The sequence below is a fragment of the Lampris incognitus genome, chromosome 4 (assembly GCF_029633865.1).
Source record: "Lampris incognitus isolate fLamInc1 chromosome 4, fLamInc1.hap2, whole genome shotgun sequence".
In the NCBI taxonomy this organism is placed as follows: Eukaryota; Metazoa; Chordata; class Actinopteri; order Lampriformes; family Lampridae; genus Lampris; species Lampris incognitus.
Window position 1 is genome coordinate 11,497,927 of NC_079214.1, and position 144,179 is coordinate 11,642,105.

Genomic DNA, 144,179 nt, shown 5'->3' on the forward strand with positions numbered 1-144,179 from the left:
CTCACCTCGTGGCAACGCTGACACAACACATTACAATTACAGACGTGAAAAGCAACATCTTGCTGGGTGAAATTGTTCCTTCTTTGGATGAAGTTATTTTCCGGTGAAAGGAGTGGAAATGGAGGAGGAGGGACGAGAAGAAGAAAAAAAAACACACTCCCGTGTTAGTAACCTGGCAACAGAGGAAGACGAGGAGAACCGAACCACTGATCTTGTTTTTATCCCAAGCATCCATCCATCCATATGTGGTGATCTGACCCTCATTTTCCAAGCAACTTGATGAGGTTATCATCTCTCTTGTGTGTCTCTTCCTCTCACTGTCTTTCTGTGTGTGTCTGTTGCCTCATACCCTCGCTCAGCCAGCTGAACCGCTTCCGTCCTTGGAGGATCGGTTGGAAAACACAGCCGCTAAAGTTAGAGGCTTGTTCCCCCATGGATGTACTGATACTTGAACCTATGTCATAAGTTACTCCCTTTCCCCTCTGCCCCCTCATCTCCCGCAGGGTCCTATACTCGAACAAACATTTCCAGATTCTGGTGAGCTATGCTGTGGTCTGATGGCAATTATGCAGCTCAGGCTATGAATAGCCTCTTTTCGAGGCTTGGATATGTACGCGAGGATTTGCTTGTCTGCTTGTTCATTTAGTGCAAATTGTAAAGGTCTGGTTGGGGGAATCTCTGTTTATATTTAGAACAGTGGAAATTTGATGTAGTTATTCTTAGATAACTCCATTTCACCCCTAAAGCCCCTGTTGTTAACATATTTTCTGCCCCAGTGCATGCCTGCTGAATATTTTGAGAGACGACACAGCTGGAGCTCAACAACAGGCTGGTTTGTTATCTCTAAGTAAGGCCACGCAAAACTGACAGTTTATGGCTTCAGTATAATCCCAAACCAACACGTACACGGACAGCTGCAGACACCACGGACGCATAGTGGTTCTGTTTATACTACTTTCTGGAGTCCGCTTGGAGTCCGCGTTCCACACATGCACACTATGAATCAAGTCAAAATGGTGGCATACACGGAAAAGGAAGAAGAGCTTCTTTGTCTGTTGTACTTTGCGCAATCACCAGTGGCAGCGGCAGAGTATTTTTATTTTTTATTTTGGCTAAATTATGGTGGGGCTAATCCATACAGTGGTGGGGCTCAAATCAATGTCAGAATTTCAATGTGAATACGTACACCAATAGAATAGCACCCCCCTCCCAACGGCTAGACATCCAAGCGTTAGGCGACTATGGGTTAGACCAGTGGTTCTCAACCTTTTTGGGGTCCTGGACCCCCTGCGTATTTTTGATCTACCCTGAGGACCCCTCCACCTGATCTTCGGGGAGGGGGGTTGCAATTTGATAGAAACGGTAGAAACTGCATTTTAAATTGCATTATAGCATTTATTCACTCTTTGGGGCAAAAGTAAGAGCTTTCAGTTGTAACTTAGATATAGTTAACAAAACAGAATTCTTATGCAGTAACTTTCAGATATATGTAACAAAACAGAATATGTATTCAGTAACTTTCAGATATATGTAACAAAACAGAATATGTATTCAGTAACTTTCAGATATATGTAACAAAACAGAATTCTTATGCAGTAACTTTCAGATATATGTAACAACACAGAATATGTATTCAGTAACTTTCAGATATATGTAACAAAACAGAATATGTATTCAGTAACTTTCAGATATATGTAACAAAACAGAATATGTATTCAGTAACTTTCAGATATATGTAACAAAACAGAATTTTTATGCAGTAACTTTCAGATATATGTAACAAAACAGAATATGTATGCAGTAACTTTCAGATATATGTAACAAAACAGAATTTTTATGCAGTAACTTTCAGATATATGTAACAAAACAGAATATGTATTCAGTAACTTTCAGATATATGTAACAAAACAGAATTTTTATGCAGTAACTTTCAGATATATGTAACAAAACAGAATATGTATTCAGTAACTTTCAGATATATGTAACAACAGAATTTTTATGCAGTAACTTTTAACAATGCAAACGGGAGCGAGATCTCTTATTAAAATACAATAAATTACACTGGTGAAACAGATGTAATTAGAGAAAAAAGTCCTGTTACCCTTTATAGTTTAGGTAGATAAAGGTCTCAGTCACATTTGAGTAAAATAATCCTATTTCTATAGGCAAATTGTAATAAGTTGTTACATATTGCACCGGTTATTACAAAATGCGGATGTTACACTTTTTTATGAAGAAAATGCAATAATTTGGTGCATTATGTCATGAACCAAAAAAATTTATGTCTTGATTTGAAAAAAACGTGGCGTTATTACATAATGATGTGAAAATTTATTACATTATTACATAATGCGGCGCTACACAGCCGCCTCTCTCTCCCCTCTGGGGTCTCGAACAATGTCCCGCCCAGAGCGCTATCTGATTGGTTCGACGTCACAAGTAATAGCCTGTCAACATCGGAGGCTCCTGAGCCACAGACGGGCAGAGGAGCGTATTTCCATACTGGAGCAGCTCTAGTGCACGAGCGAAGCTGTGTCTTGAAGATATTGCCAAAGTTGCAATAAACGTCACAACCCTGTATGCTTTAGTTGCAGAAACAACCGCAATCTTATGATCTATTTCTAGGATGACAAGAAGGCCCATTGTCCCCAGTTACACTGAAATGCCCGAATAATGCACCTTTCCAGCAAAAAAACAAAAACCAAAATGTCCCCAGTACGTCCCCTAAAGGTCCTCTCCGAACGTCCGGTAAATGTAGAGTTTTCGTTAAGTCACAGGGACGTCCCGAGGACATTTTCTTTTTGCTTTTTTTGATTTTATTTAGTTTAAGATTTTTATTTATTTTTGTATTGTTACTATAATTACTTAATGTTCAACTTATTTAGTATGTCATTCATCTCATATATATTAGTATTTTATTGGTGTTGTTATCAGCTCTCCTGTATTTTGTTTTTGTACCTGATGTATTATGTACATTATCTTGTTGAATAAAGTTGTGTGTGTGTGTGTGTGTGTATATATATATATATATATATATATATATATATATATAAAGATGAAAGGGGAAGTCTTCTAGATGTCCACAGGATGTCATTGCGAGATGTTCGACGGACATTTGGGAAACGTAATAATAATAATGATTATAATATTAATATTACTAATAATAACAATGATAATAATAATGTTATCGTTATTGTCATTCTATATATTATCATTATATAGTCATATTATTGTTATCATTTTTGTCCATTATATCATTATATTATCGATATCTATTAACATATAAAATTTGTGTGTGTGTGTGTGTGTGTGTGTGTGTGTGTGCCCAAAAGTAAATAAACGTCCTTTATAACGTTATGAGAGACCAAAACAGGACGTTCTCGTTACGTTTGTGAAGGCCCAAATGAGATCGTTACCCCAGGGACCATATGAAAACGTTCCACCGGCGCTACATTTACGTCACACACACAACGTTGCACCATGACCAAACAAGAACGTGTTGCGGACGTCAATAACGTCCCGGTACCGTCCCTCAGAGAACGTTGTGGGGACCAGCGGGGGACATTTCCTGTAAACGTCGCGCGGACGTCCCCTCCCAGCTGGGTTGTTTCAGTGATATCCAGTTAACTAACGAGATAATGGGGTTTCTTTATGTAGCGATAGTTATATCTTTGAGTAATGTTGCCAGGGCAACTGGAACTTATGTTAGCTACCATACTGCAAACGTAACATTACTCGCCCATATATTATGAAGTTATGAAACTGATTTTGGGTGCTAATCTAAAAGGACAGACAGTACATATAGTAGTGCATTTGTTTAGGTATAGACATTTAGCTAGTATTTTTCCCATTTTTTCCCTTCCTTCCTTCATTCATTCAACCTTTATTTAAATCTCGGAGAATGACTAAGGGCATGCCCTCGCTTTCAAAGCTATTAGAGTACAATTAAAACAGAATAAATTACACAAAAAATAACAAACAACAAGACAACAGAACAGAGTTAAAAAGTTACATTCAACAGTTGAGTAGTTTGTAATCATGGTTTTAAATTGACCTATGGGTACAATTGTGTTAAGTTTTGATGCGTGTTGCAAAATATTCCAAGTGTGTGCAGCACCAAAACTAAAAGCAGTTTTCCCAAATGTAATGTTTGCATGTGAGACTTCGAGCATTAACCAATCACTTGAACGAGACAAATAATGACTGTAGGACCAATTTAATAAGGAAGTGATATATAATGGCAAGTTGCCATTTAGGGTTTTATCATTAAATAGAAACCAATGTCTGTCATGTCTTACTGTTAGAGATGCCCACCCAACCTTTTCATACAAGATGCAATGATGAGTAAATAACTGTCACCGGTAATAAATCTTAGGGTGGAGTGATAAACTGAATCTAGGGGTTGAAGAATGGATGCAGAAGCTTGTCTATAGATAACATCACCATAATCCAAAACAGACAAGAAGACAGCCTCAATTATATGCTTCCCAGTAGTGAACATAGGAAAAATAACTCTTGATTTTGTATAAATATCCACTTTTTTGTTATAGCTTGCTGACAAGTGTATCAATATGAAACTTAAATGTTAACCTTTTGATCCAGTCAGATACCAAGATATTTAAACTCTGAGACCCTCTCAATACTGTGTCCATTCAGAGTGGTAATATGCAAATTATTGTCCACAATATTTATTGCTCTAGAGAATAGCATATATTTAATCTTGTTTGCATTCAGGACTGTTTCCCTGAGAAACAGGGAATAAGCTGGAGGAGGAGGAGGAGGAGGAAGAAGAAGAAGAAGAAGTAGTAGTAGCAGTAGCTTGGATTCAGGATTAATTTCAAATTAAGAAGTGCATCTTGCAATTTGTTAAAGGCTAATTGTAGGATTTCAGTAGCTTGGTGTGCAATATTAGCAAAGCAATACAGAACTGTATCATCCGCATAGAGACTGGCATTGCAATACATTATAAAGAATGTAAACATGTTAATAGAAAATTGTGAACAAGACAGGACCCAATATTGAACCTTGTGGGAACCCCCTTTGACAGTGGTAAAAATACAGAACGATAATTTGCAAAAATCACACATTGCAGTCTATGAGACAAGTAATCCTGAAACCATTTACAGGATTTATAGTCAAAACCAATATTACATAGCCTCTGTATGATCAACAGTGTCAAGTGCTTTTGTCAAACTGACAAAGAGGACAGCACAATATAGAATAAGAATAGAATAGAATAGAATACACTTTATTTGTCATTTGTACATACATACAATGAAATTCACTCTCTGCATTTAACCCATCCTAGCTGTGTAGCTAGGAGCAGTGGGGAGCCGCCGTGCAGCGCCCGGGGAATGGTTTACCCTTTGTTTACCCTTTCCGGGTACTGACAGCTGGGTAGACTGTGCCCGCGGATTTGAATTCAGAGTTACCTTCTCCTAAACAGGCATCAACCCACAAGGCATCAGGTGGATTTGAAATCACAGTTCCCCTCTCCTATCCCAATGTGTTGGCTGGACTGGGCACCATGGGAAGTACCATACAGGCATGCAGGAGGATCAGATCTATCAGTAAGGACGTCGTCCTTAGCCCAAAGGGCCCTTGCTGAGGTAAGGTGCTACCCCTCTACAGCCTGCGGTTGCAGTTTAGCGTCTTACCCAGGACATATTTCCCTTTGTCAACGGCAGATACAATATCATTTGTAGCCAAAGTAGTAGCAGTGACAGTATTATGTTTAGTTCTGAAACCAGATTGGTGTGGACTTAATACAGAATTTCTTGAGAAATGATTTGAACTGATTATTAAGCAATGACTCCAGGATTTTAGCAAGAGAGGACAGTTTGGAAATTGGCCGATAGTTATTAAGACCATTTTTATCACCACCCTTATGCAGATTTCCAGACCTGGGGGATAACTTCAGTGGAGATAGAGAGATTAAAGAGATATGTAATTTGTTCAGCAATAAATGGGGCACAGAGCTTTAAAGAATAAGGGTCTAGTTTATCCTCCCCAGTTGCTTTCCTTCAGTTGATAGCTTGAAGTACTTCTTTAACAACTGAGGAAGTGAAGACCTGTAGGGTGAACTGAGAGGTATGGTTTAAGTAGTGCCCATGAGCAAAAAGCTTACTATTAAGAACAGATCCTGAGTACACCATACCAAACCAACTCCAAGCAGCAGCAAAATGTGTGCTGAAATCATGGCCAATGCTTTCAACACACAAAAACATAAATGTCATAGTTATTAAGCAGGCATTAAACATAACTTAAGAAAGAATATATATAAAGGATTTGTTTTTATTTATATTTACTGCTTTTCAAAAAATGTGACGGGTTTGTAAAAGAGCTAGAGATTAATCCTATGTAATAACTGGCTTTTGCTTTTCTCAAGCAGGATGTGGATTTATTTCAGAGTTGTCTAAAAGTCAGCCAATGGGTTGCTTCACCAGTACGCCTCACTAGAGCCCAGGCTTTATCCCTTGCCTTGATTATCATTGATATTTCTGTGGGGAACCAGGGGCTTGATCTATCTTTAACCCTAAGCTCTTTAAAAGTTGCATGTTTATCAATGATGGAAAGTAACGAATTTGTAAAATATTCCAAAGCCATTTCTACATCTGGTATTTCAGAGGTTTGACGCATTATTACTGTCAGCAAGGTCACCGAGAAAAGCCTGTTCATTAAGAGTTTTTACATTTCTTCTGATAACAGTCCTAGAGCTTGATCTTTCCAGTTTAGCACTTCTAATGCAAGCTAGGGGACAGTGGTCACTAAGGCCAAGGGCAAAACTCCAGAAGCTGTAACTTTGTCCCTCCTATTGGACAGAATCAACTCTATCAATGTTGATTTTGAGGGATCATTCAAATTAGTTCTGGTTGGCTCATCAATCAGCTGTGACAGCTTGAGATGGCCACACGTATCTTTTAATCTATTTGAATCATATGCCAACCAATTTAGGTTAAAGTCACCTAAAACCAGCATCTCTGAGTTACTGTACTGAACAAGCAAGTCTGCTAAATCATTAATTGCACCGGAGACAGCTGAGGGTCTTCTGTATACACCACCACATTAACTGAGTTATTACAGGAAAAGTTAACTTTCAGAGCAATGAATTCAAAAGAACAAGGTACAGTGACAGCATTTAAAACAGTAACAGATAAGCATGACTTCACATATGCTACATATATACATCCACACCACCCCCTCTTCCAACTCTGTCTATTCTGTACAAGTTATAGATATGTAAGGAAACCTCAGAATTATCTGCTTAACCCAGGTTTCTGTCAGAACCAGGACATCAGGGTCAGTCTGTGATACAGCAATTCTCAGGTGACCTAATTTAAATTGATGACAGACTTCTGATCAAAGAAGGTTGAATCAGTTCACCTGGATACAACGTTTGTTGACAGATACGTTTCATCACTCAACTAAGGGACAGTTGAGTGATGAAAGGTATCTGTCAATAAACGTTGTATCCAGATGAGCGGATTCAACCTTCTTTGATTTTCCTACCTGAATTATTGAGCATGCATCAAGACAGAATTCTGATATCTGAATGTATCATCCCCAGGCCATTACTGGATTTGAAAACGTGGGTTAAATAAGACTTTCCCAGAGTTACAGGAAGGCTTACTCACAGATGGAAACTTCAGCGCTTGTTTGGGGTTTGGGTTTGATGATTATCAAATTTTTCAAAGTTATAAAAACTTGTAGAAGAAATAGGCTGGTGGTGTTTACGAGGGCCATGAGTGATCAGTGCAGGAATGTTCAACACAGGAACAGAGTGAAGGACTTTTTACTGAGGAACCAGAACTGAAAACACTTGGCCCCTGCGGACGTCAATTAGTGACGGAACTGTCCGCACATGTACTTATTCTTAGATAACTCCATTTCCCTCCTAAATCCTCTGGTGTTAACGTATTTTATGCCCCGACGCGTGACTGCTGAAAATTTCGAGAGATGACGGCATTTCTTTCCTGACAAAAAATTTTACTGTCATGAAAACAAAAATGGGACTTTTTGTGTACAGACGACCATTCTGGACACCAAAACTCCAGACCAGCTTGTTCAGTGTTTTGTTTTTTTATTCATAGCTATGAAAAAAATGTAGTACAGATTTGAACATTGATGATAATCATAGTACACATTACATTATGGAAAGCCAGAAGTCAGATTTTTATCAAATGTTTTGGCAAAACCGTGAGGTGTAAGCAGCCTACGGCTTCAAATCATGCGTCATGTGTTTGGTTTACTTCATTTGATGGCTGCTGACAGCGAATTTCATTCCAGTTCTTAAAAGATGTTCAGCTACTCCAGAATATTTTTGATTTGACATATTATGTTTACTTTTTATTCTATTTTTTGGAGGGGGGGGGGTGAAGCTGCTCAGCACCCACAGAGCTGGCATCTGTGGCTGTAAGGTTATGAAATGTTTGGCCTCAGTGAACTCGGTCTATGGGTTAAGCAAATATCTACAGCATATATTTCATCTGAAAAGCTTTGTCACTGGAGAATGAGCGATGGTCAGCTCATTGTCTGGTCAGTGCTGGATGCATTCGATGAACCTTCTCTTAGTGATGTATTTATAGCAGCACTTTGTCCTGAATACAGCCTCGCTGGCTTGTTAGGTCGCACAGATCAGCGTTCGTACCGACACCGTCACAAGGACTGCAGCCTGGCCGCGAAAAACATTTTTCAGCAGGAAGTTTTTCATCCCTTTAGATGCTGAATTGATTTATTGTTGGCTGATTAAGAGCTACAGATCATGAGAGAAGCGAAACAGTGTTAAGAGACACACCATTTGAAGCATTCGTAAAGGAAGAAATCTGAAAAAAGAAACGAAAACCAGCTTTTTTCATTGGGTTAATATTTAATTCCGTCACTACAATTTCGTGTTACAAAGAATTGGTGTTGAATTGTGGTTCTGTGCTCATCATGATAAGTGAAAGAATTTATAGTTGTGTTGTTTTTTGATTCATACTTTTTATCAGTCTGTTTGTGATCAATTATAACGATAAATAACATCCATGTCAAAATCGGTTATTTTAGCATAAATAAATACAAGTAAATAGCGAGCGCAAACATTTCAGCTATCAAAGAAGGTTGAATCAGTTCATCCGGATACAACATCGTGTGCAGATGAACGGATTCAGTCTTCTTTGATTTTCTTACCTGGATTATTGAGCATGCATCAAGACATTTTTGCAGCTAAGAATTCAATATTATTGAACCCAAAAGGCACTAAAACTGTAGCCACTAATACAAAAGTTTGTTCTGGAAGAAAAACAAAAACACAAATCAAGTCTACTATTTTTTTGAACGTAACAGTTCCACCAAGATAAACGCCCATACATGTCTCTCACACAGGCCGAAGTACACATGCTGACTTGACATCATGTTGACATCGTTGTGATCCAACAGGTAAAATAACGAAAATTTTCAGCCATAAATGCTCACTACTTGAATGGAGATCCACTCCAATTCATTGAATTGAAAAGCAGAATCTACTCGGCTAAGATGAACAAAATATTCGTTTGTTTTTTTGTTTTTTTTTTACAGTGAAATCTTCAGGGGAACTCTCTCCTGGTTTGTTTTGCTGGGCGGCTTCGGGTTCTGATAGGACAGTCTCACGAAAACAACGATGAGGATGCTTCCTAAGAAAAAAGGAATAGAAGGAAATGATATAGAACACGTTGCAAAAGGAATCCGCAAGACTGAACTGTGTAAAGCAGTGGTTTCAAACCCTGGGTCGTGACCCTCGGATGGGCCGCAGAATATTAAAAATGGGTCGGCAAATTTGATTTGGTAGACAGATTTTTTTTGTTGTAAATTATATCTCGCATCAGTACGCCCCGTACATGCAATCAATCAAGTTCTCTAGATATCGCAGCCATTTGTGTTTCACATTCAGGATTTAAAAAAATGACGTATTGCTGTTGCACAGAGAATTTAACACAATGCCCAATCTATCCTAATGTTTAGCTATGTGAAACGTCATCGCGTATGATATTTTTCCTACCCTGCCGTAGCCAGATCCCACATTGCAATGTTCTACATTTATGCTAGCTAGCAAAATTAGATTTATTGTTATTGTTATATGGGTCGTGTTGATAATCAATGGGAAAATATGGGTCCCCTGAAAAAAAGTTTGAAAACCACTTGTGTAAAGTATAGCTGTTCACAGCTCTCTGTCTACTGTGTGGCGGGCTTTACCTATGACAGCAAAGGTGCCAAGTAGGACCCCCACGGTAGACTGGATGGTTGGCATGCCCTGCAGCTGCTTGGCAGCCATCTTGCAGTTTCCCCTGACATTGCAAGGACACACTGTCACTGGAGGGAGAGAAAACAAAAGAAAAAAAATGACTGCTGGGATAGGCTCCAGCATCCCCGTGACCCTGAGAGCAGGATAAGCGGTTTGGATAACGGATGGATGGACTCACACATTCAAGTTTTACCACACGACACATCACGGCAGCTTTAAATAAACCCGTTCTGTTCAGTTAGTGAATTCACACCTCACCTTGGATAGTTTAAGGGGGATCAAGAAGGGATATTGTCAAGTAAGAAATAAGAACCCAGATATTCCAAGACTCGTAATATTTGATGCCATGCCCAATGTACAACCTGGAATTGCCTAACTGACTCAAAAAAACAAAAAAATAATGAAATATTTTCTGTGCATTTGCATGATATCACAGATCAGCTGGAAAAACCTTTGCATCTTGTTTCTGACATTCTCTGACACGTTAGGAGCAACAAAATGCTTAAGGTCAGTACAGGTGGTAAGTATAATAGCGTTCATGCGTTGCGTAAATTGTTTTGCATTATGTGTGTGTGGCGTTGGCAGCTTGTATTCAGCAGAGTAGATTCAAAAGACCTTTTGATGCCGAGCTTTAAGAAAATTGATAGTGGGTGTAAGAAGGACATGACTGGATTTCCACCCCTTTTTTTTCACCAATTGCACCTGGCCAATTACCCCACTCTTCCCGAGCTGTCACAGTTGCTGCTCCACCCCCTCTGCTGATCCAGGGAGGGCTGCAGACTACCACGTGTCTCCTCCGATACATGTGGAGTCGCCAGCTGCTTATTTCCACCTGACAGTGAGGGGTTTCACCAGGGGGACGTAGTACGTGGGAGGACCCCATGATTCCCCCCAGTTCCCCCTTCCCGCTGAACAGGCGCTAGTGCAGCGACCAGGACACATACCCACATCCGGCTTCCCACCCACAGACATGGCCAACTGTGTCTGTAGAGACACCAACCAAGCCGGGGGTAACACGGGGATTCCAACCGGCGATCCCCGTGTTGGTAGGCAACGGAATAGGCCGCTATGCTACCTTGACACCCCAAAAACGAGAACAGCTTTAATGGACGAATAGATAATGCACGTCAGATAATGCTAGACTAGCTAAAAGATGTTGCTTACAGAAAGAGAAAATGCGGAAGTGTGTCGTTTGGGGGACTGTAAAACAGATTCAGTTATAACAGTGGAACTCCTCTCGTACTCGAAACAGCTCTGGTATGTAAACACTTGTGCTGTTCTCTTTCAGATATTTCAATATAAGCTCTCCGTGCTTGCTTTAGTAAATTCTGTCATGGGGGTACATTGTCCCTACCAGGCAGATTGATGAAGGTGCTTCTAGGCGGTGAGCTGCTGTCAGAGATGGTGAAGGGCACAGTGTAGACCTCCGGAGCCAGGTACGGGGTATTTAGGGACAGATTGGTGTGTGTGTCTGAAAAAAAAAAACCCCAAAAACGATCAATAATAGTCAAAAATGATCCAGATGACGTGATCCAAATATTCATTAGCCAGACATTATAATCAAAGGAGGTTGAATCAGTTCATCTGGGTACAACGTTTTATTGACAGATACATTTCATCACTCCGCCAAGTGACATCTTCCTACCCGGATTATCGAGCATGCATCAAGACAGACGCTATAACTCTTGTTGCTCAGTCCTTTGTTTATCACTGTAAGGTTTCACTGTACACCCAAGTCCTTGTGACTGAGACAAATGAAAACATTTTAAATCAGTTTAACCTTTAGTACTTCCCATTTCTACTGAGATTCATGTTAAAATAAAATCTGAAGCGCAAACATAATGATCACAGATAGCACAGTGTGTGTGTGTGTGTGTGTGTGTGTGTGTGTGTGTGTGTGTGTGTGTGTGTGTGTGTGTGTGTTCTAAATTGACCCTTTATCTAATCTCTCTGAAGGATTCAAAAATAAATGGCTTGTTCTATGACGTAAAAGCGGGAGCCCTGTTCTGTAAAGAGAAAGGTTTTATCTTGCAGTGTGAAGCCTTATCTGGGGGGGGTCCTGAACCCCGAGCTTGCATTGACAGTCGCCTCTTTTCATTTTCCATTTGTCTGTAAGGAGTTGCAAGATCTGTGCCACACCTCTAAAGAGGCCACTAAGGCTCCGTCGTCTCCACTTATCGCTGTGACGACTTCGAAGTGATACTATGAATCTGCTGCACTTAATTCAAGAAGATGAGAGGAGATTTCACTAGTTTTGTTTTACAGGCAGCTACCAAGACCTCTGTAAAGAATTATTATACGATGTCCCATTTAGATTCAAATGCCTTGCAGAGATGCAGCACAAATCATCTCCCTCCATCAAGGCCATCATCTGTAGCACATTCAAGCGGTTATCTGATCGCGTATTGAAAGGAAATCTGAATAGTTTGAAAACTGTATTGCTTTGAAAAGTAACACAATAATGAAGACACAAATGTAATGATGAAGACACCGCTTCCGGTGCGTGAAGACGGTGGCGCGAATTCACGTTTGCGGCGGCCTCACCCAGTACCATCCATGCAGTGTCTTTGTCCACGTCTAAGTTTGTGTCTTCGTTTGATGGCTGGGGGAACTGGCGCCGGATCGACTGGAAGCGCTTGGTCTGCTGCATCCTGTGGGCCCAGGGACCACGGCCCTGCCTGGAGCTGCGCCCGAAGAGGTAACACCGAGGGCGGTCTGACAGGACGCGGAAGCGGGGCAGGCTAAGCTAACTGCTAGCCCACGCAGTTTCGACAGTCATCGGCTGGCGTTCGTTCTCTGTACAGTGATTTTTTTTCTCTCCTTTTGCTTGGATATGTGTTCTTGTAGTTTTTGGATAGCTGTTGTTGTCTTTGCGTTGCGCTGCTGTGGGCGAGGGGAAACGATATTTTGTTTCACATACGCAAGCACGTGAAATAAAATGCCGAATAAAGTGTTCCCGATTCCCGACGAAGAATAAAATGGGTACGCCGTGCACAGGCTCTAGCAGATTTTTGCAGACATTTGTGGTATTGCTGTGACAAGGTGCGAGCCATTCGAGAAGATTCCTCTTTCAGCCGGCGGTGACGTCACCGCAGAAATTACACAGACGATATAATTGCAGCTGGGCTCAGTGAAAGCCAACAAGATGAAAGGGCTGAAAGAGGGAGGGAAGGAAAAAAAGAGAGAGAAATTGTTGGGCTGCATGAATGGCTTAATCACACGTCTCACCCGTGAATGAGTCTGTTGGCGTGAACCCAGCACGCTGCCACTTTGCAGCCACGAGCGGAGCGTCATTACATTACTATTCTTAACGCAGACATTGCTGAGGACATTATGCAGGGGGTAGTCAGAACAGGGCAATTTGTTAAGTCTTCCATGCCAGCTCATAGCATTCTGACAATATCACAGCCATCGAGGGCCAGATGGAAATATTTCAACTGGTAGTGATTTTCAACACAAAGTGCACTCAGTTCACAGCAGCTAACAAGTTATTTCCTCTCCTTCGGGTTGCGTCATTGGGCCCTTTTCAGGATGCATTTATTGTCACAGTTCACAATGTTTTTGTGGGATGACGTCATCCTGTCTCCCTCAGTATAATGGGGAAAAAAAGAAAGAAAGAGAGCCACTTTATTTGACATTGTATTCTTACAATGAATTCTGGATGAATGTGTTCTCTGCATTTAACCCATCCTATTGTATAGGAGCAGTGGGCGGCTGCAGCGCCCGGGGACCAACTCCAGTTCTTCTTTCCATCACCTTGCTCAGGGGCACGGACAGTATTAACCCTAACATGCACATCCCCCCCCCTTTTTTTTTTCTCCCCAATTGAACCTGGCCAATTACCCCACTCTTCCGAGCCATCCCGGTCACTGCTCCACCCCCTCTGCCAAGCCAGGGAGGGCTGCAGACTACCACATGCCTCCTCCATACATGTGGAGTCGCCAGCTGATTCTTTTCACCTGACAGTGAGTAGTTTCACCAGGGGGACGTAGCGTGTGGGAGGATCACGTTATTTCCATTACCCCAGTTCCCCCTCCCCCTCCAAACAGGGGCCCCGACTGACCAGGCCTAGTGCAGCGACCAGGACACATACCCACTTCCAGCTTCCCACCCGCAGACACAGCCAATTGTGTCTGTAGGGAAGCGGGACCAAGCCAGAGGTAACACGGGGTTTTGAACTGGTGATCCCTGTGTTGGTAGGAAACAGAATAGACCGCTATGCTACCAGGATGCCCCTGTACATGCATGTCTTTTTGATGGTGGAAAGAAACCGGAGCACTCAGAGGAAAGCCACACAGACACGGGGAGAACATGCAAACTCCACACAGAAAGGACCTGGGATGGCCTGGGATTCAAACCCAGGACCTTCTTGCTGTGAGGCAACAGTGCTAACCACTGGGCCACCCTACCGCACCATAAGTATTCTATTGTAGGGGTGATATTGCTGTATTTCAGAGGTGGGCTGGTGGATGGGAAAAGGCCAGTTCAGAGATCAGTCTTGCCTTTGATTTTGTATTATGCTCTCGAATGCCCGGTGGCAGCCTCAGAGAAAATAGTAGTTCTTTTATTTGTATTATATTACGTTTTTGAAATACGGTACAAAAGTAACCATACAACATGCTGACTGACAGGCTACATTTGGCATCAGGATTGTATAGTAAACATGGATGACTTGGCCTTCTTAAACCCCAATGTCAACAATACAACTGCCCTGGTGAAGTTCCCTTGAGCAAGATACTGAATAACTATCCGCACGTGGGGCTTTTCCGTAGCTGGCTGTGTGCTCTCACCCCTCAGTGGAGGGGGAAATCCAAAAGGGAACTGCCCTACAGGGCTGAACAGGATTATATTACCATCATGTTTCATTTTAGGTGCAGGTGTTGCTCATCTCATTACCTTCCCCGAACAACTAGCATCCGCTAGCTAACGACTGAGGACAGGAAGGTTCAGTTCTACTTTTTTCCCCCCAGTAAATTCTTAGTCAGAACATCTGATATAGACTCATGACTAATCCTTTCATCTGCTGTGATGTGAGGGAGCTGGTCTTCTCATGAGAGGACACAACAACCTCATTTGGTCTCTGTTGCCATGTCAAATTAGGAGACATTACGAGGATACAGCGGGGGTGAATGAGTTCAGCTAGTCTGTGTTAACCCGGCCTCACCATTGATGGGCGTAAGCTTCCAGTTGCGTCGGACTGTGGCATCGCTGTGAAGGGAAAAGTTGAGTCGTCCTCCGTGCTGCGGCCCGTCGCTGTCCCGCGATGCCAGAACCAGCGCCTGCTCCTCCCAGCGAGGCGTACACAGGTACTTCCAAGAGTAGTCCCCAACCAGCACTGGGCTGTTGTCATTCACGTCCAGGATTTGGACAGTCACAAGGGTGGAAGCAGATAAGGAAGAGTTCCCTGTGGAGCAAACGAAATATCCATACCTTGAATTTAAGGACAATTAGTGGGAGATAACTTTAGAACACATTTAGGAACCAGCCTTCCCTATCGTATTACATAAGAAATGAGGAATTTATGAATATTGTTGTTATATACCATTTGACTTTTTTGAGTTTAGAGAATGTTTTTGGGATTCATAATTCATAATTACACCAACAATTGATGCTAAAATGTCCTTGTGTTCCGTTGCGTTTCTTATTATGGTATACATATGTGTGCTTTTTTCTCTTGCTATAATACACATACAGACGGGTGACAAACTCAAGGAAAAACCAACATAAAGTGTCTTAGTAAGGTGTTGGGCCACCACGAGCCCCCAGAACAGCTTCAGTGCTCCTTGTCATAGATTCTACAAGTCTCTGAACTGTACTGGAGGGATGAACACCATTCCTCCAAAAGATAGTCCCTCTTTTGGTGTTTTGATGATGGTGGAGGAGGGTGCTGTCCAACACATCGGTCCGAAACCCCCCATAGGAGTTCAATTGGGTTGAGATCTGGTGACTGTGAAGGCCATAACATGTGATTTAAATCATTTTCATCCTCATCAAACCATACAGTGACCCCTCGTGCCCTGTGGATGGGGGCATTGTCATCCTGGAAGAGACCACTCCCATCAGGATAGAGATGTCTCATCATAGGATAAAGGTGTTCACTCAGAATAACTTTGTATTGGTTTGCAGTGCCCCCCCCCCTCTAAGGGTACAAGTGGACCCAAACCACACCAGAAAAATGCCCCCACAGCATAACAGAGCCCCCAGACACCCCTCACTGTAGGGATCAAGCATTCAGGCGTTTACTTTAATTTGTCACCCGTCTGCATATGGTCTATAAAACCAGAACAGATGTATGAATTTCAGATTAAATTGCTATGACAGCAAAAAGGAATAATTTTGGCACATTGAATGATCATCAACAGTCAAGTCTTTTGGACTCTTATCCTCAAACCCATCCTGGATAAAAGCCGTGTCACAAGTTGGCTTTACAAGTTGAGGGATAGCTAGATAAAAAAAAAAAACCCATGAAAGCCTATCTCTGAAGAATGGGATAACCAGGTTCGAGAAGCACAAAAACAGGGATCACGTTGAAAGCTGTATTCTGTTTTTGTGTAGTTTGAGTCAGATTTGTTTCTGAATAGCGCACCATCTCATGAGAATACATTGCCTTCTATATTGGGTTTCCCGTCTTCCTAACTTTTCTCTTAAGTTGTCCAATATTTTGGATTTTTCTTCTCGACATGTTGCAAACCCCCTGTTACTTTCCACGCCCTCTTCCTCCGTGTTGTCTCTATATCAACCCCCAGGTTTCCGGTCTATTGTAGGTTCAAAACAAAGACACATGCTGCCATTCATATCTACCACTAATTTAGAGCCTTCATTTCCCCCGACACAATAATGATTTTTTGTTATATTTAATGCTGTTTTCATTATTAAAATGCTCCATGACTTAATACATGGAACTTGTTTTTGTCATATCCATTCATTATCCAAGCCGCTTATTCCAATTTGGGTCGAGCAATGGTCAGAAATCAGGGACACTTTGTCATTTCACGTCATGCTCTTGCGTACATGAAATGAAACGAAATGCCATTTGCCCCAGCCCACAGCAGTACAACACAAAGACAAAAGCACGTACAAAAACTACAAGAACACACATATCCAAACTAACACACATATCCAACTAAACAAAAATAACTGTCCAAGGGAACGAACGCCAGCCAGGATGACTGTCGGAACCACCGGTCTGCATGGGTTAGCAGTTAGCTTAGCCCGCCCCACTTCCTGTCAGACTGCCCTCGGTGTTTCCTCCTTGGGCACAGCTCCAGGCAGGGGCCATGGTCCCCAGGCCCACCAGATGAAGCAGACCAAGCTCTCCCAGCCAGACACCCACGACACACTTCCCCACACTCCTCATGATGACATCAAAAACACCACAGTCTACGCCAGGCGAGGCTGCCGCCAGACCGCCCTCGATGTTATGGGAACTGCCGGTGGGGAGACACCCTGGACAGGCCGCCAGTCCATCGCAGGGCTGACACATTCACACCTAGGGGCATTTTTTTTTTTAGTATGGCCAATTCACCTGACCTACATGTCTTTGGACTGTGGGAGGCAACCGGAGCACCTGGAGGAAACCCACGCAGACACGGGGAGAACATGCAAACTCCACACAGAGAACGACAACTTGGGATGACCCCCAAGGTTGGACAACCCTGGGGTTCGAACCCCAGACCTTGCTGTGAGGGGACCTCACTAACCACTGTGCCACCATGCCCATATTACCTGAATGCAGCCCTTAAATACATTACATTGCTATGCAACTATATGGCTCAATCAAGCTACAAGTTAATGAACATATTTGCCATGGATGCCGTCTTACTTCCATCCATAGCAATGACCTCCATAGTGTAAGTGCTGTTCTCCTCTCGGTCCAAAGCCTGCACAGTCTTCAGCTCCCCAGAATACTTCCCTATTGAAAAATACTTCTTGGTGTCCCCTCGCAGAGAATATCTGGACAAGAAAGGGGAAAAGGAAAGCATGCAAATTGACTTCGTGCCTTTGAGTTCCTCTACCTCCTGAGTCACAATAGTTGTCTGTTACTCCAATATTAGATTAATATCGGCTTACCTGATTGGATGAGAATCGGGATCATAACCTCGGATAGTGGCAATAACTCGTCCCGGTTCCTCACCCTCCCTGACTGTGACCTCATAGTGACTTTGAGACAGGATCGGTCCTTCGTTCACATCATCGACATAGATCGAGACAGTTGCAGTGGATGCCGGTCCATAGCGGCCACGGACGAGCGCCACAGGGTTCTGAGCACTGAGCACCAGGATGTACTCACTTTCTCGCTCAAAGTCCAGCACCTGCACACGTGCCCATACGCACGCACACACACACAGATGGGTATAGCAACGCCAGTTATCAAGGAACTCATTAATTCGAGGTTCTTACATGTGCAAATAACTTCATCCAGCCTTCAGAAAGCTTTGTCTGAATTCTCATCTATGGTCCTGAGCATGCAATACAATAGACACGCTGAATGGCAGGAACTATATGAAGTCATTATGAAGTCCTTCAGGACTTCAAAATTTACTTTAGTTTTACAGAGCATCAGGGGCTCGTTTTAGACCGTGTTGGCTCAGCGAGTTTCAGGAAATTATCTTATTATCTGATCGAGGTTTAATCAAATTTGTTGGCCGATGATTTTATTGCACAAATACTTTGATTGAAAGTTGATACCAGGATTTGTAGCATCTCTGTGAGTTCCAGAGATTGATATTGAAAGCTCTAACTAAGTTTACTAAAGAAACTGGTTTAACATTCGTGCGGCGCTTAATCTTTATGTTCAGAGATGACTATTTTGAGATGAGGTATGTACAATGTACTTCTGTGAGTCTAACAGATTGATACTATATAGGTTGAGCTAAGAATAGAAGCCACTTGATAAGTGCATACACTTTGTTGGTGCACTTGATTAACATGCGCTCTCTCACACAAATACACACATGCAGACATGCATGCACAAGTGTCCTATAGTATGCCATCTTTCCCTGAGCTATGGGACACAGAACTGTACTTTGCATTTTTGTAATAATAAGTTCCTCTTGTTCCCTTACCTATGAGGGAACTGAATTTACTGGCAGAGCTGTGCTGTATTTCCAATAAGAACTAGGCTTTGAAGTTACAGGGTAAAACCCACTTGATTCACCATGTCATCAACGAAACATTTTCCATGACCGAAGATAGTTGGCTGCACACAGTTACTATGCTAATGAAATGACACTGCAAAGAGCTACCCCTGAACAAATACATCTTTATACAGACTCTCATGTGGCCAGCCGTAGATAATAAGATGCGAGATAGCGATGAATCCAATACATTCTTGACTTATTTATAATGACGGCATGCAAAAGTCAAATAAACACAACATGGACAGTGAACTTTCATAATGTTTTCTATGGGAGAGTGTGTTAAGGCATAAAAACCCCTTTGATTAGATAGCGGGGATGCCTGACACATCAGGTGAATGTAGTGAACTACAAGAATAGAAAACCGGCAGCACTGGTGGTGCAAATGAGGACCTTATTGGGAACCACTGTTTAAATGAAGTATTGGGAACATTATTTGAGACTGGGTCAGAGTATTTATCTCACAGACTCGGTGATATATGGTAGGTTGTATGGTTTCTGCATGACAGTCTTTTTAAAATCTACCTATAATTTATCTTGGGATTTGTTTTTTTTTTTCTTCCAATGTTATACCTTTAAGTAGCAAATCTAGATGTGAATAGATTAGGTGTAACAACACTACTCTAATTTGATCTATATGTTGTTAGATTTCTCAGAAATACACAAATATATATTTTCCAGATTATTATTATTGCCTTTATTTAAACTCAAAAAATCATTGAGGGCTGGCCCTTATTTATAATCATGTTGAGTAGCAGTTTAAAATGACTTGGAAAGATATAAAATAATGAAAGATAAAAGACAAAACAAAACAAGTGTATTAGTATAGTTCATAAAATATACAAGATACAAAAAACATATCAATTAAAACAGGTACAAACAGAAGCTGAATGGTTTGTAATCATATATTTAAATTGACCAAGGGTTATCAAAGCATTCATTGTTAGGGTGCATTGTAAAGAGTTCCAGGTGGTTGGAGCATAGAAACCAAAAGCAGATCTTCCAAGCTCAGTACAAATTTGAGGGACTTGCAGTGAAAACCAGTCATTAGACCAAGTTTGGTGTGGTTCAGAGGACCAAACTAGCATAGATGTGATATAAGATGGCAGCTTCCCTATAATTCCCAATTCCCTTGTAGATAAACAAGTGCATATGCCTGTAACGCCTCATAGACAGAGAAGACCACCCAACTTTTTCATACAGGATGCAATGATGAGTGCTATGAACATCTCTGGTAATAAACCTAAGGGCAGAAACAGTATCCAAGGGCTTAAGAGTAGAGGCTGACACGTGCCTATAAATCACATCACTATAGTCCATAACGGAGAGAAAACAGCTTCACCAATCCTTTTCCTACAAAGAATAGGAATGTTAGTTCTGTTTCTATACAGAAAACAAATTATTTGTCGTAATTGTTGACAAGATTGTCTATATGAAATTTGAATGTGAATTTGTTATCGACCCATTTGGTAACTCTCTCAATAATGGATCCTGGTTTTTTTCTACTGTTACCTCTAGCCCTAGAGAATAACATAAATGTAGTTTTATGTGCGTTCAATACAAGTTTAATATCATTAAGTGCAGCTTGGAGACTGTCAATGGAATGTTGCAGCTTCTCCACAGCTAGCTGAGCAGAGTCAGCAATACAATACAATTTTTTATTGTCCACATATAAATGAGCATGAGAGTTAAAGATGAAAAAACATTATTAATCTAAATTGTAAAAATAACTGGACCCAGAATCTAACCTTGTGGAACACCCTTAGTTATTGGCAGAAACGCATGGTTCCGGAGTTCACTGACTGTTGCTGATCTGATAGGTAATTCAGGAACCATGCATATGCACCTGAACTAAAACCCAACATTACTTTAAACATGTGAAAGCACGGAATGATCAGCTGTGTCAAATGCCTGGGAGGGGTCAAATAAGATGGCAGCACAATTTTTTTTTCTCATCTAAGGCATTGACAATATCATTCACAACAAAAGCGATGGCAGAAATAGTGCTGTATAAAAAAATAATTAAAAAAAAGTTGTGCAAAGGCCTGAACTTGGACTGATGCGGGTTCAGAACAGAGTTTGTGGTGAGAAATTCCTTAAGTTGACAATTTACAAGTAACTCTAGAATTTTAGCCATACAGGACAATTTTGTTATTGGGCTATAGTTATTTGGATCACTCCTCTCTCCACCTTTATGCAGGGGTACGACATGAGCAGTTTCCCAGACTTTTGGAACTACACCAGTAGAAATAGAAAAGTTAAAAATATGAAATATTTGCTAAGCAATTAGTAGAGCAGAACGATGAAGAAAAAAAAGAGGATCCCAATTGTCTTCACCAGTAGATTTCTTGGGATCAATGTTTTGAAAAGCCTCAATAAACACGCTAGAGACAAGATCTAGAATAAACTGAGAGGCATGATTTGGAGTAGGTACATTGTCATGATTAATAAAAAGATGGTCAACGTTAGTAGTAGGAGGGGATCCATTATCCTCGTCCTAAAAAATGTGACCAGCTGCTGCAAACTGTCCATTAAAGGCAGAACAGAACTCATCAAACTTGGCATAAGGAGGCAGCAGAATTGCTTTTATTAGATTTCACCACCTTCAAAAATTCTGAAGGGTTAGAATAACAGCTAGAACCAAGTTCAAATAATAATCAGATTTAGCCTTTCTCACAAGGGACGGGCATTTATTTCTAATCGTTCTAAATGAAACCCAGCAGGATGTCTCTTTAGTGCGTCTAGTGAGGGACCAAGCTTTTTTTTTTCTCGACATGAATAAGGTTGGTAGTTATGGGAAAACCACAGACTAGAGCTATTTTTCAGTCTAATCTTTTTAAAAGGCACATGCTTAATTATGACAGAAGGAACGTTTTTGTAACTAAATTAAAGCTGATTCAACATCAGCAATTCCAGATATAACATGGATGTCACTATCATAGAGGTCATTTAGTAAAGCTTGTTCATTAAAATTTCATACATTTCTCTTAAGTATAATTTGTGATGAAGTTCTCTTCAAGTGTGTTCCTAATACGTGCAACAGGACAATGATCACTAATCCCTAAATCGAAAACACCACTTGAAATGATTTTGTCATTCCTGTTAGAAAGAATTAAATCAATTAAAGTAGATCTTGAAGGGTTCTTCAGATTAGGATGTGGTGGGTTCATTGATCAATTGAGATAAATTGAGGCTAGAAGAAACCTCCTTTAGATAACCAGAAGCACCAGTCAACCAATCATTGTTAAAATCCCCCAAAATTATGATTCCCGAGTTAGCGTAACGAGAGAGTAACTCTGCCAAACAATAAATAGACCTAGCATCATTTGAAGGAGGTCTATAAATCCCAGTTATAACAATGGACTTATTAGACCCACTATTTATCTTAAGGGCAATGAATCCAAAACATTTGGGCATGATAACAGCATGTAGAGTGGAAACGTGTAGAGTAGAAAAAGAGGATTTGACATAAATGGCCACCCCACCCTCCCTTCCAATTCTGTCAATTCCAAAAAGATTACAATCATTTAAGGCCATCTCAGAATCACTAATGCCATGTTTCTGAAAGAGCCAAAATATCTGGATCTGATTGAGACTAATATATTCAAGTGATCGAGTTTCTGATGCTGGAGTAGACTTGTAATATTCAAATGAATCAACCCTAAACCTTTTCTGGTCTTAAATGTACGTATATGGATTATTTAGACAGAATGGAGTAGACTCGAGTAGGCATTTAGTCTGAGAAGGAGCAGAATTAAGGGGAACAACAACAGGACTGGAGCTCGGACGGGCAGCAGGCACAGATTCGGGTATGTAAGGGGGATAGGAGACAAGACCACGATTTGACAAACTGTCTTCAGATGTAGGATTATTTAGGGAATGAAAGGCGAATGGATCCAACAGAGTATAACATATAACAGTCGACACATTGACACTGCAGTCTTTGGCAGGTAATGGTCATGGTGATGTCATCATTATCGAGCAGCCTTTCTTGTTCCTGTGCAGCAGCTTGTATTTGTGTTGGGTTTATTGTGGGTGTCTGTGTGTGTTTCGTATTCCAGTAAACAGGGTGCTGTTAAGGCTTCATTGCTCACTGACATAACGCAGCTTCGGCTGAATGCATCACTGTTGCCAAGGAGAAGAAAGGCAGACTTTGGATGAAGGGTGAGTAATGCTGTTGGCTGGAAGTGATGTATCAAAAAAGTGTGTCTGTCAGTGTGTTTGTCTTCCAGAGCATGTGCATGACACACAAGACGGGGAAGGTAATTTTCAGAAATATGCTGGTACAGGGCGGCACGGTGGTGCAGTGGTTAGCACGGTCGCCTCACAGCTAGGAGGGTCCTGGGTTCGAGCCCCGGGGTAGTCCAACCTTGGGGGTCATCCCGGTTCATCCTCTGTGCGTGGGTTTCCTCCGGGGGGCTCCGGTTTCCTCCCACAGTCCAAAGACATGTAGGTCAGGTGAATGGCCGTACTAAATTGTCCCTAGGTATGATAGTCTGTGTGTATGTGTGTGTGTGTGGGCCCTGTGTGATGGCCTGGCAGCCTGTGCAGGGTGTCTCCCCGCCTACCGCCCAATGACTGCTGGGATAGGCTCCAGCATCCCCGCGACCCTGAGAGCAGGATAAGCAGTTCGGATAATGGATGGATGGATGTTGTCATGGCGTATTGATTGCCTGTATGAAAAATATGACTGTAGTCGTTTGTCTAATCCAATGAAGTACTCAAAGTCAGTAGCAGAACGCAGTCACTCTGAGTCTTTTCAGCTGTACAAAATTGAAGAAATCCACCGAATGCGAATTTACACAAATCGATCAAAATCAGCTCCCTGTCGTTTAGTATAACCACGATGAGACCGATATGACCACTTTTTTTATTTGATTTTCAAAGTATGAATCTCACATCTCCCAATGTGTGTTTTTCCTCTTGGAACATGTGCCGAATAGGTTTTCTTCAAAACACTGGATGCTGTGTTCTTCTGTCCTTTTGACACCCTCATTTTCAACGGGACTGAATAACAGTCTAAGGGTTTTCTCACATGGATGGCACACAGCTACATGTGTCCGGCAGCGGAGACTTTCCACCCAGTCTGTTCTTTTTTTTGGGGGGGGGGGGTCCACCTTTTTCTCCCCAATTGTATCCGGCCAATTACCCCGCTCTTCTGAGCCGTCCTGGTCCCTGCTCCACCCCCTCTGTCAATCCGGGGAGGGCCGCAGACTACCACATGCCTCCTCCGATACATGTGGAGTCTCCAGCTGCTTCTTTTCACCTGACAGTGAGGAGTTTCACCAGGGGGACATAGCATGTCCCCCCAACCCGAACAGGTGTCCCGGCCCACCAGAGGAGGCGCTAGTGCAGCGACCAGGACACATACGTGCATCTGGCTTCCCACCCGCAGACACGGCCAATTGTGACTGTAGGGACACCCGACCAAGCCGGAGGTAACACGGGGACTCGAACTGGCGATCCCCGTATCGGTAGGCAACGGAATAGTCCGCTACGCTACCCGGACGCCCTCCATCCAGTCTTTAAACCCCTCATAACCTTTCCCTTTTGGTCACAGAAAGTTGTATCAGTTCATCTGGACACAACGTTTATTGAGAGAAACGTTTCATCACTCATCTAAGTGACCTCTTCAGTCTCAACTGACTGCAGGTGCCCCCACCCTTATAAACAACACAGTGACTGCAGGTGTCCCCACCCTTATAAACAATACAGTTACTGCAAGTGTCCCCACCCTTATAAACAACACAGTGAATTACAGTGGCTGCAGGTGTCCCCACCCTTATAAACATTACAGTGACTGCAGGTGTCCCCACCCTTATAAACATTACAGTGACTGCAGGTGTCCCCACCCTTATATAAACATTACAGTGACTGCAGGTGTCCCCACCCTTATAAACATTACAGTGACTGCAGGTGTCCCCACCCTTATAAACATTACAGTGACTGCAGGTGTCCCCACCCTTATAAACATTACAGTGACTGCAGGTGTCCCCACCCTTATAAACATTACAGTGACTGCAGGTGTCCCCACCCTTATAAACATTACAGTGACTGCAGGTGTCCCCACCCTTATAAACATTACAGTGACTGCAAGTGTCCCCACTCTTATAAACATTACAGTGACTGCAGGTGTCCCCACCCTTATAAACAACACAGTGACCGCAGGTGTCCCCACCCTTATAAACAATACAGTGACTGCAGGTGTCCCCACCCTTATGAACATTACAGTGACTGCAAGTGTCCCCACTCTTATAAACATTACAGTGACTGCAGGTGTCCCCACCCTTATAAACAATACAGTGACTGCAGGTGTCCCCACCCTTATAAACTACACAGTGACTGCAGGTGTCCCCACCCTTATAAACATTACAGTGACTGCAGGTGTCCCCACCCTTATAAACAACACAGTGACTGCAGGTGTCCCCACCCTTATAAACAACACAGTGGCTGCAGGTGTCCCCACCCTTATAAACATTACAGTGACTGCAGGTGTCCCCACCCTTATATAAACATTACAGTGACTGCAGGTGTCCCCACCCTTATAAACATTACAGTGACTGCAAGTGTCCCCACCCTTATATAAACATTACAGTGACTGCAAGTGTCCCCACCCTTATATAAACATTACAGTGACTGCAGGTGTCCCCACCCGTATAAACAACACAGTGACCGCAGGTGTCCCCACCCTTATGAACATTACAGTGACTGCAAGTGTCCCCACCCTTATATAAACATTACAGTGACTGCAAGTGTCCCCACCCTTATAAACATTACAGTGACTGCAGGTGTCCCCACCCTTATAAACAACACAGTGACTGCAAGTGTCCCCACCCTTATATAAACATTACAGTGACTGCAAGTGTCCCCACCCTTATAAACAACACAGTGACTGCAGGTTTCCCCACCCTTATAAACAACACAGTGACTGCAGGTGTCCCCACCCTTACAAACAACACAGTGGCTGCAGGTGTCCCCACCCTTATAAACATTACAGTGACTGCAGGTGTCCCCACCCTTATAAACATTACAGTGACTGCAGGTGTCCCCACCCTTATAAACATTACAGTGACTGCAGGTGTCCCCACCCTTATAAACATTACAGTGACTGCAGGTGTCCCCACCCTTATAAACATTACAGTGACTGCAGGTGTCCCCACCCTTATAAACATTACAGTGACTGCAAGTGTCCCCACCCTTATATAAACATTACAGTGACCGCAGGTGTCCCCACCCTTATAAACATTACAGTTACTGCAGGTGTCCCCACCCTTATAAACATTACAGTGACTGCAGGTGTCCCCACCCTTATATAAACATTACAGTGATTGCAGGTGTCCCCACCCTTACAAACATTACAGTGACTGCAGGTGTCCCCACCCTTATAAACATTACAGGGACTGCAGGTGTCCCCACCCTTATAAACAACACAGTGACTGCAGGTGTCCCCACCCTTATATAAACATTACAGTGACTGCAAGTGTCCCCACCCTTATAAACAATACAGTGACTGCAGGTGTCCCCACCCTTATAAACATTACAGTGACTGCAAGTGTCCCCACCCTTATAAACAATACAGTGACTGCAGGTGTCCCCACCCTTATAAACTACACAGTGGCTGCAGGTGTCCCCACCCTTATAAACAACACAGTGACTGCAGGTGTCCCCACCCTTATAAACAACACAGTGGCTGCAGGTGTCCCCACCCTTATAAACATTACAGTGACTGCAGGTGTCCCCACCCTTATATAAACATTACAGTGACTGCAAGTGTCCACACCCTTATAAACAATACAGTGACTGCAGGTGTCCCCACCCTTATAAACATTACAGTGACTGCAAGTGTCCCCACCCTTATATAAACATTACAGTGACCGCAGGTGTCCCCACCCTTATATAAACATTACAGTGACTGCAGGTGTCCACACCCTTATAAACAATACAGTGACTGCAGGTGTCCCCACCCTTATAAACATTACAGTGACTGCAGGTGTCCCCACCCTTATATAAACATTACAGTGACTGCAGGTGTCCCCACCCTTATATAAACATTACAGTGACTGCAGGTGTCCCCACCCTTATATAAACATTACAGGGACTGCAGGTGTCCCCACCCTTATATAAACATTACAGTGACTGCAAGTGTCCCCACCCTTATATAAACATTACAGTGACTGCAAGTGTCCACACCCTTATAAACATTACAGTGACTGCAGGTGTCCCCACCCTTATATAAACATTACAGTGACTGCAAGTGTCCACACCCTTATAAACATTACAGTGACTGCAGGTGTCCCCACCCTTATAAACAACACAGTGACTGCAGGTGTCCCCACCCTTATAAACTACACAGTGACTGCAAGTGTCCCCACCCTTATATAAACATTACAGTGACTGCAGGTGCCCCCACCCTTATAAACATTACAGTGACTGCAAGTGTCCCCACCCTTATATAAACATTACAGTGACTGCAAGTGTCCACACCCTTATAAACATTACAGTGACTGCAGGTGTCCCCACCCTTATAAACATTACAGTGACTGCAGGTGTCCCCACCCTTATATAAACATTACAGTGACTGCAAGTGTCCCCACCCTTATATAAACATTACAGTGACTGCAAGTGTCCACACCCTTATAAACATTACAGTGACTGCAGGTGTCCCCACCCTTATATAAACATTACAGTGACTGCAGGTGTCCCCACCCTTATAAACATTACAGTGACTGCAGGTGTCCACACCCTTATAAACATTACAGTGACTGCAGGTGTCCCCACCCTTATAAACATTACAGTGACTGCAGGTGTCCCCACCCTTATATAAACATTACAGTGACTGCAGGTGTCCCCACCCTTATATAAACATTACAGTGACTGCAGGTGTCCCCACCCTTATATAAACATTACAGTGACTGCAAGTGTCCCCACCCTTATATAAACATTACAGTGACTGCAAGTGTCCCCACCCTTATAAACATTACAGTGACTGCAGGTGTCCCCACCCTTATAAACAACACAGTGACTGCAAGTGTCCCCACCCTTATATAAACATTACAGTGACTGCAAGTGTCCCCACCCTTATAAACAACACAGTGACTGCAGGTTTCCCCACCCTTATAAACAACACAGTGACTGCAGGTGTCCCCACCCTTACAAACAACACAGTGGCTGCAGGTGTCCCCACCCTTATAAACATTACAGTGACTGCAGGTGTCCCCACCCTTATAAACATTACAGTGACTGCAGGTGTCCCCACCCTTATAAACATTACAGTGACTGCAGGTGTCCCCACCCTTATAAACATTACAGTGACTGCAGGTGTCCCCACCCTTATAAACATTACAGTGACTGCAGGTGTCCCCACCCTTATAAACATTACAGTGACTGCAAGTGTCCCCACCCTTATATAAACATTACAGTGACCGCAGGTGTCCCCACCCTTATAAACATTACAGTTACTGCAGGTGTCCCCACCCTTATAAACATTACAGTGACTGCAGGTGTCCACACCCTTATAAACATTACAGTGACTGCAGGTGTCCCCACCCTTATAAACATTACAGTGACTGCAGGTGTCCCCACCCTTATATAAACATTACAGTGACTGCAGGTGTCCCCACCCTTATATAAACATTACAGTGACTGCAGGTGTCCCCACCCTTATATAAACATTACAGTGACTGCAAGTGTCCCCACCCTTATATAAACATTACAGTGACTGCAAGTGTCCCCACCCTTATAAACATTACAGTGACTGCAGGTGTCCCCACCCTTATAAACAACACAGTGACTGCAAGTGTCCCCACCCTTATATAAACATTACAGTGACTGCAAGTGTCCCCACCCTTATAAACAACACAGTGACTGCAGGTTTCCCCACCCTTATAAACAACACAGTGACTGCAGGTGTCCCCACCCTTACAAACAACACAGTGGCTGCAGGTGTCCCCACCCTTATAAACATTACAGTGACTGCAGGTGTCCCCACCCTTATAAACATTACAGTGACTGCAGGTGTCCCCACCCTTATAAACATTACAGTGACTGCAGGTGTCCCCACCCTTATAAACATTACAGTGACTGCAGGTGTCCCCACCCTTATAAACATTACAGTGACTGCAGGTGTCCCCACCCTTATAAACATTACAGTGACTGCAAGTGTCCCCACCCTTATATAAACATTACAGTGACCGCAGGTGTCCCCACCCTTATAAACATTACAGTTACTGCAGGTGTCCCCACCCTTATAAACATTACAGTGACTGCAGGTGTCCCCACCCTTATATAAACATTACAGTGATTGCAGGTGTCCCCACCCTTACAAACATTACAGTGACTGCAGGTGTCCCCACCCTTATAAACATTACAGGGACTGCAGGTGTCCCCACCCTTATAAACAACACAGTGACTGCAGGTGTCCCCACCCTTATATAAACATTACAGTGACTGCAAGTGTCCCCACCCTTATAAACAATACAGTGACTGCAGGTGTCCCCACCCTTATAAACATTACAGTGACTGCAAGTGTCCCCACCCTTATAAACAATACAGTGACTGCAGGTGTCCCCACCCTTATAAACTACACAGTGGCTGCAGGTGTCCCCACCCTTATAAACAACACAGTGACTGCAGGTGTCCCCACCCTTATAAACAACACAGTGGCTGCAGGTGTCCCCACCCTTATAAACATTACAGTGACTGCAGGTGTCCCCACCCTTATATAAACATTACAGTGACTGCAAGTGTCCACACCCTTATAAACAATACAGTGACTGCAGGTGTCCCCACCCTTATAAACATTACAGTGACTGCAAGTGTCCCCACCCTTATATAAACATTACAGTGACCGCAGGTGTCCCCACCCTTATATAAACATTACAGTGACTGCAGGTGTCCACACCCTTATAAACAATACAGTGACTGCAGGTGTCCCCACCCTTATAAACATTACAGTGACTGCAGGTGTCCCCACCCTTATATAAACATTACAGTGACTGCAGGTGTCCCCACCCTTATATAAACATTACAGTGACTGCAGGTGTCCCCACCCTTATATAAACATTACAGGGACTGCAGGTGTCCCCACCCTTATATAAACATTACAGTGACTGCAAGTGTCCCCACCCTTATATAAACATTACAGTGACTGCAAGTGTCCACACCCTTATAAACATTACAGTGACTGCAGGTGTCCCCACCCTTATATAAACATTACAGTGACTGCAAGTGTCCACACCCTTATAAACATTACAGTGACTGCAGGTGTCCCCACCCTTATAAACAACACAGTGACTGCAGGTGTCCCCACCCTTATAAACTACACAGTGACTGCAAGTGTCCCCACCCTTATATAAACATTACAGTGACTGCAGGTGCCCCCACCCTTATAAACATTACAGTGACTGCAAGTGTCCCCACCCTTATATAAACATTACAGTGACTGCAAGTGTCCACACCCTTATAAACATTACAGTGACTGCAGGTGTCCCCACCCTTATAAACATTACAGTGACTGCAGGTGTCCCCACCCTTATATAAACATTACAGTGACTGCAAGTGTCCCCACCCTTATATAAACATTACAGTGACTGCAAGTGTCCACACCCTTATAAACATTACAGTGACTGCAAGTGTCCCCACCCTTATAAACATTACAGTGACTGCAGGTGTCCCCACCCTTATATAAACATTACAGTGACTGCAGGTGTCCCCACCCTTATAAACATTACAGTGACTGCAGGTGTCCACACCCTTATAAACATTACAGTGACTGCAGGTGTCCCCACCCTTATAAACATTACAGTGACTGCAGGTGTCCCCACCCTTATATAAACATTACAGTGACTGCAGGTGTCCCCACCCTTATATAAACATTACAGTGACTGCAGGTGTCCCCACCCTTATATAAACATTACAGTGACTGCAAGTGTCCCCACCCTTATATAAACATTACAGTGACTGCAGGTGTCCCCACCCTTATAAACAACACAGTGGCTTAACGACCGAAACCAACGATCGGTTTCATATGCAAATTGCTGTGGCTTTTCAATGGCCATGTGTACTATCAGAGGATTGGGGAATGTCTGCAATCACAGCACTGTAAGATGGCGACAGATGTACTCTTAGCCCCCCCCTCGGTTCAGGGACGGTCGTTCCCTCTTCACATAGTGGCCTCTTTGACTCCCCGTTCAAACCAGCGTTCCTCCCTTTCAAGGATGTGCACATCCTCATCCTTGAAAGAGTGGCCGCTGGCCTGTAGATGGGTGTTGAATGTGGAGTCCTGGACTGACGTGTTAGCTCTCCTGTGCTGTGCCATCCTCTTGGCCAGCGTCTGTTTAGTCACAACGATCCTCCTGGCACTTAACAGCATATACCATACTGCTCTGTTTGTGCCAGGTGGACCAACTTCTGGCGCAGCGTGTTTTCCCTTTGCGTTTGCATTTGAATAAAGGACTTCATTTGTCCTGGTGACATGGCGTCATGCCTGTATTTGTCTGTATTTCTGTAGGAGTGATTATGTACAACCCTTCCCTTAATCTTGACTCATGTGATGGGTCATTTCACGGCAACGAATCCTCCTGACTTTTAGTCATACTGGAATCTGTCCAGCTCTGTCCAGGGTCTGGTCGCCTCAACCAAATTCATTGCACAAATCATTCTTACTGCGTTTTACTGTAAGACAGAGCTGGTTGTTGACAAATTTGATTGTTGTTCCCTTCATATCCTTCCTTTCCCTGGTCAGGTTGATATTAATCCCCTGATGACCATTGGATGAGAAACTCTGCAATTGTTTAATATGTGAAGTGTTTTCAGCTTTGATTTATTACGTGTACCCCCCCCCCCCACCAAACTTGTCAATTTCCCATCTCTTTCCCTCACTCTTTATATGTGTGTCTCGATTGTCACTTTCAGCCATTGCAGTTGCGGTACGCTGTGATCCGTGTGCGTTCACACAATCTGATCATTCTGGTTGGCGGTGGGCACTATGTAATCACTAATAACGAGACACGCCGTCTTCCTCCTGCAGTTGAACTGACATTCCGAGGCAGTGAATTAGACTATTTACCCCACCTGATTTCATCCTTGATAGGGGTCACCCCTGTAAGAGGGTTGAAGCTTCTGATTCGGTAAGACGGTGATGGAAAAAGCAGCTGCAGGGGACTCTGCTTGCATCAACACGAGCACTTCAGGCACGACTGCCCAGGGATGTGGATTTCATTTGCATAGAGCCACATCTGAAGAGGAGGGTCCGAGACCGGGGGGTTCATGTGGTCCAACCAAATGGACTCCATTCATTGCTTTGCGGCATGTGGTGTTTTGGCTTAGAGGAGGGTGTGTAACAACACATAGTTACATCACACTCCTCAGCCCCCCCCCAGTAGGATGGACATAATACACTGCCCCCCCCCCCAGCCGGCCCACCTGTAGAGGGCACACCATCATAGCATGCACACACACACATGCACACACATGCACGCATGCACAAACACACACACAGATGCACGCACACACATGCACAAACACACACACACACACACACACACAGATATGCATGCACAGATGCACGCACACATACAAAAACATACATGCAGACGCACACACACACATACATGCATACACACACAGACATGCACACACACAATACATACATGCATGCACGCACGCACACACACACACCCATACACGCACAGACATGCACACACATACATGCGCACGCACACAAACATGCAAACACACAAACATACACGCACACACACAAACATACATGCACACACATACAAAAACATAAACATACATGCAGACGCACACAGACATGCACACACACACAATACATACATGCATGCACGCACACACACCCATACACGCACAGACGCATGCACACACATACATGTGCACACACACACAGAGAAACGCACACACACACAAACATACATGCACACACAAACATGCACACACACACATGCGCACATGCATACATACACACACAAACATACACGCACACGTACACAGACACACACAAACACACAAAAACACACAGATAGTATGCACACATACACACATGCATGCACACACACACAAACATACATATGCACACACACAAACACACAAAAACATACATGCACACACACGCACACAAAAACACACACACACAAAAACACACACATTGCCTCAGCTGCAGGATTACAGGGGGCAGGTGAAGGGTGGTGTGCCACAGGGATGGGGGTGGGGGGTGGGGGGGATTATTGGGCTAAAACATTCCATTGTCATCTGGACTCTTCTTTTGATTCGCAGCGTGTGTGATGGATTATCGACCGCACTCCTCTTCATCCGAGGGGTCGGCACCTCTTATCTGCCCTCTCTGAACATGCAGACATGTCCCTCCAGTGGGTCAGTCATCGGAGACGAGCTCCATAACGACTTCAGCAGTGTGCGATCGTCATTTTGAAATGAAAAGTTGCCACCAATGTTGGACGCTGCGGTCAAGCCATCGCCAGTTCGGAAAACGACGGTCAAGCTATCGCCGCTTTAAACGTCGGTGCGCAAATACACGAGGGATTACGTTACTACTGTCGTCTGTTATTCTCTCTTACAGGGCTCATACAGAAGAACAATATTTGAGTTACGTTTAATTATATATATTTTAGATTACATGTATGGTTTCATTATAGTAATGAATATAATTGCCACAGATATATGAAAAACTGATTGTAGTAGGCTGCAGACGTTGTCACTCTGTGAAGTATATCTGTTCTAATATTATATAGAGGGGAAATGGCCTTCTGCAGCACATTTTTACAGCCTGTAGCTCAGCCAAATCGAATACTTTGTGCAAAAAATTCCAGCTGAATCACACAGTAGGAGCACACAAGTGTGCACATGCTCAAGAGTGGGTCATTCTACTGTGTAGATTTTTATCAAGTGACCACCAAAGTTTACAGTCATTTCAATTGTATATGGGAAAACAGCCATATGTACCACATTTTAGAGACCGTAGTTTGGGAAAATCAAATAGTTTGTGCAAAACACCAACTGGATCATACAGTAGGAGTGTTTAAGTGTGTGAATTCTAAATATTGGGTTATTCTACTATGTAGATTTTTATTAATTGTCCATCAAATGTTCAAGTCATATCAATTGCTTGGGGAAAATGGCCCTCCGCACCACATTTGACAGCCTGTACGTTGGCCAAAATCTAACAGTTTGAGCAAATAGCCTACAGAATCACACAGTAAGAGTGTCCAGGTGTGAGCTTCCTCAATATTATGTCATTCTATGTATATTTTTAGCAAGTCTTCATCAAAATTTCCAATCATTCCAAATGCGTAGCGTAGAACGGCTAGCAGCACGGCTAGCAGACCGCTAGTTTGTGCAAAACACCAAATGAACTACACAAAAGGCGTGTCGAGGCGGGGCCATTCTCAAGATAGGGTTATTACACGGTGCAGAATTTTATAAATTGACCACCAACATTGTCGAACTTTTCAAATTATTTCAATTAACAGCCCTGTGATGGCCTGGCGGCCTTTCCAGGGTGTCTCCTCGCTTGCCGCCCAATGGCTGCTGGGATAGGCTCCAGCATTCCCGTAACCCTGACAGCAGGATAAGCGGTTTGAATAATAAATGGATAACGGATGGATGGATCAGTTATATAGGGGAAGATGTCAAGCAGTACCACATTTGGCAGCCTGTAGCTCTGCCAAATCTAATATTTGCAGTCAAACACCAACTGTATCACATGATAGGAGTGTCCAGGTAATATGATATTATCCATCCATCTATTATCCTAACCGCTTATCCTGCTCTCAGGGTCGCGGGGATGCTGGAGCCTATCCCAGCACTCACTGGGCGGCAGGCGGGGAGACACCCTGGACAGGCCGCCGGTCCATCACAGGATATAAAGATGTTTTGTTAAAAAAGCCTTAGAACAGCAACTGAATCATATAATAGATATGACTGAACTGTGAATATTGTAAAACAGGAACTTTTTTTTTCCTTTTTAATAATGGTGTGTCGGGGTACCATAACAGATCAGAATCTCTGGTGCATGTGGGGCAATACCACACCTGGCTTGTGTTTTCAGGTGCGGTATGTGGTGCAGTTTGGCTGCTACCACATTTCACAGCCGCTGCATTGGACCATCGCCTCATCATTGTGTGCTGTTCTGCACAAGCGGCGCACCTCAATGTTAAAAGATTCCACCATACAGGTTTGTCCTGCGCCTTTTTGTGTTTGAAATTTGGTGCTCTCTTCTCCCTCGGCCCCCTGTCGAGGCGAGCTCTCGGCTCCATCGTTGAATTCACGTCTTTTCAAACGTTTCTCTGCTGCACAAAACACTTGCAAAAGCCAGAGCAAAAAAGTCCACAGCTGACAGGCGTCTGGCTAGCATAGCGGTCTATTTGCTGAGGTTTGTGCAGATGATGGTTTTATACTTATCTGTTGCATTAGCTTTTTATTGTCGACCCTGCTTTGTTTTGAGTTTATGTCGTCTGCTACAGTGCTGCTTGTTTGAAGCCGGATGTGGGTATGTGTCCTGGTCGCTGCACTAGCGCCTCCCCTGGTCAGTTGGGGCACCTGTTGGGGGGGGTAGCGTGACCCCCCCCCCCACGCGCTACGTCCCCCTGGTGAAACTCCTCACTGTCAGGGGAAAAGAAGCCGCTGGCGACTCCACATGTATCGGAGGCATGTGGTAGTCTGCAGCCCTCCCCGGATCAGCAGAGGGGGGTGGAGCAGCGACCGGGACGGCTCGGAAGAGTGAGGTAACTGGCCGGATACAATTGGGGTGAAAAAAAAGGGGGGGGGAAAGTTCATAAATGTTCCCAGTGTAGTGTCTCTGGACTGCAGGCTTTGCTGCCAGAAAATGTGAGGCATGTGCACATATCATCCACGAAAGAACCCGTTGTATGCCTCGGTGGATGGGAGTGTTCCAACTGTCATAAAATGACAATTCATTGGGTCCACTGAAAATATTACTGACAGTGACCCAATGGCTTTCATTAACATTTAAAATCTGAACAAATTTTTTTTTCGATGGGGTTCCCACAGCCCCACCTACTACTGCACTATTTGATTTTCCTAAACTACAGGCTCTCGCGTCGCTGTTTTCCCATATAACAACTGAAATGACAAATTTGGTGGTCCCTTGGTAAAAATCTACCGCCTGGTGGAGATAATGACATTTGTGCACGCATTTGTGCGTGCACATGTGTTTGTGTGCATATGCAAGTTTTTGCGTGCATGCACACGTGCATGCACATATGCATGCATATGTTTACGTGTGTGCGTGCACTTGTGTGCATGCGTGCATGTGTGTGTGTGTGTGTGTGTGTGTGCTTCTCTTCCAGCCCATCCACGTGTGAGGGTTTTTGTACTTACCCTGGACAAGACCAGCGAGACTTCGTTGGTCTGTTTGTTTGTCATCAGTGTAAACACCTCTTCCTCGTTCCCAGAATCCAAGCGGTAGTCCACCTGCCAGCTGTCGCCGCCTTGCACATCAGCATCTCCAGCCAACACCGCTGTTACCGTCCTGCCAACCGGAGCATCCTCTGGGATATGAAAAGGCCCGTACTGGTAGGGGGTGGGGGGGGGGAGAAAACTGTTAATTTGTGATCCATAAATTCATGTCTATGTATGAGCAATGCATGGCCACAAATATATATGTGTGTGTGGGGCTGTGGGAATATACATCTGTCCCGTGGGGAGCCACCAGTGTTGTGTTGACCTTCATTCACACACCTCCTCAAGTATCTGTGTGCTCGGACAGCCCCTTTAATCTGCCACTCACGGCTCTCCTCTGTTGAAGCGGCCGGGCCTGTGATCTGGCTGCCCCAGCCACGGGGTCACCGTTCCCAGCCCCGTCACCACTCACCCCCCACATCAGCCCCCGCAGCCCTGCCTTCACATGACCATGGAAAAAGTCAAACCACTCATGCGCGCCCTGCTCAAGAGCTTTTTCCACCTCGGTGCACGCGCTAGCCCAGTGTGTGTGTGTGTGTGTGTGTGTGTGTGTGTGTGTGTGTGTGTGTCTTAAAGGAGGGGGGAGTGCATGTGTGTGTGTGTGTGTGTGTTTGTAGCTGGTGTTAAGCATGAAAACAAAACCCTAAAAAGCACATTAACCGTCAAGAGTATAATGTAATCTAAACGCCGAATGTAAACAGGCTACGCATCCTCACTCCCAGCTCGTCACATGCGGACGCTTGTTGAGGACGACCTCTTCGTCACTGTTCAGCGCTCTCGGTGCCCCTTTGACGTCAACTTTCAACGGGGAGGGTAGTTGTAGGCACACAAAAACAAAAACATTTGCGATTATCCCGTACCAGAGTGTAAATCTATCTTTTATCCGTGTGCATCCATCAACATGATCTCACGGAAATAAGTGAAATGACCACGACCTCTTAACACTCGCATAATGTGGTCGTGGCAACGTAATGTGTTGTGTTCAAACGACGTGCCGGCACCAGGGACGAGTTTGTCGTTCTCTAAAAAAACCACTGATTTGTGTGTGATATAACTCGTTTTGGTGTAATGAGGTAAAGGGTTAGGGTTGTTTATTTTTTTATTTATTTTGTGCCTATGAGGGATCTCAGACCCTCCACGTTGCAAGCTGACGGTGAAGGGCCACCTAGAGCCTCGAACAGTGGCGAAGAGGCCGTCCTCAACAGGCGTCCATATGTGGCGAGTTGGGAGTGAGAACGGGCTCAAATACAGAGCTACAGTCTTTTCAGTACCACGGCACCTATCAGGTGAGAATACCCGTTAATAGTTTTCACATCATGAATGGCCTGTAATTTACTGTTTTCTTCTTTTTTTTTTGGATTTTTCTCCCCAATTGTGTCCGGCCAATTACCCCACTCTTCCGAGCCGTCCCGGTCGCTGCCCCGCCCCCTCTGCCGATCCGGGGAGGGCTGCAGACTCTCCTCCGACACATGCGGAGTCGCCAGCCGCTTCCTTTCACCTGACAGTGAGGAGTTTCGCCAGGGGGGCGTAGCGCATGGGGTCATGCTATTCATGCATGGTCATGCATGGTCATGCTATTCCCCCCAGTTCCCCCTCCCCCGTGAACAGGCGCCCCACCCGGCCAGAGGAGGCGCTAGTGCAACGGCCAGGGCACATACCCACATCCGGCTTCCCACCCGCAGATACGGCCAGTTGTGTCTGTGGGGACGCCCAACCAAGCCGGAGGCAACACGGGGATTCGAACCGGAGATCCCCGTGAGGGTAGGCGACGGAATAGACCGCTACGCTACCCGGACGCCCTTTTCCGTTATTTTCTATGGTTTCACCGTTGTTCATTTTCGTGTGAGAGGACAACTTAAACACGTCGCCCTCATTTGGCCGGGAGAAGGGTACAAACGGTAACGGATGGTACTGATGACAAATGAAGGAATGTAAAATTGAATGTTGTACCAAGATGAACAGGTCCTCCATGCTGGCAAGAAAATGCGACATCTGGTCCTACATTGGCAGGACTTGGACATTCTGGAGTCCATGAACAAGGCATCGAGTCCTCTCAGGGAGTTTACAGATGCCTTGTTTTCATATAATGCTATAATTCAAACTTGAAGGAATGTTTTGTTTACTTACTGTATTTTATATATTCATGTTGCGAGCCTTATTTTGCTGCTGTAGTTTAAACTTGAAAGTGTTCCACGTTTACATTTGGTATTTTACATACAAATACTTATGTTAGGCTGGCACGGTGGTGCAGTGGTTAGCGCGGTCGCCTCAAAGCAAGAAGGTCCTGGGTTTGAGCCCCGGGGTAGTCCAACCTTGGGGGTCGTCCCGGGTCATCCTCTGTGTGGAGTTTGCATGTTCTCCCCATGTCTGCGTGGGTCCCACAGTCCCAAGACATGTGGGTCAGGTGAATCGGTCATACTAAATTGTCCCTAGGTGTGAATATATACGTGTGTGTATATGTGGGGATCCTGTGATGGCCTGGCGGCCTGTCCAGGGTGTCTCCCCGCCTGCCGCCCAATGACTGCTGGGATAGGCTCCAGCATCCCCGCGACCCTGAGCAGGATAAGCGGTTTGGATAATGGATGGATGGAACTCGGTCTCCTGTTGTTGGTCTGGACATATATGAAAACTCAACAAACGGTGCCTCTGCTCTGTGTTTACATCTGACGGCAGCAGCCATCTTCTGTAATCTCTACGCACCATCTTGTCTCCATGTACAGACAAAATGTTCCATATAATGCATCATAATGTACATGCATGTTCTCCTTCAGGGTCCATGTTACCTGACAGAAGGAGCAGGTACAGGTCTGTTCTCATATTATTGTGCCACAATGGCTTTCCTGTGCAGCTCCCAAACCCTCCTGAGTCCTCTCTCCTCTAGTGTCATTCAGTAGGAGTGGGTGGTGGTTAGGAGATTTTATGTGACTGTCTATCTTTAGTCTGTTTTTTTTCATACCAGTAGATGTGAGCTAAGCCACATGAGGGCCTGCAAGTGTCTGAGGCCTCATTGTTGCCTTGATGTCTTTTTGCACGCTAGCCATTATTAAATCCAGACAGATGGTGCAATTAGTTCTTTTTATTTGTTCAAAGTACCCTTTGCTTCATATAAAAGCGTTAATGAGGTAAAATATAGATCACAGAGAGTAAATCACTGTCAGATTGACTCAATGCATTGCACAAAATCATCGCTTCTGTAAGTCTGTTTCGCTATTTGGCTGCCGAGTCGTGAAACTAGCCCAAATAGAAGTCTCCGTAATGTAATGCATCACATTAAGATTGTAAATCTCAGCTTATGTTGAATTTGTTAAATTGGATAACGCACCATTGTCAGTTTGGCTATGAATATGTGAATGGAGAATTAGCTGTAAAAAGAAGGCTTTATTAGATTAAATTCAAAAGGACACTGTCCATTTGGAGCACAAAGAAATGAGTAAAACTCCTCCAATAACATAGCTCTATCTCTATAAGCCTGAGATTATCGGGCCCATCTTGTTCCCTGCCAGGAAAATCAGATCAGTGACCTGCATGGCGGGTTCAGTCAGCAGTTCCACTCAGTCTGATAACCACCAGCTTTAATCTGTGAGGCATTTATGCATTTCTATAACAGGGTTTTGCGTATGCATTTAACAAGTAAAATGAGGGTTTTGTTTTGTGGTAATGTGAGTGTTAGTGGGTTTGTGTATATGCAAGTGTGTGTGTGTGTGTGTGTGTGTGTGTGTGTGTGTCTTCTCTGTGGATACCTTGTTTTGGAGGAGAAGCTTGCATGGTCCTGACGTCTCGAGAGAAATGTCGTCTGGAACTATGTTCCTGGTAGGGTTACCCATAGCGGTAAATTCAAGGGGGAGGTCCCTGATAATGAGGAATCCAACCAAGACCTCAATGGTGGAACAGGCAGAGGATGATTGCTGACTTTAGGAAAGCATCACAACAGCTGGGAAGGCGGATGAAGGCTGCAGCAGAAATGGCCCCCAGTCGTCTTGGACTCCATGCCACTTGATCCTGACCCAGATCTGTCAAGGACCGTGTGGTGACTGTCTGTGCACTGGTCTCCCCACGTCAAACAAGTCACACACAGGTGTCCTCTATAAAGGGAATTCATGCTAGCATCCCGGATTTAGTCCTATGACGACTGGCAAGTGACAGCGGGGGCAGGATTGTGAGATCTGGAAGCGCATGATCACAAGCCGGCACATTAGGTGGTGTGTGCTAGATTCAATCACGGGGCTATTGGAATGAGGTAGAAAGAGCCCTTCGGTAGCTGCACCCACAACTGAGCAGCCCTCTTGAGGATCCATTCTGCTCACCTCACCTGGGGAAGGGGCTAGAAAAGGTGCCCTAAAAATAGCCTGCCTCAAACCTCCTGACTGGATTACCACGTCCAGGGGGATCACCACATGCAGTCAGAAACATAGAAACATGAACCTTGGAGCCTGGAATGTGCACACACTGATGGATAGTGCAACCAGTGACGGACCGAAGAGGAAAATCGCGATCATCACTAGAGAACTGAAGAGATGCTGGATTGACATAGTTGCCCTTTCTGAAACCCAACAGGCAGAAAAAGGACAACTGAAGGAGGAGAAGGGTGGCTACTCTTTCTTCTGAAAAGGAAAAGCTGCTGATGAGCCCAGGATCCATGGCATTGGATTTGCCATCGGGAACCAGATCATCAGCCACCTGTCTGAACTTCTTATGGGGATCAGTGAGCATCTCATGATCATCCGTCTGATGCTTGCCAACAACCAGATGGAAACAGTTGTGAGTTCCTATGCCCCTACTCTAGACTGTGAAGAGGAAGTAAGAGAGACCTTCTGTGCCTACTTAGACGAGACACTGTCAAGAATCCCCAAGGAGGATAAGATTATTCTCCTAGGAGATTTCAAAGCCAGGGTCAGCCAGGATCAACACCTCTGGAAGGGCACTATGGGAAAGGAAGGCATCGTGAACATCAACTCCAATGGAGTTCTGCTTCTTAGCAAATGTGCTCAGCATGACCTCACCATCAGTAACACTATTTTGCCAGAAAAACAAATTTAAGGCATCTTGGAGACACCCCTGCTCCAAACAGTGGCATCTCCTTGACTATGTCATTGTATGACCAGGGATTGCTGTTATGTGACATCACGAGGGCCATGGTCGATGCAGATGACTGCTGGACAGATCATTGCCTCATCCACTCCACGATGCCCATCAAACTCAAGAGGAAGAGGAGGGTTCAAAAGAAGGAGTACCAGCCAAGACTGGACCTTGAAAGCCTGAATGAAACGGCCACCCAACAGCGACTTCAGGCCTTCTTGGGCAAACCCTCCAAGAGGAATAACCTGATGACATTGAGAAGCAAGCCTGCTCAAATCCACCATCTGCAACACCTGCAAAACCACCCTTGGGTACAAATTCAGAAAACATCAGGACTGGTTTGATGAGAATGACACAAGAGATAGAACAGTTCATCTCCGAGAAAAGCAAAGCCTTTCATACCTGGCAAAATGATGTAAGCTGCAAGGCTAAAAGAGTGGCTCAATCCAGAGCCAAGGTGGATGTCCAGAGATGGGTGAGGGAGCTTAAGAACTCTTGGTGGACAGAAAAGACTCTGGAAATCCAGTGACTGGTGGACTCGGGTGACACCAAAGACTTTTTCAGTGCTACTAAGTTCGTCTATGGTCCAAGCAACCGCTGCTTAAACCCCCTGTGCTCAAAGGACAGGCAGCAGCTGCTGAAGGACAATGAGTCCATTATCACCTGATAGAAGGAGCACTTCTAGCAACTCCTCAACCACAACAGCACAGCTGAACTAGACACTGCCAGCCAAATTCCCCAGAGTCCATCTTCACAGTATCTCACTGTGGCTTCTGTCTATCCAGAGATGCAGCAGACATGATATTTACAGCACGCTAACGCCAGGAAAAATGCCGTAAATAAAGGCAGCCTTTGTACATGGCTTTCATAGACCTGACAAGGGCCTCTGACTCAGTAGACCACCAGGCTCTGTGGAGCATACTGTCAAGATATGGCTGCCCTGACAAATACATCAGAATATTGAGGCTTCTAAATGACGGCATGTCAGTCACAGTGCTCAGCAACAACAGATCCGAGTCAGAGCCCTTCACTTTGGAAACATGAATCAGACAGGGATGCATCATCGCACCCACCCTGTTTGCCGTCTTTATGCTGCCATATTCCACCTCACTGGAGAAGAGCTGCTATGGGGGATCCCAATCCTATACAGGACTGACGGCAGGCTCTTCAACTTTAATAGGTTCAAGGCCAAGCGCGAAGTCTGCAACACCACCATCATGGAGTATGCAGATGACAAAGCCATTGTAGCACACTGCAGAAGACCTCCAAGACATCCTGAATGCTTTTGTCAAGGCATACAGAGCCCTGGGTCCAGCATTAAACATCAAGAAGACCCAGGTATTATATCATCCTCCACCCAACCAGCCATTCTTGGCCAGGTCTCTCTTGTAAAAGAGATTTTCATCTCAATGGGACTAGCCTGGTGAAATAAAGGTAAATGAAAAATGAAATGAAATCTATCCAGCCAACCATATAAGTGGACAACAAAATTCTTGAAAACGTTGATCACTTCCCCTACCTCGGCAGCCTTCTCCCCTCAAAAGATGACATAGACTCTGAGGTCAACCATCACCTGAGTTATGCCAGTGGCGCTTACGCCAGAAACAGGAAAATAGTCTTTGACGACCGAGACTTAAAGGCCCAAACAAAACTCCTGGTCTACAGAGCTGTTGTTCTCCCTACTCTGTTGTGTGGAGCAGAGTCATGGACCACCTACAGCAGGCACCTGAGAGCCCTGGAACAATATCACCAAAGATCCTTAAGAAAGAATCAGAGGATCAGCTGGAAGGACAGACGCACCAAAATCAGCATTCTGAAAGTAGCCAAGATGACTAGCATCATCACCACAATAATGCAGCACCACCTCCGATGGACAGACCATGTCAGCTGCATGTCCAACACACGTCTCCCCAAACAGATCCTGTACTCCCAGCTGAAGGAAGGTCAGTGAGCTCCCGGCGGGCAAAATAAAAATTTCAAGGACAATATCAAGACCAATCTGAAGAAATTCAACATCACATTGAGCAACTAGTAACACATTGCACTGGATAGGCACTCCTGGAAGAAATCCGTGCAGGAAGGAGCTGCATGTCATGAAATGGAACTTCAGTGTGCTGCAGAGATAAAGTGACAGCACCGCAAGGAGAGAGAGAGAAAGACTCAGCCGCCACCCACCACCACCACTCCCCCCCCCCCACACTGCACCAAAGTACGTGGATCGTGGGATCGGCCTCTACAGCATCTGAAGACCCACAAGTAGAAAACCCAATGGAGAGGACAGTCATACTTGCTTCGAGTGACCCTCAATGATGATGATGATGATGATGAAGATGGTGTGTGTGTGTGTGTGTGTGTGTGTGTGTGTTTAACTGAGCGAGGGTGTATTTGCGCACTCATACGTGTATGTTCATGCGCGTGCATACCTCATGTTGGGAGAAGACTGGCGGATTGTTGTTCTCATCCTGCACCGTCACAACCACGGTACAGGAACTGTTGAGACCTGCCGGTGACATCATCACAGCTGCTGTTAGTGAGTCAGGGCTGGCGCAGAGCGAAAAGTCTATACCTCTGACTGAATATCTGTCACAACTGGACCCCTGAGTCACCGAGACAGCATCATACATAAAACCCAGATGCTAGCCAACCTGTTTATGAGCATACTAGATGGGAGACTGTATAGCTATAGAGGCTCAGCATGTGATTTTACCAAGAAATTAGCTTCTGAGTTTCATTATTTTGCACAAGATCGTTTTCATAAGCACTCAATAATGTCTCGTGGATGAATCAACTGCTTGTCTATTTCTTTTTTTTTTAATAAGTTTATTTCTGATTTTTCCCTTTTTTCTCCCAATTTAGTGGCCAATCGATCCCTATTTGAGTTGAACCACCCACCCTCGTACTGCATGCGTTCGCCAACTGCATCTCTCCGGCCGGCAGTCTGGAAGGAGACTCCTCGCCCCTTTCGTCACAAGGCGACTCCAGGCCGAACCACTGCTTTTTCCGACACACACACAGAGACGCGTTCATGCGACGAACACAAGCCGACTCCGCCCCCCTCCCCAAGACAGCGTTGCCAATTATTGCTGCTTCGTTGAGTCCGGCCATAGTCGGATCTGACGAGACCGGGACGCGAACCCCTGGTCCCCAGTGGGCAACTGTTGTCTATTTCTAATGAGCCAGTGACCGTTAAATGTTTATTATGCATTCGTAAAGAATGGGGTCATACGTCTGCACTGGTACAATCACCTTTTGCATCCTCGGCGGTGATGGTGAGGGTGTACTGTGGCGCGGTGCCCTCCATACTGTCGGCTTGGACGGAGATGACCCCGGAGTCACGATCCACCCTGAAGAGGGCGCGAGGGCTTTCTGGGATCTGGCCCACCAGGCGGTAAAAGATCCGCACGTTGTCCGTCTTGGGGTCGTCGTTATCCGCCGCCTGCAGAGTGAGGATCTCTGTCCCTGTGGAAATGCGAGATATGAGAAACGTTATCAACCCCTGAGAGAAAGACTGTGAAGTGTGCAGCAACAAGGAAACACAAAATAATGACAGAGGAAAACCACTGACAGTTATTTTACTATCTATTCATGACATAAATCAAGAGCAATAATATCCGTCTAGGATGACGTATGGATGTCTAAAAGTACTAAACAGATGTAACCGGTTATTTTCTTGCCCGGTGCGGGATTCGATACGGAATGTACTGCACCACAAGGCGACTTCACTAACCGCTCGGCTAAAGGGTCAGACCCGTTAGCTAGGGGGCTAACGTGTCTTATTAGTAGTTTACAGTCGTCACCCTCCCCGGAAGCGCGCCCTCGCACTTGTTCTTCCCGCGCTCCGAAGAGACTTCTGAGGATCTGCACACATCCGGATCCCACCGCTGCCACCAATGTAACCGGTTATTTTCTTGCCCGGTGCGGGATTCGAACGGGGTGTCCTGCATCACAAGTCGACATCACTAACCGCTTGGCTAAAGGGTCAGGCCCGTTAGCTAGGGGCTAACGTGTCTTATTAGTAGTTTACACAGACAAGGTTAAAAATTCAAATTGAGAGATGTAGACAAGGAAATAGTAGCGGTAATATGATCACTACTACTACTACTACTACTACTACTACTACCACTACTAGTACTACCGGGTAAAATGAGGTATAGTGCAGTTAATATGACTTGCCTGCAATATAAAAGCCGAAGGGCAGGAATTTAAAGTGATGTGGAACATCTGCCCGTATCAAACACTGGACACGGAACCGGCAGCGTGGGGATGAAGGTAACGAGAGCGTGACACTTTTTTTCCATTTAATTCTCGTTCTTGGTTTCCGTTTTGGTCAGCAGATGTATTTCTGAGAATCGGCTCACTTTAAAGTATAAACAGAAACCTTTTATTCCGGGATGTGATATTTTACGAAGGACTGTGTGAGTTTTATGAGCACGTGCAGACAGGAGCGCGTGCGCTTCCCCCGTGTACCCTGGCCGAAATCCCAATGTGCTTTCAGCTACATCTGAAAACAGATGCGCAACTCTCAGCCCGTTCATCACTCCCCGGTCGGTCTCTCGCAGCCTGCTTAGGCCAGCGCTGCGGTGACGTCGCCTCTGACACATCCCTGTTATGGGGGGGGGGGGTGGATGAATGGCACCGATGATTTACTGTTTTAGTTACATGTCCGTGTTTTACATGATGCGTGTTAGACATGAAAAAAAACTGCTTTAATGAACAGTATTGTAACGTGCATGGATAAGAACACACGCTGGCTGGCGGGTCTGACCCTTTGGTCCAGCGGTTAGCGACGCCTCCTGCGGTGTGGGCGATACGGGTTCGCTTCCCGGCCGCGGCACTTCCTGTGGTTGCGTTGTCCCCCCCCCCGAATTCGCTACAGTATGTTGTCCATTTACACTTCAGATAACAACGGTCTTCCGTTTTGCAGGGACTGTTTGTCGTAGCTGACAAAGTACCGCTCAAATGTTAAATGTATTTTCTGTGCTCCGGAATTGAACGCGTGACGTGCTGAGGTCCGTCGTTGTGAAATTAACACCCAGACTCGCTAAATGACGCGCAACAGCAGCGTATCCTCCTGAACGGTTCGTGTGATATCGTACGAAAAGTTAGGCATAATTTTTTTTGGAGCGACTCACAGCGCCTGCGCAATCCTCGGGGTGGCGGCGGAGCGCCTGCGCAATCCTCTGCGGGGGGGGGAGCTGTTGCGGGGGCGCCCCCCCCAACCCTAGGGATTAGGGTTAGGGTGAGGTGCCTGACGTGCGTCAAATACGCGTTTTTTGTGCATTACTTTTCGTACGTTTTACTACGACCAGGGAACGAGAACAGCCTGGCAACAGATGATCATATTGTAACAGTGTAACGACCACGGATGTGTAGACTGGCTAGCCCTGGGCTAGCGGGTCGGACCCTTTAGTTGACTGGTTAGCGCGGTCGCCCGCGGTGCGGGGAACCCAGGTTCGATTCCCGCCTGCCCCCTCTGGTGCCCTGCTAAGGAGACCTTCAGGACGGGTCTCTCAAGTCCTGCCATAACAAAACCAACGGTCTAATAATGCTGCTCCTGCTAGTGCCTGTTGGGACACGTGACTCATCCAGGACTCGTTCAGGACGGGTTCGCAGACCACAGCGGCTCTTGCTGTGATCAACGCCTGCCCCCTGAATTCCCACTACAATATCATGAGGTTATAGCAAACTAGATGGATAGATGGATAGATAGATAGATAGATGGATAGATCACCCCTAGCAGCCAGCTCTTTGACGACAGCATGGTACTGTGCTTGTGGGAAGGTGGGTCTGTTGTCGTTGGCGTCCCCCACCATCACCCTCAACTCCACCGGCTTGGCGATCTCTCTGCCGTCTGGACGCTCCACCACAATGCTGATCTGAAACTGACAACACAGACAGCAGGACGGTAAAGGGACTTTCCATCAACCCGGGACTCATTTAGGGCTTTCGGGTTTTGCAGGATCCTTGCGGCTTTATTCAGCCTAGACTACAGTCCACAGAGAGCGACGCAGTCGCACGGCGGCTTGACTGAGTTATTGGGAATAAGTCAACGCCTGAACGGGCGCCGTTTCACCTCTTCATAATGCCATGCCATTAGCAGATGAGGCCCGTGAGAGAGCAGCTCGTGCAGGCACGAGCGGGGCTACCCCTCACTCAGCGTGCCGGCGTATTGATTAATTGACTCGTCCTCGGATTACAGGAGTGATGCATGCGGCATCTGGCTGCTCTTTAGCGCGCGAACAGATGATCAATCATTTCAGGAGCCACGCGACTCCGTTTCTTCATATGCAAGCACGAGGGGCCGCGTGTGGGCGGATGTGCCCCCGTTACCCCTTCTTTGCCTCGTATCCACCGCGATATAGACGTGTCTGTATAATTAAACCCGAGCCTAACACACACACACGACTGCTTAAAATGGATGTGTTTCTCTATATTCATACTGTACACTGCATGGGGTGTGTGTGTTTGTTGTTTCTGAGAGAGGGAGAGAGAGGGAGAGAGAGACACACACACACACACACACACATAGAGAGAGAGAGAGAGAGAGAGAGAGAGAGAGAGGGAGAGGGAGGGGTGTTTTTGTTTAATACTCTATTAACCTATTTCACTGTCACCTGCCTTGGCAACATTGTAATGAATGCAGTCATGCCAATAAAGCTTTATTGAATTGAACTGAAGTGATTTGAGAGACACACACACACACACGGAGACACACACACACACACACACACGGAGAGAGAGAGAGACACACACACACAAAGAGAGAGAGAGAGAGGGAGACGCATACATATTGACACAAAGAGACACACACAGATGCACAGAGAGACACACACACACACACACAAGCTGTAAGTTAGCAGCAGGCTATGCTGCTGCCTGCCATAAAGTGAGGGACAGTGAGTGTAAGTTAGCAGCAGTCTATGCTGCTGCCTGCCATAAAGTGAGGGCACAGTGAGTGTAAGTTAGCAGCAGTCTATGTTGCTGTCTGCCATAAAGTGAGGGCACAGTGAGTGTAAGTTAGCAGCAGTCTATGCTGCTGCCTGCCATAAAGTGAGGGACAGTGAGTGTAAGTTAGCAGCAGTCTATGCTGCTGCCTGCCATAAAGTGAGGCACAGTGAGTGTAAGTTAGCAGCAGTCTATGCTGCTGCCTGCCATAAAGTGAGGGACAGTGAGTGTAAGTTAGCAGCAGTCTATTCTGCTGCCTGCCATATAGTGAGGGCCAGTGAGTGTAAGTTAGCAGCAGTCTATGCTGCTGCCTGCCATAAAGTGAGGCACAGTGAGTGTAAGTTAGCAGCAGTCTATGCTGCTGCCTGCCATAAAGTGAGGGACAGTGAGCGTAAGTTAGCAGCAGTCTATTCTGCTGCCTGCCATAAAGTGAGGGACAGTGAGTGTAAGTTAGCAGCAGTCTATTCTGCTGCCTGCCATATAGTGAGGGCCAGTGAGTGTAAGTTAGCAGCAGTCTATGCTGCTGCCTGCCATAAAGTGAGGCACAGTGAGTGTAAGTTAGCAGCAGTCTATGCTGCTGCCTGCCATAAAGTGAGGGACAGTGAGCGTAAGTTAGCAGCAGTCTATTCTGCTGCCTGCCATATAGTGAGGGCCAGTGAGTGTAAGTTAGCAGCAGTCTATGCTGCTGCCTGCCATAAAGTGAGGGACAGTGAGTGTGAGTTAGCAGCAGTCTATGTTGCTGCCTGCCATAAAGTGAGGCACAGTGAGTGTAAGTTAGCAGCAGTCTATGCTGCTGCCTGCCATAAAGTGAGGGCACAGTGAGTGTAAGTTAGCAGCAGTCTATGCTGCTGCCTGCCATAAAGTGAGGGCCAGTGAGTGTAAGTTAGCAGCAGTTTATGCTGCTGCCTGCCATATAGTGAGGGCCAGTGAGTGACAGTCACCTGACACACGTTGTCGCCGTTATATTCGATGACGGCATATTCTTTTGTTTTGCACCGTTTCTTTGCTGCAGTGCGTTTGTTTTCAATGTTTTTTTCAATTAATGTTGAGCTTTTTTCAACGTTTAAACATTTGCTTTGGCGATATGTACACCGTTATGTCATGCCAATAAATATTTGAATTGGATTTTAGGGCGAGAGAGAGAGAGAGAGAGAGAGAGAGAGAGAGAGAGAGAGAGAGAGAGAGAGAGACATTGCTGCACCACTGTCTTATAAAAGGGGGGGACCAGCTGAGGGAACTAAAACATGTTTTCCACGTGCCTCTGAACCAAGATTCAGAAAGCGACGCCAAAGCGGACGAGGACGACATGCAACAGATATGCATTTCAGATTGGGTTCGAGATTGTTGTGTGTGTGTGTGTGTGTGTGTGTGTGTGTGTGTGTGTGTGTGTGTGTGTGTGTGTGTGTGTGTGTGATCTTCCCTTCGCACAAGCAAGCCAGGCACACGTTGCGGCCCGGCAGCATGGGTGAAATGTCTCCCGGGGCTGTATCGCAATGATCTGGAGCATTTGGCAGCTGCGTGACACCGCCGATGCCAAAACCGAAAAGTACTGGCTAACCTATGAGGGGGGAGGGGGAGGAGGGGGGGGGGGGAGCTTTTTCTGAGTAACATCAGTGAAGCAAAAGCCTACTGTCAACAGTTCCCCCGTACGCCTTGTTGTTGTTATATACAGTAGGTAGGCACTCTCACTGAGGTCACTTCAAACTTATCCCAGTCCACTGGAAGGAATGTTCCGGCCATCCATCCATCCATTATCCGAGCCGCTCATCCCGCTCTCCGGGTCGCCGGGGATGCTGGAGCCCATCCCAGCAGCCACTGACTGCTGTTTGTTACGTAATGTTACGTAACGCAGAAAGAATGTTATTAAATGTTGCGAAAGATTGTTCGGGTACCAAGGCGGGGATCCGGCAGATTCGGCGATGGCCGACTGTGACGTGGGTTCGATAAGGACGTGAACTGTTGTTGGGAATCTGGGGCCTCTGAATAGACTGGCTGCCTACGGACACACGAAGACGGAGATGTTCGGTCGTATATATCCAGCATGCCTTAGGGCCCACTGTGTGAAAATAATAAGAGATATAAATAGCATATATATATATATATATATATATATATATATATATGCTATTTATATATTGCAGAAAAGAGAGAAAAAAAACTAAATTGCTGAACTTTTACTACTATTATAATACCAGATGTATGCAAATAGCACCACCACAATTATGATATTCCATTTCTGAGTCTAAATGTGTTTCATGATTTGAGGCGTTAATGCTTAGAGTTCAGATCTTAATCCGGGAGTCCGGGTGGCGTGGCGGTCTACTCCGTTGCCTACCAGCACGGGGATCGCCGGTTCGAATCCCGGCGTTACTTCCGGCTTGGTCGGGCGTCCCTACAGACACAATTGGCCGTGTCTTCGGGTGGGAAGCCGGATGTGGGTATGTGTCCTGGTCGCTGCACTAGCGCCTCCTCTGGTCGGGCGGAGCGCCTGTTCAGGGGGAAGTGCGGGGGAATAGCGTGATCTTCCCACGTGCTACGTCCCCCTGGTGAAACTCCTCACTGTCAGGTGAAAGGAAGCAGCTGGCGCGACTCCACATGTATGGGAGGAGGCATGTGGTAGTCTGCAGCCCTCCCCGGATCGGCAGAGGGGGTGGAGCAGCGACCAGGACGGCTTGGAAGAGTGGAGTAACTGGCCGGATACAATTGGGGAGAAAAGGGGGGGGGGATCTTTTTGTGCTGGAGATGTTTATCTTTGCAGATATACAGACCTGGTCCTGTGTCTCTCTGTCCAGAGGAGCATTGAGATAGATGACTCCTTCTCTGCTGATGGTGAAGAGCATCTCAGGAAACTCCCCCTCTAGACTGTACTCCGCTTGACTTCCACTCCATTTCACCTAGACAAACACATACACGCATGAACACTTATGCAGGCATGCACATCTCCACTGCGCGCACACACACACCTCAGCACCATGCAACACACACACACACACACACACACACACACACACACACACACACACACACACACACACACACATACATGCTGCCCACATGGTGCATGCAAGACCAAGTGCGCGGGAGGATCTTTGAAGTAGGGGGGCTGCCAACTAAAACGAAAAGTATTGTGGCGAGCCGGCATGGGAGAACGAGTCGAGAGGCAGGGATCTCTTTTTAATCACAACTTCCGCGCCCCCATACACCGCACGACCCCGGGAGTGATCTTTTATTCTTACAGACCAGAACAGACCAGAACTGACAACAACGTAACGAGCCCCCCCCCCCATGTCCCAAGTGGCGACAGTCACGGTCTTACAGTCAGTCAGTAAACGGTGTCCTATTCAGTGGCGGTTCTAGACCATTTCAAATGGGGGGGGGGCAGGCTGGGGCCACATGCGATTTTAGGGGTACAACTGTTACATACCACCACCCCCCCATAGGTTTGGTTCTCCAAAAGACAGACACACAACAATAAACACATGAGTACTCATTCAGTGTTAATGTACATTTTATTTATCACTGCCCATAAGTTACAGTTCCCCCTCTCTGGGAATAGATGTGGGATGAAAATGTAACAAAAAACCAAAAAAATTATGATTCATTGATTCGCAGTTAAGTAGAATTACGAAAATATTCGCCACAGTTAGGCGGGGGGGGGGTGCAGAGGGGGGTCCGGGCTTAATATTACTGCAACCGGTTATTTTCTTGCCCGGTGCGGGATTCGATACGGGGTGTACTGCACCACAAGGCGACATCGCTAACCGCTCGGCTAAAGGGTCAGACCCGTTAGCTAGGGGCTAACGTGTCTTACTAGTAGTTTACAGTCGTCACCCTCCCCGGAAGCGCGCCCTCGTGCTTTGTTATTCCCGCGCTCCGAAGAGACTTCTGAGGATCTGCACACTTCCGGATCCCACCGCTGCCACCAATGTAACCGGTTATTTTCTTGCGCGGTGCGGGATTCGATACAAGGTGTACTGCACCACAAGGCGACATCGCTAACCGCTCGGCTAAAGGGTCAGACCCGTTAGCTAGGGACTAACGTGTTTTATTAGTAGTTTACATTACGGGGGGGCACTGGTCCCCCCCTTAGAACCGCCGCTGCTCCTACTTAGTCTGAGTCGCACCCCCGGAACAGCAACACCAGAATAACCGCAGCATGAACGCCACTTCATTAACACACAACTTTAAAGCGAACATCAACAGTCCCATCAGCCACCGCGCTCCGCCAGCGCAGAACCGCGACACTCAGAGCGACCGCCCCCCCTCCCCGTCGCGACAGTATGACGTCATTGCTTTGTCTTTAAGGCGCGTGTGTAGCAGCCGTAGCCTACTGTGTAAAATAATGTTTTATTTTGTATTTATTGCATTTGTACGTTAGGAAAAGTTAGGCACACTGTTGGGTCTAAGATTTACACAGCCACCTGCTACCACCGGGGGGGGGGGGGGGCTGGACCCGCCATTAGCCTTCCCGCGCCATTAGCCTTCCACGCGGCAGGTGATCGACCTCTAGGTCGTCTGCCCGTCCCATAAACAACGCCACGTTACAGGACGAGGCCAGAGGCCCACTCAGCGGAGACGGCGCGGTGCGGAAGTACAAAGCGTAGCCGCGGCGTGTTTACGCGATCGGAATCTGGCCGAAACGCGCTGACAATGATGTGGAACAGAGAGCGCCGCCGAAACCAAGTATGCCGGGCCGAGGGGGGGGGGATTTTCCACTCCGCCTCGCAGCCCCCCCCCCCTCCCCCTTGACGGAGAGCGCCGCGGCGGGAGGTAACGGCGAAAGGCCCCCCCCCCCCCGGGGCAGCCGTCGAACAGGACCCAACAAGGAGAGGACCCCGGCCCGGAGCGCAGCTGATGCGCGCCCGGGGGGCATGTGCGTCTCCTCAACTCGCTGTCACACAACTCCCCCCCCCCCCCCCTGTGTTTTGGAGACGGCCGCCCGAACGCCGCGCTTTGTGTATACACCAGCGCACTTCACACGGCCGGCCGCCTCTCGGTGTTATGGCGTGTTTCTGGACCGCGGAGCTGCAGAGGGGGGACGGGGGGTTTGAGGGCCTTGATTTGATGATCGATGGCCGCTCTAAAAATAGCGCCGCACGATGCGCGCCCTGATGACGTCACGTGTTTTGCCTCCGGCACGGGCTTTATCCGGCGTCTTGCAGAGGGCGTCCTGTCTCCCTCGTTAGCTTGTGGTTGAGCAGAGTGCTTTAGGTGGATACATGGTTGTGTGTGTGTGTGTGTGTGTGTGTGTGTGTGTGAGACTCCCAAAGGCTTGAGAAGTAACAGATGACATGCAGTGACTCCACAACCAATGACACAATGTACCGAAATCAAGACTTTAACCTGAATACAATATCCAGCCATCCATTATCCGAACCGCTTCTCCTGCTCTCAGGGTCGCGGGGGCTGCTGGGATAGGAGCAGCCCCTGGGCGGGGGGCGGGGCACCCTGGACAGGCCGCCGGGCCATCACACAGGGCACTGAAGGCACTGGGAAAACAAGTGCATTGTTGTACAGGGCAAAAGCACGTTGGATTTTCAGAAGATTTGCGGTTTGCAGCTGACGATAACGCAACGTTGCAGCCTGCGGGGGCGTCCGGGTGGCGTACGGGCATCGCCGGTTCGAGTCCCCGTGTTACCTCCGGCTTGGTTGGCTGTCCCTACAGACATGGCTGTGTCTGCAGGCGGGAAGCCGGATGTGGGTGTGTGTCCTGGTCGCCGCACTAGCGCCTCCTCTGGTCTATTAGGGCACCCGTTTGGGGGGATCAGCGTGGTCCTCCCACACGCTACGTCCCCCTGGCGAAACTCCTCACTGTCAGGTGAGAAGAAGCGGCTGGCGACTCCACATGTATGGGAGGAGGCATGTGGTAGGCTGCAGCCCTCCCCGGATCGGCAGAGGGGGTGGAGCAGCGACCGGGACGGCTCGGAGGAAGAGTGGGGTCGTTGGCCGGGTACGATTGGGGGGGGGGGGGAGCATTACAGTCTGTGAAAAGGCCTTCACTTAATTTCATACTTGATGTATTTTTTGGGTAAGGCTCTGCAAGACCAATGCATTATTTTGAAGTGGGGGGGTGTGGGTGTGTGTGTGTGTGTGGGGGGGGGCTCTGTAGAATGAAAAAAAAAAGTTCTAAAAATAGTCATTCCAGTTTTGAATGTGACGTGCTTATACGAAGGTCGTTTGAGCTGCAACAGAAGGTTGCTGAGGAAGCTCTGCTGCAAAGAAACCAAGCCACACGATAAACGCCACAACACGTATGTGGTGATCCGTGGTGGAGCTGGACGGGGTCTCGCAGTGGCATGTTGTGCGCCGATTCCTGGACGCGGGCACGCTCATCCTGCCGCCGGCCACTTCCGTCACAGCAACACGCCCCCCCCCCCCCCACACACACACACACACACCAGTGGTTTGAACAAACTGCATTATTGTCCAAGCGTACACAGCACTATTTTAAGCAGGGGATCACAAATCTGTGATGAATAAGAGTTTGCCGCTACACCCCCCCACACACACACACACACAACTGTGCCATGACAAACATTACGGTAGTGAGTGAACAGCACAACAGGGGTGAGTGGAGGAGGCGCTGGGCTGCAGGGATCCCTCCTGCAGCTTTGCACCACCTGCATTTCAGGTCTTTGCGTGGTTTTTGTACCGACAAGAACAGAGAAAAGAGCTCCCTCACAGTTTGTTATTTTTGGATGTTTCCCGCCAAACAATATCCAATTGTGGGGGGTGTCCGGGTAGCGTAGCGGTCTCTTCCGTTGCCTACCAACACGGGGCTCGCCGGTTCGAATCCCCGTGTTAACCTCCGGCCTGGTCGGGCGTCCCTACAGAAACAATTGGCCGTGTCTGCGGTCGGGAAGGCGGATGTGGGTGTGTGTCCTGGTCGCTGCACTAGCGCCTCCTCTGGCCGGTCAGGGGTGCCCGTTTGAGGTGGTGGAGGGGGAGCTGGGGGGTGGGGGAATAGCGTGATCCTCCAACACGCTGCATCCCCCTGGTGAAACTCCTCACTGTCAGGTGAAAAGAAGCAGCTGGCGACTCCACGTGTGTGGGAGGAGGCATGTGGTAGTCTGCAGCCCTCCCCGGATCGGCAGAGGGGGCGGAGCAGCGACCGGGACGGCTCGGAAGAGTGGGGTAATTGGACGGGTACGTCCATCCATCCATTATCCGAACCGCTTATCCTGCTCTCAGGGTCGCGGGGATGCTGGAGCCTATCCCAGGAATCAGTGGGCGGCAGGTGGGGAGACACCCTGGACGGGCCGCCAGACCATCACACAGGGCCAACACACACACACACACACACACACACACACACACACACACACACACACACACACACACACACACACACACACACACACATTCATACCTAGGGACAATTTATTATGGCCAATTCACCTAACTTACATGTCTTTGGACTGTGGGAGGAAACCCACGCAGACACGGGGAGAACATGCAAACTCCACACAGAGGACGACCCACGATGACCCCCAAGGTTGGACGACCCCGGGGCTCGAACCCAGCACCTTCTTGCTGTGAGGCGACCGCGCTAACCACTGCGCGGAATACACTATATGCACAGAATACACTAATATATATACATATATACTATATATATATATGTATATATGTATATATTTATGTGTGTATAGACCACAGCACAGCAAATCAACACATACTGAGTTGTGAAACTGTACAGAGAGCATAACGCCTGATTCCTAATTAACTCAATCAACGTGGCAAATGGAAGGAGGGAATCTGCAGCTTTGTGACTTGCAGGAGAATTTAATATTTTCTAGATTTGTGGCAGTTCAGGAAAGCCTGTCTGCACTCTGCACGAGGAGAGCACTCACTCAGCACCTCGCTCGTCCCTTTGTTTTTGGCCCTGCTCGGTTCCTCATCTCTCTCCACATTATGGAGAGGATTATGCAAATTTGCGAGCGGGGAGGGAAAAAGAGAGAGCGGTTTAGAGCACTTCACAAACCCCGCCGCGCCGACATCAAACGATCAAACCAGACGAATGAAAGCGCTTGTTGAGCTGCATCGCCCGAGCTCCCGTCGGCCTCCATCCGCCATCTGGGCCGGGAGGGACGGGGGCGAGCAGGCCGCTTACTTCGGGGAAGCCTCGGCTCGCCCACGCCGGATGAGTGTACCGCTGTGTGTAGGTGGTGGGGCTCACCGGCTTCGCCGCGCCCTCAGAAAAGCCCGTCCGTCACGCGGACGCCGCCCCCCCCTGCTGCCTCAGATGAATAAAACACTCGTCTCTGTGCCCACTCAGAGGCGGATGGATGGATGGTATGAAGTGTTTTTTGCTCGAGGACGGTCTCCACCCACGGCACGGCGATCCCCTCACAGCACACAGCGGTGCACCTTATTACCCCTGCTTTCATGCTGGCATCATTCTAGTGCACAGAACTTATGAAGGAGGGCTTTGGGTAGTAGCTGAAGCAGAAATACTCTACATAATTGGATTTGGGGGGGGTGGGGGGTTCCCCCTTTTTTGCCCCAATTGTACCCGTCCAGCGGCACGGTGGCACAGTGGTTAGCGCGGTCGCCTCACAGCAAGAAGGTCCTGGGTTCGAGCCCCGGGGTCGTCCAACCTTGGAGGTCGTCCCGGGTCGTCCTCGGTGTGGAGTTTGCATGTTCTCCCCGTGTCTACGTGGGTTTCCTCCCACAGTCCAAAGACATGTAGGTCAGGTGACTCGGCCGCACTGAATTGTCCCTAGGTATGAATGTGTGTGTGGGTGGAGGGGCCCTGTGTGATGGTCTGGAGGCCCGTCCAGGGTGTCTCCCCGCCTGCCACCCAATGAGTGCTGGGATAGGCCCCAGCATCCCCGCGACCCTGGGAGCAGGAGAAGCGGTTCGGATAAAGGATGGATGGTATTCTGTGCATGTGACACCTGTTGCATGTGCGTCTCTCCTGCAGGAGGGAATCCTCCTCTCTTGCTCTCCCTGAGGTTCTCCCATTTGGGGTTTCTCCTGATTGATTTTGGAGTTTATCTCAACTGAGTCGAGGGTCTTAAGGATAGGGGGCGTTGTATATTGAGCCGATTGTCAAGCCCTTTGGGGCTAATTTGTGATTTTGGGGTGTAGTAATCGGACTCGACTCGTTCGATCACAAGATTCCACCGGTTTCTGAATCTATCACAGCAAAAAAAAAGAAGGAAAAGAAAAGAAAGAAAAATGAAATCAGCCCACACCTCCGAACCCCCGCGTTGTCGGTCGGTGGATGGTGTCGTCGGTTAGCACGGAGCGGAGGAGCGGGCGAGTGCGAGTGTGGAGGAGGTGGGAGAAAACAGGAGGAGGGGGGAGCAGCTGTGAAATTCGCAGACACGCTCGCCTTACATCACAAATCACACCACTCGGCGACTTCTCAACAACCCACGTGTCCTGCTTCAGCGGTCTCCATCCACAAGACCAGCTCGCCATGGTCTCCTGTCCTGCTCCCGGTCTCACCGCTCCTTCCCAGATGCTGCTGGTACGAGCTTCATCGCTCGGGTCAAGAGAGTGTATGACAAGACACAAGGAACTGGATTTGAGATCGTCTTACTTATTTCCCGCCTTTTTCTCCCCAACTGTACCCAGCCCATTACCCCGCTCTTCCGAGCCGCCCCGGTCGTTGCTCCGCCCCCTCTGCCGATCCGGGGAGGGCTGCAGACTACCACGTGCCTCCTCCCATACATGTGGCATCGCCAGGCCGCTTCGTTTCACCTGACACGAGGAGTTTCGCCAGGGGGACGTAGCGCATAGGAAGATCACACTATTCCCCCCCTCCGAACAAGTTCCCTGCCCAACCAGAGGAGGCGCTAGTGCGGCGACCAGGACACACACCCACACCCGGCTTCCCACCCGCAGAGACGGCCAATTGTATCTGTAGGGGCACCTGACCAAGCCGGGGGTAACACGGGGATTCGAACCCCTGATCCCGGGGTTGGTAGGCAACGGAATAGACCGCTACGCTACCCGGAGGCCCTGGCGTAAGAACATTTTAACAACAACAACTACGGAGACTTAAAACAAGGAAATACACCTCGATAAGCTAATCTTCATTTTTCAGCCGGGCTTTCGTTTATTTTAAGTGCCACAGAAACTCAGGACCTACAAAACTGCCGCTGTTAAGGACCAATAGCATGCCTGCCCCTCACGGTACAAAACCTCTCGCAGGTTTGATATCCACGCGTGGATGCGACGGACGTTATAGCAGTCCAAAGGTCTGGCTAGTCGTGTCCCAAGTGTCTGACCGGGTCAGATGGAAACTGGAGGGATCTGCACATCAGATGTGGGGGCCCCATGCGGCTCTGAGGGGTTTTCAAGGTCAGGGGCCCACGAGACCGGCTCTTTCACGGCGGGGGGAACGAAGCAGCCGTCAGAACGAGAGCCGAAGCTGCTGGGTTTGCGTAACGTCCCTGAGATGAGTGGTGGGTGGGAGGCTGAGCGGCGAGGAGGGCTAGCTAGCGTGAGTCACTCGGGGAGGGTTGGGGTGAAGGCAAGCATGGCATTTGAACGGCATCAATAATTCAGCCGTCGGTCACTTAGGAGGACCGAAGAGGCACTAAAAACAGCAACCGGCAATACGATGCTGCTTCGCCCTATCCTGGCTATCGACAAAGTCTTCGGCGTGCGGTCAGATGATATCCCGGTGGGAAAAGGTCAACCTTCCCTAATTTGCCAAGTTAAGGGGTCGTATAATTCATCCGCAGCGAAGGAAAACCAGACACGGACTCGTCGTGCAAACTGACTCATTTTGGCTGATGTGCATTGGTTTAGTGGCCTACCTGTGAGATGGGGATGGGGTAAGGGCCGGGCAGGTTCTCCTGTAGGCGGACGGGGTCGGGTGACGCCCACGTGTTCCCCGTCACCTCCACGGTGACGATCCCGGTGGAGAAAAAAGCGTTGGCCCTCCCGGCCATGTCCTTCACCATCACAGACAGCTTATACCGGCCGCACATTTCCGGGTCCAGAGTAGACGCTCCTAGTGGGCCACAAGATGGAAGACCAGAAATTAAGAAATAAAATAAAGTAGATAACTTCTCTCTCTCTCTCTCCCTCTCTCTCTCCCTGTCTCTCTCTCTGTCTCTCTCTCTGTCTCTCTCCCTCTCTCTCCATCTCTCTCTCTATCTGCCCCCTCGCCTTCTGCTCTCCCCCCTCTGCCCCCCCTCCTTCTGCTCTCTCTCTCCCCCCCCTCTGTCTCTCTGTCTCCATCCATCTATCCCCCTCCTTTGCCCTCCCCCCTCTCTCGTGCTACGCTGAGTTGAGTAAAAGAAGCCATATAAGACAGACAGACTGTGTAAAAGACACCAAGGAAGGTAAAGTTGGCCTCTGCATAGTGTTTATAGCAACACCATGGCAACACCGAGGACATTTAACGGTCTCTCTTTATAGATTAGCAGAGAATTTACTCCCACCTTCTACTCGCACCGAGATAGTGATGATTTAGGAGCCGTTACTATAAATACCCTCTGCTATGGCCGAGGCAGTGTGTAATTGATTGATGGATTTTTCTTAAACTGCAGTCATTAACATATATATATACACAAACACACACATATATACACTACCGTTCAAAAGTTTGGGATCACCCAAACAATTTCGTGTTTTCCATGAAAAGTCACACTTATTCACCACCATATGTTGTGAAATGAATAGAAAATAGAGTCAAGACATTGACAAGGTTAGAAATAATGATTTGTATTTGAAATAAGATTTTTTTTACATCAAACTTTGCTTTCGTCAAAGAATCCTCCATTTGCAGCAATTACAGCATTGCAGACCTTTGGCATTCTAGCTGTTAATTTGTTGAGGTAATCTGGAGAAATTGCACCCCACGCTTCCAGAAGCAGCTCCCACAAGTTGGATTGGTTGGATGGGCACTTCTTTGAGCAGATTGAGTTTCTGGAGCATCACATTTGTGGGGTCAATTAAACGCTCAAAATGGCCAGAAAAAGAGAACTTTCATCTGAAACTCGACAGTCTATTCTTGTTCTTAGAAATGAAGGCTATTCCATGCGAGAAATTGCTAAGAAATTGAAGATTTCCTACACCGGTGTGTACTACTCCCTTCAGAGGACAGCACAAACAGGCTCTAACAGGTACTATTTAATGAAGATGCCAGTTGGGGACCTGTGAGGCGTCTGTTTCTCAAACTAGAGACTCTAATGTACTTATCTTCTTGCTCAGTTGTGCAACGCGGCCTCCCACTTCTTTTTCTACTCTGGTTAGAGCCTGTTTGTGCTGTCCTCTGAAGGGAGTAGTACACACCGGTGTAGGAAATCTTCAATTTCTTAGCAATTTCTCGCATGGAATAGCCTTCATTTCTAAGAACAAGAATAGACTGTCGAGTTTCAGATGAAAGTTCTCTTTTTCTGGCCATTTTGAGCGTTTAATTGACCCCACAAATGTGATGCTCCAGAAACTCAATCTGCTCAAAGAAGTGCCCATCCAACCAATCCAACTTGTGGGAGCTGCTTCTGGAAGCGTGGGGTGCAATTTCTCCAGATTACCTCAACAAATTAACAGCTAGAATGCCAAAGGTCTGCAATGCTGTAATTGCTGCAAATGGAGGATTCTTTGACGAAAGCAAAGTTTGATGTAAAAAAAATCTTATTTCAAATACAAATCATTATTTCTAACCTTGTCAATGTCTTGACTCTATTTTCTATTCATTTCACAACATATGGTGGTGAATAAGTATGACTTTTCATGGAAAACACAAAATTGTTTGGGTGATCCCAAACTTTTGAACGGTAGTGTATATAAACACACACACACACACATATATATATATATATATATATATATATATATATATATAGCGTCAATGGTGTTGTGAGTGCTCAACTAATGAGGAGTGGAATATCAACACATACAGGAAAAAAGATTGTATTAAAATGTATTAAAATGCAATATATTAAAATCTTTTTTCCTGTATCTGTGTTGATATAGATGTATATATATATATATATATATATATATATATATAGAGAGAGAGAGAGAGAGAGAGAGAGAGAGGGAGGGCTAGCTGTGTAGGAGGTGTGGGGTTGTTTTTTTTTAGGTGGTTTTTGTCAACCTGAGGTTTGGACAAGCCCCGCCTACAAGCCCCTGTGATTGGTCAGAGGTTTAGGCATGTCCCCTGAAGAGGTTAAGGTAAGGGGAAAGGATGAGTGACAGCTGTAGAATAGAAAATATAACCGCCCAATCCAAGACGTTGTAAGAGCAGCTTGTCGGGACGTGGGACTGGAAAAAATAAAATGAAATAAAATAAACATGCGTGGGATGCAGAACGATAACAGCAGGAGAAACCGTTGGGAAACCGGTAGGAAAATCAAAGAGGTCACTTTTTAATTTTCACAGCTACAGTAAAGTGGTTTGGACGGAGGCAGTAATATGTGTTGGATGGGAACAGCGAGCGTGAAAGTCATCTAGCGCTTGCCAAGCTGCAACAAAGGGCAGCACTCAAGCTCCAAAAATAGCACCGGTATACAGGACTTGGCTGGATCTCTGATAAACGTGCATGTGTGTGTGTGTGTGTGTGTGTGTGTGTGAACATGGCTGTTTTCATGTGCACAAACATGTGCAAGTGTGATACTAGCCGCTGTGTGCTTCTGTTTGTGTGTCTATGTGCACAATAAATAGACCTTTAACTGGATGATAAATTCAGTGAGAAGTGAGCCACATTTCAGTAATCCTCTCCAAGCACATTATTCTGTCAATACGCAATTTGTGACTTGTGTTTTATACAGCTGTGAATACATATGCAATTTTAGAAATGTCTTTGAAAAATTACCATAATTATCTCTCAGTCAAGCTTTTCTCCCGTAGTTCCATGTCCTTAACCAGAGCCACACAACGCCAAATAATGAATCAGTCAGATACTAAACCAACCATTGCATCAAATATAAAAAGGGGATTTGGGGGGATTTTGCAGTTCCTCCAAATATATACTGAAACCTTTTAGGGGTGAGGTTTGTAATAACTGGAGACTCATTTTCCTCAAGTGTTTGTTTGAAATGTAAGGACAAGACAATGGAATGTGAAACTGTAACTCCTTAGACTGAAAATTGTATTTCCTCTTCTTGCCATGAGTGCAGTTTTAGCAGCTGCGTGAGACTGCCTGTCCTCATTTCTGGAAGGAAGAGATGTTCTCAAAACAACATTCAGTTTGTTGAACGTGAGCCAACTATAACCCTGACCCTAGCTCTGACCCTAAACCAGACCCTAACCCAGGCCCTAGCCCTGACCCAGCCCCTAAACCAGGCCCTTCCCCAGACCTTAGCCCTGACCCTAACCCAGACCCTAACCCAGCCCCTAGCCCTGGCCCTAAACCAGACCCTAAACCACGCCCTAACCCAAACCCTAACCCTGATGGTAACCCAGCCCCTAGCCTTGACCCTAACCCAGGCACTAACCAAGCCCCTAACCCAGCTCCTACCCCTGCCCAGACCCTAGCCCTAACCCCAATCCTAACCCTGACTCAAGCCATGACCCTAACACTGACCCTAACCCTAAACCTAACAGAGAACCTAACCCAGACCCTAACCCTAACACTAGCCCTGACCCTAACCCAGACCCAAGCCCTGACCCTAACCCAGACCCTAACCATGACCCTCACTGTATTTCTCAACATTTGTCAGATTGGATAAATGACAGTACGTCAGCCCCAGGACATCATATCACATGTGGGTCTGAGAACATCTCTCATTTACTGAAATCAAGAGAACAGCTAAAATCAGTTGATTTCACACTGTAATGACTTACTAGCATTATTAGCGTTGCTGCCAAATACAAATACAAAGCGGAGATTGGTGATACCGTCTCAGACACAAAACATAAATAAAAATTATGATCATTTGACAAACATCAGCTTTGTTCTTATTTATCAAATTGGTTTTTTTTTATTCAATTAGCTTTAATTGCTAACCGAAATGATACATTTGTGTTAGCATTGTGCTTTTATGCATACATTTGTGTATAAACTCTCCTCAACCATCTTCAGGGACCCCCACTCTCTTGTTGTCCCCATGTGGTGGAGGGTCGGAGAGAATTCCCAAACAAAATTCAGTGAGGACTTAAATTACGAACGTCAGACCCTCGGCCTTAATCGGGCGGTCGATACTCACCGTCCTCGGTGAGGGACACCTCTCCCGTGATGGAGTCAATGGAGAACATGTGACTGGAGGGAATCCTGGGCGTCTGCTCCATCAGGCCGAAACGAAGGTCGGCGTGGGCCGTGTTGCGGTCATCCAAATCCAGCCCTTCCACCTGCATGAACGGGATCCCTGACGGACATACGTACGGTAAGCAGTTCGTCAAGCAAACCTGAAAACGTATCCACCTGTGTACGTATACAGCTAACATTAAAATCCTACACGCAGTTTATTTTCTTTCGTTTCATTCTGCTTGTCTTGAGGTGCACAAAAAAAGCTCGTTAGACCTTTTTCAAATTCCTTGGATGCATTAGCCAGCAAAATTGAGACGGTCCTATTCTGAATTTTGCCTCATTATGATCTTTGGTTGGGTAACAATACCGACAGATGCCCCTGTTTTGTCTTGCTTTGGTAGCTGTAGGGTCACTCGTTTTATGGAAGCGCAAAATCCCCTGTCCAGCCCTCTCGTTCCTCGTGGATCTGAGATGTCCTTCGCTTGGTTCCTATAGAGCAAATTAAATGGACTCGCTGATGGCTCCTTTCCCAAATTTGACAGAATATATATGGCAGTCCTCGTTATCGCCAGAAAGACGAAAGCTTTCTTACACCACATCAGTCCATTACCACTATGACCTGTGCAAGCTGACTGTAGCATCAGGACCGATGGTCCGGGAGACCTTTCCATTGTGCACACTTAGCTGCGAACACACACGCACACCTCTGAGACCCCCTCCACCGCCTGCCAAACCCTTTACGTGTACACAGCTTTTCACTGCTATGCATGACCACACGCATCGACTGTGTGTCTAACCTTTGAACCCAGTAGGCTACCTACCCAACACCCCCCTCCATCTGCCTTCGTCTTCTTCTTGATTTGCCAACATTTCATTGTTTGTTTTGCTACAAACAATTATCATTATATCTTTATGCACCAGTTCTCATTTGTATGGCTCTTTATCATTCTTCATTGCTCTTTGCACATGTTATTATTTGTATTCCCACGTGGCACAAACACTGGAGAGGACAGGAGAAGAGCTAGCTAATCACGGTCCAAGCCACGAACAAGCAGCAGATGAATCAGCTAAAGCCAGCTAGCAGCCCATTTCACGCAAGGCTTCACTGGTTGCCTTGTGCGTGTCGGTGTCCAGGCAGAAGTGCGGGTAAAGTGAATCTAACACAACGACTTCAACATGTTATGGAGACGCTTCGGTTAGCACAGCGATGTGAGAAGGACTTGAAGAACTGAAATTTTGGAGTACGCCGGAGCAAGACGAAGATCACGTTCAAAAGACGGGGTAAAGATGGTACCATCAGGACCTTTACCAGATTGTCACAGATGGATGATTCATGGATGGACAAGATGGATGACGTGCTAATGTGTAAGGCCGATTGCTCATCGGCGATGCGAGCAAGAGACCGACAACAACTTGGTAGAGTCTGGTCACTCAACGGCCAAGATGGCGGCGCGGATTCACGTTTGCGGCGGCCTCACCCAGTACCATCCATGCAGGGTCTTTGTCCTGGTCTGCGTCTAGGTTTTGTCTTCATTTGATGGCTGGGAGAGCTGGCGCTGGATCGGCTGGGAGAGGCCTGGTCTGCTGCGTCCGGTGGGCCCAGGGACCACGGCCCTGCCTGGAGCTGTGCCTGAAGAGGAAACACCGAGGGCGGTCTGACAGGACGCGGAAGCGGGGCAGGCTAAGCTAACTGCTAGCCCATGCAGACCAGCGGTTCCGACAGTCATCCTGGCGTTCATTCTCTTGGACAGTGAAACTTTTTATTTGGATACGGTGGATATGTGTGTTTTTGTAGTTTGGATCGATGTGTTCTGACAAACAAATGTCGGCTTCCAGGATGCAGGTGAGGCTGGCAATTGGAAGCCGCTTCTCAGAGCGCCGAGTCCAATCTTTGACAGACTATTTAGTCGGTCTCCCAGAACCATGTCCCTGGGCTGTCGTCTCCTTTATCCAGTCTTATTTATATTAGAAATAAGGTCAGGGTTAGGGTCAGGGTTAGCCTAAGGTCAACATATCACGTGTCGACCCGAGAGCGTCTCTCACGTGCAGAACAGAAGAGGTGGAAAACTCCGCTTCAGAAAGTAGAAGTACTAACCATGTATTTGCGCCACCCATGCACTAAACCAGCTGATTCCAGTTAGCACAACACTTCAGCCAGGTAGGAGAACTAATTAGTGAAATCAACTGGCTCAGTCCATGGGTGGAGCAAATGCATGGTTAGTACTTCTACCTTCTGAAGCCGGGTTTTCCACCTCTGCAGAACAGAGACACACACGTCTCAGCTCAGCCATCTTGATATCTCGACATAACACATAACTCTCAATATAACGTGTTCGTGTTCTGATTTAACGGGCCTCCATGCCGTGACATCACAGCTCAAGGATCTTGTACCTTTGAGCAGCCCGAGCTGCACGCTGCCTCTCATACTCCCCTCTCTGAATGTGGGCACGTTGTCGTTCTTGTCGATGACACACACTTCTACATTGAAGCTCTGACGCTGCAGTGATGCTCTGAAGGACACCTGCGGCAGACACACACACACACACACACACACACACACACTGGTTATTTAGGGGGTGGAGGTGTGGCAAAATGGGCTACGACCCTAAAATTCTCAGTTTATGGGTATTTTCCGACCCTTTTGACCAGTTAACGGCTCAACACATTTTTTCCACCAAATGGTGTCTGGTTTCCGGGGCTCCACACCCACTTCCCCACCTCTAATGACACAAGCTGTTATTCATGAGCCGCTACTCTGATTGGCCGGTAGAATTTGTGGCCACGCCCCCTTCATTGGCAGAAACAATGGCTACCACAGAGGTCAATCGGTTCTTGGCAGGGGCGGCCTTGTGCAAAATCTGGGAGAGCATGAAAATCGTGTACTCCTTTAGCAAAACCCACCTCAAGACGAGACAAAGCTTGACCTCAAAACGATCATCCGGATGGATGCAAGTAAGTTAGTGGTAAAAACAAAATGGATCGATTGGTCAAAGGCTATAAAGTGAAACAGTCATTACGAGCATTTATTCATGGGTATCACCATGTGAAACACGTATCTCTTTAAATTATATATGATGTGATGTGATGTGATGTGATGGGATGTGATAGGATGTGATAAATGATATGATATAAGGCCCTGTGATGGCCTGACGGCCTGTCCAGGGTGTCTCCCCGCCTGCCGCCCAGTGACTGCTGAGATAGGCTCCAGCATCCCCGCCACCCTGAGAGCAGGATAAGCGGCTTGGATGGATGGATGATATATGATATTAATATGATATGATTGATGTGATGTGAGGGCATATGATGCGATTCCCACCTGCAGGGAGTAGGATGGCTGTTTCTCTCTGTCCAGGGGTTTTAGTGCATACAGAAAGCCTGCATCAACCCCAAATATCCTCTCATCGTCGCCCGTTACCACCAGGTCACTGTAGTTGGCTGGGAGGCTGTGGAGCTGCAGGGAGCAAAAAAACAATTCAAAGCACATTTCTCTCTTTTTTGGTTTGTTTGTTGCTCAACAAGCGATTCCAGCACCAAGTTTACAGTTGGACGATGACTGGATTGTTGTGTTCTGCAGTCAGCGGAGAGCTCATTCCAGACAGCCCCCCCCCCCAAGCATCAGTGCCTGAAGTGGCTTAAAGACACTGATGTGATCTGCACAAGTGGGGTGACCGGACGTCACTCGTCTCCGACTCGAGGGGCAGACGGCAGATATTCATGTTTATATGTTAATATGTAAAGACCATAAAGGTCACAGAGGGGTTATTTTTCTAATTTCTTTTCTAACCTGTAACCTTTATTTTCTCTGATATTTACCCTGAAAAGTCACCTGTGCAGGTGTAATGAAACCACATTACTGTGTGGTGGCCTGTTGACTGGAGAGCTATGGACAATAACACAACACATCTCAAGTGTCCCCGCGAGCTCCATCTTCCATACAGCCTTGCAAATTAAATCAGTCAATCAAACTTTATTTATATAGCCAGTTTCATACATTGTGCTCTATGGATAAAGTTTTGATTGATTTTTTCAGTGCTCTCCAGAAGGTAACTTCCATAAGCAGCCTCTGGGGTTTGAAGTGTTGGCATGTGTTGAAATAGGGGTGCCATAAATCAAGAATGCAGAAGTCCCCAAAAGTCCATGAACTGTTTCACAACAGCGGGTTCGAGGCTTGTTATTCACAGAAGAATAACAGCCAAACAAACAGAATGGCTGTTCTTTGTCAGGTCCTTCCATCCGCAGACACAGCCAGTTGTCTCTGGAGGGATGCCTGACCAAGCCGGAGGTAACGCGGGGACTCGAACCGGCGACCCCCTGGTTGAGTAAGCGACAGAATAGACCGCTACGCTACCCAGACGCCTCAGAAGTTGTTTTTTTAAATTGTTTTTGGTATCTGGGTTTTATACTCTGCAGTAATCCAACATGTGCTACCAAAGTCAGGCCCGTCCTCAGAGAGGCCTTGTGAAATGTCTGCCGTGGCGTCGCACACCGACCGCCGTGCTGCTCGAGGGCAGGGCAGATACGGACGGCGGGAAATGAGAAACAACGGTACTGACTTCAGAAGAGTGCTTTGGCAAGACTCGGCGGCTTACCTTGGAAAGGTACCAGGGGAAAATGCCGTTGTAATTTTCAGGGACGCCTATTTTGACATTTGCCCCGGAGCACGGAACCAACGCAGGAAGAGCCACCAACTGTGAAATGAGACATTGCAGTTCAGTCACGCTGCCAGTGCACCGCTCCTTTCTTATTTCTGCAAAGGCGCAAATGCAAAACGTGTAGGTGGAGGAAAACAAAGCGGGGTATCTTACGGCGAAGGCCACGATGACATGGGGTTTCGCTCTGTTGCCCTCCATGGGTGCCTGCGAAAGTAAGAGAGTCACCACGTTTCCAGCCAACTCACTCCCGGCCTGCCGGCCGACGGAGTCTCAGACTTGTTACTGATTCACCGCCCTTGCTTGCTTTCATTCATTCAGGCTGCAGGAGGTTGTGTTAATATCTGGCAGCCCACGCCGGGCCGGCCAGTCAGGCACACGGCTATTTGATGCCATGCCTGGCTAGAAAACAGGCATTTTAATGACACCGCAGAGCAACAAACCTTGGCTCTTACGCGAAGGGGGGCGAGAATGGGACCGGTGACACCGAAGGCCTCTTTCGCACCGCTTTAAAAACACCAGGCACATCCATATAGAGGAGAGTATGAACCGCGCTGAGCTCATCTCAGTAATTGATGCTCGGAAACACATTTGCATACAACTATTTAAAGTGCACCGCATATAGGATGAAAGGGGGATAAATAATTAATACTAGGAGCCAGTGTAAACAAACGGGGAGTAAATGGGCTGCCACTTCAGCGCAGTTTCTCTGCAAAAATAAGAAGAAGACACACGTACTTCCCAAGCTATTTAGTGTTTTAAGCCTCATAATGCACATTTAAAGAAAGACTATTAAGACTTGTTATGGGGAAGTTTTTCACTCAGCAGGAAGAGAAATCTTGAAACAAGATACTTAATTTGAGATAATCTCTCTGTTTTTGAAGAATACACATCTTGAAACAAGCCTTATAATCGTGGAAACAGTGCACTTCCCTGAAACGAGCAACGTTACGCGTCTCTGCCGCCGGGGTGAAGAAACTTTACCGTAAATATCTGGAAATAAGCGACGCCAGACTCCAAACAGGAGAACACAACCAAGGGCAGATACGCATCCCACCTGACGATGGCTCCAATAATAAATAGCAATAATGAGCTAAAAATGAAATCAACCGGACGAACACCGGTTTGGAACGGAGAGCATCTTACCCTGTTGCGCTGTCCTCCTGAGAGGCGTGAGAAGGTGTGAGAAGAAGGTGTGAGAAGAAGGCGTGAGAAGGCGTGAGAAGAGCCGCGCTTGTGTGGAACAAAATGCGTCCTTGCGCGCCTGCGGCGGATTAATGGTTAACGCTCGCAGATAGCCGCGCTTAACGACCCGCTTCCCTTCCTGTGAAGCTGGCGGCGGCGGCCGAGGTTCCGGTCCAGCGGCCCGGATGAATATTCACGAGGACCGTAGGCCTACTTTGTATTCCGTTGCTTTTTCTTTTCTTTTTCTTTTCTTTTTTTTTTGCTCTCTAGAAAATGATAACCCAAGAGACAGACTGGGTTTGATTGGATGTTTTATTGGAAAAAAAACATGGGGGGGAGCATAGGGGGGGGGTCATATGTAAACAACAATAACAAAAAAAAATCAAAAATAACAAACGTCAAAAGATCAACATCATTTATTGCTTTTACTCGCTCATTCACAACCTTGGCTGAATGTAAAGGAACAGCACAGAATAAGAGACCCCCTACTTCCGGTCCGCGGGCTAGTCCTTTGGCGTCCTGGCCTGAGTACGAACCTGCGTACTGCATTTCAAGTAAACGTGACTCCAGAAGACCCCCCTCCCCCCCCAAATTACGAGATCCCTTCGTGGTGCTTCTCCGGACGGTGAGATGTGTGTGTGTGTGTGTGTGGGGGGGGGGGGGGTCATTCAGCATCCCCCCCCCGGGCCTCCTTATATGTACACAGACGCCCCCCCAGAGAGGAGCAGAGAGATAACCCGGCGGCGAGGCGGTATTTACAACTCAGTAAATGGGGGAGTCACCATGCATACTTCACGTGTAACGACAGCCACGAGTTTAAGGCAGACAAGTAAAATAGTTTTTTTTTTTTTTTAAAAAAAACGAAATGTTTTACTCTGAAAAGCGTCATGCACATGATCACCGTCACCGCGACATGACCGGAACAAGACCAGCCACGCTGCACTAACTGGATCCTCTGTCGTTTGGCTTCTAAAAAATAAAAAATATATTGCATTTCTGTACATCTCTATAAGTCTCTTTTAGGGTTAGTGTTAAAACACACACAGCTTCTGGTCTTCAGAGGCCAAAGGAAAGAACGGGGAGTCCTTCCGCTTTCGCCGTCCTCCTCCTCCTCCTCCTCCTCCTCAGAGAACCGACAGGTCGTGGCAGGACTTGGACTTCTGCCGGAAGGCCATCTTCTTGTTCTTGCGCGCGACCATGCGACCCAGGAAGCGCTTGGCTTTCTTGCCGATGCTCTCGCGGCGCTTGCAGTTGGCCATGCGGCGCGCGTTCTCCTCCTTGCTGTCTCTCCTCAGCCGGATCTGCCGGACGATGCCCTCGAACAGGTCCTGGACGTTGTGGTGGAGGGAGGCGGAGGTCTCGATGAACTTGCAGTCGAAGACCACGGCGCAGGCGCTGCCCTCTGCAAGACAGGACAGCACAGAACATGAATGGGGGGTCGAAGGTCGTGGCCTGAGCTGAACGTAGTCCAGGTCTGCAGACTGGACGCTCCTCTCGTGAGCTTTCGAGGCCTCGCTAAAGCCAGAACTTCACTGAGGCCCCTCCCCTCCAAAACTTGGCCCGTCAAGGGAAATGTCCCCTCAGTTAACCGATTACCAGGGGGGGAACTACCCGATTTCCCCTCGGGGATTTAACGAAGCGTTTCTGATTCTGACAAGCCGGGTGTTGAGAGGCCAGGGAGGACCTTTACCATTCATCTCCCAGACTATAGCGAGGTCTAGCTGTCGGATCCGAGCATAAAATGTTGAGCTAGTTCGAACCCCAGACTCGCTCTTTTAAACCCCGGATCAGCAGGAGCTGGGCTCAAAGGCCTACCCGTCACCCATGCACTGAGGCACCCGAACCTACAACCGAAAATATCAGGGACTCACCATCAACAGACACCTCTCTGGATCGCACCAAGTCGCTCTTGTTGCCCACCAGGATTATGGGAATATTCTCCGACTGCCTCGCCCGGCGCAGCTGTATACGCAGCTCCGACGCCTTCTCGAAGCTCGATTTGTCCGTGACCGAGTAGACGATGATGTAGGCGTCTCCCATCCTCATGCACTGCTCCTTCAGCCACTGGCTGTTATCCTGAGGGACAAGCGGGGATGGAGGTTAGCGACACGCGCGGCCTCGGCTGATCGGGCTACAGCCAGACCAACTCTCCAGCCTCGAACTGTGAACACCTTTGGACGCAGCCCACTTCATTCTCACCTGTTCCCAGATGTCGTACAGTAAAATGGACGCCTCCTCTTCATCCACCGAAATAGTTCTGTCATATGTGTTTCCTGTGGGGGGGGGGGGGACAAAATTAAGTCGTTATATACACAGAGAAGGAGGGATGCAGGAATCCTGCAAAGCCTTTATCAGACTCCTCAAGTATATCATTCAGTTTCTTCAAACTTGTGTTTTCATCGTTGTCCTTTTCTTGTATTGGGGGGGGGGGGCAAATCCAATATAGCCGATACGATAGTTAATAAACTACACAATATGTCGTCCTTGTTTGTTTCGTATCTACAGTATGCCCATGCATGTCTATGTGACAGCTGCGGCCCCCTGAGAGCGCTAATGGCCCATCCATCAGCCATCCGGATGGGAACACAAGCAATCGATGTGTGCGCACACTCTCGCGTGCACCGCTGGGGTAATAAGCCTCCCCCCTTTTTCATTAAGCCCTCAGTTAAGCTTGATCAGTATGCAGAGAGATGATAATGGGAAATCTGATTTCTATTACGACCTCTGCATCGTCCAGCGCCCTGCCGATTAACCTCGGCACTCAGACTCGTCTAAAGGGGGGGGGGATGAGGAGGTGGGGGGGGGCACTATGGGAAACAAGACCTGCCTTGTCTTGAGGTGAATTTTGCTACAGGAGAATACGAGTTTCGTACTTTCACAGCATTTAAATAACAGCCCCCATTAGACGAGGCCATCGAGAGTTGCCCCTCGGAGGGACGTCGCACAGCAACAAGAAAGCCCGGATCGTGCGTAAGGCCGCCCCTGCCAAAAACCAATTAGCCTCTGTGTTCGGGCAGCCATGGTTTCTGTCAAAGAAGGGGGGCGTGGCCACAGAGCACAAAGTCTACCAGCTAATCGGTGTAGCGGCTCGTGAATAACGCGGCTTGTGACATTAGAGGTGGTGGTGGGGGGGGGGGGTTGGGGTGGGGCGTGGATCCCTAGAAACCGGACACCATCTGGTACTGCTGTTAACCCCAATTGGTCAAAAAGGTCGGAAGATACCCATAAACTGGATGTTTGTGTTGTAGCCCATTTTGCCACACCTCCACCCCTACAATAACCAGCGCGCGCGTGTGTGTGTGTGTGTGTGGTGGTGGTGGGTGGTGGTGGGGGGGGTGTTGGCTGTGAGTCACCGCCGGGACGTACCTGCATCGTCGCAGTCGTGAGCATCCTCGACTCCCCCGAAAATGCGCGCCAGGCTGGACTTGCCCACGCCGTGCTCCCCCAGCAGCACCACCTTGTACACCTGGCCGTCCGCGTCGCTGCCGGACGAGATGACGGAGTCGGAGGAGTCCGACACGCAGCCGTCCCTCCGCGGCTCGCCCACGGAGTAGGAGGTGCAGTGCAGCAGGTTGGACAGGCCGTCCGTTTGGCACGGCGGCGTGGCGGCGCGCAGGTCTCGGTCGTCCACGGGCATGCTCCTCCGGTGCAGGTTCGTCAGCTGCACGGGGAAGGGCATGCTCCCTCTCCGCTTGTCCATGTTCCTCAGCTTGTCCCCCTTGTTCAGAGTCATGCCGGCGGTCCGGTCTGGGAGCAAACGCGCCATCCGTTATGACCAAATATTTTTAGCAAGTTAAAAGTTTGCTCCTTGGGCTAATCATTAGAATGGAGGGGGTGGGGTGGGGTGAAACAACAACACACAACTGTATAAATAAAGAAGTACAAGTCCGGGTTGAGAGGCTGAGGAACTTACTGCGTGTGCCGTTGTCTATAGCGCGGTGCCGGAGCAGGAAACCCAGTAATAATCCTCCGCTCGTCCTCGCGCTCGGCCCTCCGGAGTGAAGCTCGGGTTGACACCGCGCTGACCGCGCGCCGTATTTATGGAGGACGGGGGAGTGACGTCAGGAGGGATTCGCCCCGGAGAGCCGCGTCTCCGCTTATTATAGTAGTGCGTAACGGTCGCATCACGGAGCGGGTGGAGGGATATGACTCTCGTCTGTGCGGGCGGTGCAGGAATCTCCCCTTCCGCCGTGCCAAACGGAGCGGCTTTCTGTCAGAGGAGGCTCGCTGGGTGCCGGTAGAAGCGCCGTCACCCATCAGCGCCGTCACCATCAGCACCGTCTTCATCAGCACCAGCTAATTACGTGCCGTGCGGCACGAGCGCCGCCTCACACTGTGGGCTCCATTGAGGGGATGCAGAGAGAGAGAGAGAGGAGTTTAAAGTTAATATAGTTTTCTTATGTATTGTGTTTTTACTTCTGTATTAATTGTTCGTTTGTTTGCCTGCCCAGGGGCTGCAGATGCAAATTAGCTGCCAGCTAACTCTGGTGCAGTTGTAAAATTGTGCGTTGCCCCTGTCAAATAAACGATAAACTAACTAACTAATGAGAATGCCTATAAATGTGTAGACTTTTAATAATGTCGCCTTGCTGCAAGTTACAATGAACTGCTTTTTTTTTCTAGGTGTATATTTGTGCAGAAAGAGATTACTGATGCAAAGCACGTTTTACATTTTGTTATATTGAAAATTTAAATAAAGAAAATTCAGAAAAAATTGTAAATAAATTGTTGGTGGTGTTTTTGTTTCGGTGACTTTTTTGCAAGAACAATAAAACAAGCCTGTTGTTTCTTTGCGGCGTCTTCTTGTGTTTCTTTTACATATTTTTTTGCTTCTTACACGTCGGTGTGTAGTATCTCGTGGTTTTGTTTTGTCTCCCCTGCACACAAAGCCGCTGCAGAAGACGGTTTCTACTGGAGTACGTGAGTTTGGACAGTTCCGCCAAACAAGGTGTATGAGAAACTTGTGTGTTCCCGCCCCCTTGCGGCTAAATGTGTGTAGTGCAGGCTTGAGCCACTCATGCGTTCCGTTCCAAGTCCGAGGTCGGAATTTCCCAGCTGGAATTTACAGAAATTTCCCGACATCCCAAGCGTTCCAGGTGCACGAGTCACGACGCCAAATGTAAACAACAAAACATGGCTGACCATGACAAACTGGGGTTTTTATTGGCAAATCATAAACAAGTGAATGGTCAGTAGTGCAGCCTCCTTGCATATATACATGAAACAGAGGAGTCACTCTTGCACAGAGAAGATAACTTTCACAGATTGTTTACCATAACCAGCTACTTGATAACATTGTTGGACATGTTGTGACATCAGTTTACATGCAGAACAGGTTTTACTATATGATAGTATGCATTATTATCATTAAATACAGGCCAATATGCTGTAGCGAAGGGGCTGCTACCCCGTTAGAATTGTGCCCTCCTGTTTTACCCATCAGGCACTGCGTTCAGATTGTTAGCGATGTTATTAAATGTTGCAAGTGTTTTATGTGGTTTTATGCGTTTATGCGATTACAATTTGGGGTGGTGTAATTGCAGTTGTCGTTCTGTTGTGTAACTTTGGTGTTTCCCGCGGTGCGGGAGATACGGGTTCGCGTCCCGGCTGCGGCGGTTCCTGTGGCTGCCCCCCCGAATTCGCTACAACACTTGACGTTGCCTTAGTTGATGGTTTACCATTAGCACTGGGTGCCGCCATTGTTGTGTGACGTCAGAGGACTGCTTCTCCATGAAGTCGGGATTTGCCCCGAGTTTCCAAGAAGGACCTCCGACGTTAAGTGGCGGTCCATTTGACTTTTTCAGGAGGTCGGAAACCTCGACTTCCGAGTTGTCCGGAACGCAGCATTAGAGCTCGCGTCTAGACGCATGCGCACTTGATTAAGCACAATGGCGCGCGCGGTCACACATGCGCAACATAAACGTTGGCGAATATTCGCCTCCCGGTAACTTCCATTCTCATGTACACGCATAATTTCACCCCACATCCACCGCCCCCCCCCCCAAATCTGGAACAACAGATATGTGCTTGGTAATGGTAAATCTCTCTACTTACAACATTGGATGGATAAAAATATCTGGTCAGTAACCCATCTAATTAACGATCAGGGATGCTGGCTGTCTTATGGAAACTCCTGCTCGAATTATGACGTAGTCTGCACACGTGCTCAGTTTGATGGAGTAATCAAAACGATCCCTGCATCAGTTAGAATTAGTCCAAAATATAGAGACACGGTCAGGTGTGATAAATCCACCTGTGCTTCATTTTAATGGCCATGATTTGCTAGCTGAGGAAACCTCAAACAAATTGATACGTAACCACCTAAACAACATACTGTAGCGAAGTTGCTACCCCGCCAGAATTGTGCCAATTGTCCTGTTTTACCCATCAGGCACTGCGTGCAGATTGTCAGTTGTTATTAAATGTTTTGTAAGTGTTTTATGTGATTACTATTTGTTGTGGTGTAATTGTAGTTGTCATTCTGTTGTGTTGTGTAACCTTGGAACTGAAACCCTGAACAACTTTGTTGTTCGAGTAGATGACGCACATGTATTGTGTCACATTTCTGTAAGTTCTTGTTTCTGTGTGAGTTCAATAAAGGGGCTGCAAAGTTACCTTTGTCGTTGCTTCTACGTTCGCCACAATACTGTTGCCAATTATACAGCTGTTTTGCAACTCAGATATTAAGAAATGGAGAACTAACTATATCACTTATCCTGTAAGCCCCAAGACAGAAGAAGTCAATTTTAAAATTATGAAAAATATTTATCCACCCAATGAGCTGTTAAGTATTGATCATAACAGCTGCAGCTTCTGTGATGCAGAAATTGAAACTACTGTAAACTACTAATAAGACACATTAGTCCCTAGCTAACGGGTCTGACCCTTTAGCCGAGCGGTTAGTGATGTCGCCTTGTGGTGCAGTACAGCCAGTATCGACTCCCGCACCGGGCAAGAAAATAACCGGTTACACAAATATTACTTGCACACCGATGTTCTTCCGCCGGAATTGTCTGTGGAACTATGACAACATGCACCGGTCAGGTTAAAGATCCCGCCTGGAGGGGTAACCAATCTCTATTTGTCATCAGTCATTGTACAAAATAACCAGATCTTCATATTGTCACCATAGACGTAAAATCAGGTCATATATATATATATATATATATATATATATATATATATATATATATATATATACACTACTGTTCAAAAGTTTGGGATCACCCAAACAATTTTGTGTTTTCCATGAAAAGTCACACTTATTCACCACCATATGTTGTGAAATGAATAGAAAATAGAGTCAAGACATTGACAAGGTTAGAAATAATGATTTGTATTTGAAATAAGATTTTTTTTACATCAAACTTTGCTTTCGTCAAAGAATCCTCCATTTGCAGCAATTACAGCATTGCAGACCTTTGGCATTCTAGCTGTTAATTTGTTGAGGTAATCTGGAGAAATTGCACCCCACGCTTCCAGAAGCAGCTCCCACAAGTTGGATTGGTTGGATGGGCACTTCTTGCGTACCATACGGTCAAGCTGCTCCCACAACAGCTCAATGGGGTTCAGATCTGGTGACTGCGCTGGCCACTCCATTACCGATAGAATACCAGCTGCCTGCTTCTGCTCTAAATAGTTCTTGCACAATTTGGAGGTGTGTTTAGGGTCATTGTCCTGTTGTAGGATGAAATTGGCTCCAATCAAGCGCTGTCCACTGGGTATGGCATGGCGTTGCAAAATGGAGTGATAGCCTTCCTTATTCAGAATCCCTTTTACCCTGTACAAATCTCCCACCTTACCAGCACCAAAGCAACCCCAGACCATCACATTACCTCCACCATGCTTAACAGATGGCGTCAGGCATTCTTCCAGCATCTTTTCATTTGTTCTGCGTCTCACAAACGTTCTTCTTTGTGATCCAAACACCTCAAACTTGGATTCATCCATCCACAACACTTTTTTCCAGTCTTCCTCTGTCCAATGTCTGTGTTCTTTTGCCCATCTTAATCTTTTTCTTTTATTGGTCAGTCTCAGATATGGCTCTTTCTTTGCCACTCTGCCCTGAAGCCCAGAATCCCGCAGCCGCCTCTTCACTGTAGATGTTGACACTGGTGTTTTGCGGGTACTATTTAATGAAGATGCCAGTTGGGGACCTGTGAGGCGTCTGTTTCTCAAACTAGAGACTCTAATGTACTTATCTTCTTGCTCAGTTGTGCAACGCGGCCTCCCACTTCTTTTTCTACTCTGGTTAGAGCCTGTTTGTGCTGTCCTCTGAAGGGAGTAGTACACACCGGTGTAGGAAATCTTCAATTTCTTAGCAATTTCTCGCATGGAATAGCCTTCATTTCTAAGAACAAGAATAGACTGTCGAGTTTCAGATGAAAGTTCTCTTTTCTGGCCATTTTGAGCGTTTAATTGACCCCACAAATGTGATGCTCCAGAAACTCAATCTGCTCAAAGGAAGGTCAGTTTTGTAGCTTCTGTAACGAGCTAAACTGTTTTCAGATGTGTGAACATGATTGCACAAGGGTTTTCTAATCATCAATTAGCCTTCTGAGCCAATGAGCAAACACATTGTACCATTAGAACACTGGAGTGATAGTTGCTTGAAATGGGCCTCTATACACCTATGTAGATATTGCACCAAAAACCAGACATTTGCAGCTAGAATAGTCATTTACCACATTAGCAATGTATAGAGTGTATTTCTTTAAAGTTAAGACTAGTTTAAAGTTATCTTCATTGAACAGTACAGTGCTTTTCCTTCAAAAATATGGACATTTCAATGTGATCCCAAACTTTTGAACGGTAGTGTATATATATATATATATATATATATATATATATATATTTTTTTTTTTTTTTACATGATGATGCTGGTCGCGTGGCTTGGGTCCCGGACTGCTCCGTTGGCACGTGGACACTGCTTGGCATCCTGTGCATCATGTCCTTCATAAATGTTATGTCCATTATAGTTCTGTTATCCTCTTTCAGTGTTGTATTATGTAAATTGCGTGAACACATCATCCACTGCACGCTGTCCGTCTTGGGAGAGAGAGCCCTCCTCTGTTGCTCTCCCTGAGGTTTCTCCCTATTTTTTTCTCCCTGTTAAAGGTTTTTTTTTAGGGAGTTGATCCTTATCCGATGAGAGGGTCTAAGGACAGGATGTCGTGTTGCTGTTAAGCCCACTGAGGCAAATTTGTAATTTGTGATATTGGGCTATACAAATACAATTGATTTGATTTGATTTTTATTTGATATGCATATATATATGCACTATTGCACTTTATCACCTCTTATTTCGCCTGTATAAGTAAATCCTTGTGTATATATCTGAAGATTGTTGTGTTGTAGCGTTGTTATTCAATGTGAAGTATACAGAGAGAAAAACAAAACTGGAGTTAGATTCCATGTTTGTGCAAACCTACATGGCCAATAAACATGACTCTGATTAGTACCTTGCCAAGGTATGATTAAGATTCATTAATCTGTTGATTGTAAATATGCATAAACCCGTCATAAGCCCTTTTTTGTTGGCAAAAAATAAACCCCTCTTTTTATTAGTTAGCTCTGCACATACTGTTGGCCTACTTACAGTGAACATGGAACATTTATTTGAAAATGTGTATTTCATTTATTGCGATATGAGCATACATGGCTACTATACAAATCATATCTGTAGTATACATATTTCGTTGCAATTTGTCAAATTCCTGGTTCCTTTATAAAAGTGTATATATATAGAATTTGTAATATTTCCTTTATATACAATATCCTTTCCTTTATGTTCAATATCACTGAAAAACCTTATTTACTCTACTTTTTATATGACTTTTGATTATCTTTTACCATAGCTCTACCCAATATTTTCCTTTAGCCTAAACTTTAATTCAGAATGATCCATGGGAGCAACGTGCAATGCTAAATTCCTGCTAAAATAAGGGGGGGGTCAAAGTTCAAGGAGGCTTTTGCCTCACAGACTTTCATTTTCCAAGACAGGAAGAGGCTAATAAATACCCCCACCGTGGGCATATTAAAAGCCTGTGCAGCAGGGGGCGACTGTGACGCGAGTGTTTCCCTGAAGCGCGAGCTCCTGAGCAGCTCGCCCCCGGTATGCGTTACAGCTGCGCGGCGCATCAGCAACCTCGCGCACTCACAGCGAGAGGCATGGCGCGCGCAGCGTGAGAACTCTCAGCGTTGCTTTGACGAAGGCTAAGAATAGGCAATATTTCCACGTCTGCTTCCAAAACACACACTGGCCCGCCAAAAACAAGGTTATTCATATATTATTAAGACTATAATTGCACGTATTCCCCCCCCCCGCATAGTGATGAAGTGATTTGTATAAATAGACATTTAGTGCAATTGATCATAACTCGTGTGTATTAACTATTAATTTTATGCCACATTTGACCTCCTTAACACGGCAACACAATTTGCATATGGAGCTTTCATCAATATTTGACACGCCTCCACAAATGAGTGCAATAACTACGTAATTACGGGATCGCGCTTTCGCTGCCTTTTTGTCCATTACAACCTTCCGTCCGAAGCCGTCGCCGGACACATGACTACGCGCTTGCGCACTTCACTTCTCCCACTTCACTTCTCTGCTCCGCACAAAGCAATTTACGGGTCGCCGAGTCGTCGAGTCCGCCCTTCCTTAAACGTCACTTCCTGTGCGCTGCTCATTTTGACCTAGCTCCCCTCGCCCAGCAAGGTTAGCCAGCCCAGCGGCGGCCGAATGAAGTCAAGTCAACCGGTGTTTTGTCCTCTCTGCCCCTTCCAGACCTCGGAGAACCGACCCAGAGTCGCTCGCTGCTTCGCTTGACCTGATCGACGTGCCCGCTCGACATGTACTCTTGCGCCAAGTTCGTCTCCACGCCCTCGCTCGTGAGTTCGCATGAATGAAAGCGGTTCTGTACGAGCCCGTCAAACGGGCCCGCTCGCCGCGTCTGATGGCGTGCGAGTCCGCCGGTGTTGGGTAGCGTTCGAGGTCTACCCCAAGTAGACCCATCATTTACTTGGGCTTCTTAATTCACCCTCTGGTAAAGCTGCCAAATGTCAGGGTTTTCTCCCTCATTGCATTGCTCTCTGGTTCAGACTGTGAGCATAATGATACGAGTAACATGCCTGTCAGGAAATCTCTTGTGCAAAGTAAACGCAGTCATTTGCAAATGTGCAAACACGTCTGTTTAACACACCTCCCAAAGAGACAAAAGCCTGCACGTTTCCATCACACATTGTGTGTCATTTCTTTGCACAGGTCCGTGCAGGGTCTCGGGCTTTGTGCAGACCTCTCTCAGCAGCGGTTGTGACAGGACCAGATGCCAGGAGAGTGGAGGTTAGTGACTACCAGTTACCGTTAATTGAGAGGAGCCAGTCGCACAAGATGACTATCAATTTTGCTTTCTTTACTGTACGTCTTTTGTGTCTTACTCAGTGTATGTCTCTCATGGTACCAATAATTTAAGATTTACCTTTCCCACTGCGTTGTAGTCTTGATAGAAGGGGTTTCTCGTACAATAAGTGGACTACACTGTTACGCCACATTATTTCATGTGCACACATATCTGCCTACAGTAGGCGTGCTTGATATTTGAGCTCTCAAAAAACTGTTGACAGTAATTTCATTCAACAATGACAAAACAGTGTAATTCAATACCAACTTTACGCTGGCTGCAGTTCTGGTCAGGATTTAGTAAAACAAAACCATTTGTGTAAGAAGTAAATTGATGTGACATCTTAGTGATGACTGTGGATTCATTGATAGCAAAAAAGTACCTCAGGATTATGGTCAGTGTTGTTTCAACCAGGCCATGTATATGTAATGGGATAAGGAATGGTTGCTGTGACGTAATGGCACTAATGCCAGACGAGAACCTAAAAATATCCTTTTCTCCAGGTACTGGAGTTGGACACTAGAGGGAGCACAAAAAAGTCAATCTTCATTGGATGTGTGAGATACGTAGAGACTGCAGAATAATAAATAATAATAATAAATAATTCCCCATTAGCCGAACCGCTTATCCTGCTCTCAGGGTTGTGGGGATGCTGGAGCCTAAACTTTATTTATATCGCACCTTTCTAAACAGCGTTACAAGGTGGCATGTTTATTGACTCTCAGATAAAACATGATTGAGCGTAGATTTCCCTGACAAACAACTGTTGCATCAAATGATTTACAGAAAATTGTGATTAGCTGTCATCATAAATGGCTTAGGGGTACAAATGAGTCACATTTTACTCACATTGATTTTGTTTTTGCGGATTTCAGAAATACAAGTAGATTCGTCATAGTTCTTTTTACCTCATTGTATCCTGTGCTGAGGCTGTAAATGGTGAAAAATGTTTTGTTTTGTTTGGGTTTTTTTACAATGTGGCTATTTCTCATGCACATGTCTTTTAAAAGTATAATCCTGAATATTTACACACAAACAAAATGTGCTCTGATTCTCTTTTAACTGCAGTCATAATTAAGACAACACCTAATCCAACAATATCCAAATCATGAAAAAAATGAATATTTGCTAATTGTAATGCTAACCATCTTTTCCATTTACACCTTCTCAGTCAGAATAAAGCAGATGGTGTGAGTTTGGAGCAGAGCAACGTTGTTATGGATAACGAACAGATGTGGCAGATCAAGCTTGTAGGACACCTTTACCAAGCGATAGTACACTATGGTTAACACTTGGGTTCAGCCATGTGTTTTGTTTTTGTTTGTTTGGTGGTGAGGAAGGGGCTGAACATCACTGGTGACTTTTATTCTGAATTCATCTGTGGGATTCGGACTGCTCAAACCCCACCACAGTTACCAGCATCACCATGGGTGTCAGTAGATTAAGCAAAATTGATCATTTTAAGGATTGTAGCTTTAAGATCAGATCTCCTCAGGGTGGAAGGTTGACATATTCAGCTGTTAATTTATGCATGTCATCAAGCAGTTTTTTTCTCTTCTTTACCATACAGGAAATCTTTATTCAGTGCAGCTATTGTAACCTATGATTTGGTTCATACTAATTTAAATAATTAATTTGCACAGGGTACTTCAGTCCTGCTGCCACAAAGTATTGTGGCATCCCAGCAGCAAATGGTACTGCGGGGATTCCAGACGAGTGCTGTGAGCCGTGACATTGACACTGCTGCCAAATTCATTGGCGCAGGTGCCGCCACTGTAGGAGTGGCTGGATCAGGAGCCGGCATTGGAACAGTGTTCGGTAGCCTTATCATTGGATATGCCAGGTAAATAGAAATCATCATATATCATGTTAGGACATGCATGATAAAAACAGGGTTTAGGGGAAAATGCACACCTGGATTAAGGAACCGCTGGTCTGCAGAAATGTTAGCGTATAAGCAAAGGAGCTGCCACACGCTCGTAACTCAGACGCACTTATTTATTTAGTTAAATAATTTGGGTTGTTGGAGAGTTGATCGGGCATGGAAAATACAGAAGTCAGCTCACTGTAATATCCTGGGTGTCCTGGGTGTCTTCCTTATTTACATTGACCCTCCTTTTCTCTTTCTGTTCATGTAGGAACCCATCACTGAAGCAGCAGCTGTTCTCCTATGCCATCTTGGGATTTGCTCTGTCTGAAGCCATGGGTCTCTTTTGTCTTATGGTTGCTTTCCTCATTCTGTTCGCCATGTAACGGGTTTGATGTTTAGTTGTTCAGAAGTGCAAAACAATGTTCAACAAAGCTGACAGTTTGCAGTTCCCATGAAAGGCTGACTGGGATGCTGATTCTCTGTAATGGGTATTTCTTAGGCGATTGTGAACCCACTGATGTGACTGTATGAAACTTTATCGGCAAACTGTTCATTATGTTATTAACGGTGGTTTGGGTATGGCATCTTATACCTCTTAGAACATTTTGTTCACAATGAGGGCAGGGAACCAGTAACAATCAAAATAAAATAAATTAATTCATACATCTGAAGGTGTTTGCGTGGTGGTTCAATTTATGATCTGGTTAACTCAGAATTCTGAGTTTAAAGCAAAAGCAGCTGGGTAAGTTAGACGGTTAAATCAATGAAAGGAGACTGCACACATAAAAAGAAAACTGCATCCCCTGGTGAGAGCTTGGCGCCCTGGCAGCATGAGATCATAATGCCATCCATCCATTATGCAAACTGCTTATCCTACTCAGAGTTGCGGGATGCTGGACCCTATCCCAGCAGTCACTGGGCGGCAGGCGGGGAGACACCCTGGACAGGCTGCCAGCCCATCACATAATGCACCCTACAGAAATGGTAGTTATTTACTTAATTTTTTTTTCAAATGATCGGTAAAATACTATAATGTAAGGCAGATGGTTATCATTAAAACGCATCTTTCCACGATGTCCTTTTACAAATGGCTCATCTCATCCATGATTATGGAGGATAAACCATATACTGTAAAAAGCCCATCCAGTGTTTCAACTGGTTTTAGGCAGATATAAATCAAAATGTAAATTCGTGGTATTGTAAGTAGCCGTTACAATCATGCAAAAGATTTAATAACTTGAAATTGGCTAAATGAAAAAAATAAAATCTAGATTTCCACTTTGTATTGTGTAACATAGGAAGTCAGTGATGCACATCCTGCATTTCAATGAGTATCATTGCTGCAGGTAAACCTGGGAGTAGTGGCCAATTTGCCCCACCTCAAAAAAACAAAACCCCTTAATGGCGTAATACAAGGCAAAGCAATGCAAAGTCGTCCCAGACCGACAAAAACGCCCCCCCCCACCTCCCCCCCAGAGTGCCAGTAGGCAGGACCTCAGCAGTATCACCGTCAAGGATGATTATTAAATATGCATGCCACCAACGCCTACTGGGCTGGCAATATGAATTAAATATATATTTGTCATTATCACGAGTAGCCGTGAAAAGCAGAAGCTCTACAATCGGTTGCGGGAGGGGAACGAAATGGCCGGAACCGATGACGACCGCTCACACATCAACCACGACACATTTGAAAGACGCACACGTTTTGCCTCAAGTTTCGTCGCTGCCGCAACGAACTCCAGATCAGCCGGCTTCCGGCCAGTTGACGCGCGGCCGTTGGGCGTCGCGGTCCGAGGGGGGTAAAGCCGATGTTTCGGTTCGGGCGCTCGTTTCCGACACGAGTGGTTTCTTCGGCAAATGAAACTCTAAGGCTGAAATGTCCGCGGCTGATGTGCTCGGGCGACCCCGACCCGGAGCAGCCGGTCCCGGACGAGCAGGTAAACTCCCCCCTGAGAGGCAGAGCACCGCGTCCTCTGCACGTTTTAACCCGTTTTGTACAGCTTGACGTCGCTCCCGGACATTTCCCAAAGCGCACCGCGGTGTTCCGGTGACCGGGTTGAGTGTCTCCTCCCTGCCGGGCTGAGTGTCTCCTCCCTGCCGGTCAGCGGTGATCGGTTTCCATTCATTTGAGCGGTGTATGAGTTTAAACTGGCAGACTTGAAGCCTGCATGAGATAGATTATCCACCACAGCGGACGATTAGACTCCTTTATCACCCATTCATTAATTTATTCATGGTTTATTTGTTTTTTTTAGTTACGTTATTGTTGCAGTTTTAAATGCATTTGAACGGCCAAAGTCACTTTCATATGGGACTTTCGGAAGATGTTCGGAGTTCAAATCTATATAGTGTAGCGACTTCGGGGGGACAACGCAACCGCAGGAACTGCCGCGGCCGGGAAGCGAACCTGTATCGCCCGCACCGCAGGAGGCATCGCTAACCGCTAGACTAAAGGGTCAGACTCGCCGGCCAGCGTGTCTTCTTATCCATGCACGTTACACTACCCCCCTCCTTCGGGAAGCGCGTCCCCGCGCTTAAGCGTATCAGCTCCTTTACGCCGCAGGGCGCATGCGCTTCCGATGGCCTTACGGTCGCTCCATCCCACTTCTGACACCTACTACTACTACTTTCGGCTGCTCCCGTTAGGGGTCGCCACAGCGGATCATCCGTTTCCATTTCTTCCTGTCTTCTGCGTCTTCCTCTGTCACACCAGCCACCTGCATGTCTTCCCTCACCACATCCATAAACCTCCTCTTTGGCCTTCCTCTTCTCCTCTTCCCTGGCAGCTCCATATTCAGCATCCTTCTCCCAATATACTCAGCATCTCTCCTCCACACATGTCCAAGCCATCTCAATCTTGCCTCTCTTGCTTTGTCTCCAAACCGTCCAACCTGAGCGGTCCCTCTAATATAATCGTTCCTAATCCTGTCCTTCTTCGTTACTCCCAGTGAAAATCTTAGCATCTTCAACTCTGCCACCTCCAGCTCCGCCTCCTGTCTTTTCGTCAGTGCCACTGTCTCCAAACCATATAACATAGCTGGTCTCACAACCATCTTGTAAACTTTCCCTTTAACTCTTGCTGGTACCCTTCTGTCGCAAATCACTCCTGACACACTTCTCCACCCACTCCAACCTGCCTGCACTCTCTTTTTCACCTCTCTACTGCACTCCCCGTTACTTTGGACAGTTGACCCCAAGTATTTAAACTCAGATGTCTTTGTCACCTCCACTCCTTGCATCCTGACCATTCCACTGTCCTCTCTCTCATTCACGCATAGGTATTCCGTCTTGCTCCTACTGACTTTCATTCCTCTTCTCTCTAGTGCATACCTCCACCTCTCCAGGCTCTCCTCAACCTGCACCCTACTCTCACTACAGATCACAATGTCATCCGCGAACATCATCGTCCATGGAGACTCCTGCCTGATCTTGTCCGTCAACCTGTCCATCACCATTGCTCAAAGATAGGGCTAAGAGCCGATCCTTGATGTAATCCCACCTCCACCTTGAACCCATCCGTCATTCCAACCGCACACCTCACCATTGTCACACTTCCCTCATACGTATCCTGCACCACTCCTACATACTTCTCTGCAACTCCTGACTTCCTCATACAATACCACACCTCCTCTCTCGGTACTCTGTCATAAGCTTTCTCTAAATCTACAAAGACACAATGCAACTCTTTCTGGCCTTCTCTATACTTCTCAATCAACATTCTCAAAGCAAACATCGCATCTGTGGTGCTCTTTCGTGGCATGAAACCATACTGCTGCTCGCTGATCGTCACCTCTCCTCTTAACCTAGCTTCTATTACTCTTTCCCAAATCTTCATGCTGTGGCTGATCAACTTTATACCTCTGTAGTTGTTACAGTTCTGCACATCGCCCTTGTTCTTGAAAATCGGTACCAGTATGCTTCTTCTCCACTCCTCAGGCATCCTCTCACTTTCCAGGATTGTGTTAAACAATCTAGTTAGAAACTCCACTGCCATCTCTCCTAAACATCTCCATGCCTCCACAGGTATGTCATCAGGACCAACTGCCTTTCCATTCTTCATCCTCTTCATAGCTGTCCTCACTTCCTCCTTGCTAATCCGCTGAACTTCCTGATTCACTATCCCTACATCATCCAACCTTCTCTCTCTCTCATTTTCTTCATTCATCAGCCCCTCAAAGTATTCCTTCCACCTTCTTAGCACACTCTCCTCGCTTGTCAGCACATTTCCATCTCTATCCTTGATCGCCCTAACTTGCTGCACATCCTTTGCAGCTTGGTCCCTCTGTCTAGCCAATCGGTACAAGTCCTTTTCTCCTTCCTTAGTGTCTAATCTGTCATACAACTCACCATACGCCTTTTCCTTTGCCTTTGCCACCTCTCTCTTTGCTTTACGCTGCATCTCCTTGTACTCCTGTCTACTTTCTTCATCTCTCTGACTATCCCACTTCTTCTTTGCCAACCTTTTCCTCTGTATAATTTGCTGTACTTCCTCATCCCACCACCAAGTCTCCTTGTCTTCCTTCCTCTGTCCTGATGACACACCAAGTACCTTCCTAGCTGTCTCCCTCACTATTTCTGCAGTGGTTTTCCAGCCATCTGGCAACTCTTCACTACCACCCAGTGCCTGACTTAACTCCTGCCTGAACTCCACACAACAGTCTTCCTTCTTCAACTTCCACCATTTGATCTTCGGCTGTGTCTTCACTCGCTTCCTCTTCTTGGTCTCCAAAGTCATCCTACAGACCACCATCCGATGCTGCCTGGCTACGCTCTCCCCTGTCACCACCTTGCAGTCTCCAATCCCTTTTAGATGTTGCCTTCTACATAAGATATAGTCCACCTGTGTGCACTTCCCTCCACTCTTGTACGTCACCCTGTGTTCCTCCCTCTTCTTGAAATATGTATTCACCACAGCCATTTCCATCCTTTTCGCAAAATCAACCACCATCTGTCCTTCCACATTTCTCTTCTTGACTCCATACTTTCCCATCACCTCCTCATCACCTCTGTTCCCTTCACCAACATGTCCATTGAAGTCCGCTCCAATCACCACTCTCTCCTCCTTGGGTACCCTCTCCACCATGTCGTCCAACTCATTCCAGAATTCTTCTTTTTCATCCATCTCACACCCAACTTGCGGGGCATATGCGCTGATAACATTCAGCAATAAACCTTCAATTTCCAGCTTCATACTCATCACTCTGTCTGACACTCTCTTCACCTCCAGCACGCTCTTGACTTACTCTTCCTTCAGAATTACCCCTACCCCATTTCTCCTCCCATTCACACCATGGTAGAAGAGTTTGAACCCACCTCCGATACTCCTGGCCTTACTCCCCTTCCACCTGGTCTCTTGCACACACAGTATGCCTACCTTTCTTCTTTCCATCATGTCAGCCAGCTCTCTCCCTTTACCAGTCATAGTGCCAACATTCGAAGTTCCAACTCTCACCTCCACATGCCTACCCTTCCTCCTCTCTAGCTGCCTCTGGACATGCTTTCCTCCTCTCCTTCTCCTTCGCCCAACAGTAGCATAGTTTCCACCGACACCCTGCTGGTTAACAGTACCGGTGGCGGTCGTTGGTAACCCGGGCCTCGACCGATCCGGTATGTAAGTCTTATTTATGATCCGCATATTTGATTTGGCAAAGATTTTACGCCGGATGCCCTTCCTGACGCAACCCTCCCCATTTGTCCGGGCTTGGGACCGGCACTAAGGATGCACTGGCTTGTGCATCCCCAGTGGCTGGGTTCCGCTTGTTCTTCCCGCGCTCCGAAGAGACTTCTGAGGATCTGCACACTTCCGGATCCCGCCGCTGCCACCAGTGTAACCGGTTATTTTCTTGCCCGGTGCGGGATTCGATACGGGGTGTACTGCACCACAAGGCGACATCACTAACCGCTCGGCCAAAGGGTCATCCCACTTCTGACACCAATGTAGCGAAATCGGGGGGTAATCCAAGATGCCGCATCTGGGACGCGAACCCGTGTCTCCCACTCCGCAAGCGACAACGTTAACCAGTCGACTAAAGCAGTGGTTCTCAACCCAGTCCTCAAGGACCCCCTATCCTGCATATTTTCTTTGCAACCCTGAATTTGTAGTTATTCCACCAATCAGCAATGAATTTTGTCAGACGTTGCACACCTTGCATAATTAAGTGCTGCGAGATGATTGGTCGAGTAAGTACCAGCAGGGCTACCTATGCAGGCTTACAATGAAAATCTGCAGGATAGGGGTTCCTTGAGGACTGGGTTGAGAAACACTGGACTAAAGGGTCCGACCCGCCAGCGGCCAGCGTGTCTTCTTATCCATGCACGTTACAGTAGTTTTTGAAGCGTGTCGCAGCTAGAAAAGCGCTATATAAAATGCAACTTGATGAGGTGATGCTGTCAAACCACTGTTTTTGTTTTGTTTTTGTTTTTACTTCCCCCCTCCTTTTTTTCCCCCCAACTGTATCCGGCCAATTACCCCGCTCTTCCGAGCCGTCCCGGTCGCTGCTCCACCCCCTCTGCCGATCCGGGGAGGGCTGCAGACTACCACGTGTCTCCTCCGATACACGTGGAGTCGCCAGCCGCTTCTTTTCACCTGACAGTGAGGAGTTTCGCCAGGGGGACGTAGCGCGTGGGAGGATCACGCGATCCCCCCCCCCCCGAACAGATGCCCCGACCGACCAGAGGAGGCGCTAGCGCAGCGACCAGGACACATACCCACATCCGGCTTCCCACCCGCAGACACGGCCACCTGTGTCTGTAGGATGCCCGACCAAGCCGGAGGTAACACGGGGATTCGACCTGGCGACCCCCGTGTTGGTAGGCAGCGGAATAGACCGCCACCTAAAACCACAGTTACGTGATTCAGTCTGACCCCACATGTCACAGCTTCTTTATTTGGGGGGGGGGGTTGTCACATTACTTGATCATGTCACAAGGCCTAGTGTCATAGTCTTATTATAATCCATTTATAGACTTTAGAGTCTATAGCTGTAACATCTGAGATGTGAAAACGTATGGATGGGCTGCGATGTAACCTCAATATACAGCGGCCTGTGACACTTGAGGCAAATTTGTTATTTGCGATATTGGGTTATACACATAAAATTGATTTGACAACAATTTAAAAAAAACAACAACACCATTCTGGGGTCTAAGATTTTGGGTTGACGTCACTACCTTGTACTGTTCAACATGTAGATATGAAAGCGTATGAATTAATTATAATAAACCCTTAATACTTAGCCCTGTGACATTACCAGGTGATGTGACAATTCTACAAAATAAACTGTGACGTGATTCTGAGATTGTATAGATTTGAAAGCCAAAAACCATGCCGATGCCCATAATAAAAATGACTTCTTTAATCCGCTGAAAGCCTGAAAAACCTCAAATAGGTCCGCGCATACAACCGCATTATTCTGCAAGGAACATGTAACTGTGACAAAGAATAAAGGCGACTAAATGTGTTGGATTACCCATCTCAAGCTGGTTTCTGCAAGTAGATTCTCATTTCATTTATTGAAATGAGTGGAAACCAATGGCGGCCCGTACGGTGGGATAAACACATTGAGAAACTCTAAATCACTATGGTATGCTTCGGAAATTGGTCGGGGAGCAACGTCAAGATGCAATAAATGGGCTAAAAAAAATGCAAAAACACCAGTGTGATGCTTTTAAGTAAATAAGTAAAATTTCAAATAGAGTTGCAAAGCCCTGACAAAAGTATTAAACAGATGGAAGTTACAAATATGGCCAATATAGACACACCGTCACCATTTAATAGATATACTCTGCCAGTTTTGTTTATCCAACAAAAAGTTACCGATGCTTTAGCTGAACACAGTTCCTTGAAATACGTATCCTATCTCCTTAAATGTGCTGATCCTCTGCTGCTCACTGCACAAGACGAATGAACTTGTGGCTCATACAAGTGGTACAAAAGACGACTAACCCAGTTGTCAAGATTTCTGACAATGGCTATACATTACATAATGGGCGGCGCAGTGGCCAGCGGTTAGCGCTGTCGCCTCACAGCAAGAAGGTGGCCCTGGGTTCGAGCCTCGGGGTTGTCCAACCTCGGGGGTCATCCCAGGTCGTCCTCTGTGTGGAGTTTGCATGTTCTCCCCGTGTCTGCGTGGGTTTTCTCCGGGTACTCCAGTTTCCCCCAACAGCGAAAAGACACGTGTGTCAGGGTTAATGCTCCTGCCTGTGCCCCTGACCGAGGCATGGCGAGACAAACTGGCGTTGGTCCCCGGGCGCTGCACAGCGGCTGCCCACTGCTCCTAGCTACACAGCTAGGATGGGTGAAGTGCAGAGAGGAACTTCCACAGGGAATAATATAGTATATCAAAATCAAATCAAATATTTCCCCACTTAGATGAAATGTCTTGTTATATTAAGTGTAGCTCAGTTTGAGCTATACTATATATATATATATATATATATATATATATATATATATATATATATATATATATATATATATATATATATAGCACTGAAAAAAATTGCAGTGCCTGCAGTTTCTCGAAAGCGATCTCTCCAGTAATGAATGAGGGAAAACCTGCCATTATTTTAGTGTCTGTGTGTGTGTGTGTGTGTGTGTGTGTGTGATGGCCTGGCGGCCTGTCCAGGGTGTCTCCCCCGCCTACCGCCCAATGACTGCTGGGATAGGCTCCAGCATCCCCGCGACCCTGAGTCCAAGATAAGCAGATCGGATAATGGATGGATGGATGACCGTTAAGAAAGTTATTTAAACTGTTCATTAAGCGGCACCATTCTTTCTGCAATTACGTCATCATTTACTCACGAAGCTGTGCCCTGATGTGGCTAACGCCAACTGAAAACACTATTAATGTTCATACGAGACCCAATAGTCGGAGGCAAAAAAATTAGTTTTTTTAATTATTTGTTAAGTCTGCTTACTATTACCACCTATCTAATTATTTTATTTATCCCTGTTTAAGCTGCTGTAAAGTGTAATTTGCCTCCATTATTCCAAGACACACACTAGCTAGTGTGTATTTACCTTTCTTGTTTTTGCAAAAGGTTACTAAAAGACGAAAGAGGAGAGCTGCATGCCGGCCAGTACTGGACTGTTTTGATCAACAGTACAGTCATGAACTCGGACACTTATGGACATCTGCAAGGTAAACGTCAAAGTATTGCAACACACACACACGCATGCACACACACAGCGTTTCCTCTTTACTTCACTGGTATGATTTCTCCTCTGCAGAAAAGTGCTCCTCAGCCCTCACTCCTGGCAGTATGGCGTCATGCTCAATCGCTTCACCATCCTGACAGACGTCAAACATATCCTCACGTCACACGGGTTCACCACCTTCGTGCCAAAAACGGACGCCTCCGTGTTGCCTTGTGTTACCCCCACAGTGACGCCCACTTCCCAGCAGCCAGTAGACCACGAATCATCTCTACCTCCCTCCAGCTCCGTGTGGCCTGCCAAGTCGGATGGCCCCCATCTCCGCCCAGACCCCACCTCTCAATTCGTTTGTCAAGACTCTCAGTGGGAGCATCTTTCTCCATCCTGCCTGCCCTCATCCTCCCTGCAATGTTATATCCACCCGTCTGCGTTTTGGTTTCCGTCCCAGGCCCATTGGCCAGGACACCTGAAGCAGTACTACCTCCTGAATGCTGCCTCCCTGCTTCCAGTGCTGGCTTTGAACGTCAGAGACGGGGAAAAGGTTCTGGATCTTTGCTCGGCTCCTGGCGGCAAAGCTTTAGCCATTATGCAGACTGCCACGCCAGGTAAAACACTAACAGTATTAACTGACAGTACCAGTAGCTTGTGTATACAAAGCAGGCTAATGTAGGCCTGCGTAGGTTGGACTCGGACTATGGTCATAGACAACCTGAGAAGGTGAAGCAAATTTGCTGCTGAATGTTTTTGTCTGAGCCAATGTTTAAGTCCTGGCTTTGAAATGAAATGAAAAGTAACAGCATTTGTTTATTTTGAAGGAACAACATTTAGAATCAAATGTAAACAAATCATTTTTTTTGGAATATTTTTCTACATCCACTTTGAATCAGATGAAATTATGACCTCAAATTGAATTCTGCTAATTTTTTTTGTTGTTTTGTTAGAGTGATATATATACAAATGCTAGAAGCTGCTGTAAACTGGAGTCAAGTTCCTCGTATGCATAAAGCCCACAAAGTTGATTCTGACGGGTCATTGGTCTCACTCAAACATGAATACACTTCTACTTTCCAACTGGCCGGTATACTCTTCATTACTGTCCTGTGTTTTGTTTCAGGGTTGCTCTGCTGTAATGAGCCGGATCCTCACAGACGGGACTGGCTGGCCAAAACCCTGGAGTCTTTTCTCCCACAGCCACTAAACAACAGAGTGATTGTATCCAACCAGGATGGTCGCTCCTTTGGGCTGAATAAAACTGGGGAATATGACAAGGTAAGAAGAGAAATGGCATGTGTGTGTGTGTGTGTATATATATACGTCCATCCAGCCATTCAGCCATTATCCGAACCGCTTATCCTGCTCTCAGGGTCGTCGGGGTGCTGTAGCCTATACCAGCAGTCATTGGGACAGCAGACGGGGAGACACCCTGGACAGGCTGCCAGGCCATCACAGGGCTGGCACACACACACACGCGCACAGACACACACACACACACAGACACACACCTAGGGACAATTTTAGTACGGCCAATTCACCTGACCTACATGCCTTTGGACTGTGGGAGAAAACTGGAGCACCCGGAGGAAACCCACGCAGACACGGGGAGAACATGCAAACGCCACACAGAGGACGACCTGGGACGACCCCCAAGGTTGGACTAACCCGGGGCTCGAACCCAGACCCTTCTTGCTGTGAGGCGACCGTGCTAACCACTGCGCCACCGTGCTGCCACATACGTATATATATACATATACATAAAATCCAGTGATTCAAGTAATTCTTTAATTGACAGTACATGACTGTTTCATGCCATAAGCAATCATCAGCTGTCAATTTTTATATATATATATATATATAAATATTTTTTCATTTTTTTGTTGCTTGCACAAACTTGTGTTTCACTTAAGTAGACAGCAGATGGAGATGTTGTGCCTCTTTAACCATGAATGCAGCTAACAAGGTCTAAGAACTGCAGGCTCTTTGACCAGAGAGGAGGTGCTGTTCTCAGCAGGGTGTCCATGAGTCAGTGAGCCAAGGCCAATAAACACAGCAGAGAGGGCAGAAAATCTTCCTCAAGAGGGAAGCTGAGAGAAGGCAAGAGAATGGACAGGAAGGCAAGGCTGGAGTACTGACCGCACAAACTGGGCTACCACCCCAGGGCCCCGGACCTTAAGGGGCCCCTGAGGCTCCAGGTTCTCCATGTGTCAATTAGTTTGTGATAATATGCTTGAATGCAAATTGGTTTGGGAATATGCACCATTTAAACACAGTCCATCCACCCATTACCCGAACTGCTTATCCTGCTCTCAAGGTCGCGGGGATGCCGGGGCCTATTCCAGCAGTCATTGGGCAGCAGGCGGGGAGACACCCTGGACAGGCCGCCAGGCCATCACACAGGGCCGACACACACACAAACACACACACACACACACACCAGCACACATACACACACACACACACACACACATTCATACCTAGGGACAATTTAGTACGGCCGATTCACCTGACCTATATGTCTTTGGACTGTGGGAGGAAACCCACGCAGACACGGGGAGAACATGCAAACTCCACACAGAGAATGACCCGGGATGACCCCCAAGGTTAGACTACCCCGGGGCTCGAACCCAGGACCTTCTTGCTGTGAGGCGACTGCACCACCGTGCCGCCCCATTTAAACACAATATCGATTAAAATGATTGGGGCCTCAAGATGGGCCCATATCTACTCTTTCTGCATTTCAAATGTACAGAGTGGACCATCATCAGATTGGTTGGAGCCCATAGTAAAAAAAATGTCCCAAGGGCCTCCGGGGGGGTTAATCCAAACATGTAGGAAGGAACAAAGGAATAGAAATGACAGAAACTGGAACACTGGAAAAAAGTAGAGAAAAAGAAGAAGTTGGAGGTGGCACATACAGTATTAACAGAGTCTGAAGTATGATGGGCTGCAGAACAGCACAAAGAACTACAAGGTGAAATGGAATTTGTCTATTTTATTCTATTGATTTTAGTCCATAAGACATTATCTGTAGTCTGTGCTGTTTTCACCTTCATGTTTTATTTAAGTTTCAGCTTACCCCAACTCTTACCTCTTCTTTTGTGCCTCTTCCTCTGAATCCTTTTCTGTCTCTTACTTGTCTCCCCACTTTATATCTTTTTTCTACTCCACGTCATCCTCGTCCTGACCTGCCTCTTGTTATCTCTCTCCTCTTTGTCACAGGTTTTAGTGGATGCACCCTGCTCTAATGACAGGAGTTGGCTTTACTCTGCCAATGGCCAGCAGGGGGAAGAGAGATTAAAGGAGAGAGTCAAGCTGCCTGGGCTGCAGGCTCAGCTGCTGAGGTAGGTCTCACCCCCAGTCTAAATCTACCTGCCATTTATCTCCCTTGTAGGAGGCACCCAGGGTCCAAAATATGGTTGCTCAGGAAGCTTGCTGGGCAGATGAGCGGGTGGCAAGAGTCCATGAGCTGGGCAGCTATTAGCGAGACGCTGCTCCAATACCTTTGCTTTAACAGTTTCTCTGGATATTGGCTTTATATGTTTCACGAAGTGAAGCTTTCCTAGGTGTAAGACAGATTTAAATGACTGTCTGTTTTGCAGGTCTGCACTGAGAGCTGTGCGGCCGGGCGGGGTTGTTGTCTACTCAACATGTACGTTGTCCAGCTCTGAAAACCAAGCTGTGGTAGAGGCAGTTCTGAACACCTGTCCCGAGGCTGAACCTGAAGATCTGTGGGAGGAGTTTGTTGTCCCGTTCTCAAACCACTTCACATTCAGCCCTGCCCACCGGGACCATGGACGGCAGGCTCGTGGAGAATCTTGCCAATTCCAGAGCGGCGCTGTGCCGTTTTACCACCACAAACATGGTATCCTAGTGGTTCCTCAGCCGGGCAAGACCTGGGGACCCATGTTCCTGAGTCGAATTCGAAGGACATGCTGAACTCACACAGCGATAAGCCAGTGCTGAAGCGTCAGGCAAACCTATCTTTGTTGCACTTCTTTTTGTTACCTGTGGTTTTGACAGATTTGTAAGTATTAATAACTCTGTATATACAGCCCATTATGAAAAGAGGACGGCGGCACGGTGGCACAGTGGTTAACGCGGTCGCCTCACAGCATGAAGGTCCTGGGTTCGAGCCCCGGGGTAGTCCAACCTTGGAGGTCGTCCCGGGTCATCCTTTGCGTGGAGTTTGCATGTTGTCCCCGTGTCTGCGTGGGTTTCCTCCCACAGTCCAAAGACATGTAGGTCAGGTGAATCGGCCGTACTACATTGGCCCTAGGTGTGTGTGTGTGTGTGGGCCTGGCGGCCTATCCAGGGTGTCTCCCCGCCTGCCGCCCAATGACTGCTGGGGTGGGCTCCAGCATCCCCACGACCCTGAGTAAGGATAAGGGGTTTGGATAATGGATGGATGGATGGAAAGAGATGTTAATATGTATAGTTATGTTAAAGAAGAGTTTATTAGTGGATTTGTGGAGGAGCACTTTTATTGTGATTGGGGAAGGAGGGAAGGTGATGTTGGATTACAGTTAAATAGTGCAGTGCATGGGGTAAGATGTGGTGGTGGGGGGGGGGGTCTGTAGACTGGAAAGCCGTGCCAAAGCCTAGAGGTTGCCTCACGGTTCTCTGTCTACTGTGTTTTAATTTTTCGTTCTTATCCTTTTTGATGCTGTAGCATTCGATGTGATGGAGATCTTTTATTTCAATACTGGTTTAGATTAAAAAAAAAGAAAAGAAAAGCAAAACCAGCCAAATTAGCTAAGCTATGTATAGCAAAATGGATGCTGAAAGTGTATATCTGTACACTTCCGTGAACGGGAAGGTGTTATTTTAGTGTAGTTTTTGTTTTGCATTCACCTTGTGGGTGCATTATGACTAGTTTCCACTCAACAGACTACATCACCTGGCTGCAACACACTTCAAGTCCTTCCTCAAGTGAGCACTAAAAAGATGCTTGTAAAAGGCAAAAAAAAAAAAGAAAAAGTTCTGTATCCTGAAGTTGCCTCATCTTGCTCATTCCAGACACCGCTGAGCTGAGTCATGTTGGACAGATCGTTTACAAGATGAGTTTTATTTGGAAAAACTGTTTTGAAAGGCACTGCTGGGAGGCTGACGCTAAGGCGGACATCCCCCTGTTGCTGACACTCAAACCACAGCCTCAAAATTATAACTTTAGGGCAAATTTATAAGATGGTAACACATCTTGGTTATCTCCGAGTAGCTCGTTGATACCATTCACTGCATATATAAACACACACACACACACAGGTTCGCAACTTTGAAGAGAAATAACATTCCGAGCTTTAATTTAGATTTTAGAATTTTAATTTTGATCATATTTTGCCATTATGCCACAACAGAACATTTGGACTAACGCCTCCTCTGGTTGGTCGGGGGGCCTGTTCGGGTGGGGGGGGGGGACTGGGGGGAATAGCGTGATCCTCCCACGTGCTACGTCCCCCTGGTGAAACTCCTCACTGTCAGGTGAAAAGAAGCGGCTGGCGACTCCACATGTATCGGAGGAGACATGTGGTAGTCTGCAGCCCTCCCCAGGTCGGCAGAGGGGGTGGAGCAGCGACCGGGACGGCTCGGAAGAGTGGGGTAATTGGCCAACTACAATTGGGGAGAAAAGGGGGGGAGGGGATGACGCCATGCTATCTTACTCTCTAAAATAAGTCTGAAGGCTTTACAATACACTTCATCCATCTTAGCAGGCGGCAGCACGTCCTCTTCATGGTGGGTTTGATAACGTCACAGAGTTTACAAGGAAACACACAAGGGTTCGTGATACCATAATTGACTCGTGCCTCAGACTGTCCTTGCTCTTTGATTGGTTCCTTCTTTTTAGATGTGGAGCACCTCGTGGACCTGGCTTTAAACGGACATTTAGTCTCACATGTAGCTGTGCCACCTGTATAGATTCAGAGGGGGATTTGTGAGTTAGCAAAAAATAAATGCCAGTACGATGTTATAGACTGCAGTTTTTTCAAGTAACATAATTTGTCATTGCTAAGAATATTAGTTTCCGTATAGTCAAGACCACCCAAGGTCAAACCAAGTCCTTAGGGGTCGAGTCTGATTCAAGTCTGAGACTGAAGCTTATCGAGTCCGAGTCGAGTCCAAGACTTGCAGGGGTGGGCAATCTTATCCAGAAAGGGCCGGTGTGGGTGCACGTTTTTCCCCCCCAACCAAGCGGTTACACACCTGATCCCACTAATCAACCGGTAGAGTCTTTGCTGAGGAACTTGATTAGGAGACACAGGCGTGTAACTGCTTGGTTGGAAAAAAGACCTGCACCCACACCTGCCCTTTCTGGATAAGACTGCCCACCCCTGCCAAAGAGTACCTACACTAAGTATAGCAAATAAGCACAACTGCAGATTAAGTTGACAGGTCTATTTGGTATAGATGTGCTAATGAGCAAGCATTGACAAAACTATTGAATACTGTCAGTACCTGCTCATTGCTACTGTCACTAAACTGGTGCAAAAGCATGTTTTATTCAATGCCAAGCATTTAAAGTGGCAATCTCCACTATCTATCTTCCACTAGTTGCCTATCTTTGACGCGTTCTCCGATTGGTCCACCAGAGAGGAAGTTCTGCCAATCACTGTTCACTAGGTAAAGAAAAGTGCATTGCTATCTTGTGTTAATATACTATTTTTTACCACATTTTTAAAATGCAAATAAACACTTTCAGAAGCAAAGGCTTTCATGAATTGAGAGTGAGCTGAATCATTATTGTTTTACCAAAGTCAGTGATGGATCATTCTCATTGGTGGTCACTTCGGGTCAAGTATGACCGTCCTCCCTCTGGGTCTTCAGGTGGGCGTAGATGCTGATCACGGAGCCACATAATGGGAGGATGCCTGTGCGTGACAGCTTTTTACCTGGAGTGGCTGATGCGCCTGCAGCCACCACATGGTCCTTGGCAGAGGTTGGCCAGAGTCCAATGGCATGGAGAACCAAGATGATTGGAGACCACCCTCTGTTACAGCCTTCATCCAACTTCACTGGCATTGTCTTCAACCAGTTCCGCCTCTGGGTCTTCAGGTGGGCGTAGATGCTGATCATGGAGCCACGTAATGGGAGGATGCCTGTGCATGACAGCTTTTTACATGGAGTGGCTGATGCGCCTGCAGCCACCACATGGTCCTTGGCAGAGGTTGGCCAGAGTCCAATGGCATGGAGAACCAAGATGATTGGGGACCACCCTCTGTTGCAGCCTTCATCCAACTTCACTGGTATTGTCTTAAACCAGTTCCGCCTCTGGGTCTTCAGGTGGGCGTAGATGCTGATCATGGAGCCACATAATGGGAGGACGCCTGCACGTGACAGCTTTTTACATGGAGTGGCTCATGTGCCTGCAGCCACCACATGGTCCTTGGCAGAGGCTGGCCAGAGTCCAATGGCATGGAGAGCCAAGAGGATTGGAGACCACCCTCTGTTGCAGCCTTCATCCAACTTCACTGCTATTGTGATCTGGAGACATCTTCTGCCATTGAGGGCTTTTTTGGGTCGCGCTTCGTCTAGAACCTCCCCCTTGACCTATCCACCTTGGGTGACCCGACCAGGAGCCAAGCTCCGGACAGCATAGCTCGTGCTCATTAGTACACACAAGTTTCTCCACCACGGCAAGGTGGTGATCCAGGAGAAGTCAGTGATAGATAGTAATGAAACATTCAATTATATGAAAAAGGTCAAGATTACCAGTTTTATTGGGACATCGTGTAAGTTACATGTAACTTTAGCTACTCTATTGAACTTGTGCAGTAAATATTAGGCCCTGTAATTTCAAACATGAGACAATGGTCCCATATAGTCATACAGCAGTCATGCTTTGTACCTGGTCCTCTACATTTCATCATTCTGCTCTGAGGAAATTCACGCTGCTGATCTCACATCTGTTCTCATCATGTTCTCACGCCTTTCCTCCTATTTCACTGAAAAAGCAGAGTGGCGTCCCTGCTGCTGGAACATCTCCAAGGCAGATTTTGTGTTCTCCCTTTAATCTGTGATGCCTGAGTGGAAAAGAAGCTGTTATTTCATTTCAGAAAATTTGATTTATTTTATTTAACACCACTATATTCCGAGATCTAAGGAAAGTGGGGTGTTTTAAAATTAATTGTATTCAACATCAAACAATGATTAAGATATTTCGAGACACTGAACATCAAGGGCTCTCTGAATTAGGTATTCCAAAGACGGCCCCCGGGTGTTTAGAGGGCTTCTGGCTCTGTGACGCTTCTGGAGATGTGCTCGCTGCAACAGGGTGGCTACGAGGGCATTGCACCTGTTTCCTCCACCTACTGTTTGGCCATAGACGCGAGGATTATTGGGTGCACTCAAAATATGGCTATTTTTATTGGCTGTCCTACTTTCCTTGCACTTCTGCACCCCTCTCTGCAGACAGTCATCCTCGCTCTGTGGTGTTGATGCATCACACAACAACACCAGCGTTACCTAAAAAGTAATAAAAAGAAGGTGCTCGAAGCCGGGCTTCATTGAGGCTAACCGTGTCGTTGACCTGTCGGTGAACTTTTGTCGGCGTTCCCCATATTGCCGCCTTTCCTCAGGGGCAGAATCCCTAAGTAGCTTTTCCTCCACTTCAAAGGGAGAGAATGTAGGCCTGCTTTGCATAATCAAGTGGGGAACAGCTTTTTGCCAGAGAGGCAGGAATTAATTTGCGGCACCGCCAGATGTAATCATTAAAACTAGCCACTGACAACAGGGGAGAGGAGGAGGGAAAATTAGATGAAGAATTACTGGAAAATCGCAAACAGAGAGGGAGAAGGGAAATGATGAAGGGAGCGAGTGTGTGATCAAATAACACGGGAGTACCTGAGCATGCTGTGGACCAACAGGCTCGTCTCACCTGAACGCCGATCAGGATTTCTGTTTGTGCAAGGCTCCACCGACATTGACATACCTGCCTTAAAATCACACGCCGTCATTACCGTGGCCTTACTGGTCTGAAAGTATTACCGCCTGGTCCCATATCTGGATACTTTTTGAACGTAATTATGTCGCCCCCCCCCCTAATTGTATCCACCCCCTCTGCCGATTCGGGGAGGGCTGCAGACTACCACAAGCCTCTTCCGATACATGTGGAGTCGCCAGCCGCTTATTTTCACCTGACAGTGAGGAGTTTCACCAGGGGGACGTAGCGCGTGGGAGGATCAGGCTATTCCCCCCCAGTTCCCCCTCCCCCCTGAACATGTTTATCCCTTAAACAGCCCTATCATCCATATTAAACCTCTATTACAACTGTATTGTGCCAGGCAACATGATGATTATTGAAGGAAGATTATCTTCAGTTTATATATTTTCAGACGTTAGAGATTTGAGTATTTTAAATCTAATTCATCCATCCATCCATTATCCAAACTGCTTATCCTGCTCTCAGGGTCACGGGGATGCTGGAGCTTATCCCAGCAGTCATTGGGCGACAAGCGAGAAGACACCCTGGACAGGCCGCCAGTCCATCACAGGGCCCACACACACACACACACAGTCGTGTTTCACTATCCTTGTGCGGACCCCTCATCGACTACATTCACTTCCCAGCCCTTAACCCTAACCTTACCCACGCAAACTACATGCCTAACCCTAACCCTTACCCTAACCCTAATTCTAACCGTAACCCTAAAACCAACTCCTAACCCTAAAATAGACCTTTTTCCTTGTGTGGACATTTGGTCTGCACAAGGATAGCTAAACATGTGTACACACACACGCACACACAGGGACAATTCAGTACGGCCGATTCACCTGACCTACATGTCTTTGGACTGTGGGAGCACCCGGAGGAAACCCACAAAGACACAGGGAGAACATGCAAACTGCACACACAGGACGACCCGGGACGACCCCCAAGGTTGGACAACCCTGGGGCTCAAACCCAGGGCCTTCTTGCTGTGAGGCGAATCCGGATTCCCACCAATGTAGTGAATTCGGGGGGGGGGGCAGCATTTCATTTTAAAATATACTGACACAAGCCAAGTTATCATTTTCCTCATTTCACCGAGTTACTATATTGAATAAATGTCCTTTGGATGACCTAAGGTAAAATAAAATAAAAAGTAAGAACACGTTTAAGGATATTTCACAAACCAAATAAATGTGTGCAACACTTCACAGTTGGGCTTACTGTATGTTCATAATCAAACAGCTTTGTAGAAGGCAGTCAGAAAGGTGCAATGTTCAAGATGACCGGCAGTTAATAGCCAATGAAACACCAGGCAAGACAAGCAGGTGTAGCAGGAGTACCTGCATGTTAATACGTTGAAGTTCGTCAAAACATTATGTTATTGTTCCCAAGACGGCCATCATGGCCGTCTTGGATCCTCAAAGTTTAATAACTTTGTGGGGGGAAAAAAAAATACAGACCTGCCTGTAAAATGACGAGTGGTCAGGCACTGGAGAACGTTTAACAAGTTTATTGATCGGAACAACAGAACTATTTGTATGACTGGCACCTCTGCTTATCAGGTTAAGAGTCTGGGTGTCATCTTGGACAGCACATTATCTTTCGAAGCTCACATCAACAATGTGACTCGGACTGCATACTTCCACCACCTACGCAACATTAATTACCTTCGCCCGCCACTTACACCTAACAGCACCAACATACTCATTCACACCCTGGTTACATCCCATATTGACTACTGCAATCCTGTCCTCTTTGGTCCCCCCCCCCCCAAAGTGTCTTCATAAACTTCAGTTGGTCCAGAATTCAGCTGCCCGTATCATTACCAGAACTCCTGCCATAGATCACATCACTCCTGTTCTTCAGCAACTCCATTGGCTCCCCGTTAAATACCGTACTGACTTCAAGATCCTGCTCCTCGCCTTTAAGGCCCTTAATAACCCAGCTCCTTCATATCTTTCTGAACTCCTTCATATCCACATACCCTCCCACACTCGCAGATCCTCTTCTGCTCTTCAACTCACTACACCATCAGCCCGCTTGACTGCCATGGGGACTAGAGCCTTCAGTCATTCTGCCCCCCGCCTATGGAACTCTGTCCCACAAGACATTCACAACATTGACTCTCTTTCAACCTTCAAACCTCATCTCAAAACGCACCTTTTCAAACTGGCATATTCAGTCTGACCCACGCTTCATTGGGTTTTGTGCAGATGATGATTTTATACTTACCGGTTGTGTTAACTTTTTATTGTCTACCCTGCTTTGTTTTGATTTTATGCAGTCTGATACAGTGCTGCTTGTTTTTAACTGTGTTCTGTAAAGTGTTCTTGAGTGCTCTGCAAGGCGCCCACAAAAAAATGTATTATTGCTATTATTATTATTAATCTTACTCAACCCACCGTCTATCCACCCGGCAGACCGACTGCTGACGTACTTCCTGTTGCAGTAGTAGGCAGTTACCTTGAATATGAGATCAAATATATCCAAATCCTAATGTCTTGGTAGGGCTGGAAAGTCTTCTGAACAGTCTCTTGTCCGCTGGCGTTTCGCTGCGAGTTTTGCTGAGGGTGCCTCCCATGAGAAACGGGATGACTGTCGTGTGTACGGTGGCTGTTACATGTCAAACGTGTTGGAACAAATATAATGTTCTACACTGCCGCTCCCTGTATTTTCCTAAAATTGTGTATATTTGCTTTAAAATGAGTTTTAGATCAATCACACACACACACACACACACACACACACACACACACACACACACACACACACACACACACACACACACAAAAGTTAGAAGATCTACCTAGTTTTGTTTTGCCAAGGCGCACTTTAATTGGCACAGTACGCCCTATTATGACAGTTTTGCCTGCTCAGATTTTTGAGAAAGTTGCAACCCCAGCCACAGTGAGTCACACCAGCATGAAACCCACAGGTAATGCCAGTGAACAGTGGGACCCCCCCCTGTAGATTTAAGTCACCTTGGTGAGGATCAGAGACAGGTAGTGAAACAGATGCTTAGGCAAGAGTGTCAGTCCTTCTCAAAGTCAGACGATGATATTGGCTGTATCGAAAAGCTGCATATGACCATCTCCCTCAAAGACACTGAACCAGTCAAACGCACATACAGATCAGTGCCTGGCCCCCTGTACCAGGAAATGAAGGGTTACCTCCACGACCTAATAGCACAGGGCTGGGTCAGAAAGTCAAACTCCTCATACTCCTCACCTGTTGTGTGCACTAGAAAAAAGATGGCACCCTTCGATTGTGCATAGACAGCAAGACCCACCTGGACCAGCAGCCCACCCCCAGGTCCAAGATATCATGGACAATCTAGGTGGTAAGTCCTGGTTTCCTCTCCTAGACCAGGGGAAAGCTTACCAACAGGGATTCATGTCAGAAGAAAGCAGACCACTGGAAGCTTTTGTTACACCCTGGGGGCTTGATGTGTGGGTTCACATCCCATTCGGCCTCATGAACGCCCCTGTGGCCTTCCAACGTTGTATGGAGGAATGCTTGGAATGTACCTTGATTGATTGATTGACTGAAGGGCTTCAGGATAAAATCTGCATTCTTTATCTGGATGACACACTGGTCTTCAGTCGAACCTCTGACAACCATGTGAAACATGTACAGAAAGTGCTACAATGCCTCAGAGAACACGACATAAACTCAAGTAAGTGTGATCTATTTAAGCCCAAGGTCTGCTATCTGGACAGAATAGTCTCTGCAGAGGGCAGTAGAGTTGATCCAGCCGACTTCGAAGCTGTTAGAGCACTAAAAGACATCAGACCTCAGACTGTAGGCCAAATAAGAAAAATTATGGGTCTACTCACCTACTATAGGCAGTACATCAAAGAGTTTTCACGAAAAGCCAGTTGTCTATATGAACTCACGAAAACGGACTCGGGTGGAGCTCCTGACAACAGGAAACCAAAAACACGGTTAAAAAAAGTGAGCACATGCCATGTGGTGCCCTCAAACAAGCCGATCATTTGGACAGACCAGCACCAACGGATACCTGAACATCCGATTGTCTGTTTGCTCCATCCATCAGTGATAAGCTTCCCTGACTTCACTCAGCCATTCATTGTACACACTGATGCTTCACACCAAGGCTTGGGGAATAGTACTATACCAAAAACGAGATGGCAAGCTTAAAAGTCATTGCGTATGGCTCTCACACATTACTGGCAGCTGAAAAGAACTATCATCTCCATGCAGGCAAGCGAGAATTCCTGGCTTTAAAATGGGCAATCGCTGACAAGTTCTGTGATTATCTGTACTATGCTCCAACTTTTATTGTGTACAGTGATAACAACCCACTCACCTACATTCTGTCAATTGCATAATTGAACGTGATCACTTCCAGGTGGCTTGCTGAGTTGGCTGATTTCCACTTTATGATTAAGTACAGACCTGGGAGGGAGAAGTGACACTGATGCTTTGTCGAGAATGCTGATGAATGTAGTCACTAATGAGAGAATGTTCCGAGGAACTGCCACCTAACACTATCGCTGCCGCCATACAAGCTGTTGAGATACAGAAAAAGTCCCCTGCAAAGTGGTCATTCATAGCTGTATCCATGTCGGCCTCAGCTGAAAGTGAACCAAGTCACTGTGTCAATTAGCCCCATACCAAAAAAAACAGTTAAAAGAAGCACAAAAATCTGATCCAGTCATCTGCCCTGTGTTAGAATGTAAACTGTCAGGTTCCAAGCCACCACTTAGGGAGCTGAGAGCATTCAGTCCAAAGACAAAATGCCTGTTCAGAGAGTGGGGCAAGTTGACAACAGATGATGATGGCCTTCTGTACAGAACTACCACTGCCCCTAAGCACCTAGTCTTGCCAGACCGATACAAAGGAAATGTGTTGGAAGGGCAACACAATAACATGGGACACCAAGGCACTGATCACACAGTATCTCTAATATGTGACCACTTCTTCTGGCCATATATGCAATCAGACATGGAGCGCTACATCCCTAAAGTTTGCACTTGTCTCAAAAAAAAAAAAAAAAAAAAAAGCCCTGCCACGACAAAAGAGCCCCCTTGACAAATATTGTGACAACGCAACCATTTGAATTAGTATGCATTGATGTTTTCCATCTTGACCGATTCAAAAGCGGATACGAGTACATCCTTGTTGTTGTTGATCATTTCACGTGTTTTGTTCAAGCATACGCCAACACAACAAAGTCTGGAAAAACTGCTGCAAACCTCATCTTCGATGACTTTTCCTTGACGTTTGGCTTCCCCTCTCACATCCACCATGACCCACCATGACCAAGGGGGAGAATTTGAGAATCAGTTGTTCAGTCAATTGCAGAAACTCAGCGGAGTGGCCGGGTCCAGAACAATGCCCTATCACCTGATGGGGAATGGTCAAGTGGAAGGTATGAATAGAACATTGCTGCAGATGCTTAAGACACTGACTGAGACCCAGAAATCAAACTGGAAGGAGTCCCTCTCTGAATAAGCTGGTGTATGCCTACAACTGTACACATTGCGAAGTGACAGGCTACTCACCATTCTATCTCCTGTACGGGAGATCACCAAGGCTTCCGGTTGATATGCGTTTTGGGCTACACACGGAGTCAAGTTCCAGTGACCAGCGAGATTATGTGGAGAAATGGAAACAAGGTATGGAGGAAGCATATGCCATTGCCAACCAAAGTGCCTGAAAGGCTGCTGAAAGGAGTAAAAGGTATTATGACACAAAAGTAAGGAGTTCAGTGCTACAGCCTGGTTAGTGTGTATTGATTAAAAACTTGACACCCAGAGCAGGACCAGGTATACTCCGGAACTATTGGGAGGATACAGTTCACACAGTAGTGAGGCAAATGGGGTTCTGAATTGCCAATTTATGAAGTGAGACCCGAAAAGGGTAAGAGATGCTCCAGAGTTCTGCACAGAAACTTACTAACGCCCTGTGATCACTTACCTTTTGAGACACAACCAGAGTTGGCTAAAAACAACAAAATGAAATGAAAACAGAGGCACCGGCCTGCATCTCAAACTCAGGAACCTGCTGAGGACAGTGGGGACAAGTACAAGCATGAGTAGGGTTGGGCATCGTTTGGATTTTAATAATTCCGATTCCGATTCTGTTTTTCGACCGCCGCTTGCTCCGGTCCATGATGGCGCGCGTTTGAACTTGCGGAAGCGGAAACTACGGAAGCTGCACGCCGCCACCACGGAAACGGAAACTAATGTAACCGGTTATTTTCTTTCCCGGTGCGGGATTCGATACGGGTGTACTGCGCCACAAGGTGACGTCACTAACCGCTCGGCTAAAGGGTCAGACCCGTTAGCTAGGGGCTAACGTGTCTTATTAGTAGTTTACAGTCGTCCCCCTCCCCGGAAGCGCGCCCTCGCGGTTTGTTATTCCCGCGCTCCGAAGAGACTTCTGAGGATCTGCACACTTCCGGATCCCACCGCTGCCACCAATGTAACCGCTTATTTTCTTGCCCGGTGCGGGATTCGATACGGGGTGTACTGCACCACAAGGCGACATCAATAACCGCTCGGCTAAAGGGTCAGACCCCTTAGCTAGGGGCTAACGTGTCTTATTAGTAGTTTACACTAATTTTAGCGCGAGGGAAATGTATTTAGGAACCGATAGGCAGAAACGAATTTTGAAGTTTCTTAACGATTCCTTTGGAATCTCCCTAACTTTGAGCCACTCCGGGCCCCCCCACAGTGTCAGCAGAAAGAAACGAGACATCTGGTGAATCAGATTTGGAGCCTCAACACAGAAACCCACCAGTGGAGGAGAGGGTTGAAATCAGTGGCGCCCCCAAGGGGTGGCCATGGCCACTCTGATACTATCCCTGGCCCCCCCGCTGCCCCCCCCCAGCCACGAGTCGCATATGCAGAATATGCTTCTGATTATGCACAATATGCTTCTATCTGATATCTTACATTAGGTGCTGTTCATTTAAATCAATAATGTGTATTTTTCTTAACTCTCATATTGACAGTTTTCAACTAGCCTATACAGTACACTACAACAGCAGCATAGAATTCCCGAAATTCAGTCATGGCTTTTGGTTTTGGTGTGCCACCTAAAGATTTTCAGTGGCCCCACTTGGCCACCCCGATGAAAAATTTCTGGGGGCGCCACTGGTTGAAATACCAACTCCGGTTGCACCACCAGCCCAGCCTCTTGAAGGAGATCAGCTGGAGGAGTTCAATGTGCCCGCTGAAAACCTGGGGGATGAAGTAGACTTAGCGGCTGGGAATTTGCCTGATGAGCACTCGCCATATACCATATGCCTCTCCCTCAAGTGCTGATGCTGAACCGGAGAATCCGCCCTACCAGCGACCACAAAGAGAGAAACGCCCACCGAGACGGACGACCTGCGATCAGCTTGGCGTCCCTTCCTGCTACAGTGTCCAACCAGCACCTCAATTGTTACCTGTGTAACCTATTTTTCTGGACTTGCCTGTTAGTGATTTTAAGTTCCTGTTATAAGCTGTTGCCACAGTATATGCCTTGAGCTCTTATTTTGAAGGCTGAAGAGAGAGCGGAAGTGCTGTACGCAGTGTTGTTACTGTGGAGTTCGGTTGGGGGAAGAATCCAAATAAAGTGGCCCTCGTGTGAAAGTGGAACCTCCGTATTTGTTATTTTATAGTTTCATACAGTATAGGCGACATCTACAAAACCTCGGTTACATTGGTGGCAGCGGTGGGATCCGGAAGTGTGCAGATCCTCAGAAGTCTCTTCGGAGCGCGGGAAGAACAAAGCGCGAGGGCGCGCTTCCGGGGAGGGTGACGACTGTAAACTACTAATAAGATACGTTAGCCCCTAGCTAACGGGTCTGACCCTTTAGCCGAGCGGTTAGTGACGTCGCCTTGTGGTGCAGTACACCCCGTATCGAATCCCGCACCGGGCAAGAAAATAACCGGTTACACCTGTCTACCCTGCGCCAGGACTGGTCCCATGGCTGCCGCCCTTACGCCCATACTACTTCCAGCCCCCGCTCACGTATGGACTCCAGCAAACGTGAGCCGACAGACTTGACATGATTGACTAAATCCGTGGACAATTCAGAGACTATTAATACAGACCGTTGCCATGACAAATAAATGGTTTGTCGACATTGACTAGTGCCCTGGACAATTCACGGACTGCTTGGCAATTTATGGACTGTTCCTGTAGACTTTCATGACAATCTGCAGACTGTTTATACAGATAATCGCCAAGGAGGACTAATAGACTGTCAAAAGACTGCTCATAGACTGTTGATGCAGTGGCTAGTCACCAGACACGGATTGTGACCCTTGACCTTTGCTTGAGTCCCAAGTCACAGAAGAAGATCGTCAGAGTCAAGTTTACGAGAGACATTTATTTTGCAGGGGAAAGTGTGACAGGTTGAAAGGATGAATGGTGCGTTAACAGTCAGCTGCAAATTAGCAACACAGTAGGTCCACGTTCATGGCTTGCTTTGTCCTGTTGTGCAATTCGCGCGGTAATGGTGTTTAACTGTGATCTACAGGGTGGTCTTGATCTGGTAGTCTGAGATCGATTGCTTCTGTCTCTACCCACTACCAGGGGGGAATTCGCGGTCATTTCCTCATTCCAACAAAACGCTCATCGAGGAAACGCCTGTCATCACGCTAGTGGTTATGTCACTCCCTTTTCAGGTATGTTGTGGATTATAAACAGGTAATGTGACTTTAGTAACTTGCTAACATGTGAAAAGTGTTCAGAGATTGTTATTGTGATATTTTGAGCAAATTAGAGCCGAATTTTGTCGAGCTTAGTTAAGTGTGTGTGTGTGTGTGTGTGAGAGAGAGAGAGAGAGGGGGGGGGGGAGGGAGATGGAGCGCCCCCGCCCGGTAACAAATCGACCGTTTTTTGCCGAGGGCGGACGCCATTTTGTGTGCTGCTATTGTGGCTTCACATCGTGTTGTAGAGGAGCTCAAGCAGGAGTCGTGACAACGTTCTCTGTCGGCTAAACAACGTGCACCATTTATTCCTTCCGCCATTACAACGACAAAAAAAACCCGCGCAGCGGAAGTGTGTCACTGTAAACCCGAACCGAGGAAACAACAGCTGTAAAGTAACGTTCCTACCAGCTCAATAAGGGGAGTTATGTAGCCCCATAACCACTACAGTGTAATATATTTTGCACCGTTATTCGTGTAACATGTTTGATGCACTTCAGTGACTTTTGGTGAATTTTGTCAGAGTTACCGAGCTTCAACTGTTTTTGGTAAAATACGGTGTGTTCTGTCTTCCTTCTCCTCTTATGTGTGACTATGTTATTGTAAACTACTAATAAGACACGTTAGCCCCTAGCTAAGGGGTCTGGCCCTTTAGCCGAGCGGTTAGTGATGTCGCCTTGTGGTGCAGTACACCCCGTATAGAATCCCGCACCGGGCAAGAAAATAACCGGTTACAGTAGTTTGACATCTAATGAATACGGTGTTGATTGCTTGGTCTGGTGTTGATATTCTGGCTGTGATCTGCATGAAGGGTTGGTCAGCAGAACCCGGGTCATGAGCAACAACTGAGAAAAGTCTCCAGATTAACAGAGTTCCTCTGCCGCCCCCCAATTGTATTGGATAAAGAAAAACGTGAAATGTTCTGTTTTCATCCTGGAGTCAAAGTGATGAATTGGATGTTGTCACATTGAGCTCCCGCTTCCATTTTTCACTACTCTCAACAACTTAACAGCACCACTTGCTGTAATGGGGTGGTGCCAATTAAGTGCAAAAAAAAAACAAAAAAACCCAAACTGTTAAAAGCAAGGTATGGCAAATCTCAGTACATCTGCGTCTGATTTGTGCATGTATTTTATTTTTCTGGAGCCAATGGAAGTAAAAAAAAAAAAAAAAGCCACAAAGTCACACTGCATGTTACCAAGAATTACCGTATATGTTTTTTATTTTTTTGTCTTTACTTGCAATCATCATGTAATTCAAAGCTAATCATTTGTAAATGCTCAGTCGGGCGGAGTTAGGGAAATTAATGTATGTTCTTGACTGATTCTTTTTGCGCCACTAATCTAGGATGAATAGACGATGATTGAGAAGTCGCAATTATATGTTGCACATGCAAACTGTACGTCTGATACTGTAGAGGGTAATACATACGTGGAGCGGCTATTCGGTGTGATTCTAAGGAAAGTGAATTCAGAGTGGGTGTCGGACAGGGAAAAAAAAAGATAATTAGAGATGTCGATTGAAGGATGGATCACATACAGGGCATGTTGTTTCTCAGGGTGTGACAGAAACAGAGTTTCTCGGCTGTATTCTGTGGCCTGGGGAGCCATCAAGTGCTATCACTGTCAGGACAGACCGACAGCGCCGGAGGAGACTAATAGGGCCAGGTTGGGAGTGAGAGGGTGACGGAAATAACCTCAAGATAATGGTAAGGGAACAGAAATCCTCTGCATTCTTTTCTCTTTCTTCTTCTGTCTGTCTCTCTCTCACACGGACGGACCAGAGCAGAGCATCCCAGAGACTGTTCCGAGTGGCGTTTACTGTTTGGAGACCTACAAAAGCAGGGGGGAAAGCAAAGGACAAGGCAGATCGAGTTGCAACACTTTCATGTGGACGTGAGGCATCACATCTACATCGCAGCGTGGTCGCAATAAAATACGCTACCCGTGTCTTTTAAATCAAGGGGTTCCCATGTGTCCTGGAAAATCTGGAAATGTATAGACTAGTTTCCTGGTAATGGAAAACTCTTGGAAAATGACTGAAAGAAAAAGAAAAGAAATGGATCAGATGTCCTGGAAACACAATTGAGGTCAGGGAAAACTGCAGAGTCAGGTTGTAAAATGGTGTTTTTACCCACTGGGGTGGCATAATTCTAGCTGCGTTTGCGTGTTTTCGGCCATATTTTTAGACCTATTCTGAGACGTCACATCGGTGTGTGACATTGGAACGACGTGTTCAGTCCATTTAGAGACTGTTGAGGTTTCCCCGGTGGTTAATATAGAATAATAATAATGGGAAAAAAAGGACGGCCCAGTGGTTAGCACTGTTGCCTCACAGCCAGAAGGTCCTGGGTTCGAACCCCAGGCCATCCCAGGTCCTTTTTGTGTGGAGTTTTCATGTTCTCCCCGTGTCTGCGTGGGTTTCCTCCGGGTTTCCTCCCACAGTCCAAAGACATGTAGGTCAGGTGAATCAGCCGTACTAAATTGTCCCAAAGTGTGAATGTGTGTGTGTGTGTGTGTGTGTGTGTGTGTGTGTGTGTGTGTGTGTCGGCCCTGTGATGGCCTGGTGGCCTGTCCAGGGTGTCTCCCCAGCTGCTCTCCAATGACTACTGGGATACGCTCCAGCATCCCTGCGATCCTGAGTAACGACAAACGGTGCAGATAGTGGATGGATGGATGACAATCTCAACAGTAGGGGGGAACCGGATGGTGGGAGGAAGAGGAAGAGGGTTCCATAGTTTTGGTGCGGCGACAGAGAAGGCCCTGTCCCCATAACACTTAGCCCTGGATCTCGGGACAGACACAAGTCTGTGGTCCGATGCGTTGCTAACAAAGCACGGTCAGAAATATTGTGCTCATTGTGCATGCTAGTTATCTTGTCACTCATCTCTATTGTAAGATCTGAGCTGCAGCCATCACCTTTCAAAGTGTTGTGCAAGTATACAAAAAAAAGAAGAAAGTTCTGGTCTAAAAAGAAAGGGCTGGTGTAAAATATTGAGAAATGTCTGCCACCTATTGCAGGGCGGCCCCCGATACTAGGGCAGTGAGAGATGTGGTATTGTGCTTTTATAGTCCTCTGTGAGCATCGGCAGCTCCGGGGGAAGAAGACATCCATTATAGCTGCATGTGAAGACAAAGCACAGGCTTAACAGGCTGAAGGCAGGACAGATTACTCTGCCCCAGACATTCATTCATCCTTTGAGGAAAAGACAGGATTGATCGGGAGATATAAAACTAAGCCCCTGACCGTCGTGCAGCGATATGGGATTTGAGAAAGTGCTTCTCGTGTCTCTCACTGAGTTTTAGTAGCACGCCATCAATTTCCATTGAGAGCCAAATGAAATGCAAATTGGAACGTATTAACTATCAATAATGTAATGTGTACCAGCCACACAAAAAAGAGCGGTGTCTCTATCTGAAGCCTTTTTTTTATTTTATTTTTTTTGTGCGACAACTCATCTGGATTTAGCTTGAAAAATTAAATGTGAGCCCCTGAAACCCAGATGGCGTGCCAGGTTGGGATTTTCTTGAGAGACGCGGATTAATCCAAACATTTGTTTTCCCTCGGCAAGAGCCATTTCGGTGCCGAGGCAGAAAATGAAAAGTATGACAAGGGAACGGGTCTGCTTGCCTTGGGAGTCTTGTAACAAGTTGTTTTACAGGTATTGATTCCGACAGAAGGCCCTGCTTCTTACGTGATGATCAGATCCCGGCAGTTAGACGCTGGATGGATTTTCTTTTGTCCCGTTTATGTTGTGCTTTGTCGCTTTCCGTCCATATGCTCGTGGTGTTATAAGGCCAATAAGAAATATGCGGGACGGCCTCAGTGGTTTATCTGATATCTAATGCCGTGGTTACTCATGTAACTGACCAGAAACAACTATGCAAATGTCTTTTCATTATATTATGATAGATATAGCAATGTTGTGCTATTGATGGCGGGATAGCATATCTATACAAAGGTTGTTCATCTGAAAGTTATAAGAAAGTCTTGAGAGGGGGAGAAGGCCAACTCACTTATGGATGGGTGATTAGATGTAAAATCAAATATGAAATAAAAAAAAGTTCAATTATATATTTGTTTTGTTTTTTTATCCTAGTTCCTCTCTTTTTTTTCTTGGTTACGTTTTACATGCAATCATGTTGTTATAAAAATTATTTAAAAAAATGAAAATGAAAATAGATAAATAAAATAGAGTGGTGATTGGAGCAGACTTTAATGGGCATGTTGGTGAAGGGAACAGAGGTGATGAAGAGGTGATGGGCAGGTATGGTGTCAAGAAGAGAAATGTGGAAGGACAGATGGTGGTGGATTTTGTGAAAAGGATGGAAATGGCTGTGGTGAATACATACTTCAAGAAGAGGGAGGAACACAGGTTGATGTACAAGAGTGGAGGAAGGTGCACACAGGTGGATTATATCTTATGTAGGAGGTGCAATCTGAAAGGGATTGGAGACTGCAAGGTGGTGACAGGGGAGAACGTAGCTAGGCGGCATTGGATGGTGGTCTGTAGGATGCCTTTGGAGACCAAGAAGAGGGAGCGAGTGAAGGCAGAGCCGAAGATCAAATGGTGGAAGTTGAAGAAGCAAGACTGTTGTGTGGCATTCAGGGAGGAGTTAAGACAGGCACTGGGTGGTAGTGAAGAGTTGCCGGATGGCTGGGCAACCACTGCAGAAATAGTGAGGGAGACAGCTAGGAAGGTACTTGGTGTGTCGTCTGGACAGAGGAAGGAAGACGAGGAGACTCGGTGGTGGAATGAGGAAGTAGAGCAAAGTGTACAGAGGGAGAGGTTGGCAAAGAAGAAGTGGGATAGTCAGAGAGATGAAGAAAGTAGACAGAAGTACAAGGAGTTGCAGCATAAAGTGAAGAGAGAGGTGGAGAAGGCAAAGGGAAAGGCGTATGGTGAGTTGTATGAGAGGTTAGACACTAAGGAAGGAGAAAAGGACTTTTACCGATTGGCTAGACAGAGGGACCGAGCTGCGAAGGATGTGCAGCAGGTTAGGGTGGTGAAGGATAGAGATGGAAATGTGCTGACAAGCGAGGAGAGTGTGTTGAGAAGGTGGAAGGAGTACTTTGAGGGGCTGATGAATGAAGAAAATGAGAGAGAGAGAAGGTTGGATGATGTGGGGATGGTGAATCAGCAAGTGTGGTGGATTAACAAGGAGGAAGAGAGGGCAGCTATGAAGAGGATGAAGAGTGGAAAGGTGGTTGTTCCTGGTGACATACCTGTGGAGGCATGGAGGTGTTTAGGAGAGATGGCAGTGGTGTTTTTAACTAGATTGCAATCTTGGAAAGTGAGAGGATGCCTGAGGAGTGGAGAAGAAGCATACTGGTACCGATTTTCAAGAATAAGGGTGATGTGCAGAACTGTAGCAACTACAGAGGTATAAAGTTGATCAGCCACAGCAGGAAGATATGGGAAAGAGTAATAGAAGCTAGGTTAAGAGGAGAGGTTTGGTTTCATGTTACGAAAGAGCACCACCGATGCGATGTTTGCTTTGAGAATGTTGATGGAGAAGTATAGAGAAGGTCAGAAGGAGTTACATTGTGTCTTTGTGGATTTAGAGAAAGCATACAACAGGGTGCCAAGAGAGGAGGTGTGGTATTGTATGAGGAAGTCAGGAGTTGCAGTGAAGTATGTAGGAGTGGTGCAGGATACGTATGAGGGAAGTGTGATAATGGTGAGGTGTGCGGTTGGAATGACAGATGGGTTCAAGGTGGAGGTGGGATTACATCAAGGATCGGCTCTGAGCCCTTTCTTGTTTGCAATGGTGATGGACAGGTTGATGAACGAGAACAGGCAGGAGTCTCCGTGGACTATGATGTTTGCAGATGACATTGTTATCTGTAGAGAGAGTAGGGAGCAGGTTGAGGAGAGCCTGGAGAGGTGGAGGTATGCACTGGAGAGAAGAGGAATGAAAGTCAGTAGGAGCAAGATGGAGTACCTATGCGTGAATGAGAGGGAGGACAGTGAAATGGTGAGGATGCAAGGAGTAGAGGTGACGAAGGCGTATGAGTTTAAATACTTGGGGTCAACTGTCCAAACTAATGGGGAGTGCAAAAGAGAGGTGAAGAACAGAGTGCAGGCAGGGTGGAGTGGGTGGAGAACAGTGTCAGGAGTGATTTGGGACAGAAGGGTACCAGCAAGAGTTAAAGGGAAGGTTTACAAGATGGTTGTGGGACCAGCTATGTTATATGGTTTGGAGACGGTGGCACTGATGAAAAGACAGGAGGCAGAGCTGGAGGTGGCAGAGTTGAAGATGATAAGATTTTCATTGGGAGTGACGAAGAAGGACAGGATTAGGAACGATTATATTAGAGGGACAGCTCAGGTTGGACGGTTTGGAGACAAAGCAAGAGAGGCAAGATTGAGATGGTTTGGACATGTGTGGAGGAGAGATGCTGGGTATATTGGGAGAAGGATGCTGAATATGGAGCTGCCAGGGAAGAGGAAAAGAGGAAGGCCAAAGAGGAGGTTTATGGATGTGGTGAGAGAGGACATGCAGGTGGCTGGTGTGACAGAGGACGATGCAGAGGACAGGAAGAGATGGAAATGGATGATCCGCTGTGGCGCCCCCTAACGGGAGCAGTCGAAATTAGTAGTAGTCGTAAATAAATAATTTAAAAAAAAAATTAAAGTTATCATATTATAAAAATATGCAATTATGGCAACAGGCATGGGCCCAAGTCCATGAATACTGGGGTGGCGTCCAGCGCTTTACCTGTGCCCCCGTCCATAGGGTTAGTGGTTGTGTCAGGAAGGGCATCCAACATGATATTTTGCCAAATCAGTATGCAGATTGACAAGACCATGGCGGATTGGTCGAGGCCCACATTAACAACGGCCAGCATTGTTGCAGTGCTCTCATAGAGTCCCGATGAAAACTGTAAAATCTGCTGTGGTGACCCCTGAAAAGCAGGGGGAAAGCTGAAAGAAGAAGACTTTTATATGCAATGGCGTGCTAGCTCCTACACATCCATCCATTATCCAAACCGCTTATCCTGCTGTCAGGGTCGCGGAGAAGCTGGAGCCTATCCCAGCAGTGATTGGGCGGCAGGCAGGGAGACAGTCTGGACAGGCCGCCAGGCCATCACAGGGCCGAGACACACACACACACACACACACACACACACACACACACACACACACACACACACACACATTCATACCTAGGGACAATTTAGTATGGCCTTGTCACCTGACCTACATGTCTTTGGACTGTGGGAGGAAACCAGAGCACCCGGAGGAAACCCACGCAGACATGGGGAGAAGATGCAAACTCCACACAGAGGATGACCCCCAAGGTTGGACTACCCTGGGGCTCGAACCCAGGACCTTCTTGCTGTGAGGTGACTGGGCTAACCCCTTGCCACCTTGCCGCCCGCTAATGCCTACAAACAAACAAAAGATAAAAGAAAACAATAAATAAATTAGGTCCCAAGAAAAGAAATGGGAAATGATAAATACAAACTGGCTGTGCATATCCCCCTCCCCAGAAACCAGTTCATTCCTGATGGTTGGAAGTTGGGAGGCTAAAACTGAAATGGGTCAAGATGAATTCCAGAGGATCGGCCCCTCTTCATACACGTGAAGGCATGCCTCATACGGTCTCTTACCCTACATACCAAATCCCTCCAATATCTCACAGACGCCGGAGCCGTGTCTACTACACACTTCTGCAGCATTGCCCGGGCAAACCCTATCCATCCATCGAGGTTTATTGTTCACCTCGTTGTTGCTGAGAAGACCTGGCAGATCGAGATGGCTCATCCATTTTTTACAGCAGTAATGTTGAACTTCCTGACTTCAGACCTTGTTAAACTTCTGGAGGGAGGGAAAGATATAGAATAGAATAGACTGGAATGGAATGGAATGGAATAGAATAGAGAAGAACAGAATAGAGTAGAATAGAGTAGAATAGAATAGATCTTTACTGTCCACCAGGGTGTAAATTTGCCTTCGGCTTACCAAATGCAAAAAACGCCGACATGAGACATACAAGCCGTTAGTAAAAACAAACACATAAACAAGGTCACGTCACACATTAAAAGCAGTTCATGTCAACATCTGCGGCTTAAATCTCATCAGTCACCTTGTGCAGTTAAGAATAACGATGGCACTTGGGATGAAGGACCACTTAAAATGCATTTTTAGTTGCCAGAGGGACTCTACAGCGCCTTATAAATAATAGATTATCCACCCATAGGGAGGAGGGAGAAGAGTCAGAGAGGTGAAGTGGAGGAGCTCATTTAGACTTCATAGAAATGATTTTTTATTCATAAAACACGTGTGAATGTGGGAATGTTGTTCGACGACTCGAATGGGGTAAGCATTTTGAAATCCGGGTGATTGCGCAATGATTTGAGCAAATTTGGAGAAACTTCTTCTGCTCGCTTATGCCGTCAAGAGTTTTAAGTTCAGCTGAATTTTCGATAGTTTTATTCATGACACCGGGAAGGAGTCTTAAGAGATCATTTAGATCAAAATATTAGAAATTTAGATGATAATTATGACGACGAAATTAGTTTGGTTCGTCATTATTCTGACAACGTTGAGTGGGTTTCGTCAGTACAAACAATTTGGGAGTCAGGAACAATTTGTTGTCATTTCATTCATGTGCTACGTACGCAGCGTTGCAGCACAAAAGACAAAATCACACCTCCAAAACTTCCCAAAAACACCACCACCAAAAAGCATACAAAAACAGAGAGAACAAAGCAAAAAAATAAAACAAAACAAAACACAAAGTTAACAACACAGTCCAAAAATTCCCCTGTCCAGGGGGCGAACGCCAGCCGGCATGACTGTCGGAACCGCCGGTCTGCATGGGCTAGCAGTTAGCTTAGCCTGCCCCGCTTCCGCCTCCTGTCAGACCGCCCTCGGTGTTCCCTCTCGGGCGCAACCCCGGGCAGGGCCGTGGTCCCTGGGCCCACAGGATGCAGCAGACCAAGCTCTCTCAGCCATTAAACGAAATCGACGATCAAAATAAAAACATCTCACAATGACACAAACTAAGACGTAGACGTGGACAAAGACACTACATAGTCGGTACTGAGCGAGGCTGCCGCAAACGTGAGTTCGCACCGCCATCTTCCCACACCGGAAGCTCTCTCCTCTACTCTTTCTTCTACTACTAGTGTCTACTCTTCGTCACTTCTTTAAGGATGTGGACCCGCTCTCTATCCACGCATTTTCCATGAGCGGCATTTTGGAAGCTATTACGTGCTTGACAAAACTTGGATGACCGCTGCACAGGCCCGGCTCTATGAGGATGGGGGGCTAAGCCCACCCAGTTGATCAGGAAGCCCATCTTACAAGTTTGGAAGAAGGGGGGGGTCAATCATATGCATGACTCTGGAAGCCTTACATATCACATACTTAACGTATCTTATTTTATTTAAGACAGTACTTTCCCCTGCATGTATCAACAACACCAAGTAGACTTTCCAGTACGTGTAGCGCACATGGCGATAAAACAATTTCCGATCCTCCATTTACCGTTTCACCATTCTGATACACATAAATTGGAGTGAGATGAGTTTCGAAACAGCTCTCAACATCATTTCACAACCTATCCATTCATGCCTAACCTCCTACACAGAGTTTTCCAGGCATTACCTGGCTGATGCTCTGCGAGTTGCCTCTGAAGTAATGATTATAAATGCCCACGTGCTTCACAGGCAGGAGGAGGATGGCTCGGTCCTCTAGGCTCTCTTACTTCTCTATTATTTACCGCCAGGCCTTCCTTGTGACAAGTCATCTGGTAGTATGTTGTAGGCCTACCTCATGGGTGGGCATACCAGCTTGATAGCAAAGAGGAACCAACCACCAGTCACAGCTGCCTTTTTTGTTGTTGTTAGTCCTTTTCATTTCCCAACCAGACTTTCAGGACCTCCTTCCCAGCTTACAGCATAGTGCAGCTTCATGTTTCTTGTGGATTTTCAATGTTTTTTTTTTTTTTTTTTCAAATTCAGTCGAAGTGATATTTTGGAGGGTGGCATGGCGGCGCAGTGGTTAGTGCGGTTGCCTCACAGCAAGAGGGTCCTGGGTTCGAGCCCCGGGGTTGTCCAACCTGTGTGGAGTTTGCATGTTCTGCCCGTGTCTGCGTGGGTTTCCTCCAGTAGCTCCCGTTTCCTCCCACAGTCCAAAGACATGTAGGTCAGGTGAATCGGCCGTACTAAATTGTCCCTTGGTGTGAATGTGTGTGTATGTCGGCCCTGTGTGATGAACTGGCGGCCTGTCCAGGGTGTCTCGCCGCCTGCTGCCCAATGACTGCTGGGATAGGCTCCAGCATCCCCCGCGACTCGGGTAAGCAGTTCAGGTAATAGATGGATAATATTTTGGAGAGAAATTGAGAAGATGTCGAATTAGAATAATTTGCGGCTGCTTCACTTGTCTTCGCACAAGCTCACACCCAACCCGGTGCCGCTCCTAGCCAATGACATTTTCAGTCCTAATTCATTTGTTAAATCTGAAAAACTGAGGTTGGCAAACAAATGAGAACGCTAAAAAAAGTGAATACCATGTGTAATCCGTGTTTGCTGGGGTATTATTAATGTTGACAGTAATATCAAGTAAACACTTAAACACTATGGCACTGAGAACCAACGCGGGTTTCATACATAGTTTGATGAAGTCAAATTGACTTTGAGAAATGGAGAACTTATCAATGAAAGAACGCAGTGTTCATTTTTCTCTGTGAAAATGAAAATATCCATGGACGACGTGCTTTTTGGTGACTAAAATGAGAATAAAAATGTAGAGAAATGCTGCACAATGATGATAACAAATCCATCCAGCATTTCCATCTGACTGAAGTGTACCGACCAAAACGTCGATGAAAAATGGTAGTCCTGTATTTCTCCTGTAAACAAGTACTCGTCCCCTCCCCTCAGACTCCATACTTTACAGATAGGCCTGTGGCAGCAATTGAGACTTCTCGCAGTGTTGCTCAAGTGTGTGCAGAACACCCCGGGAATACATGAGAGCTATTTGAGCGGTCTATTATTATTTTCATATCCGTGTGAGAAATATAAACAATGCAATCTGCAATCAGTTTAATAGGGGACAATCTGTTTTTCTTCCGCGAGCTCTGCAAGAGCAGGAAGAGGATGTAAACTCATATGATGAACAGATGTGTGTGTGTCTGAGAGAGCGGGGGGGGGGGGGGGGTGACGGCACAAACTTTGTAGTTTTTCACAGCACAGCACTGCTTATTTCAAAATTACTCTGGTTTTGGCAGTCACTTTGAATTCTGTGGAAGAAAGCATGCCCATGGGTTGTGTTTCAGGCCAAAGAGCTCAACTTAAGTCTCATCACACCACAAATGTTCTTCCAGTCGGTCTCAGATTTTGTCGCATGGCTTCTAGCGAACTCCAGGCATGACTTGTGTTGGCTTCTTTCTAGCTATTCTTTCAAAGAGGCCGGATCCATGAGGAGCAGACAGTTTCTCCCTTATCATTCAATGAGTTGTGCGACTCTGTGAACTGCTCTCTTCTCAGCCAAACCTCCGACAATTGTCTAGTCGCCCGGTTTGGTTGGACAGACGGATCCTGGTAGTGCCCAGGTTGTGTGTAGTTTTCCCCTTTTGATGCAGTGGACTTCACAGTGCTCCTAGGAAGGTTCGAAGCTTTGCCAGTGTTTTTATAACCTTCTCCAGCATTTTGCCCCGGCCTCCCCAACCACAACTTCGTCCTGAAGTCTCCACAGTCTGTTGTTGGTTGGCCTTCACGACAGCAGGACTGATCCGATCTGCTGTTTGTGACACCTCACAAAGTCGATGTGGTTTATCATGCGACTGAATGCAGGTGGATGCAAAATCAATGTAGGTGTTAATGTAGAGAGTGACCTCAAGAAAAATGAATACACCGGGCCTAACCGGTTGAATACTTATCAATTGTTGGGGGGGGATTCCCCCCCTTTTTCTCCCCAATTGTAGCCGACCCGGTTGCTGCTCCACCCCCTCTGCCAATCCAGGGAGGGCTGCAGACTACCACATGCCTCTGGTAGTCTGGCTACTGGCTATTCCCCCCAGTTCCCCCTCCCCCCCTGAACAGGTGCCCCGACCAACCAGAGGAGACGCTAGTGCAGAGACCAGGATACATACCCACATCCGGCTTCCCACCCGCAAACACGGCCAGTTGTGTCTGTAGGGACGCCCGACCAAGCCGCAGGTAACACGGGGATTCGAACCAGTGATTCCTGTGATGATAGACAACAGAATAGAGTGCTACACTACCTGGATGCCCAACTGGATACTTACCATTGAGGTAATTATTCTGAAAACATCAAAGTACTTTATTTCATTTTGGTATAATTTTGGTTTGAGTGGGGAAAAATGGCATTTGAATGTATTTTCATTTCACTCTGTGTGTGTGTGTGTGTGTGTGTGCGTGCATGTGTGTGTGTGTGGGGGGGGTATACTTAATACTGTGCCATGCCATGCTTGCCTAGTTGCAGGGTTAGCCAGGGAATTCACGGGGTAACACTGAGGTCATAGCAGAGGGTAATTAAAGAGGCTGACACCGAGGGAGCTGGAAGAAGTCTCCTCCAATTCTCTCTCGCGCTCTTTCTCCCTCTCTCCCACCACCTCTTTCTGCCTCTCTTTCCTAGCCCTTCTTCGTCTGTCCTTCTCTCTCCCACTCTCTCTTTCTCTGTCTGTGTCTGTCACTCGCGCTCACTTCCTCTCTCCCGGCTCAGTCTTTGATCTTGTTGTTCCCCACGCAGAGGTAGACAGTGATGCTCCATGCCTCTTCTTTTTCTATTAATGTCTTGACTCCGGGTCTGCCATTCGCAGCGGGTCTACGGAGACCTCATTCTCCCGCTCCTGGGGCTAATGATAGGCCTGGACATGCTAATTACAATCACAGTACGCCAGGGTGTGTATGTGTACACTGTGTGCGGGTCTGTGCGAGCGGCAGAGTGAGTTTAAGAGAAGTGGGGAGCCGACATGAACGCAATCACAAGCAAAATGAGCCATTCTTCCAAATCTTTGAAAATTAACCAATATGGTAATGTGTGCAATGACTTGGAATTTAAAAATGAGAAGTATTTACTTTTTGTTTGGGATTTTGAGGCTACATATATAGTTTGTAATGCGAGACACCATAAAAGGGGAATGGAAAAAGTGGTTGCCACTCACATTTTATAGACTGAGAAGTAAGAAGTTTTTATATATATATATATATATAAAGAATTTGTTGCTCATTTGTTGAACACATTCCCTTCCATTAAGTGTTTATATATATATATATACACACACACACACACATACATATATATATATATATATATATATATATATAATCTCACTCTTGCCCTTCTTTTTGGATGGTGTGTGTCCTGCTCAAGCTCAGGTCCTCTACCAGAGTCCTGGGAGTTTGAGGGTTCTGTGCAGTATCTTAGCTGTTCCTAGAACTTCACTCTTCTGGACAGAGACCTCAGATGTTGTTCCTGGAATCTGCTGGAGCCACTCTCCCAGTCTGGGGGGGTCACAGCCCCTAGTGCTCCTATTACCACTGGGACTACTGGGGATTTCACCTTCCACATTCAATCTATTTCTTCTTTCAGCCCTTGGTATCTCTCTACCTTCTCATGCTTTTTCTTCCTGATGTTGCCGTCACTCTGGATTGCTACATCGATCACTTCTGCTGTCTTCTGTTTCTTGTCGACCACCACAATGTCTGGTTGGTTAGCCAGCACCTGCTTGTCAGTCTGAAACTTGAAGTCCCACAGAAGATCTTAGCTCTGCCATTCTTAACCACCTTTGGCAGTGTCTTCCATTTGGACTTGGGGACTTCCAGTCTGTATTTAGTACAGATGTTCCTGTACACTATCCCAGCCACTTGGTTATGCCTTTCAGTGTATGCTTTCCCAGCTAGCATTTTACACCCTGTTAGTAAGTCCTGGACTGTCCCAGGGGCGTCTTTGCACAGCCTGCACCTTGGGTCTTTTCTGGTGTGGTAGACCCCTGCCTCAACCGATCTGGTGCTGAGTGCCTGTTCTTGTGCTATGATCAGAGACTCTGTCCTTCAGTCCAGCCTTTTCTTGCCGCATTCTGGCCATATCAGCCACATCTTCTATCCGTTGATGGTACATCCCATTGAATGGCTTGGTCTTCCATGCTACCACCTCTTCTTCTTCCTCTGCACTCTCAGTCTTCTGCTGCCTGAGGTATTTACTCAGCAGTTCATCCTGGGTAGCCTTCTTTCTGACGTACTCATGGATGTTCCTTGTTTCATCCTGGATAGTGGCTCTGACACTCACTTACCCTCAGCCCCCATCCTTTCCCTTATCGTACAGTCTCAGGTTGCTGGACTTCGGGTGGAACCTCCGTGCATTGTGAGGAGTTTCCATGCCCTGATATCTGTGGCCTTTATCTCCTCCTATGGCCAGCTTATTATTCAAGCTGGGTATCTGATGACTGGTAGGGCATATGTGTTGATGGGTTGGATATTATTTTTTCCACCAGCTGCCACCTTGGCAGCTCAGGAGTGCATGACGCACGAAACAGGCTAGTTCTGCAATGTATTAAAGTTTTTTTTTCTACATCTAACTTAATCCATCCATCATCCAAACCGTTAATCCTTACTCAGGATTGCAGGGATGCAGGAGCCTATCCCAGCAGTCATTGGGTGGCAGGCGGGAGACACCATGGACAGGCCGCCAGGCCATCACAACAGTCTGCCAGGCCATCACAATCTGTCTTATATTATATACACACACACACATATATATATCTATATATATGTATGTGTGTGTGTGTGTGTATATATATATATGTATGTGTGTGTGTGTGTGTGTGTGTGTGTATATATATATATATATATAAAACCCATAAATGGGGAGGGTTGCATCAGGAAGGGCATAAAACTTTTGCCAAATCAAATATGCAGACTGATGGAAACTATGCTACTATTAGGAGAAGGAGATGGGGGAGACATGTCCAGAGGCAGCAGGAGAGGAGGAAGTGAAGGAGTGTGGAGGTTAGAACAGGAACTTTGAATATTGGCACTATGACTGGTAAAGGGAGAGAGCTGGCTGATATGATGGAGAGAAGGAAGGTAGATATACTGTGTGTGCAAGAGACCAGGTGGAAGGGGAATAAGGCCAGTAGCATCGGAGGTAGTTTCAAACTCTTCTACCATGGTGCGGATAGGAGAAGAAATTGGGCAGGGGTAATTCTGAAGGAAGAGTATGTCAAGAGTGTGTTGGAGGTGAAGAGAGTGTTGGACAGAGCGATGAGTATGAAGCTGGTGTGATGTGAAGGTGTGATGATGAATGCACATATGCCCCACATGTTGGGTGTGAGACAGAAGAGAAAGAAGAATTCTGGAGTGAGTTGGATAAAGTGGTGGAGAGGGTACCCAAGGAGGAGAGAGTGGTGATTGGAATGGACTTCAGTGGACATGTTGGTGAAGGGAACAGAGGTGATGAGGACATGATGGGTAGGTATGATGCCAAAGAGAGGAATATGGAAGGTCAGATGTGGTGGTGGATTTTGCGAAAAGGATGGAAATGGCTGTGGTGAATACATATTTCAAGAAGAGGGAGGAACACAGGGTGACGTATAAGAGTGAAGGAGGTGCACACAGGTGGACTATATCTTATGCAGGAGGTGCGATCTGAAAGGGATTGGAGACTGCAAGGTGGTGACAGGGGAGAACGTCGCTAGGCAGCATTGGATGGTGGTCTGTAGGATGCCTTTGGAGACCAAGAAGAGGAAGAGAGTGAAGACACAGCCGAAGATCAAATGGTGGAAGTTGAAGAAGGAAGACTGTTGTGTGGAGTTCAGGGAGGAGTTAAGACAGGCACTGGGAGGTAGTGAAGAGTTGCCGGATGGCTGGGTAACCGCTGCAGAAATAGTGAGGGAGACATCTAGGAAGGTACTTGGTGTGTCATCAGGACAGAGAGAGGAAGACAAGGAGACTTCGTGGTGGAATGAGGAAGTTCAGCAAAGTGTACAGAGGAAGATATTGGCAAAGAAGAAGCGGGGTAGTCAGATAGATGAAGAAAGTAGACAGAAGTACAAGGAGATGCAGCGTAAAGCGAAGAGATATAGGTGGTGGAGGCAAAGGAAAAGACTTATTAGCAAGGAGGAAGTGAGAGCAGCTATGAAGAGGATGAAGAGTGGAAAGGCAGTTCCTGGTGACATACCTGTGGAGGCATGGAGATGTTTAGGAGAGATGGCAGTGGAGTTTTTAACGAGATTGTTTAACACAATCTTGGAAAGTGAGAGGATGCTTGAAGAGTGGAGAAGAAGCATACTGGTACTGATTTTCAAGAATAAGGGCGATGTGCAGAACTCTAGCAACTACAGAGGTATAAAGTTGATCAGCCCACAGTTGATCAAGATATGGGAAAGAGTAATAGAAGCTAGGTTAAGAGGAGAGGTGGTGATCAGCGAGCAGCAGTATGGTTTCATGCCAGGAAAGAGCACCACAGATGCCATGTTTGCTTTGAGAATGTTGATGGAGAATTATAGAGAAGGTCAGAGGGAGTTACATTGTGTCTTTGTGGAAAGCATACGACAGGGTGCCGAGAGAGGAGGTGTGGTATTGTATGCGGAAGTCAGGAGTGGCAGAGAAGTATGTAGGAGTGGTGCAGGATATGTATGAGGGAAGTGTGACAGTGGTGAGGTGTGCAGTAGGAATGATGGATGGGTTCAAGGTGGAGGTGGGATTACATCAAGGATCGGCTCTGAGCCCTTTCTTGGTGATGGACAGGTTGATGGACAAGATCAGGCAGGAGTCTGCATGGACTATGATGTTCGCGGATGACAATGTGATCTGTAGTGAGTAGGGCGCAGGTCGAGGAGAGCCTGGAGAGGTGGAGGTATGCACTAGAGAGAAGAGAAATGGAAGTCAGTAGCAGCAAGACAGAATACAAATGCATGAACGAGAGGGAGGACAGTGGAATGGTGAGGATGCAAGGAGGAGAGATGACAGAGGCGTATGAGTTTAAATACTTGCAGTCAACTGTTCAAAGTAATGGGGAGTGTGGAGAGGTGAAGAGAGTTCATGCGGGGTGGAGTGGGTGGAGAACAGTGTCAGGAGTGAGAGTTAAAGGGAAGGTTTACAAGATGGTTGTGAGACCAGCTATGTTATATGGTTTGGAGACAGTGGCACTGATGAAAAGACAGGAGATGGAGCTGGAGGTTGCAAAGTTGAAGATGCTAAGATTTTCGTTGGGAGTGACGAAGGACAGGATTAGGAACGAGTATATTAGAGGGACAGCGCACATTGGACGGTTTGGAGACAAAGCAAGAGAGGCGAGAATGGTTAGACACATGAGGAGGAGAGATGCTGAGTATATTGGGAGAAGGATGCTGAATGTGGAGCTGCCAGGCAAGAGGAAAATCAAAGAGGAGGTTTATGGATGTGGTGAGGGAGGACATGCAAGTGGCTGTCGTGACAGAGGAAGATGCATATAGCATTACCTACTGACCTATCCAGCTGCTTGTGTGTGTGTGTGCATATATATATATATTAAGATAGACGTAGGAAGAAAACCCTATAATACATTGCACTACAAATTTGTTTCTTGCGTCACACACTCATCAGATGCCTATATATATATATATATATTAAGATAGATGTAGGAAAAAAACCTATAATACATTGCACTACGACTTATATATATATACATATACACACACATATATATATACATGTATATATATTGGCATCTGATATATATATATATATATATATATATATATATATATATATATATATACCGACATGTCGGTACTCCCTGAAATTGTTCAGGAATGGTTTTGAGGACCCTGAGAAGAGCAGGGTAAGCGGTTTGGGTAATGGATGGATGGTTTGAGGAGCATGATGAAGTGTTCAAGGTGTTACCTTAGCCTCCAAATTCCCCAGATCTCAATCCGATGGAGCATCTGTGGGCTGTACTGGAAAAACAAACCCGATCCACGGAGGCCCCACCTCGCAACTTACAGGAGTTAAAGGATCTGCCTCTAACGTCTTGGTGCCAGATACCGGAGGACACCTTCAGAGGTCTTGTGGAGTCTGTGCCTCGACGGGTCAGAGCTGTTTTGGCTCCGTGAGGGGGACCTACACAACATTAGGCAGGTGGTTTTAAAGTTTTGGCCGATCGGTGTGTGTGTGTGTGTGTGTGTATATATGTATTTCATGACAAGTGAGAGAGGTAAGTTGAAAAGCCCAAAACAATTTTAACATTCCTCAAATACAACCTTGCATAACGAACAAAAGGCAGAGGGATGGAAATTGCTGAAACAGTTAAGAATTCCCCAGCCTCCACGCTCTTTCAACCACCTCTACATTCCTCCCACCGCTTCTGCGTCTCATCTCTCCGTGTTTGACAGTCTTATGTCATCCCCCCTATTTCCTCCTGCTCGCCACACTCTCTCTCGCTCTCTCTGCCTTCCTGAGTGATGTGTCACTTACTATTCCTCATCGTCGAGCTACAAGTGGGAAAGAAATTCAGCAGGATTCTTTGAGCATGTAAAAAGATTAACTTTTAATTTTACCCTGCCTCCTCCAACCCTCCAACCCCGGCTGTCAGAGTTCACGCAGCTTGGAGCTGAATCGTGGCATTGGTAATGCGAGAGACCTCTAGACTGGATGAGTAATGAATTGATGCACGGAGAGCTCTTCTCATAGCCCTTCGCGAGGAGGCTAACACCTCCTGAATCCCTACCTGAGCGAAAGAATGGGATCAAATGGGATAGCACCCATCAGCCGGTCATAAATTACACAGTAAAACTGTTTAATATGGCGTCAAGGCATTCCACAAACTCCCAAAATGGTGTTGACATATATATATATATATATATATATATATATATATATATATATATATATGTAATTTTTCTCTCTCTGCTCTATCACATTCTTCCAACTTCCTGTCTTCCTTTCCTCCTTTCTATCCTGTCCTTCCCTAAGTGCTGGCTTCTTCCAGAGACTGGCCTTAGGGACCTGCACCACTTGATTGTGTTTTGATGTTCTTGTGAAACTTACAAGTGCACACAGCACTTAGGAGCCATAACATACATTTTCAAAACCCTCCACCCAGAGGAAAATAAAGACGAGGAGGAGGACTAGAGGGGGGCGGGGTATTTACTATGACTGCTGTTACTACAGCACACACACACACACTCACTCACTCACATGGCCCAAAAATACAAACAAATCCATGTATTACTGTAGTTGTGAGGACACGATACTTTATTCTCTAGCGCCCCCAATCTGAGCTCCTTGACACCCTTCTTGCGCCGAATCTCGCAAATTATTGTAACGCTTGTTCATGAAGAGATGCTCCTCTCAAGCGTCCGCACGTCCACAGAGTCGAAGGCATTCGTGTCCGTGGTGAGATGGTGCTGCTCCAGCGCATTCCCCTCCCGTGGTGTCACATACTGACACGGTTGACCGAGTGTTATGGGAGGCGGAGGCACCCTGCCGCGTCTGTACAGAGGGACGCGTTTCGTTGCCATTTATGAATATCGATTAATAATAATCCAAAAATTATTGAATATTTTGATTATTATTGCAACCCTCGACTTGTCTCCCTTCTTTTGTTACGTCCCCTTGAGCCAAAGTTCAGAAAAACAACGTGCTGGTCGGAGAGAGGAAGCGGCGGGATCCGGAAGTCCTCGGGAAGCGCGCAGATCCACCGGAAGCCTCCCTCGGAGCGCGGGGACGACAAAGCGCGAAGCCCGCCAACCTGAAACTGAAACCGAGACAAAGCCAGCAGGCAGGACGAGGAGGCCGTAGCAGTACATACAGGTCAGGTAGTGGCTCGGTTTAGGGTTTGGGTTTGGGCATCGGTTAACCTACCATGTCGGATAAAGATGTGGGAGTTGTTAATCTTTTGTGTCTCGTATCTTCCACATCACATATTGATGCTTTGTCAATGGTGTCAATCTACTATGACACCGTGGGATATGAATGGGTCTGCTGGTTTGTTCACCCCCCCCCTCAATTGTCGCTGCTCCACCCCCGCTGCCGATCCAGGGAGGGCTGCAGACTACCACATGCCTCCTCTGATACATGTGGCGTCGCCAGCCGCTTCTTTTCACCTGACAGTGAAGAGTTTTGCCAAGGAGACGTAGCACGTGGGCGGATCATGCTATTCATGCAGTTCCCCCTCCCCCCTGAACAGGTGCCCCGACTGACCAGAGGAGGCGCTATAGTGCAGCAACCAGGACACATGTCCAAATCTGGCTTCTCACCCGCAGACACGGCCAACTGACCTTTCGCAAAGTCCCGCCCCCCTTAGTTACTGTTGCTATGCCCGTCAAGCATTTCAGAGCTATCCAGGAAGTAGCCGGAAAACACCAAAACATGAAGGAAGAAATCAGCGCATTGTGTGGGTAAAAGTAACAGTAATGATACGTTAGCTGTATTAGCTATCAATAATAGCTAGCAGCGAGCTTAGCTTGGAGTAGACAGGTATTTTTGTTGATTTTGGATGGATTAAGCTGGCCATGGGGTCTGCTATACTGCCAAATCTATTGTCGACATTGCGCTTCTTGCGTTCTGGGTTTCGGGAAGGGAAAGAAAATTACACCCCCTCCAAACTTTTCAGATATACAGTATCCGATCTGCAGATCCCATAGGCACACCGTTTCAGCATTTTGTTGTGTGTTTGAAAGCTTGACGGACCGTTGCTAAGGTAGGATTGGACAAGCACCGTTCTGGGGCGGTACTTTGCGAAAGGTCAATTGTGTCTGTAGGGATGCCCGACCAAGCCAGAGATAACACGGGGATTCAAACCGGCGATCCCCGTATTGGAATAAACCGCCACGCCACCCGGACGCCCGTTCATGTGTCTTCTCTGTGACGGCGCTGGAGGCGGATGCCACCGTTGTGGTAGATGGAATGTGTGGCGACTTTTGATCAAACTATAAAAGTGGGCCTGAAAAATGGGCCCTCTTTTATTTGTAATTGGGAAATACCCCCTGATACTTTTTACAGGTTAAAATGTAGATAAGGAGTAATTGGATTACAAAGTGGCTGATTCATCCATGTATCTTGCTCTTCTCCCTTGTTAACAAGCCCTGAGTGACTTTAATTTGGGTCCAATAAGGGGAAATCATCACCCACATTAACAGAACTACAGACCATGGAGCAGAAAGTCATTTTTAATTCACTAATTTCTGATCACGCTCCTTCCAGGGGATATTTGAGGCAGCTTGACCGGGAGGCTATTTCTAACGGTGTGTTTAATTCCATATCCACATACACACCCAAGTAAACAATATGCATGACCGTCTCCCATTTTCCTCCCATTATGGCATATCCAATTCCCCGTTCTGCTATGATCTTATCATTGCACGACCCCTGTGGCAGTTGGGAAGGGGGCACCATTTGCGTTCCCTCGTATAAGTAAAGCCAGCCGATTGCTAATTTTCACGTGCCAGCTGCAGGTTTCTGTGAGGGAACGTACTACATCCAGAGACTCATACCCCCCCCCCCCTCCAGATCCATCCACATCTATACAGGCACCCCACTGCCTGTAGGAGTCCCTAGTTGCAATGGAGGGACACATTACCCCAACAACTGCCCGTAGTGCTCTCTGAGATGATGTAGCCTTTTTCTTTTTTTTGTAGTTTTGCCATCATTAGGGATCTGTTGGTATAATTTTAAATCTTGTGAGCACTCTCGAAGCTCCTTGAAGTTTCCTGACCTCCATTAGTAGTCAAATATAACTTGAAGTTGCTGGCTAAAGGCTTTGGGCATCGCCATACCCCAAGGACAGTAAAAAAGATAGAAGTTGAAGACAAAGGTGGGTGGAGCTTATCTTACACATGTTAAACATACTAAGAAGATAGATTATGGTAGAAATCTAAAATACCCACAAACAACTGAAAATAAGAGCTAATGCAACTAAGGTAAACTTCTCTACAAGTCGGTTTTAAGCAGAATTCCTTCCAGGTCCTGCTCCACCATCCTCTCTGTGGACGTTGATTTGGGCCCACGTGCTTTGTCTCTTCTGTATTGGGGAGCAACACTGGTGGAGTTTCTCAGCACCGAACCTATGTGATGGCATGCGTCGCACTTTCAGCAGACCTGCATGGCGCCTCCTAGTGGCAGTATTACAGTGATACAAAAACACTCGCTACTTTCTCAGAAATGGTCCAACACGTCTGACACTTTCCTTACAGGCTGTCAATATTACAAGTTACCAGCCCATGCATGTATTTATCTCGCATTTTTGATCTAATTATACTAATAGTTTTGTTTTACAATTAAAGTATTGTAACAATCACGGATGAATAGGCTCGGTAGCCCATGGCTAACGGAACGGACCCTTTAGTCGACTGGTTAACGTTGTCGCTTGCTAAAAGGTCCGACCCGTTAGCCAAGGGCTACTGAGCCTATTCATCCGTGATAGTTACAGTATTTACCTATACGGGAACCGTTTATCCAGGGTAATCTGTCAAATAATCTATTCTGATAAATCTTACGCATGATGGGGCGTCCGGGTGGCGTGGTGGTCTATTCCGTTGCCCTCCGACACGGAGATCTCCGGTTCGAATCCCCGGTGTTACCTCCGCCTTGGTCGGGCGTCCCTACAGACACAATTGGCCGTGTCTGCGGGTAGGAAGTCGGATGTGGGTATGTGTCCTGGTCGCTGCACTAGCGCCTCCTCTGGTCGGTCAGTCGGTCGATCGGTCGGGGCACCGGTCTGGGTGGGAGGGAATAGCGTGATCCTCCTACGTGCTACGTCCTCTTTGGTGAAACTCCTCACTGTCAGGTGAAAATAAGCAACTGGCAACTCCACTTGTATCGGAGGAGGCATGTGGTAGTCTGCAGCCCTCCCTGGATCGGCAGAGGGGGTGGAGCAGCGACCGGGACAGCTCGAAGAGTGGGGTAATTGGCCAAGTACAATTTGGGAGCAAAAAAAATGGGGGGGGGGTTAGAGAGAGAATATAAATCTTACGCATGATTACTGATGGGAAAAAAGTACAAATTTGGAGTGGGCTATTTTGAGTCCAGAAACCAACTCTTATTAAAGAGAAATAATTGTGCATTTCATAGTGTAGTGTGCCCGATGAAGTGTAACTCAATATTTTTTCATTATTGAATAATCATCATACGTTATTATTTAGACAGAACAATGTCAGTATCTTTCGAGCCACATGACTAGAAATAAGTTAAACAGGTATGACAGTGGAAGCCCTGGCAGGAGGACCGTTGGTGCAGTCACAGAGTGGTCTCAAGTATGGAAACATAAACACATGGTCTTTTGTGTTGCTTTGCCCTTGCCACATTCATTATGCATAGCTGTTTTAAATGAATAATGCAGGTGACTAAACCGGAGAAGTGGTTCAATTATCATCATGCATAATTAATGCTTTATTAAAAGGTGTCTGGCGATTTTAGTCACGTAATGAGACGACAAAAATCACTTTGCCGGGTTTTTGCATCAGTTCGGTGGACCGGTTTTGTCTCTCCCTTATTCCATGAAGAAGCAAAACTCAACACCTATTGTCAAACTGAGAGGAAAACTCCAAGGGACAGCACTGGAGTTTCTCATGTGCACTGACTCGGACTGAAAATGGTAAAGTAATAACTATAATAAAAAGTGGTCCCGCGGGGTTGAGAATCTGACAGCAGTCGTCTGAAGTCTGAAAGAGCAACCGTTTCCATGATGAATCCCAGAAATAATGTACTGTTTGCCTTTATTTGAGGAATCTCACAGTTAGTAGGACACAGGTGAGCGAGGAGTGAAAGGGGCATGTATTAACTTAACAGAGAAATGGTCCAGTTAATTGAGTGGAACATTTTCTCTCTCTCGCTCCTCTTTAATTAAATGGTCACATAAAGCATTAATTTTCCACTAGTAATGGCTGGTACGAGCCCTCCCCGTCTCAGCTTTTCTTGTCCTCCCTCCTCTGTCCACTTAACATGGCACTTGTATAAGCTTTTGTTCATTAGCTGTAACAGGGAATGTAGAACGGTTTTGAATAATAAAGAAGCCTGGGAACATGAAGCCAGACATGGCTAGCTCTGTGGCATCTTCTGTAAACCCTGGAGAAGTTTGCTGCTACAGTTTGATGGCTAGCCCTCACAATCGCAAGACAGCTATCCATGCTAGCTATATATTGAGGTCATATGGCGGCACGGTGGCCCAGTGGTTAGCACTGTCACCTCACAGTGAGAAGGTCCTGGGTTCAAACCTGATCCTCTGCTGCTCAGTGCACAAGACGAATGAACTTGTAAACGTCAGTGGCTCATACAAGTGGTACAGAGGATGATTAACCCAGTTGTCAAGATTTCTGACATTTGTTGGATTCTGTGAATTGTGTAAACACAGCATTCATTGCACGTTGTTCATCTTGGGAGAGAGATCCCTCTTCTGTGGTTCTCCCTATTTTTTCTCCCTGTTAGAGGTTTTTTTTTTAGGGAGTTCCTTATCCGATGCGAGGGTCTAAGGACAGGATGTTGTGTTGCTGTAAAGCCCACTTAGGCAAATTTGTGGTACTGGGCTATACAAATAAAATTGACTTGACTTGGCATGGCTAAACATTACATATTGGGCAGCATGGTGGCCCAGTGGTTAGTGCTGTCACCTCACAGCAAGAAGGTCCTGGGTTCGAACCCCGTGGTTGTCCGACCTTGGGAGGGGTCATCCCAGATCGTCCTCTGTGTGGAGTTTGCATGTTCTCCCCGAGTCTGCGGTGGGTTTTCTCCTGGTGCTCCGGTTTCCCCCAACATCAACAAGACATGCAGGTTAGGGTTAATACTCCTGCTTGTGGCCCTGAGCAAGGCAATGGCAAGAAGAACTGGAGTTGGTCCCCGGGTGCTGCACAGTGGCTAGCCACTGCTCCTAGCTACACAGCTAGGATGGGTTAAATGCCGAGGAAGAGCTAGGATGGGTTAAATGCAGAGGAAGAGCTAGGATGGGTTAAATGCAGAGGAAGAGCTAGGATGGGTTAAATGCCAAGGAAGAGCTAGGATGGGTTAAATGCAGAGGAAGAGCTAGGATGGGTTAATTGCCAAGGAAGAGCTAGGATGGGTTAAATGCCGAGGAAGAGCTAGGATGGGTTAAACGCAGAGGAAGAATTGCCCCACGGGGATTAATAAAAGTAGTTCAAAAAAATAAAAAAATATTGCCCTCAACCTCTAGGTCACACCCAGAGATTCCTTTGTGGAAGTGTGGGAATAATTGAGAACTCATTTAGAATTAATAATTTAAACTTCTCAGCGGACGCAGAGGTAAATGGTGACATTGGAAAATACTATCGTGCATTTACTCGTTTTACAGCAACGTCTAGTAGAGAATTTGTTCTTAAATGTCACACCGGTGATGAAATATCCTAACTTAACCTCCTTCAAACTGATTTGAAATGGGATTTCTCCATAACCAACGCAGCCGGTTTACAGCACGGCAAACGAAAGATAACTTCTGAGTCTAACTGCAACCTGCAACGGATTCAGGAAGACGCCGGAGTTGCGATAAAGGCGTAGTAAAATCGAAAAACACAAAAATATTTTTGTTTCTTATTCTAAATGTCAACTCGTGTGCTGTGTGTGACACTTTTGTTTTTCTTTTTTTTGCTGATGACACCTAAGGTTAATCATGTTAACTGAGAAGTAATGAGGTGGATGATATCTCCGTGGAGTTCAGCTGGCCGCCCAGCTGGAAGGAGACATGAGGGACTGAATGAGTTTCTGGCCTTCAGCGGAGTTAATGAGCCATGAGACAGAAGAGGACAAGGAATAAAGAGATAATGGAGAAGAAGCCGGATAAACAGTGTGTCTTTCATAGGAATAAATCAAAAGACACCAAAAGCGTCATCAGAGGTGGGAAAGGACGGATAGAGACGTTTTCATTTTATCTGTCTGAGTGGTGGAAGACACAAATCACCGCCAGTCTAGGCCGGACTAGGTTCCTCTGAGTCCACAAGTCTGACAAGCTACTTGAACACAGACAGTAACTCAAATAAAGATAGTTTCGAGCATTCGTGCTCGTTTTATACTATAAATTCCTCCACGAGCGGGCTGGCCATTGTTCGCTCTAGCAACTTACATTAGAATAATTCAGCCAGCGGCTGGTCACGAGAGTCGCGTGTTGTTGGAACATAATTGGGTGAAATGGTGGGTGATCATCATGAGGAGGGAAAGTCTGATGCTGCAACGCCTGTGTTGAATACCGTTGTTGGAGAGCTGCATGTTGTTAAAGCAAGCTGTGCAAACTGCCTTTGTAGCCAGGCAGAAGCACAGCGGCCCGGTGCCAACACTCTCAAATCACGACCGGAAGACTGAATCATGGATTTCACTCACTATGAACCTTATCAAACTCCTGCCAAACTTAATCCTCAGATGGACACTTCAGCTTGAGAGAGATGGACAGACTGTGTGTGTGTGTGTGTGTGTGTGTGTGTGTGTGTGTGTGTGTGTGTGTGTGTGTGTGTGTGTGTGTGTGTGTGTGTGTGTGTGTGTGTGTGTGTGTGTGTGTGTGCGCGTGTGTGTGCGTGTGTGTGTGTGTGTGTATACCAGGTTTTTATATCCTAGTGGGGACCAAATGTCCCCATTAGGATATAAAAACCTGAAACCACCTACCCAGCGGGGACATTTTAAGGGTCCCCATGGGGAAAAGGGTCTATTTTAGGGTGAGGACTTGGGTTTAGGGTTACGGTTAGAATTAGGGTTAGGATAAAAGTTAAGATTAGGCATGTAGTTATGATGGTTAAGGTTGGGGCTAAGGAATTAATGTAGTCAATGAGGGGTCCCCACAAGTATAGGGTGATGTGTGTGGGTGTACCAGATTTTTATGTCCCCATTAGGATATAAAAACCTGAAACCACCTACCTTGTGGGGACATTTTAAGGGTCCCCATGGGGAAAAGGGTCTATTTTAAGGTGAGGACTTGGGTTTAAGGTTACGGTTAGAATTAGGGTCAGGGTTAAGGTTAGGCATGTAGTTATGATGGTTAAGGTTGGGGCTAAGGAATTAATGTAGTCAATGAGGGGTCCCCACAAGTATAGGGTGATGTGTGTGGGTGTACCAGATTTTTATGTCCCCATTAGGATATAAAAACCTGAAACCACCTACCTTGTGGGGACATTTTAAGGGTCCCCATGAGGAAAAGGGTCTATTTTAGGGTGAGGACTTGGGTTTAGGGTTAAGATTAGGCATGCAGTTATGATGGTTGAGGTTAAGAGTTAAGGGCTAGGGAGTGAATGTCGTCCATGAGGGGTCCCCACTAGTATAGGGTGACATGGTGTGTGTGAGAGCGAGAGAGGGAGGAAGTGAGAGAAAAAGAGATAAGGTTTCTTTCATAAGGTTTACTCTGAATTGTTGAGGTTTTATTTTGGTTTTTGACACGTGCATTTGGACTTAAATTGCGAAAAGAAAAAAATCCACTGCAAAGCAAAATGTCAAGTAGTGACCTCTCACCCGCTGTAAAGGCTAGGTGAGCACAAACGAAAGAAATTAAAGGCCACATCCTCTCCGTGTTTGTTTTTGAGGACAAATCTGAGAGGCCTACTCTTACACACACAAAAAAGTATACTTGACGTTAATTTTATTCAGGAAACTTAAGTAAACTTCAAGTTCAAATATACGTACTCGTAGTATACTTGTAAGTATACTGCTAGTATAATTTTGTTTAGCATAGCGGCACGGTGGCGCAGTGGTTAGCGCGGTCGCCTCACAGCAAGAAGGGTCTGGGTTCGAGGCCCGGGGTAGTCCAACCTTGGGTTGGGGGTCGTCCTGGTTTGGCCTCTGTGTGGAGTTTGCATGTTCTCCCCGTGTCTGCGTGGGTTTCCTCCGGGGGCTCCGGTTTCCCCCTACAGTCCAAAGACGTGTAGGTCAGGTGGATCAGCCATACTAAACTGTCCCTAGGTGTGCATGTTGGCCCTGTGGGATGGCCTGGCAGTCTGTCTAGGGGTGTCTCCCCGCCTGCCACCCAATGGCTGCTGGGATAGGCTCCAGCATCCAGGATGAGTGGTTCGGATAATGGACAGATGGATGGATGGATGATGCCGCCGAGCAAACTATTGAAGTTGTCTCCATATAATGGATAATGGATGGATGGATGGATGGATATCTCTGATTAGTACTTAAAGAGTAAGCCGGACGCATACTGGCTGGTTTTCAGTTTAAGATAAGTATACTAATAGCACACTTGAACAAACAAGCATGGCCGGGGGAGACGGGCCCACGTGCACACGTGCCGTTACCTTCGTTCTTACTCAGTTATACCGACGCGGAGCCGCTCATCAGCTTCTCCATGCAAAGCGTTATTTACACCACCCTTTCAGCCCTGCACACGGGGTTTTTTTTGGGGGGTGGGGGGGGGTTAACCGTTCATTCTCCGCGTGTCCGAAGCCATGGGGTCCCGGCGCAGCGTAGCACGTGATGAGGTGGCGCGTGTGTGGCGCAGAACCAGGCACTGCTGCCGCGGCTTGATGGAGTGGCAGCGTGTTCACCGGCGTCCCCTCTGCAAATATTACGCAACGCCATCCTCGACCCGAGCATTCCAGCACACACGCACGCACACACACACACGCACACGCACACACACAGCACCACAATATATTGCAGACAAACAAATGTAAACTACTAATAAGACACGTTAGCCCCTAGCTAACGGGTCTGACCCTTTAGCCGAGCGGTTAGTGACGTCGCCTTGTGGTGCAGGACACCCTGTATCAAATCCCGCACCGGGCAAGAATATAACCGGTCACATTGGTGGGATCCGGAAGTGTGCAGATCCTCAGAAGTCTCTTCAGAGCGCGGGAATGACAAAGCGTGAGGGCGCGCTTCCGGGGAGGGTGACGACTGTGAACTACTAATAAGACACGTTAGTCCCTAGCTAACGGGTCTGACCCTTTAGCCGAGCGGTTAGTGACGTCGCCTTGCGGTGCAGTACACCCCGTATCGAATCCCGCACCGGGCAAGAAAATTACCGGTTACACAAACAAAAAAAACAAAAAAAAACAGAAATATGCGCTCTCTCCGAAAACGACGTTACGTCACCGAAACCCCGACGTTGAGTTATGACGTCATAACGGCCTAATAAACGGACCCTCGCGTCAACACGCCGCACTTCTCCCTTAAAAGTGTTTGCCCGGGACTGCACTTATCAAATACTTTTGAAGGACACAATCACTCACAGAATTCAATATCTTACCCTTTGCGTCCCACTGGGCCCCCACAGCTTCAATCCAATTCCTAAACCCCAAATCTGGGCCTCCCCTCCTGCAACCAAGATCGATCGTGTCAACAGGCGTCGAGAATGTGGTCACGCTTTTATTGAATCTCTTCCGTAACTTAAGAGCAAAAAAGAAATCTGCTCACCGGGCAGCGGGGGGATGGTGGGGGGATGCGGGGGGTGGGGGGGTGCTGGTTTGTCTGAGGCGCTGTGAGGGTTTGCTATGTCACCTTGTGTCTGCCACTGTGTAGGAAGGTGTGAATTCTTAAACTGTGCTTTTTATGTGACAGAGGAGAGAAACTTCAACGTGCCTTTAAAGCCGGACGATCTGACGACGGTGGGTGAAAGGCAGAGCCGAGCAGGGTGGATTTCACTTTGAAAACGGGACGCGGTCTATTCCGTTGCCTATCAACACGGGGATCACCGGTTCGAATCCCCGTTGTACTTCCGGCTTGGTCAGGCGTCCCTATACGGACGCAGTTGGCCGTGTGTGCGGGTTGGGAAGCCGGATGTGGGTATGTGTCCTGGTCGCTGTACTAGCGCCTCCTCTGGTCGGTCGGGGCGCCTGTTCGGTGGGGGTAGGGTTGCCAACCGTTCCTTAAAATAAGGAATCGTCCCTTATATATATTTGCTAGAAGAACCCCGCTACAATGTAGCGGTTTGGTTCTCCACCCGTCTAAATCTCCCTCCTCTTCATCCTGCCAACTAACCGCCTTCCCCCTGCCCCTAAACCCCCCCCACTCCAACTCCCTCCCCCGCAAATGCTCAGAATCATATGAAATGCCGAGAAAAGTGGTTTTTTTAGCCATTTTTGCAAAAATGCATATTTTGCATAATGCCAAAACATTTCTAAGCCCCAGAATTTTTTTTAACATAGGTGAAAAAATCAAAGATGCTCAGAATCACCTGAAATGCCGAGAAAAGTGGTTTTTAGCCATTTTTAGAAAAATGCATATTTTGCATATGTATGCATAATTATGCATAATTTTAATTGTCTGGGATTTTCCCCTCACTCTCTGAGACAATACCTACCACCTCCAAAAAAAATTAGGATCATAAGTGCTTTAGTTTTCGGTCCCGCTATCTACACTAACACCACACACACACACGTTCCGAAAATATATGAGTGATGTGTGTGTGTGTGTGTGTGTGTGTGTGTGTGTGTGTGTGTGTGTGTAGTGCAAGGCGCATTATATTTGTTATGCCCGCGCCGCCCCGTCCATCCAACCCCCGTCCCCGTCCCCTGTTCCTTATTTCCATTTCAAGGAGTTGGCAACCCTGGGGGGGGGGGGGGGGGCTGGAGGGAATAGCGTGATCCTCTCACGCGCTACGCCCCCCTGGTGAAACTCCTCACTGTCAGGTGAAAAGAAGCGGCTGGCGACTCCACGTGTATCGGAGGAGGCGTGTGGTAGTCTGCAGCCCTTTCCGGATCGGCAGAGGAGGGGGGGGGGCAGCGACCGGGACGGCTCGGCTGAGTGGGGTAATTAGCTGGGTACAATTGGGGAGAAAAAGAAGGGAAACCCCCCCCCCAAAAAAAAGGGGAAAAATGGGGTAAGTGGACAGTTGACTAAATCAACGTATCGTGGCCTTACGGGAGGATCGATCCAAATTATGAAATTATTATTGTATCAAGGTAACAGCCCTCCCCTCGTGCGGCCCACTGAAGTACCTGCAGTCCGTTGACGCTCACGCTCCTGGTTTCCTCCCATGCTTCGCTGGGGGGTGGGGGGGTGGGGGTGGAGGTTTAATCACTCACCGTCGTCTCCAGTCACCGACACGTTTACAAATCACTTTAGCCCACTTTTCTGCCAGACGGATGAGGACGGACACAGCGTGCAATGGAGACGGACATTAATTCACACACTGGCTGTTTATAGTAGACTGGCGGGGGGTGGGTGGGTGGGGGTGAGTGGCTTTCTCGGCGAGCAATTGATTTGATTGCAGGGAGACAACCCCCCCTCCCTCCCTCCCTCCCCCCCCCCGGACAGGTCACCAGTCAATCACAGGGTCCAAACACGCAATTACGGAGACACCGAATACGCCCGCGGGCAATTTACACTCGTCACCTCCCTCACACGTCTTCACCGACGTGTGTATTGACTGCGGGCGGAGCAAGTAGCGCGCGGAGGAAGCTCATGCAAATGTAGGAGCGAACGTGCGCGCTTCACGCCGGTGGGCCCGGATCGAACCCCAGCACCCTCTCGATGCGAGGCGGTGGTGCAGGCCACCAAGCCGGCGGGGGTCGCTCCCATCTTGATATTTATATAACTCGATATTCAATTTGCCCCCCTCCTCCTCCCCCCTCCCCTTCTCTGCGCGGAATGGGCTCGCGCTGCGCCAGCTGTTCCGGTCGGCAGCGCAGATTCGAGTTAATAGATAATCACGGCGCTTCCCAAAATAGGGTCCGCGGACCCCTGGGCGGTCCCCCCTGACCCATAATCAGGGGCTCCGCGAAATAATTTGCTATAGGTCAGTGTTTCTCAACCCAGTCCTCAAGGAACCCCTATCCTGCATATTTTCTTTGCAACCCTGAATAGGTACCTGTCTGTAGTTATTCAACCAATCAGCAGTGAATTTTGTCAGACGTTGCACACCTTGCATAATTAAGTGCTGCGAGATGATTGGTCGAGTAAGTACAAGCAGGGCTACCTATGCAGGGTTACAATGCAAATCTGCAGGATAGGGGTTCCTTGAGGACTGGGTTGAGAAACACTGCTATAGGTTATAAACTGAATTGGACCGGTGTTTTAAATGTCCGGGTTCATTAGGACTGGACCGGTCTTGCGACCGCTCCTTTTCCGAAGGCTTTTGAAATCCATCACTTGAGGAGTATAAACGCAGTCAAGCTGAGTCCGAACGCAATTTGGATAAAACGGCCCCTCCGTTGAACAGCGTGTCAGGGGTATTTACGTGGCTCGGATTGAAACGTGTTTCCGGTTGTCGCTATGAAACCGGTTTGAAGTATTAAGGTGGAAAAGTTGCAGAATACAAACGGTTCCAACGGCGCCTAACAGCGCACACGCTAGTTAGCGTGTGCTCGAGTGGTGTTACGATCATTAGTGGGTCCGTGGAAAATGCCCCCCCCCCCTGTAAGTCAAGTCGAATCAGTTTTACTTGTGTAGCCCAATATCACAAATTACAAATGTGCCTCAAGGGGCTTTACAGCGACACAACATCCTGTCCCTAGACCAGTGTTTCTCAACCCAGTCCCCAAGGAACCCCTATCCTGCATATTTTCTTTGCAACCCTGAATAGGTACCGTTTGTAGTTATTCAACCAATCAGCAGAGAATGTTGTCACACGTTGCACACCTTGCATAATTAAGTGCTGCGAGATGATTGGTCGAGTAAGTACAAGCAGGGCTACCTATGCAGGGTTACAATGCAAATCTGCAGGATAGGGGTTCCTTGAGGACTGGGTTGAGAAACACTGCCCTAGACCCTCGCATCGGATAAGGAACAAGCCCCTAAAAAAACCCCAAAACCTTTAACAGGGAGAAAAATAGGAAGAACCCTCAGGGAGAGCAGCAGAGGAGGGGTCTCTCCCCCCCCCCCAAGACGGACAGCCTGCAACTGAATCATAACGGAATTATGAAATATATGACGAATGTGATGAGGAGGACGCCAAGCAGTGTCCAGCCGCCACCGGAACAGCCCAGGACCTCAGCCACGTGACTACCATCACCGTGTAAACAACAACAACAACAACAACAACAAATAAAATTAGTCACACATCCGAGTGAGAGAAGGGTGTAACGTTAAAACAGGATAACAAAACTATTTGGATTTAGAAGATATATATATAAAAAGAAAACGTGATGAGGGGGGGGATGCCGAGCAGTGTCCAGGTGGCGACCACCGTCACCATGGAGACCTGGGAGGGGGGGCGCAAGGGAGACTCACGTCACACCATTTACACACACAAAAAAAAAGAGAAAGGAGGGGTACGTTTAAAAAAAAACGTTTTTTTTTTAAAACGTAATTTTAATTAATTTTATTTATATATTTATTTCAAATCGTTCCCGGTGAGGGGCCCCAAGAGCCCCGCGTTAGAACTGCAGTGCGCATGCGTGGACTCTTGGACGCGCGGGCTTGACTCCTGCTGGCTTCGGCATGTTCGAGTCCCGTTGTCTCGTTAGGTGTCCTCCTCAGCGGGAGGGGTGAACTGCTCCTCTGCCGCGGGCCTCCGAGCAGGCCAACTAGCAGGAGGTGCAAATAGGATGTTTTCGCAACTTCCCCGCCGCCGTGACCACGTGGGCCGGTGGGGGGAGAAACGGGCACCTGCGGCCTCACATCACACTGACGGGACGTGTTGGCGTGTCCCAGTTTGCCAGCGCGCGCGTCCGGGAGCGGGGGAAAAAAGCGTGTCTCGCGGGTCTCATTTTCTACTTCACGCTCGCGCTCCGTTCTTGACCTTTCGCGAGGATTAAAGGTTGCCTCTGCCGAGTCACTTCAAACAAGCTCGCGTTCGAGCACGCTTAATAAACTTCAGCGTCATTGGCAAACGGAATTACACGGTATGAATATGCAAGAGCTCTTTTACACGAGACCCGATGGCTGCGTTTTCTTCAGAACCATCGCTTACCCACTCAGTACACGCACACACACACACATATAATATATATACATATATATTATATATTATATATGTTTAACTCGATTATATACACACACACACTGCCATTCCAAATAATATATATATATATATATATATATATATAATATTATATATGTTTAACTCGATTATATACACACACACACTGCCATTCCAAATAATATATATAAATATATATTATATATGTTTAACTCGATTATATATACACACACACTGCCATTCCAAATAACATATATAAATATATATATTATATGTTTAACTCGATTATATACACACACACTGCCATTCCAAATAATATATATAAAAACTATATATTTGTATACATATATATCATATATTTTTCAACTCGATTATACATATATATATATAAATATATATATATATATATACAAATCAGATCATCAGCTGTTTGACAGCTGATGATTTGATTGACAGCTGATGATTTCTTATGGCATGAAACAGGCTTGTACTGTCATAAAGAATTTACTTGACTCACTGGATTATATATATATATATATATATATA

At 46.6% G+C, this 144,179-nt stretch overlaps 4 protein-coding genes across 5 annotated transcripts; 2 read left to right on the forward strand and 2 right to left on the reverse strand.

Moving 5' to 3' along the window:
* Window positions 1-8,863: 8,863 nt before the first annotated feature.
* Window positions 8,864-69,831, reverse strand: cdh16 (cadherin 16, KSP-cadherin). The gene is made up of 18 exons (XM_056279134.1): window positions 69,823-69,831; window positions 68,833-68,883; window positions 68,617-68,715; window positions 67,344-67,478; window positions 66,419-66,548; window positions 63,987-64,145; window positions 59,646-59,842; window positions 51,639-51,764; window positions 47,657-47,807; window positions 45,172-45,384; window positions 44,349-44,425; window positions 36,769-36,960; window positions 18,329-18,570; window positions 18,081-18,211; window positions 15,423-15,662; window positions 11,613-11,729; window positions 10,210-10,326; window positions 8,864-9,650 (listed from the first exon to the last, which is right to left on the reverse strand). Exons 2-18 carry the CDS (start codon window positions 68,875-68,877, stop codon window positions 9,550-9,552), a joined length of 2,472 nt encoding a protein of 823 aa, XP_056135109.1. The 5' UTR covers window positions 68,878-68,883; window positions 69,823-69,831; the 3' UTR covers window positions 8,864-9,549.
* Window positions 69,832-70,161: 330 nt separating this feature from the next.
* rrad (Ras-related associated with diabetes) lies at window positions 70,162-73,921 on the reverse strand. 2 transcript variants are annotated; one of them, XM_056278476.1, is made up of 5 exons: window positions 73,775-73,921; window positions 73,228-73,608; window positions 72,061-72,134; window positions 71,733-71,937; window positions 70,162-71,263 (listed from the first exon to the last, which is right to left on the reverse strand). In XM_056278476.1, the coding sequence occupies exons 2-5, from the start codon at window positions 73,592-73,594 to the stop codon at window positions 70,986-70,988; spliced, it is 924 nt and encodes a 307-aa protein (XP_056134451.1). In that variant the 5' UTR covers window positions 73,595-73,608; window positions 73,775-73,921; the 3' UTR covers window positions 70,162-70,985. The 2 variants fall into 2 exon arrangements, with proteins under 2 accessions (XP_056134451.1, XP_056134450.1); XM_056278475.1 differs by having other exon boundaries at window positions 73,228-73,674; window positions 73,775-73,909.
* A 6,604-nt stretch (window positions 73,922-80,525) lies between these two features.
* LOC130111367 (ATP synthase F(0) complex subunit C3, mitochondrial-like) lies at window positions 80,526-83,806 on the forward strand. Its single transcript, XM_056278535.1, has 4 exons — window positions 80,526-80,757; window positions 81,131-81,208; window positions 82,910-83,109; window positions 83,405-83,806. Exons 1-4 carry the CDS (start codon window positions 80,719-80,721, stop codon window positions 83,517-83,519), a joined length of 432 nt encoding a protein of 143 aa, XP_056134510.1. The 5' UTR covers window positions 80,526-80,718; the 3' UTR covers window positions 83,520-83,806.
* A 1,001-nt stretch (window positions 83,807-84,807) lies between these two features.
* Window positions 84,808-96,391, forward strand: nsun3 (NOP2/Sun RNA methyltransferase 3). Its single transcript, XM_056279189.1, has 6 exons — window positions 84,808-85,076; window positions 92,179-92,282; window positions 92,372-92,901; window positions 93,411-93,565; window positions 95,513-95,634; window positions 95,893-96,391. Exons 1-6 carry the CDS (start codon window positions 84,948-84,950, stop codon window positions 96,227-96,229), a joined length of 1,377 nt encoding a protein of 458 aa, XP_056135164.1. The 5' UTR covers window positions 84,808-84,947; the 3' UTR covers window positions 96,230-96,391.
* The last annotated feature ends 47,788 nt before the right edge of the window (window positions 96,392-144,179 follow it).

What these genes read in the sequence shown, in the direction of transcription:
- LOC130111367 (XM_056278535.1), top strand. Translation starts at nt 80,719, where the DNA reads ATGTACTCTTGCGCCAAGTTCGTCTCCACGCCCTCGCTC. An exon ending in TCGTCTCCACGCCCTCGCTC is followed by an intron (nt 80,758 to 81,130) that starts GTGAGTTCGCAT and finishes TTCTTTGCACAG; the next exon opens with GTCCGTGCAGGGTCTCGGGC. An exon ending in CAGATGCCAGGAGAGTGGAG is followed by an intron (nt 81,209 to 82,909) that starts GTTAGTGACTAC and finishes TAATTTGCACAG; the next exon opens with GGTACTTCAGTCCTGCTGCC.
- cdh16 (XM_056279134.1), bottom strand. Translation starts at nt 68,877, where the DNA reads ATGGAGGGCAACAGAGCGAAACCCCATGTCATCGTGGCCTTCGCC. An exon ending in CACCGCCGAGGATGCAAAAG is followed by an intron (nt 44,426 to 45,171) that starts GTGATTGTACCA and finishes TGTCACCGGCAG; the next exon opens with GTCTCAACAGTTCCTGTACC. An exon ending in CCCGATTCTCATCCAATCAG is followed by an intron (nt 18,212 to 18,328) that starts GTAAGCCGATAT and finishes TTTCTTGTCCAG; the next exon opens with ATATTCTCTGCGAGGGGACA.
- rrad (XM_056278475.1), bottom strand. Translation starts at nt 73,627, where the DNA reads ATGGCGCGTTTGCTCCCAGACCGGACCGCCGGCATGACTCTGAACAAG. An exon ending in TCACGACTGCGACGATGCAG is followed by an intron (nt 72,135 to 73,227) that starts GTACGTCCCGGC and finishes CCCCCCCCACAG; the next exon opens with GAAACACATATGACAGAACT. An exon ending in CAGAGAGGTGTCTGTTGATG is followed by an intron (nt 71,264 to 71,732) that starts GTGAGTCCCTGA and finishes CCTGTCTTGCAG; the next exon opens with AGGGCAGCGCCTGCGCCGTG.
- nsun3 (XM_056279189.1), top strand. Translation starts at nt 84,948, where the DNA reads ATGTTTCGGTTCGGGCGCTCGTTTCCGACACGAGTGGTTTCTTCGGCA. An exon ending in AGCCGGTCCCGGACGAGCAG is followed by an intron (nt 85,077 to 92,178) that starts GTAAACTCCCCC and finishes TTGTTTTTGCAA; the next exon opens with AAGGTTACTAAAAGACGAAA. An exon ending in TATGCAGACTGCCACGCCAG is followed by an intron (nt 92,902 to 93,410) that starts GTAAAACACTAA and finishes GTTTTGTTTCAG; the next exon opens with GGTTGCTCTGCTGTAATGAG.